The sequence below is a fragment of the Amphiprion ocellaris genome, chromosome 19, assembly GCF_022539595.1.
Source record: "Amphiprion ocellaris isolate individual 3 ecotype Okinawa chromosome 19, ASM2253959v1, whole genome shotgun sequence".
Lineage (NCBI taxonomy): Eukaryota > Metazoa > Chordata > Actinopteri > Pomacentridae > Amphiprion > Amphiprion ocellaris.
In genome coordinates, this window is record NC_072784.1 from 21,870,105 (window position 1) to 21,986,191 (window position 116,087).

Below are 116,087 nucleotides of genomic sequence, written 5' to 3' on the forward strand. Positions count from 1 at the left end.
GGCTTTCTTTGTTTGTTAGATAGACAAATTAGCTTTTTCTTTTCTTTCTTTCTTTTTTTTCCGTGGAAATCTAAAGTTCAATTCTCTTTCCCCACTTCAGTAAATTTCACACAGCTCCATATCTGATAAACAGCTTTATATATATACCACCTTTGTAATGTGAGTAAAGTTCAAGCTGGTAATATTTGCAGCACTTATATAATAAATCTCGCAGCTTACCTTTCTTCCTCATCTCCATTTGGTAGATTTGCAGCACAGATTCACTCGCTTATTGTGAATTATTGTAGAGTTTGCATCTTCTTAGTCTCCCGTAGTCTGAAGTATCTCTACAGCACTGTGTAGCAGCTTCCCAACATGCTTGTATGTATTCAGTGAAAACATGTCCTAATGTGCCTCTCCTCTCTCTCTCTGTGCCTCTGCTGATTAGATAATTAGGTGCCCGAATAAATATTTAGTGGAAAATGTCCTCAGGGACACAAGCTAGCAGTGTGTGCGTTCAAATTTATTGACATGTCTATTTAAATGCTTTATTTATTGCTAAATAAATGACTGTGTGTTGTCACATTTTGGAAGCAACACATGGAAAGGTGAGAGCAGTTATATACACTCACCAACCACTTTATAAGGTACTCCTGTTCAATTGCTTGTTAACACAATCAGCTAATCACATGGCCCCAAATCAATGCATTTAGGCATGTAGAGGTGGTCGAGACAACTTGCTGAAATTCAAATCAAGCATCAGAATGGGGAAGAAAGGGGATTAAAGTGACTTTGAACGTGGCATGGTTGTTGTGCCAGACGGGCTGGTCTGAGTATCTCACAAACTGCTGATCTACTGGTATTTTCACACACAAACATCTCTAGGGTTTACAGAGAATGGTCCCAAAAAGAGAAAATATCCAGTGAGCAGTAGCTGTGTGGATGAAAATGCCTTGTTGATGTGAGAGGTCAGAGGAGAATGGGCAGGCTGGCTGGAGATGATAGAAAGGCAACAGTAACTCAAATAACCACTTGTTACAACCAAGGAATGCAAAATACCATCTCTGAATGCACAACACCTTGAACCTTGAAGAAGATGGGATATAGCAGCAGAAGACCACACTGGGTACCACTCCTGTCAGCTAAGAAAAGGAAACTGAGGCTACAAATTGTACAGGCTCATCAAAATTTTACAATAGAAGATTGGAAAAACATTGCCTGGTCTGATGAGTCTCCATTTCAGCTGGGACATTCAGATGGTCAGAATTTGGCGTAAACAACATGAAAGCATGGCTCCATCCTGCCTTGTATCAATGGTTCAGGCTGCTGCTGGTGGTGTAATGGTATGGGGGATATTTTTTTTGGCACACTTTGGGCCCCTTAGTGCCAACTGAGCATCGTTTAAGTGCCACAGCCTACCTGAGTATTGTTACTCACCATGCCCATCCCTTTATGACCACAGTGTACCATCTTCTGATGGTTACTTCCAGCAGGATAATGCTCCATGTCACAAAGCTCAGATCATCTCAAATTGATTTTTTGAACATGACAGTGAGTTCACCGCACTTCAATGGCCTCCACAGTCACCAGTTCTCAATCCAATAGAGCATCTTTGGGATGTGGTGGAACAGGAGATTGGTGTTGTAGATGTGCAGCCAACAAATCTGCAGCAACTGTGTGATGCTATCATGTCAATATGGACCAAAATCTCTGACGAATGTTTCCAACACCTTGTTGAAAGTATGCCACCAAGAATTAAAGCAGTTTTGAAGGCAAAAAGGGGTCCAACTTTTCACTAACAAGGTGTACCTTAGGAAGTTGACTGGTCTATTCCTCCACTTAGACAAAAAGTTACATCAAATAAGTGATTTGTGTATCCAATACAGCCACAAACTCTGCAAACAAGATCTCTGTGTTTGCTTTAATATATCTTAGACTGATGAAAACTTTCAAATAACTGTAACCCAGATGAGTACATTCTTTCATAACCCTATGTGTGATATTTGTTTTGCTTCTCTGTTGAAAGAAACCCTTCAAAGAGATATAAAATTAATCCTACATGGTCATTTCACTGCATCAGGCTGTGTTTTTTTTCTGTGTTCTGGGGAATCAATACCTCATTAAATTAGTTTGATCCTGTCTGAGTGCTGTGCAAATTTACACACCAAGTATAGATTTGTGTGTTTATATACTGTCAATGTAACAACATTCAGAAAAACCTGCTGATGTTTGGCTCAACATGTTAAACAAAGTATTTAGATGTGCACATATGCTTTATGGTCAAGAATGTTTGTATAATAAAAATACTGAGGACATAAATGACTTGTTGCACTTAAAGTCTAATTTGCTGCTTATATGCTTTGTATATGCTTTGTATCCTACATACACACACCTCGGTGTGAATACCTAATTTAAAACTGCTTTTGATGAGTTAATTGTTTAAAATAATAAAGCAAGTGATAATTAAAGTTCTCTAATTAGGTGCCTAAGAAAGGGGTAATTCACTTGAATTACAAACATACAATATTTCTTGTTTTATTGAAAAACAGAGTTTGGCCATTTTAGAGGTTTGGTTAGATTTGCCACTCAAATGGACACCTTAAGGTGCACCGTTTGCTATTTTTTTTTTCTCCTGCAGAAAACTTCTTTAGTCACTGTCTTATATTTTTAGGTATATCAATAAAGAGGAAATATTTTTTGTTTAGAATTTTAGTGACTCCAGTGGCTACTTAAATATAAACTGTTGCCATGGTTCTCTGATGTTTTTGTTGGGAATACGCGCAAAACTGCAGAAAAGGCTAGCTTATCTTTAACAAACTGACTTAATTACTCTGTCACCCCAGCCCTTACTGCGTAAAACACAATTATAATATAGTAAGCCTTGCACAGCAGACATTTGTCGACCTGCAGATCACAGCTTTACTCTGGTAAAACAGCGCTCCTGTGTGGACAAACTGTGAACACACAAAGAGGAAACCGCATTATATACTTCCTGGATTTGGAGTGACATCACAGACACAGGAAACAGCGAAAACAAATGGCATGACTTGACGCTGTTTTGGTGTTACTTATAGTAGAAACTGATAAAGTTTCTGTGTCAACGATGGACGCAGACGCTGCAGCGCAAGGGTTCAGGTGACGCGTTCTGACAGAAAACGTGCTCCAGGACGCACCAACACTCAGAATGATCAAACTCACATGTCGTGCAGCTGGTCGTGTCCTCTGTCCCGGTCTGCGCTGCTTCTCTGGAGGAGAAGTGACTGAACATGCATCTGGATGGATACAATCTCCACATCTCACAGAGCAGGCGTCTCTCTATGTACACGTAAGCTGGCTGTGGTCCCTACATTTGGTATTTTTACGCACAAAAAGGCGCATCAGTAAATGCATATCCATGCACACATCTGCCCATGTTATGTTGTCTTTCTCTTTTCTGGATTAATTTTAGGGCATCATTCCTTCATTTTCTGTTCAGATTGTGGAATGTTTTCTCTCAAAACCCTTCCTTCTCTTTCAATTATGCCCCTGCTCTTATTTAAATCTGCTCTGTCACTGCTAAAAGCTACTTGCCCTCCATTATACTGTTGCAAATGTGTCTCAGCATTAAGATAAATAATATACATGCAGCCACACAAACTTTCTGCACTTCAGTTTGATTTCGTCTCTAGGATATGAGACTGCTTTTATGCACTCGTCTAACTTCTGGGACAGAAGTCCCCAGCCAACAGACACCAGCAATGATGTTGGCAAATGACAGAGTCCCTCGTGGTGTCCATTTTATTGTTTGCTACTTACAGTGTGGCATTACTGAGTTTTCTATAACATTTTAAATCCAAGCAAACATATTCTCATGAATGTTCTGAAAATATGCCTTTACCAACTACAATGATAGCACCATTGAAATAAAAATACTTCTTTGAGATCTAAGTAAAGTAAGTAAGTAAAGGGATGCTGTAGAACAACCTATTTTTTTCCGGCTGCAGACAGCAAGTGGAGTCCATACACTCACTGGCCACTTTATTAGGTACACCAAATTTGCAGTAACTACACGATGCCGTCATGTCAATATGGACCAAAATCTCTGCAGAATGTTTCCAACACCTTGTTGAAAGTATGCCACTGCTGCTCACTGGATAGTTTCTCTTCTTCAAACCATTCTCTGTAAATCCTCAGGATGGTTGTGGTGAAAATCCCAGTAGATCAGCAGTTTGGGAGATACTCAGACCAGCCTGTCTGGCACCAACAACCATGCCAAGTCACTTAAATCCCCTTTCTTCCCCATTCTGATGCTCGGTTTGAACTTGAGCAACTTGTCTCAACCACGTCTAATTGCCTAAATGAATTGGGTTGTGGCCATGCGATTGGTGATATTTGTGTTAACAAGCAATTGAACAGGTGTACCTAATAAAGTGGCTGGTGAGTGTATTTATATTGATCAATTATTGATAAATTAAAGATATTTGTGCAACAAAAGTATATCTGAGTGCAAACAGTTTTGAGCGTTGTTTCGCAGATGAACATTCCAATTCTGAACATGAAATGAAGATATAACACTGTCAAACTGAAAGACCACGCTCTTGAATAAAGATAACAAACACAACCCTCTGTACTCCTTCTTTCTACAGTGGCCTTATTGTCTCAGGAGGTGCTCCTACTGCAATTTCAACAAGTACATACCCAAAAAGAACAATGACCACATCATGACTAAGTGCCTTCAGTGGGAGACTGACACATTGCTGCAGCTCAGCCAAGTATCTTGGTATATTGATTTATTTGACCTTCCATTTGAAACCCACTACTGGAACCGGCAGCCTCCAACTAATTCCCTCCTCGTGCTTTGATTTCATTTGCAGCATCACCTCTGTGTTTTTCGGTGGTGGGACTCCAAGCCTGACTCACCCATCCACCATTGCTGCCATCCTCGAAACTCTTTCTAAGCGAATGAGTCTTTCCGATGAGGCTGAAATCACGCTTGAGGTCAACCCTACTCCTGCGGGGATGTCAAAGCTTGATGACTTCGTCCGAGCCGGGGTGAACCGCTTCTCCATTGGGGTTCAGGTAAACACAATCTATGGAATCATAGAATATATGCAATCATTACAGGTTTAACATCATTTTCATTCCTTTAGTCTTTGCAGGATGAGGATTTGAAAAGTTTGGGAAGGGACCACAGTTCTCAAGAAGCTTTGAAGACTATTGAAGAGGCCAGGAGGCTGTGCCCTGGCAGGGTGTCGGTGGATATCATGTTCGGACGGCCCAAACAGACAGTTGAATCCTGGGAAAAGGAGTTGTCTGAGCTGCTGAGGATTTGTGATGACCACGTGTCTCTGTACCAGCTGACTCTGGAGAGAGGCACTCAGCTTTTTAAACAGGTACAATGTGGAGAAGTGACCGTCCCTGCTGAAGACGTGACAGCAGAGATGTACCAGTGTGCTAGGAAGACTCTCCAGCAGCACGGATTTCTGCAGTATGAAGTCTCTAATTTCGCAAGACATGTAAGTTTTTCAGTAGAAAGATATTTCAATGATAATCTAATTTGGAGATTTTTCCTCCTCACCTGTATGATCAAAGATTATAGGAAAGGCAAGTTTATTACTTTAATTGAATACTGAAGGCATATAATATATAACACTACAGTGCAGAAATAGAACACATAATCTCAACTGCTGTAGTACCAAAGAGCCCCAAACTTAATAAAAAGTAGCAGCAAACAGAAAAATATTTAGTTCAGATGTTGAGACTTCTGGAGTTAGTAATAATTCTTAATTTTCTTGAAATTAACCCTTAGGTGCATAAGTGGGTCAAAAATGACCCGGTGAGGTTGTTTTCTTGCAATATCTTTGTAATGAAAAATTTTTATCTTTTCATTTTCCAGTTCTTCCTCAAAAAATATGCTTTTAATGTCATTCCATTTAAATTTTTAGGTCTCCTTTTATACTTTTAAAGAAATTGTAATATTTGTATTACTACTGTAAGGTCTTTATCACTGATAATATCATACAAGAGGTGATGCAGCGCACAAACTTGAGGGGATGCAGAGCAGCAGCAGCTGAAGGAAAAGAGTGGGAAAATGTCAACAAAATGGATGTTGACATTTTTTCTATTGCTGTTCTGTGTAATATTCTTTTTCAATTATCAGAATGTTCAAAATATGTTAGAAAGTGAAAAATAAAATTATTTCAAACATGAAATCGTTCTTGTGTGGACAAAAATATAATATAAACAATAATACAAATGATTATTCTTCACCAAAATGTCAAAAAAAAAAAGGGCATAAAAACACATCGATTCTTATACGGGTGATTTTTGACCCACTTATTGAAGAGTGTAGGGTCCACTCGCTTGTACATCTAAGGGTTAAAATGTTTTGTTTTGGTATTTGTGGTTCCCACAATAGCCATTCTGTGTATTTACATCTAACTATTTCTCTGTATAGCAATTTTCATTGTTAACGGCCTATTGGAGATAAAATTGATTGTTGATACACTGTTCAAATAATTCTGAGTGTTAGTTTGGATGGAAAACATGGTGTGGCTCAAGCTTCTCATTCATGTTACTTTGAGTAAAAATTTTGGATTCTCTGGATATTTTAAGGTAATGATGGAAAGCTAATAGCTTGCCTTGATGGTTTTCAACTTTTAGTCAAATGGATTTGAAGCATGCGATTATTCAGCCTCTAACACTGATTTGTAGTCCTGTCAAAGCCCTCCAGATGTAGTCCTCCTTTGCTATGGAGCAGAGAAAATCTAATGAGTGAATGTTTCAAATGTATTGTCAATAAAATCACATATTAAAAAAGAAGCAACTACAGCCTCTGTATCAGACACATTAAAAATGAGTCAAATGTTGATGCACTGTTGAACCTAAAAAATACAAAAACGTAAACAGTAATTGCAGCTCACCTGCTTTGTAGGCAGTAATATCACTGGTTAGCTAATCGTGAGTGAGAATAAAGCTTCATTCCTTCGAAATCCAAATAAATGTACTTTTGAGGCCAATTATTCCTTAACTGCCTGATTTCGATAAATTTTCATAATCAGTGTGAATATTTTCCACTCACCTATATGAAAACAACCAGCTGAAACTAACATTTCAATCCCAATTTCTACATTGTTTTCCGATGTTCTCACCCTCTTCTTCTGCGATGGTATGTTGGTACCAACTGTTCATTTCGAGGCACTTAACTTCTAATATCGGCTCTATTTCAGTGAGCATCTGTTGATAATAACATCATGGAACCTGTTGCAAAGTCACCAAAACCGTGTGGTGGACGTATTTTGGTTTAAAAGCCAAATAATAATTATGAGGAAATGAAAAAGACAATCAGATTGCTGATTGTAGTTATCTTTGTGGGAATTAGTCATCGACTAAAATGTCATCATTATGACAGCCCTCCTGCTTCTTGAATTTTGAGTGATGCACATGAAGCTTGTTTGCTTTGTTTTTGACGTGCGGTTTTCATCAACACTCCATTAACAAGGCAGATGTCTTCTCTGATTTGCGCTGTATTGGCTCATAAGCTCATCCAGAGGAACAATCCCACCAGCACAATGACGCTTTTCTCTGTTATGTAGAATTCTGTGAGTCACCACAACATGAGCTACTGGAGAGGAAAACAGTACATCGGTGTCGGCCCAGGTAGTATATTCTACTTATTAAAGCTTTAAATCATGTTCGCCATATTTGTGGAACTGTATTTTTTGTGTGTGGAACAGGAGCACATGGGCGGTTTGTCCCGCTCGGGGAGGGTGGAGTTTTTCGGGAAGCCCGGACCCAGACTCTGGAGCCTGACGTGTGGATCCGTGAGGTCCAGCAGAGGGGACACGGGACACGGAGGCGGATTCAACTCAGTCGTCTTGAACTGTGAGCTGTTGCACTTACACACAGTGGTGTTGTGTCTTGGAATGGACATGTTTAGTAAATCCACAAGAAGACAGCTGCGATTTCCACAAATACTCTGCTCCTGTGAATGGTGACAATAACGCCTCAGCCAATCCACTGAGTGTAATTTAACACAGTGTTACTAAAAGTGTGGAGATGGTGTAATCTGCTTGTTCTTTCAAACATTCTGTCCTTTTTCAAAGTTATCATTTAGTCCAGTTACTCTCCCCGTTCTGTCCTTGAAGTTCAGTTATGATACGTGTTTGTTTGACAGATTGCAGGAGGTGCTGGTGATGGGAATGAGAAAGACCAGAGGCATTAGTCACAAGGTGAAGCACACACACAATCAACTCTCATTTCTGTATAACCTTCTCTGTCACTGAACATTATGTCCCAGTATTCAGGTGTTTTTCCTAAATGTAATAATGTTGTTTGCATTCATGTTTTTGTACATGTGCAGCACTGGGAGCTGTTTAGCCCTGAAATGGGCCTCTGTGAAATCTTTGGTGCATCTATGGATGTCCAACAGCTGGTGCAGAGTGGACAACTGATTCTTGATGACAGGTGATGTTATGTTCAAGTTGTGGGATTTTACATTTAAAATTTTCTGGACTACAAATTACTTTCAGTGTCCATTAATACTTTCTTTCTTCTGAAAATACCTCATAATTTCCTCAAGGTAATTGAAATAACAGCTTAACTTGTCTAAAATCAAAAAATATTCAGTTAACTACACTGAACAAAAATATAAATGCAACAATTCTGTTTTTGCTCCCATATTTCATGAGCTGAACTCAAAGATCCAAGACGTTTTCTATGTACACAAAAGGTCTGTTTCTCTCAAATATTGACCACAAATATGTCTAAATCTGTGTTAGTGAGCACTTCTCCTTTGCTGAGATAATCCATCCACCTCACAGGGTGTGGCATATCAAGATGCTGATTAGACAGCATGATTATTGCACAGTTGTTCCTTAGGCTAGCCACAATAAAAGGCTACTTTAAAATGTGCAGTTTTATCGCACAGCACAATGCCACAGATGTCGCAAGTTTTGAGAGAGTGTACAATAGGCATGCTGCTGCAGGAATGTCCACCAGAGCTGTTGCCCATGAATTGAATGTTCATTTCTCTACCATAAGCTGTCTCCAAAGGCATTTCTGAGAATTTTGCAGTACATCCAACCAGCCTCACGACCACAGACCACGTGTAACCACACCAGCCCAGGACCTCCACATCCAGCATCTTCACCTCCAAGATTGTCTGAGTCCAGACACCCGGACAGCTGCTGCAACAATCGGTTTGCATGACCAAAGAATTTCTGCCCAAACTGTCAAAAACCGTCTCAAGGAAGCTCACCTGCATGTTCGTTGTCCTCATCGGGGTCTCGACCTGACTGCAGTTCATCGCGTTAACCGACTTGAGTGGGCAAAAGCTCACATTTAATGGCGTTTGGCACTTTGGAGAGGTGTACTCTTCATGGATGAATCCCGGTTTTCACTGTACAGGGCCGATGGCAGACAGCGTGTATGGCGTCGTGTGGTTGAGCGGTTCACTGATGTCAACATTGTGAATGGAGTGGCCCATGGTGGCGGTGGGGTTGTGGTATGGGCAGGCGTTTGTTATGGACAGCGAACCCAGCTGCATTTTATAGATGGCATTTCGAATGCACAGAGATACTGTGACAAGATCCTGAGGCCCGTTGTTGTGCCATTCATCCACAACCATCGCCTCATGTTGCAGCATGATAACGCACGACCCCATGTTGCAAAGATCTATACACAATTCCTGGAAGCTGAAAACATCCCAGTTCTTGCATGGCTAGCATACTCACTGGACATGTCTCCCATTGAGCATGTTTGGGATGCTGTGGATTGGCATATACCAAAAATACACAACCCAACGTTCCACAGGCCACAATATGCAACCTGATCAACTCTGTGAAGGAGATGTGTTGCACTGCGTGAGGCAACTGGTGGTCACAACAGATACTGACTGGTTTTCTGACCCCCTCTCCCCAAGACCCCCCCAATACAGTAAAACTGCACATTTTAGAATGTCCTTTTATTGTGGCTAGCCTAAGGCACACCTGTGCAATAATCATGCTGTCTAATTAGTATCTTAATATGGCATACCTGTGAGGTGGATGGATCATCTCAGCAAAGGAAAAGTGCTCACTAACACAGATTTAGACAAATTTGTGAACAATATTTGAGAGAAATAGACCTTTTTTGTACATAGAAAACATCTTAGATCTTTGAGTTCAGCTCATGAAAAATGGGAGCAAAAACAAAAGTGTTTATTTATATTTTTGTTCAGTGTATAATAGATGAGCATCAGCATTTGAGTCGCTGGAAACAGGGAAGGTTTGACCCATTTCTGCTCAAATAATTACTAATTTATTAACAAAATAATTGCGGATTCTTTATTTGTTGATCAGTTTATCAGTTAATAGTTCTTTTTACCCTGTGCGTAATTGCATCTTCTGTCCTTTCCAGGGGGCTGTGCTGCTCCTGGGACGGACTGGCCTTACTGGACAGCATACTTCCAACTCTTCTGGTGGAGCTGGAAAGACAAATTCTTCAGAAGCCACACAGAGACCACTCCGTGTTTACTGATGGACAAACAAAGAAAACTTCCAACCCCCAATGACATTAAAGTTATAGTGCAAATACCTTCATAACAAGCTTGTTTTTGGGTTTGTATGTGGCTGAAAAAACATATAAAAAGAGTAAAGACACTACTGCAAATCAGTCTGAAATGTTCTATTTAAGTTTAATGTTACACAATTTAGGTTTCAAAATTAGGGAAACTGTGTCATTTTCACTTTTCAATTCAGTACATTTTTCAATACACTATCTTACCCCTGATTTTAAGAGAAACAAAACAACACTCCACAGGCCTTTGTATTTTAATCTTCCAATCTTGTGCGTCACCTTGAGACTTGGAATATCAGATGTTAATGTATTTCTAAAAGCCTCTGTGTTCTATGTGCAGTTATTGCTAGCACAGAAACATTTCTCATTAAGCCATTAAACTGTCATCTAAACATGATTATCGCTCTCCCTGTGCACAGGAAATAGTCTGAATTGATGAGGACCTATTCAGTACATCTCTATTGAGAATTCATGTGGGGTTTTTTTTGTTGTTTTTTTTTTTTTCCTCTGCTTTTAGAAGTACAACCGGTATAAAAAAAAAAAGGAATATAACTTCATGCCCCAGGCCTTATTTAAATGGCCACGAGTTTTACCAAGAAAAGATTTGCAGAGCACATTTATTTCAGTCTCAGGCAGAGAGTATTATGGCCAAAAGCAATAACTGCACGTTTCATCGCATATTATTTTTAAAATTACCATTTGAATGAATATTAATTTCCTGCCTGACTGTCACTGGAGTCTCTATTCCAGGAGAAGTCATAGCTTTTGTAAGCTTTTATAGCTGTAATTTAATAATAATTTTCCCGGAGTTTTCTCAAAGAGGTCTGTGAAAGAGAGGAAGTAAAGATGTGATAATGACCAAGTAATGAATAAATATATATTTGGGTGTTAATGTCAAGGATCTTAGACAGAAACTACTCCTGGATTTCAGCACTGCTTATAAACCCAAGAAACTAAACTCATTTTAGTTCATTAGCAGTCTCAGAATTACATCATGAGGCATGAAGTACGCCTGTAAGAATAGACTTTAATGATGTAGCATTCAGTGTCACTAGCTGTTAGTCAAAGAGGAGTAAAAATAGGCTTATGTACCAATATTTTTATTTATAGTTATTAGCTTAGGAATGTTAAAAAAAAATTGAAAATGTGCTGTTATTTTACAGATTTTTACTGTTTTGCAGTAATTACAGACAATAGCTAGTAAAGTCACAGAGAAAACTATTCATTTACATGTTAGCTGTAAAAAAAGCAGGCCAGACATGTAGATAACATCCACATGAAAATCTGCATTTTTCACAAATGGTAATTAATTCTTTTGTACTGTTTGACTTCTAGATATTTGCCTTTCTCAACAAGCAGTTGGGTGGTTCGAAAATGATCTTGAATGTAGAACCCAGGCTGTTCAGATAGAGGGCTCTTTCTCGGAGGTATTGCAAGTGAAAAAGGGCGTCCCTCAAGGTTTTTTGCTGGGCCCATTATTTTTCACCAGGCAACTCCAGCACTGGCTTTTAGTCATCTAAAAGACGGTCTCAGGGAAGACACCTCAGTACCTCTCCAACCTCCTGCACCCCTCCCATAATAACAACTACCACCTGATGTCCAGTGATTTCATAACACTCTGTATCCCCAAGGTTCGCACTGTCTTTGGCCGGAATTCCTTTTGCTTTGCTGCAGCATTCGATTGGAATTCCCTCCAAAAATCTCTGAAACTGTCATCGTTTCCATCACCTTACATCTTTAAGCAGAAGCTGCAGCAAACCCTAGCTGACCACTGCACATGCTGACTGTTTTCACTGAATTGTTAACATTAATTTAGGGTGTTTTTAATCTCTGTTTAAACACTTGCATGTCCTTTTTTGTATATGTATTATTTATTTGTTATCTTTCTTCCTGGTGGGGCCTTTTGCCAGGTCATCATTGTAAATGAGAAATTGTTCTCAACTGATCTTACCTGGTAAAACAAAGAATTAAAAATAAATAAATAAATAAATAAAATCACTATTTACATAAATAATCTCAGACAGAATATTCCAAACTCAACTTTTCATTTCTATGCTGATGACACTGTCATATACTGTGCAGCACCCACTCCTGCGGAAGCCTTTCAGTGTTTACAACTTGGGTTTGACAGAGTACAGGAACAACTTTGTTATCTGCAACTTGTTTAAATTCAGACAAAACAAAGTGAATGTTCTTTACTACTTGAAAAACGCTGGAAAAAATGTAACGAGAAATGCTCAACAAATTGAATTGGTATCTACATTTAAATATCTAGGATTTTTAATTGATGATCATTTGTCTTTTAAGGAGCACGTTCAGTATATGGTAAAAAGACTGAAACTCTTATTAGGATTTTATTACGGAAACAAGGCTCACTTTTCTTTTTGTGTGAAACAGAAATTGGTAGAAACAACCTTTTTGCCTGTTATTAACTGTGGAGGTGTGTTACATATGAAGACTTCTGCTAGTTGTTTTATCATGCTGCATAGTGTGTACCATGGGGCACTGAGATTCATTATCACATGTGGCTCCCTTATTCACCATTGTGTGCTCTGCTTTAAAGTTAGCTGGACATCTTCAGGTGTGTAACGTCTCAGTCATTGGTATGTGTTTCTTTACAGAATCATTCTGGGTATTGTTCCTTCCTATTTGTCTTTTTTTCCAAGGAAACATGGAAGTCACAATCTCCGATCTATGGATACTCTGCAATTTTTCGGCCCCAAAGTACGATCTGAGCTGGGCAAGAAAGCATTTAGGTTTTCTGCACCTAATGCTTGGAATTAATTACAATCTCATCTTCAACTTCAAGTCCTTGTTGCACTGAATGAATTTAAAGTTCTGGTGAAATCATTCCAGTCTACCTTGTCTGTGTGCAAATATTATGTGTGAGCAAGTTTAAATGCTAATTTTATCTGTTGTTTATTATTTTTAGTGTGACTATGCTGCTGCCCTCTTCACCAGGTCTTCCTTGTAAATGAGATGTCTGATCTCAGTGGGGCATAAATAAATGCTTTTAAAAAAAAGTTACACTTTTTTTTAACCGTTATTGAATCAACAAAATTATCATTATTTTACAGATATTTGCTGTTGTTTGAAAGAAAAGAGTGCATATTAAGGACTGAAATTTTTTACAAATTTATTTATACTATTGTTTTATTTATTTAAGTGTGATTTCACCGTTTTTTTTCTCTGTATTGTTGAATTACAGTTATCTAGTAAAATCACAGATGAAGCATAAATTTGCATGTTGATTTTTTTTTTAAAGAATACAGTTTCTGCCTCAAAAATCTAAATTCCTGCCAACAGCTATTTGTTCTTTTATAATGTGTGACTGTATTATGACACAGTTTTACTGTATTGCAATCTGATTTTAAAACAAATCACTGTTTTACATTTTTTCACCTTTTTCTTTTCAGTATTTCATCATTTTTAACATGTTTTTTTGGACACTGTTGCTTCCACATTGCCACCGTTTTTTATTTATTTTTTGTTCTTTTGTTACAGAGCGTTAACTTGCACAATGTATAAAATTCAAATAGAAACCTTTCTTTAACACAAATTGCAGTTTTTATTACAAGTACACTCCTCTCTAGTACTTAACCATTTATTTACCCTCTCTTGATTCTGGTATCATTTAATCTTCTGTCATTTCAAGACATCATTAGCCACAGCAAATCTGACAAGTCTTGCCATTATTTCTTTTTTTTATTAAAGCAATTTTTTTCCTCCAAAGCTATATTATAGAGCTATTTATAGATTTGTTACAACCAAGCACTTCTTGGAGCTCTGACAAACCGAGCAAACCTTCTCAGATGTTTGTCCTTGCATAGCCCTCCTACTCACTCCCACATGATGCTCTCACTACAAGTCATACACACTATTCTAGTCTTGTCTTGTATAATAGAGCACAAATATTTGATCTGATAGTCATAAGCCAATATATGATGAGATTATGTATTGTGTTTGTGATTCTGATCATTATCTTATTTTAATAAGAAGAGTATTTAAGGGTTGTCTACAGATCACATGAGGACATCTGTCTTCTTCAAAGTAACTGACAGGCTGAGTGCCTGCTGTGTCAAGACTATAGTTGTAAAAAGTCCATACAGTGTATTGAACTTCATTTCAGTGTCAGAGCAAAGAGCTGAGTTTCTAATCAGTGTTCTCTCTCCATGGTGCTGATTTCTCTCCTCTCGTCCTCCTCCTCTCCCTCTTCAAATGATGCTGTGACTCTGTTTCCTCGGAATAACCATGGTGATACGAGAGTGTGTAGACTGCTGATTTACAGCCATTGTCTCACCTCGGTCCTTGACGCTATTCACAACGTCGTGGGCGCTCCGGATGAACAATCCCTCATGTCTAACAGCATTAAAAGACACTTAAGGTCTCTGTCTGAGTCATCATCTGGCGTAACTGGGCTGCCTCCCACACACTTACGATCGGGTTTTGCATCATCACTTGAGATAAAATGATTGCTTACGTCCATGACACAACAATGTCTCTCTATCTCCTTGTTTCTTAAATGGACTGTGTGTCTATAATAAACTGACTGATGGAATAGATGACAAGAAAGCATTTATGACAATAAGAAATATTCAACTTTTATTGTAGGATGATATAATACACTCATATATATATATACAAAAAAGCAAAAAAGAAATGCACCACGGTCCTGCCAGGTGCTACGGAGTATAACTCCTTACATATATGATATTGCAGCATACTACTGCAATTTGTTTGTCGAGAAGCCTCACAATTCATTGAATCTGACATTTCTCGGGTTTGTTGTGTTTGGTGCTTGATCCAAGCACCAGCCGCAGGTCGCTGGAGAAGCTCGGTCGACGCGCCAGAGGGTCCACGGCGGCGCAGGGCGCACCGAGCTCCGGCGTGCGGCTCCCTCTCCTGCCTCGCTGGCGGACGCACAGCGACTGGTAGGTGGGGATGGATATGATCTGGTGTCGCGACGGACTGGTCTCGTCTGGTAGTCCGCCGAGAGAGGCGAGAGCTCTGAATACGCTCTCCAGTCCGGTGCCGTTTTTAGCAGAAATTTCGAAGTACGGGAGGTCCTCGCCGAGGACCATCCCTACTTCGGAGCGTCTCACCACTCTCTGTGCGTCCAGGTCCGATTTGTTGCCACATATCACGGCTGACACTTTGGCTGGACGTTTTGATTTCAGTAATTTTGCCTTTGCGGCTTTGATCTCTCTGAGCAGCTCGCAGGCTTCATTCAGAGAGTCTCTGTCATCCAGACTGAAGACGAGCAGGAAAATGTCTCCTGGAGAGAAAAAGAGCATCAGTTTGGTTATTAAATGTCCATTTAAGAGCATAATTATGTATCTCCTTAATTCTAAACACACAGAAAAATCCACATCTCTTGACAGATTCCTCACCTGTCAGTATGGATAACCTCCGCTTCGCAGGGAAGTCCTTCTCACCCGCTGCGTCCAGAAGATCAATCTGATACGCCTCCCCTCTTATGCGGAACAGCTTTCTGTGGAAATCCTCGATTGTGGGTTCATACTGCTCTTGAAATTCTTTCCCCAAGAACCTCTGCAGGATGTTGGTTTTACCTACTTTGGGCGCCCCGAGCACAACTATCCTGTGACAGTTCCTGGGCTTGGTCAGACCCAACTCCAGCCGATCCACGGACCGTTTGGGGAGTCGATCAGTTGATACTTGCCGGTTGCCAGAACTCGAGGATCTACTCGATCCAACTCTGCCATCCTGTTGCGTCCAGCAGCCTTTGACGGTTTTGATGATGCCCATGCCTGTCTTCGTTATGTTTGAGACTTTTGGGTGCTGCAGGACTGGGGTGAGGGTCTGGTGAGTTGTGTGCATAATGCGTGATTGGTGGTGCCCGGGGAGAGAGTGGAACATTTTGAGGATGCCGTCAACGGGAAGGTGAAACTTCTCGGTTGCGTTCATCTCTATGTTCTTTCAAGGGTCTCCTAGAGGCTCTCAAAAATCTGACCGACCCAGTTGCTTGCCCATGTGTCCACTGTAAGAGCGCAGGGCGTCCTCTCTTATAAACCCTCAACAAGCACATTTTCTGCGTCACCGGGCTCATCCAGAATACATTCCTTTTATAGAAGCATGAAGGCCTCCCCCACTCAATGCCACTGAAAAACATTGTAATTTTCCTTCTCTATATAAATCTGGGAGTATCACTTTCACTTGGTGCACTGCAGCTCTTCAAATATGTCCAAAATGATCCAACTTAAATTACTTTTGGACGTTTGTTTCGGGGGAAAACACTCAAAGATCAAAACATCCTGGACTGTTCAAACCTAATTAGATGTGCTTTTTCTATTTTTGGTAGCTTTTAATGCAGGTGTTACCTGTCTCATTGCGGATAAATGGACAGAGATAATTGCTCAAGCCCCTGTAGTCATGGACACTGAAAGTGTGATGCGCAAACACGAAATAATTACGTTAATTCTGCGTTCATTGTTTGCAAAGCTGTCATGGTGACAGTAATTATTTGCTGGATTTTACATTTTTCAGCTCTCAGTATGTCCATCTACCACTTGAAAATACATCCACACACAGTGGCATAGTCGAGATTTTATTTTTAATGAGATCTATATGAAGAGCACTTCCATACAAGCCCCTTTATTTTTCAGCAATGATCACGACATTTAATCAGTATTAAGACTCAGGACACAGCTCACTCTGCTTTATGATTCACTGAGCCTGATGATGATGAGTCCTCTGCAGCATCACCAGCTCCAGCAAACCGGATGTTGCTTTCCACTGGATAAAGACACATCCATAATAGCTTGGAGCCTCACAGGGGCCATAAATCAAACTTTTACATATACTGACAAGAGCATGAGTGCATTCATTTGAAACAAAATAGTGCAAAGATGCAGGAAGAGAACACAGTGGAAGCTGAAGGATGTGTCACAGCACCAAGTAACTTGTCAGTTTATTGCAGAAACCAGAACATGCTGTAAAGCTGTGGCTTCTCTTTTATAAATGATCCTTTTCAAAAACCAAGGGCACCCTGACTGAACAGCCCACATAATGGTTTCTTCATGGAAACCTGAAGAATTGGCTGGATAAGCAGCAGTACAGAGAATCCTGGCTGATTGCCATGGATGGAGCGGCATCATTTCAACACGTATGGTTAATACTGCAGCTGAAAGCTATGTTGTGATGGAAAATGCAACAGGAGTAGATGCATTTTATTTGCCTCCAAATGTATAGTAATGTGTTTGAAGCATCTAATGCAATGTTATTTGCAGCAAACATACAGAATGGGGCTAAATATTCTCTAAAAATTAGAAATACGTCTGCTAATACACACTGAGATCTAAAAGCGTGAACGCACTTTGGATACACTGTAAAAAATTCCAGCAATTATAGTAAAACTCTAGAATCTATGATGCCAGAAAAAACATGTTTTAACATTTCTAAAATCTCTGTAAATATGAGTAAAATAATGGTATTTTTCAGCAAATTTCAATACAGTAATTTTACAAACACATGATGTAAAAGGAGAAATTACAGTCTATAAAAATACAGATTTAGGCTTTTTTTACAGTCTGCATGTAAATTAATACTTTTTTATCTGCAATTTTACTAGATAATATTTTAACAAAACAGGAGGACATTTATAAAATTACAATTTAAAAAATGATTTACTATTTATTATTATACATATTTTTATGTTTCTTTCAAATGACAACAAATATTTGCAAAATAGTTGCATATTTGCTCATTTAAATACAGTAAAAAACAAAGGTGTGGTTTTAAAATCAAACGTAGCACAAAAAAAACATAAAAATACAGGTTTTTGATGTGAACACTACAGTTTTGGGCTGTGATTTCAGAGTTAACATGTACATTATTTTTATTTTCTGCCTTTTTACTGGTTGTTATCTCTCATTTAATAAAACAGAAAAGTCTTTAAAAATGGTTAAAACTTTCATTTTTACAGTGTACTTCTACTTTGCATTTGTTCTGAATTTTTTTTTAATGAATGAATGTTTCGTTACAAATAATATTAGCTTAGCAATTTGAATGAAAAGTTAAATCTCTGAAAAATGTACACAAATTTCCCAATCTTTAGGTAGTTTTTGCAGTTATTTTTTAAATGTGACTGGTATTATTATCCTTCTGTGACTCATCATTCATGAAGATACAAATTAGAGGAACATTTGGCCTTATTTCTCTTCCTGAAAGTGAGAGACTCTTCAACTCATCTCATATATGTGGCAGCCTTCTTTTGACAAGACTTTTGCTATTAGTAGTCTTATATTCTCTATCTGTGATGAAGTTCTAAATCTCTCAGTGATAACAGCATCATGTATTGATTTTCTGGTGGTGTGGTAACTTTAACCCTGTATGGTTGTGCTTTGGATGCAACTGATCCACTTCCTGTAAAGCATTTTAGAGACCTACTGTCTTGCCATGAGTTGACACTTCTCTGCTTAGAATAACAATTTGATTTCTGACACGTTCTCTTAGTTCTGATGCCAGGTTTCCCACTATCACAATGCTACTCAGTGAGCAATGTTCTGCTTGTAACAAGAGGCGCAACTATACACGATTGTTCAAAAGTTTGGGGTCACTTAGAAATGTCCTTATTTTTGAAGAAAAAGTAATTTTTTTCAGTGAAGATACTATTAAATTAATCAGAAATACAGTCCAGACATTGTTAATGTGGTAAATGACTATTCTAGCTGGAAATGATTTTTAATGGAATATTTACATAGGGGTACAGAGGCCCATTACCAGCAGCCATCACTCCTGTGTTCTAATGGTACATTGTGTTAGCTAATGGTGTTGAAAGGCTCACTGATGATTAGAAAACACGTGTGCAATTATGTTAGCACACGAATGAAAGTGTGAGTTTTCATGGAAAACATGGAATTGTCTGGGTGACCTCAAACTTTGGAACGGTAGTGTATTTATAACAGATAAACAATGGCCGCAAGTTGATTTACCTGAAGAAGCCTTTGATCCATAGATCAGATCCACTTGAGTGTCATGTAAAGGCTGATTTAATGGAAGGATACATCATACAACTGCAGGAAACACTTGTTTTTTTTAATCAAACAGTTAACATGGTCAGTCCCACTGATTTGCTTTAATTTGATTGCTGACCTAGAAATAGTGCAGAATCTTTGATATTTCACCTTTATTTTACACATCTTGCACTTATCTGTTTTGAAATTATGGAATAATCCTGTTTGTCCTGGACATACTTGTGTGTCCTGTCGTTTTTTATGCAGCAAATATATTTTAAGACATGTTTCAGACTATATCAACTCATTTTAGATGACATCTTTGCTTAGAAATTTACATCAGAGCAGTCTGAGGATTTATTATTTAAATATCACAATAACCGACATAGCAACAACAACAACAACAAAGCATTGCCAGTAGAGGGCAGTAAATGAAAACAGATACAATGAAGTCTCTTGGTCCTTGAGTGGACAGAAACTGACCAATGATTTCACATCAGGTGTTACTTTTATGGCAACAACCAATTTGTTTAAATATGGAAAGAAAAAAAACTCGATCTGTCACAATTGCGTTTCATTTCGTGTTTCACTGATTTATACTCATTTCCTTGACAATTATTCCAAACATAATCACATTTTGTCCTTCCTTCAACTTACAAACATATCTTCACTCTTAACTTTAACAGTTTGCATAATGAGGAGTTACTTTTGTCCTCAAAATGAGGTGTGTCCCTACATTCTGTCTGTATAAACAGATTTATGTTCTTACAACATGAGTAATGCATGTGTTCTTACACACACACACACCCAAATAAAACGTCAGATTTCCTCTCCTGTGTGATGTCACTGTAGGCTGTCCACTCTCCTCCCCCTCTTCTGTTTTCCCAAACCTCGCCTGCATGTCCCCCCTGCACTGACCTCATCACGCCTTTGTTGGGAAACAAAGAAAGTTCAGGCATCTGTTTTCAGGAGAAATAAAGACATAGGGTGCCAAGACAGAGGAGGAGGGCCAGAGGAGGTATATGAAGTTGAGCTCGACTGACCTGATGAGTGAGAGTCACGTGGAAATGAAGCAGGGAGCTGCAGCAAGAAAAATGTGCTTTCAATCAACACTTCAAATTTATTTCAGACGTTTTAAAGAAAAAAGTTTTCAGAGCCTTTTTCACTCTATTTCATGAACTTTTGATTTCCTTGCACTTTACCCTCTTAACGTCTCCAAGAGTGTATTTGTTGTTTCAAGGTGGAGCTGGTATTTCCTGTATATCCTGCTCACTCTACCATAACTCGACCTACTGTTCTTCCCCTGCTGCTTCTCCCTCAGTCAGTTAGGTAATCACTCCTCACTCCACATCACAATATGATTCCCCTTGTATCTATATGTAGACAACTCTGCGTATCGGATTGAATCAGAGCCAAAGTGAACACGCAGAGAAGACTTTGGTCTTATATAATGCATAAGGATGTGACTTCGGACTAAATCCCATTAGTGGTGATAAATAAGTAAAGAGCAGAAATGCAAGGATGACACTGCTGAAAAGGAAGTGTGGTTCTTTGTAGGCCCCCCTTGAGGAAACATGTTCACTCACCAAGTGTTGCAGCCTTTCTATTATATCTGTGGGAAATGAAAGGGTACCTTATCTTATTTTGTGGTGGCATATTTGCTTTACTTCCCAGTGCAATATCATTACATTTTATGCCTATAGGCGGTGTCTTCTGTAATATTTAGCCGCTGCATTACTTGTGCATGACTTTTTTTTTTTTTGCACAGATTTCTTGCAATTTAATACAAGATGGTTGGTGTTCTGTGGGATGTTAGATAAATGATGTTGTTAGGTTTCCCTGAGCAGATGCAAGCTGTTGTTAAATCAGTGTTTTTTTTTTTCTTTGAGCCTCTAAATATATAGATTCTGTGCGTAATTTCAAAGTAGGTGCGCTTGGATCACCTGTTCCAGTCAGCACATAGATTTTTCCATCAGGCAGTGAAAGGGTTAAGTCTGACTCGGCATGCACCGAGCAGGCCTCCCCTCCCCTTCTCCTCTCGTCGCTCCCTCTCCATCCATTTTTTACTTTGTGTGTGTGTTTTCAGGGGGGGCGCTGTGCCATCTGCAGGCTCAGTCTACGCACACGAACAACTTAGTTTTGATAACAAAACAGCACCGCCGCGCTTCAGATTCTTCCCGAGCACTCGTCTTCTGACCTTGTTTCCCCTCCTTTGTGCTCTAAATATCTCTCCACACTCTGTCCGAAAGCTCCGGGACATACCGAGAGGCGGAGGCGTCTCTTATTCCGCCCGAAGCCTCCCCAAGTTGGGACCCCGCTGACGCGCTATGACATGAAGGTAAGCAGGGGCGAAAGTGGCAGCGACCAAGCGGCTCGTTGTGATTTTTTACTGTTTCGTCGAAGGCTTTAACTTTAAAAACTCGGAAACATGGCTGAGTCACGGTCACACACTTCAGCTACCCCCCCGATCTTCCCATTTGACGCAATAATGGCCCCAGTCGTCCTAGTTTGGGACAGAAAGGACATGTCAGGGAAATAATTCAAACCCGTGTTTTCATATAGCGGTTCCGTGTTTTTCCAAATATTTTTTTTTTTTTAGGAGATAGTTAAACATACCTGGGCGAGCATGTAGGCCTGATCTGGGAGCAGTTTTGGTTTGCTTCCTATATAGATAAAGAGGAATCATTAAGTCTCAGCAAGACGCCCACAGATTATCCAAATAATCCAAACTGGATATGAAGAATTTAGCAAAATGCCAAGGTCACAAGTTAGACAATTTGAGAAAAAATACATTTCTGATGTAAATGTTTTAGGTTTGTTAGTAAAAAAAAGACCTGTGGGGCCTCTTTCACTTTACTAATATCTTCATGATGACTGTGACAGTAATGGAGGCATCCGGACTGGATAAGAAATGTGGCCAGGGGGAGTGTTTAACTGCCACACAAATTCTTTGATGCTACTATAAAAGCATTGCTCGCTCTGCTCTGTCATTATATGTATTAAACTCCTTTCTCCTCTTAACCGACTTTCATGTACAGGAAAGGCCCGTTTAGGTATTCCTCACATGGACTCCAGCTGAGCAATCTGTGGAATCAGGAAGCCGGGCAATAATGGGGCTAAACTGGGCCTCCACTGGTCACCACTTAAGTTTAACTGTTTGCGATCCTCTGAGCTACAAACATTTTGACTCTTACTACCACTTCATCTATTTACAGTCCTCTTGCAGCACACAGAAGCCTCTCATGGTATAGCAGATATTTCAGGGTCAGTGCTGTCATCTTATATGTAGGTACACCTGGTGTTTTTGTGAAAAGTTAACATTTGCACTGTTCACTGAATCACAACAGGAATTTTACACCTGTTTTGCCTTATTTAATATTTCAGTGACTCAATGGGTGGATATGGTGCATTAGAATCTCATGTCTCATCCCTTTCCCCTTTTTAAAGTTTTGAAAATGCTTACTCATGACACGGTATTGATTCCAAAAGGTACAGACTGGCCTTTCGTGTTCATGCATTTCAGTGCTTAGTTAAATGGAGGAGACAGCTATCAGTTCCACTGACTACTCCCCTGACTATGTAAGACAAAGCAGTCTAATGTCCAGGTCAAAGTGACAGGAAAACATTAAACCGCTGGTGAGTATTTGTGTAGGAGTTCAGCTGTGAGCCTTGAAATGCTTTAAAGCTCGGCTGCTGCTGCTGCTGCGGTGATGTAATCAGGTCAGAAAAACAGGAGCGGTGGAGCTCCTCCCGTTTCTGATAACACTCAAAGGTAAAACACAGATTTCAACACCGAAGGATTGGAATATTAGTCTCTGCAGTCAAGTTGATTCTGAAACAAATATTTGCTTTTAAGGGAAGAAAATTCTATCTCGTAAAATTGAAATCAGGAAATAGCTTTCAAGCTGATCGGTGCCCACAACAGCTTACTGTATGCAGAGCTCTTCAAGGTGTTTCAGGGAAAACTGAGCCCAGGTGTTTTGTTTCACAGCGCTTGGAGGTGCTGATTTATTGCTCTCTTCTTCCAAACACAGCCAATGAATGAAAAAATGTGGCACAGTTGAGCTGTAGTCACCAATGTTGAGGTAAAGCTGTGCAAAAGGAGTAACAGCTGTGAGGATGTGGTGTGTTTGTGGTTAATATTCTACATAAAAATAATACACCCTGTACCAACTCAAATTATCTTTGTGTCTTTGCAGCAGGAACACACTTGTGGACGTCACTGAAGTTTCCAGGAGGCCTTTACTTTATTGCATTTTTCCGCTGAACCGAACAAGCCACCTTGCCGAAGGCATCGCAGTGGGCTGGCCTGCTGTTAGACTTCCCTTTGCCGCCTGTGAAACACTACTGCCATCATGCAGACCTCATCGCTCCGCCGCCAGATGAAAAACATGGTCAACAACTACACGGAGGCCGAGATCAAGGTCCGGGAGGCCACCTCCAACGACCACTGGGGACCCCCCAGCTCACTCATGTCCGAAATTGCAGACCTGACCTTCAATGTTGTGGCTTTCACCGAGGTCATGGGTATGATCTGGAAGAGGCTCAACGATCACGGAAAAAACTGGAGGCACGTTTACAAGGCGCTCACCCTGCTGGACTATTTGATCAAAACAGGATCTGAGCGAGTGGCCCAGGAGTGCCGGGAGAACATATACACCATTCAGACACTGAGAGACTTCCAGTACATAGATCGAGACGGACGTGACCAGGGTGTCAACGTCCGAGAGAAGGCAAAACAATTGGTGGCTCTGTTGAGGGATGAGGAGAAGCTGAAGAAGGAGAGAAGCCAGGCACTGAAGACCAAGACGCGCATGGCGGGGGTCACCAGTAGCTTAGGCTCTGGATCCATGCCTCCTCCGTACCCGGGACGCCACACGGCCAGTTCGGCTGGGATGTACGGGGATGATTTCAGCAGGTGCAGAGGTTCACCAGCCTCTTTCCACTGTGAGTAGCAGGGACTATACACCCATTAGGAAACAAAAGCACACATACCTGCACATGTAACATTACTTTGGTTCCTCAAAGCACACAGTGAGCTGACAGATACCTGAATGTTTCCTGTGGTATACAACCTGTCATCTGTCATCACACATGACAAGTCACGAGTTTTGTTGGTCACAAGTCTGTCAGACAAATTCAGATGAACTATTATGAATGACGAAAGTAACAGAATAAAAGAATTCATTGACTTTTTAGTTAGCTAGTCAGCCGAGAATTTCCAGTTGACAGAAACGGGAAAACAAGGCAATTTATTAAGAAACTGCCAGTTTTGTATTTCTGCTCTCTGCCCAGCATTTGAGTTTTGTGATGAGCAGATCAGTTAGTTCTCACCTGTGATTTCTCACAGATGTAGATGCTATTTTTATACCGGCAGCACATTCCGACATTCGAGCCTTGATAATGTATTGCTTGTTCCTTGTGTTATAATAGAAAAAAAGTCTCAGTGTTGCCTTCTGCTCATGGTTGGACATCTGCATTCCTTTCATTCTACTCTACAGTCACGTCAGCTAAACTGGATTTTACAAAAGAGAGGAGGCCCTGTTTGTGCTTGTCTCACTATAACGTAAAACCACAACTGGCAACCATGTTTACTTGTGGTGATACTATCCGTTACGCCACTGGTTCGGTGGCCTGGTGATATAAGACCGAAGTGATGCTTGAGTGTGTCGGCATCTAACAGCTGATGTCACTGACTTATAACTGGAAAACGCAATGTGTAAAAGCATCTGGTAGCTGTGTGCATCGTTTGTAAGTGTGGTATGAATAGCGTGTACCATGAACTTTGACATTTGTGCGGTCTGTGTGGTGTGTGGTGTTTATTAAGGGTGTTAATCAGTAGCAAAGCTGTGGCTTCATAAAGACACAAGTTCCTCTTTTATGTTTGGATGTTTGAAGAAAATGGAGACATAGCCACAGATGAGGCGGTATCTAACAGTTTTATTACCACTAGTCAGCCAAAAGTCCTTTTTAGTGGGCATATTTTCCACTTGAAAGACATTACTTGCATACTTTTCTGAGCCACAGTGAGTGCCAGTGGAAACATGTGGCCGGTAACCAACGGCAAGTTCTGGGTCTCGAGTTCAGTGATTACATTAGGAGCTCGATTTATTAGACAGAGGCCTGTTTCATGCTGGATAACCATAACAATATCACACCCCAGAAATCCTAACCAATAATTCATCTAGATAGGAATGCCATTAAAAAAGCTCCTAGAGGTTTTTAGAGTTGTGCAGCAGGTGTTTAAATACTTGAAACAAATGAGTGTGTGTGCACAAATTCAAATATTTGCACAACAGCACAGCTGGTTTAGATGATTTCTAAGACAAAAAACGAGGATGGGGTGGTCTCTTGGGGATTTCAAGTCACTGAAGCATGCGGACGGTTGGACAAAATGCTGACGGATGGCGTGGGTGCGGGGGTCAGGACTTGTTGGCAGCAGCTAATTGCCATAAGTATTCCATCTTAGACATTTGATATTGAGGGGCAGCTCAGTGGAAATTATTGGTTTCTGAGACCTGACTTTGCCAACGTGTGGCCTGCTTCCCTCTTTTACCCCAGTGACCCACAACTTGGCACCCAAACTGGTATACTGCCACCACCCCCCACCCCCCTTACCGCCCCAAAATGTGGTCCTCAGTCCTGCAAAACCTATCCAGAGGATTCGGGGTAATAAGGTGGGCCCCACCACTCCAATCCGTCCATTCCTCCCCCCCACCGCCAACCTAACTCACACAGCCACACCATTGTTCTCAGTGCAGGCAAAGTTCGGCAGACTGTGGCGAGCCATGCCAGCAAAGGCCCTCAACAACAGGCAGTGGAAAATTAACATGCAAAAACAGTGCCAGCTCTTTCCTGACCCTAAATATCGGCCCAAAGTGTTTCTTTCTTTGTTTCTCCCCTCCATCTGTTAATACTCCTTCCTCCATCCCTTTGCTTTCCACTCCTCCCTAAAACACACTCTCTCCTGCTCTTTCTTTTCCTCTGCAGCCTCCTCTTCCTCTCCTCCACTTGCCCCAGACCTGGAACAAGCACGACCAGCGACCAGCGGAGAAGAGGAGCTGCAGCTGCAGCTGGCCCTGGCTATGAGCCGAGAAGAAAGTGAAAAGGTACCTCTAAGTGAAACAACACACTCACACACGCAGACACACACACACACACACACACACACTGAAGACAAACCCGTCATCCTTACAGCACATGCGCCTGACAGAAAGAGGCTTCTTAGCTGTGCTGCTGCTGACATTTAATGGTGTAGTAAAACATTAAATGGCACACTCACACACACACACACACACACACACGCACGAACACACACACACACATGCTCAAACACTGTTTGTCATGGTGGTGAGGCACTGCTTACTCCCTTTGTCTTCTGGGCCACCATTTCCCAGAACTGTTAACAGAAAGTGATATCATCAAATCTTTGATGTAGTCAATAATGGCACTTTGGCCAATCAGTGTGAGTGATGCTGAAGAGTGGGGAAGCTGTGAGTGAAAGAGTGAGAAGCCAGACAGGATGTGTGCATCGATCCTTTCTGAAGCACCCACAGCCTGCCCTAGTCTCAGAGGCAAGGGCAGCCACTGCCCGCATAGACTTCCGCTCAGCTACTATAGGATACTATAGCACACAGGAACTTCCATTTCTGGAATCAAAGAAATCAACTGTGAGTTTGATGAGAAATTGAGATCCATACATTTGTTCTTCTCTTTGGAAGAAATAATTGTTGGATTATTTAAAAGACCTCCTTATGAGCCACTTCAGAAAATACAAGCATGCTTTTACCTTTCCCCTTTGATTAGTCCTCCTTCTAATCCTTCCTGCTTGACCCTAGCCACCTCCCACAGTGGATATTGATGAGCAGACCCAGCTCCAAATCGCTATGAGTCTCAGCAAGGAGGAGGCCCAGAAGGTACAAGTATGGTGGGACAAGGGATGACCCTTTCTATGCATCTTTTGCCCTCTAGCACATCTCCTGTTGCTCTGTACTCTAAAACCAACCTCACAGCTCAGTCTTTCTCCCTGTGAGAAACAGCTGCATGTACTACTCATGTTGTCTCCTCCCTAGATTCGACCTCTGACCTCCATCATTCACTCACTTCTAAGCAGCAAAAGGACATGTAACTTTCTGTAGATGTTAAGCAATTGTAACTTCATCCCTCTGTCTTACTAACCACTAGATTTCTTCCCTTCAGTCCAGTTGTCTGAGACACACATCTCAGTCACTCCGACCTGGTGCTGACCTTCTGGTGTGGTGTCAGGGAAGGGCAAAGGGACTGACCCCTTTACTATGAGATGGCTGTAGAATTGCATGCCACGTACTGTGACCATGTCGAAGCAGAATTTTGACTTTTATTGATCAAATACTGATTGCAGTTTCCTCCTTGGTTAACAATCTCACAGCCAGTCCAACATCCACCAGCTGCCACCGTGGATATGGACGAGGAAACCCAGCTCCAGTTAGCCCTGAGCCTGAGCAAGGAGGAACACCAGCAGGTAGTCTCACACTGAAGAGGCACTGAACCACTACGGAGATAGTGAGAAAATTTGGCATTACACTTGTAACAAACTTATGACTTGTGTAATTGCAGCTGCTGATAATCACATTGGTCAGATCAATGTGAACTAGTTCAAACAACCACATTCAGACTTGCCGTTTTTTTTTTAACACTTTTAACTCGGGCTGCATGATCCAATATAAAATGTGATTTTGTGGCTTTTTATCAAATAACATGCATAACTATTTTAAAAATATTTTATAGTGGAGTGCCGATGCTCAGAAAATACAAAATATTTCTAAAAGCCAAAAAATGACTTTGTGATGAAGACTTTCTTTGAGTGCAAACCATTTGGAAATTCTTATAGGGTGTAATAAAAAATGTTTTGCTTTGCCTTGCATTCACATTTAGCTTTCCACTTGTAATAGCGAGCTTTGTGGTGCCAACAGAGTGCCTGTTTTTTGTCAACATCATCTTTTCTGTTGCTGAAATATTTCCACACAGATAACGAGGCCTGCAAAAATATGGAAAAATGATAATACCAATTATTCTGGTCAATATTTAAGTCACAATTAGCTTATTTATGACAATTATTCGCTGATTTTAGAGACAAAATATTTTAATGCACTTTTTATCATATTCCTGCTAATGTACTCATCTCCAATAAGAAAAGACTGAAAATAAGGTTCTTCTTCATGTGAATTTAGTGAATCACCTTGAGGCAAATACCCAAAACACTTCACTTTGTGCACATTTGATAGACACTGCAATTTACTCATGTTGCCGAAACACCTTACATGCAGGCTACAATAGAGTCTGTGTACAGAGAAGCCCCACTAAGCTACACAATGTGTGAGACTTAAAATTACTTTTAAAAGAGTGAAATTAAGGATTCTAAAGTCAGATTTACCTGAGTTGAGACCAAGAGATTTTTTCTATATGGGCTGTTTCCTAGCTGACGGCCTTTTAACGTGCCAGCTTCATAGTTAATCATGTTCATTTAGCTGTGAAAAGCCAATATCATGCACAAGATAAATATTCCACTTAAAGTGCAGCTCTACAACTGATTTTGCATTTCTTTTTTTGCAACCAAAATTTCCATCAGTATTACTCTCCTTGCTGATGTGGTGCCTGCATGTCAACAAACTCTTTGTCCTGTAAGCAAAGTTAAAAACAAAAAAAGCTCAGTGCATCTAATTACTCTGAAATGAATGAATCAGATTCAGATTCAGAAAACTTTGTTTGTTCCCAGGGGGCAATTAGAAAGGCATTTAGAGCACATGAATAATGTTGTGTCAGAAAGCATCTATTGTAGATTAGTCATGGAAAATTAAAACTGTGTGACTTTTTATATCAAGCAACAAAATAAGTTGTAGCATCATGTGTTTCAGTTTAGCTGAATTACATCGTATTCCACATGTGCACGTTGTAGTAGTTACTGCTGAAAAAATGTATTTCTACTTGTAATATTTTAAAATAACATCCACATGATTTGAAAACAAAGTCGGCGGTTTTGAAATCTTAAATCTGACACACAAAAGTTAGGATTTTTATAATATAGTGTGCTCTCTTTAACCTTATTTCATTGTAGTGGGATTTATCCTCTTTTTTTTTTTTGCTTTTTCTTGATGATTATACCTCTCATTCTAAATTGTTAAACTTATATTAAACCTTCTGCTTTACTAAAAGTTCCATAACTATCACCGTTTCGTTTTATCTCTGCAGCCTTTGTACCCACCGCTTCCTGACTCCCTCTCTTTGTCTCTTCCCTCCCTTTTTCTCTCTCTCTATGCTAATAAACTGTAGCACAATAGAACTGCTCTGTTAGAGATCACCGTGATGCTCTGCTCTCTCCTCTCTTTGACCACAGAATTTTCTAGTGTGTGAGACAAATGCATGCGTACTGTATGTTGCATATGAAAGATACAAGCTTGCTGTTGTTCCTGCGAGTCATAAATATACTGTGATGTGACAATATGTGAGTTTTGCCAGAAGCTGTAATGCCTGAAGGCGTCCATGTGTCTGTATATCTGTCGACAGGAGCAACTCAGTCGCCAAGGAGATGAGTCGCTGCTCCAGAAAGCTCTGGAGGAAAGCAAACGAGAAATGGAGTCTAAAGGCGGGGTATGAAATATTGGGGTATGAAATGTCTCAATGGGGGTGATGAAATATAACTATAGAGGTGGGAACATGCGTTTACTAATCAAGGACCGACATCAGCTATAGCGATATGACTATCGGCTGCAAAAATTTCAAACCAGATGAAGTCAAATATCAAGTGCTGAAACAATACGCTGAACTGACACAGATTTTTTTTCTTGTTTATGTGGTCAGACGGCCTTTATGGACCTGGTAGATGTTTTTGCAGTACCTACAGATCGGCTTCCTAGCGACCATGGCTGGAATAACGCCCCACACCAGGCTGCTGCTGCTGGTGCTGGGAGCACTGACCCCTGGGACTCCCTGGGTGAGCCTTGACTTAGCTCACCATGACCAAAGCGTGTAGTGTTATGATAGAGTCAGCCCAAGAATTTCACTTTTTGTAATCTTTTTTTCTAAATAGATGTATTGCACAGTGTATTGTTTGAAATTCCTCCTCTGTCTTCATTTGTACAATTTAATTTCAACTGCTCACTTGTTGCCAAACTTTTCTCTCTTTAAATTCCTGCTGTGTTGCTAAAGAAGGTAGCACCAACATCCCAAGAGCAGATTCTCCCTGGATGGTGCCTCCACCTTCCAACAGCCCTCCTCCACCATGGGAGCCTCCAACTATCCCTTGGGATGAACCACAAAACAATGTCCCCAACCTCAACACTGGAGGGAAAGTGTGGGCTTTTCCTGCAAACGCAGGTGAGTGTGTGTGTTTACAGGCCCTCACATGCCTGAAACTGATCCTAATGAAACTATGTAGACAATCAAACTCTGTTGAATTATGTTGCATTTTTGGTATGTATATAGCCCCCACAGGAGTTGATCCATTCTCAGCCCCATCAGAAAGAACAGCACCCAAGGGAGCAGTCAGCGAACCTTCTCCCCGTGCTGGAAGCCCCTCAGGTAAACATAATCTTACTATTCTTTGTTTGCTTTTGTGTTTCCCACATGCTTTCATTGTCTCTTCTTTTCTGCTGTTAGATGGTGACTTGTTTGATGATGCCATGGATGGCGGGGAGGTTAATGTTAACGGGCGAGGGGGTGGCAGCCCTGAGCTCTTTGACCTGTCCCGTCTTGGAGAAAGCCTGGCTGCGCCCAGCCCTCGTACATGCCGGACGCCTGAGTCCTTCCTGGGCCCCACAGCAGCTTCTTTGGTAAACTTAGACACCTTGATCCCAGCAAACCCCCCAGCAAAGACCAAGAACCCCTTTTTATCAGGTATGTATTGTGTCATTGACTGCTGATGCAACAGTCATTCTGCTTTTCCACTGAAGCAGCAGTAAAGTGGTTGCTTTGATAGCTGCAGGTCTATATTTAAAGTAACTTAGTAAATGAAAATGATGTGTACATTTCTGCTATTTGTTTCCTATTGTACATACATGTATTGTAGGCTAGATAGATTACCACTGTATGTCTGTATGAAATACAAGCCTACTTTCAGTCTAGAATTGCAGCAATGAACTTTTTAGATTCTACTTGCATTTTTTGTACCTCTGTTGTCATTTTCTAATGGCACACCTTTTACAATGCAATTTGCATTTTGCCAGTACATAAACAGTGATGGATTCATCAGGTTCTAGGTACAGTCTCAGAAATGGTAAATCTAATTGGAACATGTGGTTGAAGTAAATCAAATAATCTTCTCTTTCTTGTTTCTTTCCGTCTAGGCCTGAGTGCTCCTTCAGCCACTAATCCATTCCAAAGTGAGCAGCCAAAACTAAGTCTGAATCAGATGAGCTCCACCTCTGCGGCTCCCCATTCCACTCTTCCATACAGTGCCTCCTTGCCCCTGCCTACGAGCCATCAGGGGGCTTCCCTCCCTTCATCACTCACTCACCCCACCCATCCTGGTTTGGACCTGCCAGGAAACCTCCCTGAGCCCTTGTTGCCGTTTTCCTCGGGCAGTATTCAGGGCTCACAGTCTGCAGAGAGCAGTCAGAACCCTTTCTTATGAGGACCAACTAAACTGGAGAAAAATGTAGAAAAAAGGGGAATATCAGTAGGTTATGCTCTTGAAATATCATTCTAACTGCAGACAACACTGCAGCCCAGAGGACTTGTAATAAAAACCTATTCTTCGTTGTTTTTATATTGCTGTATAGCACAGTAACCCTTAGATTGATGCAAGATGGTTCTGCCTTCCACTGTAACTAAATATCCGTCTCCTCTTTTAAATAATGCAGTAACGGCATAAAAGAAATAACACATTTTTATCAGAAGCTAGTAGTGTCATGTACAACGTCCTTAAGGTCATAACCCGTTGCTTACTGACAAACTACACAAAAAGCACATATTTATGATGATTTTTTGTCACTGAACTGAGCTGGAAATGCCAGGTAAATGGGTGATGGATTTGGCCACTGCATTTTCTGGCTCCTTGCAAGACAGATTTCTGAGAAGCGACTGTCCAGTGCCTGCGGCATTCCTGCATCAACGCAGTTAACTCTGTGGAGCTTCTGTTGGACCAGAAGTGATGAGAAGTATTAGTGTACACATAATTTTTACTGTAGTGACATTAATTGCTCAATGAAATCATAGTTTGGGAGGACTGTAAGCGCTTTGGAATTCATGATAAGCAAGGCAGCATTTAAAAATGTATGAATTAGATTTTTATTCATTGCTTGTGAACCACTGACTCATCAAATATAAGGGTGTAATTACAACACTTTCATTCTTCAGATGGGTTTATTGTTTTGCATTTTCTCATTTCCCTTGCTACCAATACAATGCATATGAAATGATCACAACTCAAACACCCAGAACCAGTGTTTGTTGTGCAGTTTGCGCCCCCTGCTGGTAACAAATCACTAGAAATACTTACAGTAACCAATCAGACAAGCAAAGCATACATCTGTTCATCACATTTTACTAGTTAGAAAAGTTAAAGACCTTAGAATAGCATTAGGTTTCCTCCATGCAAGTGCTATGATCACACTACAGTAGGATATGTCTAAATACCTTTCAACTTTAAGTAAGGCCTACAGTGGTGTTATTTTGACAAATGTTTAAAAGGCCATCCACACAATCATTTCATCCTGCAATAATATCACTTATGCATCTCCTTCTCCACTCACCTTTTTCAACAATCATCATATTTTTCTGGTCATATGCCTTGCCACAGTTTTATACATTTCAACACTGAACACATCATTGAAGCCTCTAATAATAGTGCGCCTTTTCAAACTGAGAATACTGATGTCAGCCAAAAGGCTTGAAAACATTTGTCAGTTTTGTGAGAGTACCATCATCATGTAAGGAGCAAACGTATATCACTTGACAGCGACGGACTCCAGCCACCTCAACACCTCTTGGAGTCCCTGCCCAGAGCGAGCACTGAGTTCTAGTGTTGTGATTGGCTGAGTGGCAGATGCAATAATGTCATCTATCCGGAACAGGGACTTTATTTCAATAAGGCTCATAATGCAAGGCATGTCCCTGGAAGAAGTTGAAATGAAAAATCAGAAAAATACACAATGGTATGAAGAGCTGCAAATTTATGGTATGTAATGTATAGGGATGTGTATGCTGGGAACATCACCTCTTGTTGAAGAGAATAAGCACAGAGGCATTGCGCAGAGGCTCAGCTGAAAGTACTGACAGCAGCTGGATACAGGAAGAGGATACCTGAGCAATGTTGGCAGAATCCACCATGAACTATGCGAAAACAGACAAAGATAGAAAGATTCAGTCAAATAACCTAACAGACAATTATTTACCTCTTTCAAATATTGTATACAAAGACCATACGATGACAGAGGAGCAGTCTTTGAAGTAACTGGGCCATATGGGGCCCATGCATCCTCCCAGCTCTCTCACTGTCACTTTCTTCCTTTTCAGCGTCAAGTCCGTCAGATTGGTTCCTACCTGTGGAGGTTTACAGAGATAAGAGACAGGGCTAAGGTGTCACTTCAAAATTGAGGCCGAAAACCTATAACACATTACACTTTTTAGTACTTACAGTAGGAAGAGTTGGAGGAGGTGTCCCCAGTTCACCTAAACCGTGCAAATTGATCAGTAAACAAAATCTGATAGGAAAAATATCCACAGGAGCCAGTGCTGTAAATTTTGGTATTAGCTTTATACACAAGCATATACTGTTTGAAATGTTAGTGTTTTTCTAAGGGGATGAAATTTCAAGGACAGTGTAATAGCCTATAATGTAATCATAAGATCTTATACAACTAATATGCAAGTTTACCGACAGTTTACAGTGATGCAACTGTATTTGTACGCAAATCTGTGGAGAATAACACGGGACTGTATCATGGCGAAATGGTGGGAAAAAACATACACAATACCCAGTGTTAGTTATATTAACCACTTAGCTACTACTACACAAGCACCTCGGGCTAAATAAGCTAGCTTGTTAAGCTACCCAGCAGTATTTACTTTCTTCAATTTCTAGCTCGCAATATTCAAATTAGCACAAAGGATATTTTGTAGACGTTTGACTAACAACGTCTTTCCGACACCAGTCGCCCCAAGAAGTAAACACGTTTGTTTGTTGCTCATTTTGGTTTTCCCGAAAAGGCATAGCTAAGGTGTGCTAGCTTGGAGACGATGTGGCCTCGCTTGGCACCATGGCGACTTTCACGTGATCATGATCCGTCGCAGCGATAGGATGAAATACAAATCAATCATGCAGTACTTGTCTCTGATTGGTCACATTGCAAACTATATAAATATAGCGGAAGAAAAACAAACTCATCCCCGAACCGAAGTCCTCGTTGGTTTAAGAGACGAAAAACCTCGAAAACGCCCCCTGAACTTCAGGCACGACATTTGCAACGTGTTTATGGCGTTAATCTAACGTACTTATATTTGCACGCTTTTTAAGAAGTAACCATGGAAGCTAAGCTAAAGAAAGAGTTGGGGACTAACATGCTGAAATCGACTGGCCACTCAGGAGGTGGATGTATCAGCGAGGGCCAGAGTTATGATACTGACTTTGGGAGAGTGTTTGTGAAGATAAATCACAAGAGCGAGGTAATTGCTAATTATTGGTGTTTTTTTCATTTGATTAATTTATTTGACTGTAGTAACATTCGCTTAGTTCATCTAAAGCCTTCCATTTGTGCTAATTCATCACCATAAATGAATAGAACATGTTCCAGCAGCTACAGCCTCTGAATGCTATTGTCAGTGGACTTTGTGCAGACAGTGTGGATTAGAGGACAATGCAATAATTTATTTTACCATAATGTGAACATTGAAACGTGTATATCCATGTGCTACTTCACACTAACCCAGAATCTTCTTTTGTTTTACTCAGGCCAAATTAATGTTTGATGGGGAGATGGCCAGTTTGGAAGCCATTGTAAAGACGCAAACTGTAAAAGTCCCCAAGCCCATCAAAGTGATTGAACTGGACAGAGGAGGATGCGCATTTGTGATGGAACATCTAGACATGAAAGGTCTTAGCAAGTAAGAACTCTCCTACACCTTTTTCTATATCAGTGCAGATTTTTGCAAAGGTGCAGCCTGTTTTTTTAATCAAACAATTCATTTTTTAACTTCTTTGTGTAGGTACTCAAAGCAGCTAGGAGAGCAGCTGGCAGATATGCATCTTCACAACAAGAGACAGTTGGAAAAATTAGATAAGGAGCAGCAAACTGTGGGTAATTCACTTTAACTTCACTACACCGAAAAAGAAATTAATCCTGCCGTTACCACACTAAATAACAATTCTGTCTCAAGTTTAAACTGAGTTACCTGCTAATTATTTTTTCTATGTATTTGACTACATGCAGGAAAAGGAGCTGGGCAGTCAGAGGTCACTGTTGTGGAAAAATTTGGCTTCGATGGAGTTACATGCTGTGGATATATACCTCAGGTAAAATCACACACACACACACACACACACACACACACACACACACACACACACACACACACACACCAACATTTTACCCATTTACAAGGAAAACTGGTGTAAACCACTGTCTCTTAGATGTAGTAAATACAGTATACAACATAAGTGAGTACACCCTTGTGCAATATCACTAAATTGTAAAATAATTCTACATTGTATCACCTTGCAGTAATTTCACTACTTGGAAATTGGACCATAGGATATTTGCTGTTATGTAAAATAAAAAAAAACTATAAAAGTTTAGATTTATAATACTAGAATTACAGACCACACAGTGGGAAAATAATGCAAAAACGGCAGTATACCTTTCATTACTGGGATAGAAATCTTGATTTTTTTCAATACATCATATGTCCACGTTAGGTTTTAATGACAGACTGACCTTCTCTGAATGAAGGATACCAGTGCTGCACAAATTTCTGGAGAGATCCTCTGCCATTCTTTAGACTATTTTTTTTAGTTACTCTTTGCTAGAGGTGTTGTGTTGCTCTGCCTTTCTCTTTATGAAGATCCCAGAGGTGTTATGTTGGGTTCAACCCAGGCGACACACTTAGTCAGGTCATAGCTTTCATATTTTTCTTCTTTAGAAGCTGTTGTGTTATTTTGGCAGTGTGCTTTGGATTGTTATTGTGTTGGAATTTTATTCCTTTCTGAAGCCTCTGCAAACTGTGATAATCTTTACAACCAGTATTTTATTGCATCCACAGCCATTCATAGTACCATCTACATATTTCATCTCCCTAAACACCTTTTAACTGTACAGTTTTGTACTGAACAGCAAAGTGTTTTTCTTTATTGTTATTTCTAGAAGTTGACATTATTCATGATGTTTTTGTTGTCTGAGCTGTTTCAGAAACCCTAGTTCCACTGATAACTACTGGGCCACGTGTGAAGCACTGGTCCATCTGCTTTTTAAAGCTAGATTTTGCAAGTAGCGTACTGTCTGTGGCTGCCACTGTGGCTCTATTATGGCTCGTTCCATACCCACTACTGCTGCACCTATGTTTACTTACTTTTAGTTGGTCACCAATTGCTCTGTAATCTTTTCCATTTCTGTGAAGTCATACCATCAAATTTTATAGTTTCTCTGGCACTTCTTTTCCATGTGGTGCCATGATGCAAACATGCAGATAGACACAGCCCATAGTTTGAAAGGTGAGAAAGTTATGGTATTCACAGATAATTTTATGACCGTGTTCATGCATTTCGCCTAATTGGAAATCACAGGTTTACTGAGGTTAGGGTCAGTTGGGGCCTGTATTTTTAATATTGCCTTTCTAAAGTATTTGTTTTTGATTGCTCATAAAGCAACTTACTGTACTTAGAAATCAACTTAATAATAATGCAATTGTTGAGAGGTAATACAATTTTGAGTAATTTGAAATGTAAGTGATATTGTACAGGAGTGTACTGACTTCTGATGTACGCTGTATGTGTAGTCTTTAAGTTATTCAGAGTCATCTAAGCAATTCACTGTAGATTTGTGTTTTTTGTTACCTCCCTAGGTAAATGAGTGGCAGGATGACTGGGTGACATTTTACTCCCAGCAGAGGCTGCAGCACCATATTAACTTGGTGGAACAATCGTACGGAGACAGAGAGGCCAGGGAACTATGGGCCAAGCTACAGGTGCACCTTCACTTTGACCCCATCAGAAATTAAATATACTTTGCACAAGTCCCTATGACTGTTTCAGTACTCTGACGTCTTAATGTTCATATTGTGTCTGTTATTTACAGCTGAAGATCCCTCAGTTTTTCTCAGATGTGGAGATTGTCCCTGCTCTCCTCCATGGAGACCTATGGACAGGAAATGTTGCAGAGTCTGCAGATGGTCCAGTCATCTTTGACCCTGCATCCTTCTACGGTCATTCAGAGTTTGAGCTGGGTATAGCTGGTATGTTTGGCAGCTTCAGCAGGTCATTTTATTCTGCTTACCATGAAAAGATTCCTCAGGCACCAGGATTTGCAAAGAGGAACCAGCTTTACCAAATCTTCCACTATCTGAATCACTGGAACCACTTTGGTGGTGGCTACAGAGGCTCTTCAATCAGGGTTATGAAGGACCTACTGAAATAACTGCACTTAACACCAGCTTAGTATTATGTATATATTGCTAATTTGACCAAATAGTGTTGCTAAATGTTGAAAAGACTAAACATTCTAGCCTGCAGTGTTGCATTGTAAAAACAGAATCAACATAGCAAATACAGATACACAGTTTTTATTTTTATTGAAGATTGTGAATGCCTCATGAGACAAGAGCAAATATGCCGAAGTTGGTCTTACAATGAGTATTTTGGTATGCTGCAATTCCTTTCTTAACATATTAATATTTCTAACTGTCTGAATTTGGCCAGACAAAACTATATCACTGTGCAAAGGATGTCTGATTTTTGCAGTGAATGCAATGCCATTAATTATACATTATAATAGCCTGACTAGTAATATCCTCCAGGCAAAATGTCCCTGTATAGCAATAAATCCTTGCAAATCCTTGTCATCCACTGCTTAACAGACATTAAATCCTGAGATGATCCAAAGCGTTTGTCCAACGGCATTTGTTATTTATCCCACATTGAAACAGTAGTGAACTATTCTTCACTGATCAATCACTAATATACATCTGGCAAACAAACACACACAGTCCACATATTTGTTGCTTTTCTTCTTTTTTTTCCTCCATCTTCTTATTCTCTGTTTCATCTTATTTTTTTGATTTAATATTTATTTTTCTTTTAATAAACTTGATTATTATTATTTTTAATTAAGCTAGCCTTGATGCTTTGGCCATTTTGTTTACCTGATATTCGTACGAGTAAAGCATACTACATTAAACTGAACTGGGTCAAACTGTATCATATCAACATATCAGCCACTTCAAAGTGTATAATTAAGTAGATGTATATTTTTACTCTGTTGCTATATTAGAACATATTCACTGATTTCATGCTGTGATGTATCCATAGATTTGAGATGTTTTAAGATTTATCCTTTGTGTTTGTTTTTTTTTTTAACATCCAGTCAGTTTAATTCTCGGGTCTTGAAACAGATCGTATTTCCTTTTAATTTTACAGGTCTACGATCACAATACTGTATGAACTTTATTTGAGCTTATGCAATGGTAACGGCAGTGCTAATAAAGATTAGATTAGATTCAACTTTATTGTCATGGCATGTAGTGCAATGAAATGGACTTTATAGTCTAACCAGAAGTACAAGAGATGCAGTAAACTTTTTGTGCACTGCAAAATGTGGAATGGCTTAAAGTACAGTATGAATTTGGTAAGATATATACAGTATGAACAGCAGAAGTACTACAAACAGTGCATGTAAGTATGCAAGATATATGAATGTACAAGATGTATATACAATGTATAGTAGGAAACTACTCTGTGTAATGGAAAACACCTTCCATCCCCTGCACATCACACTGGTGTTAGACCAGATCACCTTCGGTCGTAGCCCTTAGACCACTGAGGTGCAGCACAAAACACAACAGGAGATCTTTTCTATCACATACTGTACAGCTCCTCCCGTCTCTGCAAGAAGGACAGCCTAAACGTCGTGGGCACTGATCACTGAACAATAATATCAACATTGTTTACAAAGTTTCTTTATCAATTGTATATGAAAGATCAATTTCTTTGGATTGCAAAATTAGAATTTCATGTGCAAACTTTTAGGTTCATGAGCAGATTTCATTATCAAATATAAATAATCAACTTTCATGAGCAATGTTAATTGTCACCTGTAATATTTTAATATTATGTGCAATATTGCCAACTTTACTTCTTACTGTTTTGGTCTTATTCTGGTAACTTAGTTGTTTTTGTTTTGTTTTTGTGTAATGTATAATGCATATCTTATTTATACTGCGTTTGCACTGGATTTATTCCCATGTTATGGGAATTTGTTATGTAGAGTATGATACATATTAACACAATGAACAGTATGGATAGAGTGGTATGGACACATTAAGTATATAAATACAATAATCCATAGGTGATAGGAGTGTTCCACATAAATAACAATAATAAGACACATCAGAATATAAAGTTAATGAGAAAACACAGTATAAACAGTGTAAACAATAGATATGAGATGTGAGATACGTATAGTATAAACACAGTATGAACAGTGTGGTGTTTAGTCCTTACAGAGAGTAAAAAAAAAAATCACCAGCCCTGCTAAAAAAATTTAACTGTTCAGCACTGAATACATTAATCTGGTAATAAATTTTGCGTTTTCTGCGACCACGCCTATCATTTGACCTGCAATTATATTCGAACCGTCTCGCTTGCCGTACCGGGGCGGGATGTAAGTGTTCTGCAGTTAGGCTACATCAATATACTCGTGAGCTACAGGCTGCATCATCGCAGATTTTTTTTTAAACCAATATCTAGGTTTTATGATGGTGAAATAATTTAATTCTGGGCGAAATCATGTTCCAGGTCAATGCTCTTAATACCAACAACTTGTCGTAGCAGTTTGTTTTCTATATCCGGTCTTTCCCTGCTTATTTCCTAAGCTAATATTAGCTAGCTAACTAGTACACAACTTGGACAAAAGAAGGTTTCTCCCTGCAGTAAATACACTTTTTGCAGGTAAAGTTGAACGGAATGGCCCTTTCGGAGACAGAGAATGGTTGTTCCGGTGGCGAAGGAGGAGAGACGGACGCTATTGTCAATACTTGTGTCCTGGGCGGCTTCAGTGAGAGCGCAGAGACCAGAGCCCTCATCTCCAGCCTCCCGGAGATCCACGGGGACATGGGGACGAGCGAGTCCGCCACAGAGAGGTTCTTGGGTGAGACAGACATCCACATGTAAAGTAAACTCTAAATACACCGTTTCCACTTCTGGATAGGTGACTTCAGCTTTCTCGCAGTTCATGACAGTCTGTGCGTTTCCTCCTACAGTGATAATGAACAGATATCAAGAGCAGCCTCATCTTCTGGACCCTCATCTAGGTAAGCTATGCGAAACTAAAAATGCAATTTATGGTAGTGCTACAGACAATCTTACAGGCTTTAGATGTAATAAAAACGCACATGTTGACTTTGTTTTTCCAAACTGGCCACTAGAATGGATTTTGAACCTGATACTGGACTTTGTAAGGAGTGAAGACTCTCCACCTTCATTGGTTCATTTGGGCTTCAAGTTTCTGTACATCATATGTAAGGTCAGTGTAAAACAGTACACTCATGACATTTGTTTGAATTTGAGCAAAGCATGACACACTTGTTTATCGAGCATATTTAGTAGTAGTACTACTTAGTGATGGAGTGCTCAGGTTGTTTGAATGCATTTATTTGTCTCTGGCTAGGTCAGAGGCTATAAAATCTTCATGCAGCTTTTTCCTCATGAGGTCTCCGATGTCCAGCCGGTTCTGGACCTGTTGTCTAGACAGGATCCCACAGACTCTGAGGTGAGGATGGAAAAATAACAGACTTTTTAAACAATATGTGCAATTAACTCCGATATGCTTTGTGTTCATTTTATTGGTCGAACATTCAACAGTAGTGTATTTTACCATTTACTCATTCCAGACTTGGGAAACTCGCTATATGTTGCTCTTGTGGCTGTCCATGACTTGTCTCATTCCGTTTGACCTTTATCGTCTGGATGGACATCTGGAGGCAGAGGGCAGTAAGCCTAGAGAGCCCATCATGGACCGTATTCTTGCTATTGCAAAGGTAAGTGAAGCACATATAATTCTGGTATATGTTTTTTTTTCTTTGAGAAACTGATGTGTGTGTGGATTTTGAATGGCATGACTCTTGTTTGTGGATCTTCAACAATAAATGATTAAACTGTAAGAATGTTTTGCTGCTGTAATTCTGTGATATTTACAACAAAGAGTAACCTGCATCAATCTATAGCATAGCACGTTGTATTTTTCAACTAAAAAAAGAGACAACTCATCAGTATGTATCTAACTGGCGGTGACTGAAGAGAAATCTGTAAGAGAATCCAGTAGGATAACACCAGAACAAAGTTTTAATTAGTCTTGTAGTATTTGTGGTTTGCTCTGCAGCTACTCAGACTTGAAGTATGTAATGATGTCTTAGAGCCATGTTTTTACAGTGTGATTTTTTTTTTCTTTCAGTCTTATCTAGTATTGAGTGGCAGTCCCAGGGATGCTGCATCTGTACTGGTATCAAAGTAAGTGCAGAAACACCACATACAAAATCAGTTCCACAGTTTGAAACAATTGAATAAGTTTCAGTATAATATTCACAACTGGACTTGAGCTTAACATTATCAGATATTTTACTACAACACATAACGAAATATAAATAAACCTCTAAATTTCCACTGTTGTGATCTGGATGGTAAACTGATGTTGATGGATTAATATGAATTCAAATTCAGTTAGTCTTTTGAGCCAGTCGCTGCTATCAAAAACTTGGTTTCTTTCTAGGGATGCAGTGATTGAAATAGGCGTGCATGAGAATGCTGGAAATGAGGAAAATAACAAGATGGTTGTTGTCTTTAAACACGTGGCTTCCATAGTGCCTTTGCATTTAAGAGACTTTAGAGGCTGTGAAGATTTGTTCTAAAATGTAATGCCATAAAATAATGACAAGCCACATCCATTCACATAATTAAATATTGGATGTTCAAATATAAGAGCAGTTTTTCAGTCTTGACTGAGTTTTTTTTTTTTTTTTTTTTTAAACCTTTTTGTTGTATAATATAAAATATATGTTGAGGCAGTTGTCCACAGGCTGTCACCTGCTTTAACGTCATGTAACAGCATTCTGGAAACAAATTAATATTTGCAGTCTTATTAATATTTCCACATATTTGAAAAAAGCTTCTTCCATCAGAGTCAGCTAATATGGCCAAGAGGTTACTACAAATATGTCCAGAAGTGCTGAGGTGCTTGTTTATTTTTCAGAACAGCTGATGAGAACCAGTATTCAGAGAAAGGGGGTAACCTCAGTAGATGCATTTGTGTGTGTAAAAGGTTGGAGGCTGTGTGCAGGGCTCTACATGAATGTTTTAGTGTCCAGGGGAAAATCCAGTGGTGGTGGTTTTGATTGAAATGTCAATATTTCTACTGACGACTTGGATTTGGAGTGCAATAATGTTGCGTTGCATATTCAGAAATCCATCCATCCATTATGTATATACCACTTAATCCTCATTAGGGTTGCAGGGGGCTATCCCAGCTGACAGACACGGGACACCCTGGACAGGTCACCAGTCTACCACAGGGCTACAGTTCTACATTTCTACAATTTAATTTAGCAGACGCTTTTATCCAAAGCGACATACATCTGAGAGTAGATACAACACAAGCAAGAATCTAGTCAAGAGAAAACAACCTGGATAAGTGCCGTAAAACAAGTTCAAGTGTGATAATAGGACTGCGGTGTCTACAGGCAGTGCAGACATGATAGTTATTTATTTGTTTTATGTACTTATTTACTTGGAGTGCAAAGGTGTTCAGTGGAGAGCTGGGTTTTTAGTCTTTTCTTAAAGACTGAGAGGGACTCTCCAGATTGACTAGAGTTTGGTAACTCGTTCCACCACCAGGGGAATCACAGAGGAGAAGAGTCTAGCTATCGACCTGCCCTGTTGTGGTGGTTGTATCAGGCGCCTTTTGTTGGCCGAGCGTAGCGAGCAGGAGGAAGTTTAGACCTGAATGTGAGAGTTCAGGCAGGAGGGAGCTGTTTTCATTGTACTTTTGAATGCAAGTGTCAGAGTTTTTAAATTTATGCGGACAGCAACTGGAAGCCAGTGAAAAGGGTGATGTGCTGTTTTTGGCTGGTTGAAAACCAGATGTGCTGCTGCATTCTGGATCATCTGCTGGATCATCTGCTACACATAGAGACAAACAAGCACACGCACATTCACACCTACGGACAATTTCAAATCATCAATTAACATGTAATAATCAAGCATGTTTTTGAACTGTGGGATGAAGCCGGAGTACCTGGAGAAAACCCGCTAATGCACAGGGAGAACATGCAAACTCCATGCAGAAAGATCCCAGGCCTAGGCCGGGATGCAAACTGGGGAATGTTTAGAAATGATGGTGTCCAAATGAATAACTTCAGGCAAACAAATTTAAAGCTACCAGAACTAGCTATGTAATGTTTTGTTTGCAGAAAGATAGACAAAATTTACAACATTAAATATTTATGATATAATGCAATTTTTTATATGTTATTCCACATAAGTTTTTTTGTGCAAATATATAGCATCATTGTAATGTTGTTACTAGTCATTCAGAAGTGGAAATATTATTCATTTTCCTTTGCTTAGGTCTGAAAAAAAGTATTAAAAAACCTGATTTCGAAAAGTGTGCAAATACCCTGTAAAAGCATAATGCATAGTAACCAACTTTAATTAAGAAATTAATTATAAATTCAGTTATTTACATAATTTTTGTTTTGCTACCAGCTTTTTTGTAAAATACTTGGGGTGCTTGTTGTGTTCTACATCAGTAAAGACAATACTACATTACAAGAATCGAGGGCTTTCAGTGAAGCTGCAGTCATGACAAAGATGTGTGTCACAATTGGTGTTCAAATCCTGGAGCGGATTTTAAGGGACAACTTTCTTTTTGATAAAAAATAATGACATTCCATGAACTTGTGTAAACTTGTATCTTTTTCAAATATTCATAGTCTGAAATATTTACATTTCTTATCATTTTAAAATAAAGCTGAAAACTAAATTATAATGTTTGTAGTTGTTCACTTTCATGTTTTACAGTACTGATTGTATTTAATTACCATGAAATATGTAATAGCTAAAACTGAACAAATCAACATCGCACCTGTGTGTTTGTATATAAACACAAATATGACAGTGTTTTATCTGTAATTAGTTTTTTAGTCAATAGAGGGCAGACTTGCTCTTTGAGTTTCCTTGCTGGTGTTTATCCATATGAAACCTTTAATTACTTTCTTGTCTTATTATACATGACTGTGCAGGTTTATGACACGTCCCGATGTGAAACAGAAGCGCCTCGGAGACTTTCTGGACTGGAGTCTCACCACTGTATCCCAGACCAATGACCATTCAATAAGAGACATTAAGGTGCTGGACGGTGTTCTGCAGTCTCTGGTAAACAAACACACTCAGCGATTACACTCACGCCCACGGCTTTATGTGCACGCCTGTCTGTGTGCGAGTTTGACGATGGTGTAATTTGTGTGCACAGTTGTATTAAATCCTTCAGAGGGTAATTTACAAGAGCTGACATGACTGGTATGTTTTACACAATACTCAGTGTGGCTTTAGCAGGTGTGTAATGCACCTGCTGCGTGTGTGGAACCTGTTGCTTCGAGTGACTTATGTCAGTTTAATCCACTCCTTTAAGGTAAACGGTTTTTCAACAAATGAGAACGATGCTGAGGGGACTTGGTTTTGATGAAATCCACTTTTCCAACCGAATGCCTCGTACATTACACCCCACTGCAAACGTGTATAAATAAGAGAAAGTATTTTCAAATCACTTTGTGTAATCTAAGGTAATCTAATGCACCCCTCAAGCAAGTACATTACTTTCAAATCATTGGCACATAAACCTGCATAACATGTTTAGCGAGCGTCATGATCAACTTAATGTCAATGAAATGAACCTTAAGCCTAGGCGTTGCTTAGGGCGCTCAAAACTGGCACTGTCTGTTCAGTCACCATGGCTTCAGGACCTGTCCTTGCATTTTTTTTTTTTTTTTTTGCATAAATTGAGGGTAACATGATGAAAGAAGGAAAAATGTAAAACTGGCAAATAATAAGCTACTGTGAGTAGGATTTCTGAAAGAAATGTTTGTATTTCCTTTACTTTATATCCCTCCTAAATGCTACCACTGTCAAGTATTTTTATTTATGTCTCATAGGCAAAGCTTTTCAAACATGGAAAACGAGATGACCTTCTACAGTATGGTAGGTTCCCTTTTCTCTGTTTTATTTATCTTTAGTCAAGAAATGACTCAAATTTTTACTGGTTGATGTCTATGCTGAGGTCAAACAAACAAACAAAAAAAACTTCCACAATAGGAGTTAATAGAGTGTGTAATTATCACTTTTGTTCAGTTGCGTTTGTCTGTGGCAACACAAATATTTGTTCACAAATCTTTATCTAAATGTACTTTGCCAGAGGGGAGATATTTCTCTATAAATACAGAACCTCCCCATATATGATTATGATCTATACATTTCTTTGGCACACTATCCAATGCACATTTATGACTAAATATGTCACACCATGTGTCAGTGAAGTTGTAGCTGATCTGTGAATATGGTCCTTCGCAGTGTGGATGTAACAATTGTTTTAATTATGCCTTTGTGTGTGGTTTATCAGCTCCTACAGTTCTGCAGTGTCTAGAGAAGAAGCATCTATCAGAGAGCAGCGAGGCCATGCTGAGGAAGCTCGGCGTCAAATTAATCCAGAGACTCGGCCTCACCTTTCTGAAGCCACGTTTGGCTGCTTGGAGGTAAAAAACAATATGCAGTGACATATAATGTGTGCTTGCATAATACTTAACTTTGTTATATCTAAAAACACTGGTTCCTTTTATGTACACAACCAGCCAAAAGTTTGGACACACCTTCTCACTTAATTGTTTTTCTTTGTTTTTATGACTGTTTACATTCTAGATTCTCACTAAAGGCAACAAAACTATGAATGACTATAAATATATATGGAATTATGTAGTAAACAAAAAAGTGAAATTAGTCAAAACATGTTTTATATTTTAGATTTGGCAAAATAGCCACCGTTTGCTTTGATTAATGCTTTGCACCCTATTGGCATTCTCTCCATGAGCTTCATGAGGTAGTCAGCTGAAATGGTTTTCCAAGAGTCTTGAAGGAGTTCGCAGAGATGCTGAGCACTTGTTGGCCCTTTTGCCTTCACTCTGCGGTCCATCTAATCCCAAACCATCTGGATTGGGTGTAGGTCAGGTGACTGTGGAGGCCAGGTCATCTGACGCAGCACTCCATCACTCTCCTTCTTGGTCAAATAGCCCTTATACAGCCTGGGGGTGTGTTTGGGGTCATTGTCCTGTTGAAAAATAAATGATGGTCCAACTAAACGCAAACCGGATGGGATGACATGTTGCTGCAGGATCCTGTGGTAGCCATGCTGGTTCAGTGTATCTTCAGTTTTGAATAACTATGCCACCAGTAAAGCATCCTCACACCATCACACCTCCTCCTCTATGCTTCATGGTGGGAACCATGCATGTAGAGACCATCCCTTCACCTTTTCTGCGTCGCACAAAGACACAGCAGGTGGAACCAAAGATCTCACATTTGGACTCATTAGACCAAAGCACAGATTTCCACTGGTCTAAAGTCCATTCCTTGTGTTTCTTGGCCCAAACAAATCTCTTCCGCTTATTGTTTTTCCTTAGTAGTGGTTTCTTAGCAGCTATTTGATCATTTAGGCCTGATTCACCCAGGCTCCTCTGAACAGTTGATGTAGAGATGTGTCTGCTACTAGAACTCTGTGTGGCATTTATCTGGCCTCTAATCTGAGGTGCCGTTAACTTGCATTTTCTGAGTCTGGTGACTAGGATGAACTTATCCTCAGCAGCAGAGGTGATTTTTGGCCTTCCTTTCCTGGGATGGTCCTCATGTGAGCCAGTTTTGTCATAGCACTTGATGGTTTTTGCGACTGCAGTTGGGGGTACATTCAGAGTTTTTGCAATTTTCTGGACTGACTGACCTTCAGTTCTTAAAGTAATGACGGACTGTCGTTTCTCGTTGCTTAGCTGATTAGTTCTAGCCATAATATGGATTCTAACAGTTGTCAAATAGGCCTGTCAACTATGCACAACACAACCGATGGTCCCAACCCCATTAAGAAGGCAAAAAATTCCACAAAGTAACCTTGACAAGACACACCTGTGAAGTGAAAACCATTTCAGGTGACTACTTCATGAAGCTCACTGAGAGAAGGCCAAGAGTGTGCAAAGCAGTAATCATAGCAAAGGGTGGCTATTTTGAAGAATCTAAAATATAAAGGATGTTTTGACTTGATTCACACTTTTTTGTTTACTACATAATTCCATATGCGTTCATTCATAGTTTTGATGCTTTCAGTGAGACTCTACAATGTAAATAGTCATGAAAATAAAGAAAAACCATTAAATGAGAAGGTGTGTCCAAAAGTTTGACTGGTAGTGAAAATCAAATGGTCAATTAAAAAAAGAGCGATTCCCTTTCAGTTGAAGAAAATGTGGTATTAGCCTCTGTCCAGCTAGTTTTTCATAACTTGATATTGTCATATGGGTCACAATATATTTTATTGTCCTCAGTGAGACATGGCAGGACAGAAGTAAGTGGTTTAAAAATGTATGTGCATGTCTTTCAGGTACCAGAGAGGCAGCCGTTCTCTGGCAGCAAACCTGTCCATGTCCCAGTCTGCTGCAGCCAGTGCTGCTGTAACTCCTGAAGTGGAGACACAAGAACAGGAGGAGGACTATGACATTCCTGAAGAAGTAGAGACTGTTATTGGTTAGTTTCTGCCTCCACTTAGTTTAAAAGATTTTTATTACAATACTAATGTCAAGAAAAAAATCTAATTTGCATGTTATTTTGCAGAGCATCTACTCGTGGGACTAAAAGATAAGGAAACAATTGTGCGCTGGTCTGCAGCAAAGGGGTAATACACTGTTAATGTGGCATCTACCAAACCTGAACTGTTGACAACACTATCCTTGTTGCTACTTGTCTTTGGTATTCTTTATATGGAAATTAGCTCCTCTAAAATGTGTTACGATAACTTATTTTGTTTAACCCTTCAGCATAGGGAGGGTAACTGGGAGGCTTCCCAAGGAGCTGGCAGATGAGGTGGTTGGATCAGTGCTGGACTCCTTCAGGTAGCTTGGGGCAAACTGGCTCTTTCCATCAGTAACAAAATGGCTTTTATCATTTGTCATACAGGGACAAATCTTTCATGCAGACCATATTCCACAAACATGTTCTGTGTTTTGATCTGTTAAATTGTATTTTCTCTCAAGCTTCCAGGAAACGGACAATGCTTGGCATGGAGGCTGCCTTGCACTGGCAGAACTGGGTAGGAGAGGACTGCTGCTGCCTTCCAGATTAACAGATGGTATATGCATGAAATTGTCATTAAACAACACACAGACTATTGTGAGAAAGTTATTTTGTTATTTATTTATTCAACATCTTCATATATTCATATATATATTTACTATACATCTTCCATACAGTACAGTATATCTTACATTATAAACTTTTTACATTACAAATATGTGGTTAAATATGAAAAAATCCCTTTCCAATTTGCCTTTCATCTCTTTCAATCAAGTTTGAGAGCTAGACATATATGCACATACCTATGAAAAGAGATATTTGCATTTACCACATTTAAAAAAAAAAACAAAAAACATATAGTCAGATCTTTCAGTGCTTAATCAAAACAATCAAAAGTCTTTGAACATTGATCGTTACAGTGGTGAAGATTTTTATGTATTCAGTCCTATTCACCAAGTCAAAAACAGTGAGAGTTGTTATTAGCAGCAGCGAGGTCTTCTCCTTACAGCCCGCCCTGCTGCTTTTACTCTTTTGTTTGATTTATGACATTTGCTTTCAACCTGACTACTGTTTGCTCTTTTCATGCCTGCTGCCTTAGCTCTGGTGGTTTGCTTTATTTTCTTTGGAGAGCGGGCACTTGCAGCATCTGTGGAAGCTTTTGAGGAGCTGTCTGCAGCACTGAAGTCACATGAAGAAACTGCAGAGCTCGCACTGGCTAGCTGACAGAGTGCCAGAGCTGCAGTCTGCCTTTGGTCACAGGGTTCTTCATCCAGCTCTTCCACAGATCTCGGATGAAGATCCTCGGAAGTGCTCAGGGAAGAGCTGTGTATGTTGCGGTCGTGAGAAGCTCGAAGGCTGAGGTTCAGAGGCAGCTCATTCTCCTTCAAGTTCACTGTGTCAGAGCACCTTAGCCTCTGATCAGATGGAATTTTTTCCTTGTCCTGGTTTCTTGTTGAGAGGTTGAGGGGGGCCAGGTCATCTGTGTCCTCCACGTCGTCTTGTTCTGACGCAGTTTCGGGACATGACTCAGATACAGACACAGAAGAGTATCGTCTGTTCTCAGCTGATCTGTAAGAGACAGACCAAAACAAAGCTTAAATCCAAAACTCTGCCAAAATTGCAAATAAAAAACAGTCAAGCTAAATCAAGAAAAAATTGGGGATTTTACTTACCCTCCATCCACATGTTGAGTTCTTAGCTCCAGCAAGGTTTCTGCTGACTCTTCTTGACTTAAGTCATTATTAATGGGTTGCCCGGCTGCAGCTGCTTGTGCCAGTTGGGTGGTGTTGTGTGACTCACCCATTTTGGTGTACTGGAGGGCCTGTGTGTCTCTTTGGATTATGTGTGCTTGACTGGGTCTGTCAGGGGACCCCGTAGCTGAACAGCCCTCTTTAGGGCTCAGCCTTGTTGCCTTGTCTCCACTCTGCTCATGGTGACTCTCCTCTTGTGTAGATGTGTGCGGGTGGTTGTGAATGGAACGTGAATGCATGTATAAGTCATAATCCTTTGTGCCCAGGGGTGGGCTGTACAAATCCAAAGGAAGATATCTGGGTCCTGTAATTGACATGGGAAGCTCATGGGGTCTGTACAGGTTGTAGTGCAGAGGGGGCCCGGGGGGAATACTATGGCAGTATCTGTATGGGTAAGGGGGAAATGGGGAAGTGTGAGATGGGGCAATGGGCTGTTGTACCATAGGCCTCTGGGGATCCAGAAAGTCTTGCTGGAAAGAGGGAGAGTTTGGCTCATTTACGTGGTGATTTCCTGGGAGGTAATATGGTGGATACAGGGGTCGGTCAGGCAAGAGATAAGGTGGGTACTCAGGAACCATGAGAGGGGGGAATAGTTTTAAAGGAATGGATGATGACATTGGACCCCATAGGAAGCCGGGGTGGTTGAAAGTGGGAAGAGGAGCTTGCGAATCCTCTGTCTGCTGCACAGATGACTGGAAAGCTTCTGCTCCTTCATTTTTGGGTGTGACAGGGGAGAAGGCAGATGGGCGCGGCAGATCTTTAGTCTCATTGGTCTCTCTGTTCTCTGTCTCTGGAGCTGTATTTGGTTTTGTCATACTCTGACTGTCCTTGATGACTTCACTGTCACACCCAACATCAATTTCTTCTTTGTCTTCTCCGCTGTCTGCCTTGTGCTCTTCATCTCTCTGTTTCTCAGGACTATCGTCCTGAACTGCTGGAGGACAGTTTGTGCAATCCTTAGATTTGGCAGGGACCACCCTTGCCACAGCCTTGATCTGCCGGGCTGTTTGCCCATTTTTCTGTGCCATAAGAGAGATTGAATTTTTACACAAATTGTATTTCATATGGTTAAAGAGATGGGACTTTTCATTGCAGGTGAAGGGACACTGGAAACACTGGTACTTGAATGGCTTCCCTGGCGGCCGGGGAATATAGTGGGGCCTTTTTGGTTTGCGTTCCTGAGCAGTTTCCATCTTGTTCCGAATGCACGTTTTCTGAAAGAAGAATGTAGCACATTGCAATTGAGGAATTAGTACCTCTTAATGCTGAAGTTAGGACTGTGACGCTAAAACATACTAAAACAATCTCTGAATCTTTACAGGGTTTATACCTGATTTTCATTGAAGTGACTGTCAAGTAATGAAGCTAAAAGAGTTGTTGTTGGACTGGTTCAGGTGGAGAATGGTTGTAATTTCTGTTGGAGTGTTCCTTAGCTGCTTGGCCAGAAAAATCTGTTGCTCCACAAAACACTGCACCCTCAGGCTAATGTATTTCTGCAACTGCTACTTCACAGTGAGCTGGACACCAAACAGAGAAATAGTTAAATATGAAAACCAGTCGACTGTATGCAAAAATGTACCCGTATGTTTGCGTAGCTGCAGTCGTGCCTTCGTTTGGTTTTGGTTGATTGGCAGCAGCCTACAAACGCTTCCACTTTGTCTACCTGTTCACCTGTCTGTACGTTTTGATATCACTTGACTCATCTGTTTTGTAAAGTTAGAGAGCTGCTAAGGCAAACGGAAGGCAGACTACACACTTACTAGTGCAGGCCTGGAGGGCATGCAGAGACTTGCTTTTTCTCTCAGCCTTACTAAACTCAGTGCTGTCGGCGTGGGAACCACCAGCCACCTGCTTCCCATGACTACACCTGCAGGATGAATTCATCATTTGATGAGCTCACTGGCTCTGGAGATACATGAGTATCGGAAGAAATAGTTTGATAAATTTTCCTTAGTTATGGTGAAACTATGATGTAGGTTGCATCTGAAACATCACCTTAAGCTGTGAGTTCAGCGTTGCTGGGCGTGCATGGAGGAACCTGCTTGTCATGTGCTGTCGCAAGAAGTTGTCACTCAAGTTTCTGTCCAACTGTAGCAGCACACGAAGCCACTCCCTTCTTAACTCCGACATTCATTTAAAATTAATTTTTTAAACAGTGAATATAATCCAGTCAAAACTTTTTTCTTTATTCTTTAAGAAATATGCTTGTATCCTGTTAGCTCAGGTGACATCTTGCTGTTGTAAATTTACCGACCACTTTAAATAGGCTGCAAAATTCTTAAAAGAAGCCTATGTTATCGAAGGAAGTATCTTAAATTTGTTTAGAAGGCTTTCTGTATTTCCCTGTGCATCAGTCACTGTAATCTGAGCAGAGGCTGATTGGAGGCACAGGCAACAGGTGCACACATATCTCATACCTACCCATAAGTACACACTATAAACTAGCGATTAGCGCCAGTGTATATCACTGACAGTCTTACTCAGTAACACAGATAAACTTTGAGTGCAGTAAATATGTAATTAGAATTTATTGCTGCTTCCTTATTAGTTGATAGAGGAGAAAAATAGATAAAACATTACCTGCTCTAGTTGAAGCAACTGTGCGTTCTGCTGAGTAGCCAGCCTGCAGAGAACAGCTCCACAGTTCACGTCGGTATTTGGTCAGGATGCCACTTCAGTGTGTGCTCAGAGCTCAGAGTGCGTTTGTGAGTGTGTGTGATGGTGAATATGTGTGATGTTAGTTGTGTGGTGAGTTCCTCTCTCTGAGGTGTTGTCTCAATAGTGGGTGGGGCTTCAGCCCAAACTGCAGGGCCCTCAGGCAACATTGATGTACCTGATATTAGTCAAGCCGCAAGCAATGATTTACATAAGGGGGGTAGGGGTGGGAGCACTCACTGTTTCTTCCTCTTTTTGGCTTCATCTCTCTCTTTTGTGGAAATGGCCACATAGGCTTCATTTTTACAGTTGCTATATGTAAAGTTACAGGTGAAGTTTGGTAGTAAGCTGTTAAGATCAGCATGGCATTTGTGTACTTAGTAAAATTTTAACTAAATCAGCAAACTTTATTGGTGTTAGCTTATCTTCCAAATTCTAACCATTTAAAATTATGATGTCCTGTATTTATCAGATGTATAAGCTTTGCTTCCAAAATAACTATGATCCAGAGCAGCGATATTACTGATGTTCTCATGGTGAAAATGCTCGTGGGTAGGCACTAGCTTGCATTCAGTTAGCCCTGAATTTGTCTTAAATGGAAAAATGATAGTCAACCATTATGTTGCACATTCTAAGGCAAGGTTTTTCTCGTTCAAATTCTACAAAGGTTTCATTTGAACTTTTCTGCTTATTTCTTAAGGGACTGTGGAAGGGTTGGTTTAAATGAATTAAAATCATAACATTAAACAAATATAAAGGTTCATCACAGTTTGAAAGCCCAGTACATGTAAAAGTAAATGGTGATGGAACATAAATCATGTATTCTTTTTCATTTTAAAGTGAAAAGTAAAATTAATACATATAACCTTTACTTCAGTTAGGATTCTGGGTAGGGTGTGATGCTAACAGAGTGATATTTGAACTCTTATTGCTGCAAAGATTGCATGCGATCAATCTATACTTTTTCGACGTACTTGCATTCTTTGATCTCATCTTATTGTGTTGTCTATTTGCAGTTGTGCCACTCATTATCAAGTCCCTGACCTACGAGGAAAAGAGGGGGGCCTGCAGTGTCGGTTCCAATGTGCGTGACGCTGCCTGCTATGTATGCTGGTCTTTCGCAAGGGCTTATGAACCCAAAGAGCTCGAGCCTTTTGTCACTCAGATTGCCAGGTAATCCCCTTATTTGTTCCATTCCCACACAAACCATCATGTGCATAAGTCACTGCTAAACTACATTAAGAGCACATTTGTAATTGTGACATTTACTGTTTCAATGACACAAGAGTGAACCTTGTGTTGTAGAGATGAATAGTACCGCTCTCCCAATGGAAAATAATTGCCCTTTTTCTATTTGGAAAATGCAGATGTTCAGGTGAGCTACAAAACAGCAGCATTATCTTTTTTGTCTACTTCTATTGCAGTTAGCTTAATCTTTATAGCTACTAAGACAAACTCAGCATATCCTTCTTGAATAAATATTGAACATCATTTAACAGCAATTACAGGTCAAATATAAATAAAGCTGCAGCCAAACATGTACACTGGTGTGACATTGTCTGTTTTAAGCATGCTACCAGCTAATAATATCATACACTGCGTCTGTGCTGTTTATACACTCTACATACTGTTGGTAGTTTATTAGGTGCACCTATCTGAAAGTAATACAGGTTAATACAACAGAAACAATGGCACCTCTCTATGTAATGCAATATAGTTCAAATGAAGGCTTTAAATCTACCGAATAAAACTAGCAGCTGAATGCATATCCCTTAGCTGCATTAAATAAAGAAACAGCTACAATCAAGAATTGGATACATCATGCACAATTTAAGCATTCAGTAAGACACTTTGATTGCAGCTCATTGTATATGACATTATCATTGAAATTTGCAGCCTTGATGCTGCACAGTTTGCCTTTGAGCTGTTTTTTACTGCCTCAAACCAGTTTTTCTGTGCGACATCAGTCTTGCATGTTCCCATGTAACCAGCACACATGCTCGTGTGCTGTGTTTGTGCATAGTTACTTAAGTAGGTTGGAGGGTTGGGCAGCTACTTGTATTTTCATATATTATTTTGTCATTAACAGAAATTGCCAATAGATGATCTGATCACCTCAGGTACTGGATGGGAAAGCTAAAAATATTTTTCAATCAGACGTCAGTAATCATATTCATTTAGTGTTTATACGGTACCTGGATGAAACAATGATTTAAAATCACAGAAATAAAAGCAAATAAGTAGACATCACACACACATGCATCTAAAGGGACACAAAATAAAAAATTTAAAATGTATTGCCCTTAATTAGCCATGTCATATGTAAGATTGTTGGCTTCATCTATGTTAAAATTATGCTTTTTTTTTTTAAAACATTCTGACACTGTTGCTTTATTGTACTCTATGGCTTTATTCACACATGATTGCGTATCTACAGAAAGAGCTGCGTGCCTGATATCTGACAGAGATGGAGTGAGAGATTTTAATCAATCTTACCATTTAGCGTCACGAGAAAGCAAATTTTGCGCCCTGTTGATGTGAAGAAGTGTTGAATGATAGGGCTTTTTGATCTGTTTTGCTCCAGTTGTAAAGGGGAAATGGTTTAAGACTTTTTAGAGGAGAGTCCTCACCAGCTTAAAAGTGTGTTTCACTGTTTCTCCAGGTTTATCAAAGTTATTTTTATTTTTGTTGTCCCTTTGAGACGAAGATTGGGATAATACATTCATTAGATTGACTTGAGAAGCCGTTTATCTTACAAGGCATGCATTTTTGTCACTCTCTCTGCACGTTTGCCCTTCTGTTGCTGCAGCCTTTGTGTTAAACTGACGGCATTTAGTCTAGACTTGTGTGGTGTTGCATTTGCTATGGAAATGTGCTCGGTCCAACTACTAAGATTGCTGTTGAGAGTTTTACATCAAAGGGGCCAGGGTGCTTATGCATGAGACTGATGTTTGGAATTGCTATTAGATTAGCATAAAGGGGGTTATGATGTATCTTTAGGTCATGAACATTTTAGGTTTTTTGAAAGCTGTAGCAACTGGACAACAGCGGTTTCATTTGGTTTAGACCTGGTCTAGGTCAATGTTTAGAGGGCCAGATGTAGCCTTAAAAATAAGGATGAACATGTTAAAATTTGCAGATCTAATCGGCAACCAATGCAGAGAAATGCACCATCATCCAGTGACGTACGTTCAGTCTTTCAATCCAATCCAATCCAATCCAACTTTATTTGTAATGCACTTTACAAAACAACACAGTTGACCAAAGTGCAGTACACACATAAAACATATGAGACATTAAAAAAAGAGTAAAACAAAACAGCAATAAAATTACAACTTAAAATCAATTAAAAGCGAGGGTAAAAAGATGTGTTTTAAGAGCTGATTTAAATACAGGCAGTGAATCGATCTGTCGAAGGTGCAAAGGTAGTGCATTCCATAAGTTAGGACCAGCGACAGCAAAAGACCGAGCACCTCTCCTTCTCTTATTTGACTTTGGGGTCACCAACCATGAGAGGTCAGCTGACCTAAGGGAACGAGCAGGTACATAGGGTTGCACCAGCTCAGTCAGATACTGAGGTGCAAGGCCATGAAGGCATTTAAAAACAAATAAAAGAATTTTAAAATCAATTCTAAAACGTACAGGGAGCCAATGCAAAGACTTCAGAATAGGAGTTATGTGCTCTCTCTTTTTAGTCCCAGTCAAGAGCCGAGCTGCTGCATTTTGCACCATTTGTAGACGGTGCAGAAGTTTCTCATCAAGACCGGCATACAGAGCATTGCAGTAATCAAGGCGGTTTGTGACAAATGCATGGATTAATATTTCAAAGTGTTTCATAGACAGAATAGGTTTAACTTTAGCCAGCTGTCGGATTTGAAAGAAACTTGTTTTAACCACTTTGTTTTAACCACTTTGTCAGTAGTAACGGTTTGCCTCATCCTTGATCCCTTTCTCTTGGCTTGCATGTACGGACCTGTGGCCTGTGACTGTGCAGACCAGCTCTGCAGCGTCAGTTTGAACCCCTGCAAATTATCATCAGCAGTCGCAACAACACCCTCCCTTTCCCTAGCCTACAGGATTGCCAGGTTTCGCCTGCTGCTGTAGGTTTCGGTCGCCGCTTGGCAGCAACACTAAGACAAGCTGGTTCCTGCTCTGTTCATCACAGCTTGATGACATACAGAAATCTAATTTTTGTGACTGTGAGACTAAGTGACTTGGGGGCACACGAACACACAGTTGCATATCTTCTTAGTTGAATAAATACTCTGCACCCTTGTTAATTGTAGCAGTTACAGAATTCAGAATATGGTTTACAGCATTGTGTAGAGTGCAATCAGGGCTGTTTTTGTTTCCAGGCCCTCAGGGTAAGGCCAGTTAGTAAAGCCAAGCTGGAGGCAGTTGGTGAATCTCTGTGACTGGATGTTATTGTTTGGAAGTACGGTTCATGGGAGGAGAGCAAACAAGGCCAGCAGCAGTTAGTCTCACACTGTCACAGTGATTTTTAAGTAGGTTGGCTCCCCTTTAAACCAATTAATTCTCACATGTACCGTTTCTGAGACTTGTAGCGACAATGTATAGTTGAGGAATGTTGAAGTCAAAACATGAGTAGACACAACCTCCAGTATTGCAAGAAGGTCATGGTTAGTCATTTTTCGGTTGTATTTTCCTTCTGTTTTGGGAACTTGTGCTTCACGACCAAAATCAGGTTTGTGGTAATGATGTAATCACAACTTAGACACCATTTTAATCCGAGTCATTGATTTTAAACCGATTATTAAGATGTTCACATACTGTTGCTGCTCTATGACAGGGCCACGACATGCAAGGTTATTATCACAGTAAAGGAATGGTATGAAGACAGTTTCTAAAGACGTGTGCCATTTTTTTCAAATTGCAAAAAGATTGTTTAAAAAAAAAAAAAAAAAAAAAGGCATTAAAAGTGGATATAGGTGCTAACTTTAGCTTTAAAGCTTCTCATGTTTGTTAAAGCACTTTAATGGCTCTTCTCCATTGCATTCAGTGGACAATTCTACATGCAAATTTTTCATCAGATAATTTATACTCTCTGTTCCATACTTTTTGTCTATCCCTGCAGTGCTTTGCTGATCACAGCTGTGTTCGATCGAAATGTCAACTGTCGCAGAGCTGCCTCTGTAAGTTGTCAGTTCAACATCTTTTGCTTGTTTAACTCAAGAAAGAAAGTTACATGACAGAAGTTAATTTTATGTCTCATTTTGTCCCAGGCTGCCTTCCAAGAGAATGTCGGCCGACAGGTTTGTGACTGCAGTATTGACAACCTGAACATTATGACTAACAGAATTATCGGGATTTGAACCGTATTTGTTGCCAAATATCTAGATCTTGCTCAAACTTGCCTTGTTAGTGAAACCTTTTGAAGAAAAGAAATAGTCTTCCAGTATACCTACAGGGCAAATGCTTGATTTGCCAGTGAACCTTGAGCCACAACTGTCTTCAAATCTAAGATCATTTTTGGATTCACGTATTTCCAGTCTCAGAATCAAACTCTCAATGATTTAAAATATAGACAGATCTGAAATAATACACTGAAAACATCCCAGCAGTTTTTTGCTTGCTTCTGTCTCAACAGGGGACATTTCCATATGGTATTGAGATCCTAACGGCAGCAGACTACTATGCTGTTGGAAATCTCAACAACTGCTATCTGAACATTAGGTAAGAAACAATGTACTTATATTTGCAGTTCAAGTGCAGCTGCTTCTCAGAAAATGCTTGCTACCGTTCCACAGCACAGATTTTACTTTCAGTGTCATCAGTACTTATGTGTGTTTCTGTTGGCAAAAAATGTCTCAGTTCACAATAAGTGAGGAACAGAAACAAGTTCAGCTTCATGACAGAGCTTTTAGCTGGCTAAAAGGTCAATAAGAAAAATGCATTTAGGTCACAGCAGTACTGTCAGCTGAAAAAATGACTTGATTTCTTGTTATTAAAGTACCCACAAATGGACATTAAAAAAAGAAAAATGGAACAAGTGCAATGCTATCAAAATCTGGTGTTTTTATACAGTCTAATTATGTGCAGTTTGATTTCCTGTTTTGTGAAAATGTGTTGGTTCCAGTTACATTTTTGACCTGAAAACTGTTCACATATGAAACCTGTACATCAAAGTCAACACAAAAAAGCTCCAAACCATTAAAAGAATTTTCACCTCTGTCAGCAGCGTGTCACCACTAACGGAGCAAACATTTAAGCAGTGAAAATGGAGAAAGATTCTAGCCTTAGGGTGTGACTGAATGCGGAACTGCACATAACACCGAAAATAGAATGAAGATGTAGAAAGTGATTAGAGCTGCCCGAAATATATTTTTTTCACCTTTAATTGGTTACAGACGAATGTCAGAAGCTGATATTTATTTTTTGTGCAGCTGAAGACTTTTTTGTTGTTCTCAAAGTGTCTATATAGCTGGTTTCCCGGAGTACACCAAATCCATGATAGACCATTTAGTAGCCATGAAGATCAACCACTGGGATGGGTAAGTAGTTCTACTGTCCAGTGCTTATAATACCACCAGATAAGTAGAAAATGATATTGTAGAATTTGTTGTTATGTCTTGTACATAACGTACAACTTTACATGTTTTTCAGCGTGATCCGAGAGCTTGCCACTAAAGCGCTTCACAACCTGACGCCTCAAGCGCCTGATTATATGGCATCAACAGGTAAACAATGTCACCTTACCTGTTCCCCAGCCAATGCTGAACTTTCAAATGAAATACATTTCTCATGAAAAATGCCTTTTGTATATGTAAATATTGATTATGAGTCTATATGTTGTGTTCTGTCTACCTTGTTGGTTGCAGTTTTGCCTCAGCTGTTGACCGTGGCAGTGGGTATGGACCTCCACAGTCGCCATGGAGCCATCCTGGCATGTGGAGAGGTCACACATGCTCTGTACAAAGTGGGCCTTCAAACCAACAGGTAGACTTGTAGTATACTGTCTAAGTAGCATGACCTAGAACTAGTCTAGACTCATATGACTCATATGTTACATATTTCTAGATCACATTCTGGCAAGTAGACTTACAAATTAAAATGTCACATGCCTCTCAGTAGCTTTTTATGTGGCTCAAACAACAAAAGCAAAGTTTGCAAATCAGATAAAAGTAGTTTGAAACCACAAAAATAATCCAGCTTTGAAGTGAAGATCACCATTAGTTAATGAATCATTTTATTTTCTGCTCTGTTATGTGAATTATTGCTTTGACGGTGCATGATTTGTCCGATAGTACTGTGGTGGACATCATTTCCCCAGAATGTCTGGATGCATTAAAGAACATTCACCAAATGGTAAGTTAACCTTAATGTGCTAACAAAAATTGTTGCCCCATACTTAATCAATCACAATGTCCTCTGTTGCTGATTTGCATTTTTTGACACACTTTCAGCTCCAGGAAAGAAAACAGTACAGGTAGGGAGATATAATCATTTTCAAATTGTGTTGGCGATGTATTAAAACAACAAGATATTATTCATTCTTCTTTTTTCTTTTTTTTTTTTGCTTAGGGGTTTTGGTGGATGGCTAATGAGACCTGCAGGTAAGTCTAAAAACACATGCAAAATCAACATGTTTTTAAAATAAATTATTGCACGAAACCTGACAACTATTAAGGGAATTACTGCTTTTCTATTATACAGTAGATAATCAATCATTTATGTTTTTTCACAGTTTGTGGTCTTATAGAAAAGCTATCCCTCTCCAAATTGCCTTTTAAGAATGACCCTATCATTGGTAAGTGAATTTTTTTGAACATTTGATATCACGCTCTTCTTTTCATTCAGCATCAGAGATAAAAGTGGTGAATGTGTTTCAGCTGGCTGGCAGTGGGTTATCGACGACACCATTCAAACTCTTCATCTTGCTTCTAGTGGAGCAAAGGACGGCATTATGGCAAGTTAAATATTTTTCCTGAAACTGAGGTAATCCCAGGGACCAAAAAGAATGCAAAGTTTCCTATTCACATGCCAGTTAAAACTGAGTTCAATGTTACATACCTATTAGGAAATACAAATCTTAGTTAAGCAAAATTAACAACATCCCAGTTAATAGATACTAAGATGAAGTGTGTGATAATTTGGTACTTGCAAATATCCATTTATAATAAAAGCAAACTAATTGTTGTTTACTGTTAATTGATCTTGCTCCTCCCATGTCACCAGGTTGCAATAGTATCGGCCTTGTCTGCCATGTGTAACGAGTACTACCAGGCCCAGACAGGCCAGGCTGACTCACAAATGCAAGGTAGCTTGAAAATGGTTGCCTAGTTTCAGGAGTTACTCCGTATGCTTCATATATTGTATTTGATGGTCTTCATTGCATGGTTTACGTCTATTGTCATTGTCTATTTGTGCTTACATGTTTAGATGTTCTGGTATCTCAGTACATAGAAGGGTTAAAAAGCGCACAGATGCTCACTCGTTGTGGATCTGCCCTTGCCCTCGGCTGTCTGCCAAGATTCATGATCCATAGCAAACTGAAACAGGTGTGTTTGAAGTCTGTATACATTTCCTGGCTATTTTGCATTTCACTGTCAAAGTATTTAGTTATAAAATGAGTATGTCTGTGTGTGTTTATATGTCTGTTAGGTCTTTGAAGGTCTCCAGCAGATGTGCACTGTGAGCCAGAAGGAGGGAAATTTTACAGAAGCAAGGAGAGATGCAGTCAGATCAATTGCACAGTGTGTATCCATATACATCTCTACTGACTTCTCATCTTCAGTTTTTTCTAGTCTTATTGATGTCTAATGGTGCAGACTTATGCTTCAGCGGTGACTCTGTCTCCTGCCTATTGTGTTGGCTGTCTCCAAGCTTAAACATGTAGCTGTGTCTGCAGTAACGCTAAAATAAACAGTTGACAGACTATACCTGCAGGACTTGAATTGCATGTCCGTCCATGTCTCTGATTGCGTTTTGCATCTGTCCTGCAAATTCTAACGTAGTCTCATTGCCTCAGTTCACACATCTCCCTTTTTGTCTCTTCGAGTAATGTTTTATTTGGTGAACTTTCTCATTTTCTTCCTTTATCAGAGTGTGCGCGAAGGCAGGTGTTTGTGCCCACGGCTCCCCAGACTCTGTTGTGTGCTCGGAGAATGTAGCTGAGGTTTATGGCGTTCTGCTCAGCACTATGAGTGACTATACAACAGACAGCAGAGGGGATGTAGGGGCCTGGTGAGTGAACATGCTCATCAACACACACAAAAAATGCACACATGCTCTTTTAATTTGCTTGAGGGATTAGGAATGCTCCCTTGCCTGAGGCCTCTGGTGTTTATCTGTCCCTCCACGTAGGGACATGTCACACATGCCTGTCTCACTAGTAGCTCCAGGCCATGCTTACCGACTCGCCAGGAATGCCACCGGGCTTGTCACTTGTCCTTGCAGCATGGGATGGGCTGCTTCTTTGTTTCACACTGTGTAGTGATTTTTTTTTTTTTCATTTCCTTGAGTCTTTGTCTTGAATCTGTTTTTGTCCGTGTTTCCACATGGTCGCTCTCTTGCTATCGTTTGTGTAGCACATTTAAATTTTCAAGCCCATACCTACACAAGAACACAATTCTTTCTCTTTCTTTCTTTACAGAAATTTACAGGATTTCAATGTAAATTTCTTTTTGCTTAAAATGATTGCCAATAAGTCAGTACTCAACAGTTCCATGAGTTGCCTCTGCACGTGTCAGAGTGTGACTTTTGATTGATTGCCCTGATCAGCATTTCACAAAACTATATTGCACCCTGCAGCCATGAAGGTGTTTTGCCTATACCTTTCTTTCAAATCCAGTGACCTGAAACATAGTGTTCACATGGCTGTGTGTACTTGCATCAACATATGTGTGTATTTGTAAGTGTGCATCATTTGTCATTTAAAAGATCAGCTTAAAATGAATTCAGTTATTACACTCTGAACCCCTAAACACAGCAAATGCATGTTGTCATTTAAAAATGCCAAAATTACACCCATTATCAGAGCCAGGTCTTAGAAAACTGAGAGAATTGTCTTTGTATTGCTTGTGTGAGTCATCTGTGACACACCACTCTGTTGGAAAAATGACCAAAATCTAAGCGTAAAATTGTGTTATTTCATCTACAAAGTCTGTTAAAAATTCACCAAAAATGAATCATTTGTTCCAAATGGTTTCTGTAAAAAAAAAATTCTGCACGCTTCTGCAAAATTATGAAGCCTGTAGTAACTCAGCTATAACTTGAAGTTACAAAAATTAGGACTTTTTTAACTGATCTGCCCCAAAACTACCTGTGCGTACACTGAAAAGAAAAGAGAAGTATGGAAACAAGTTAAAAAATGTGACTAGTAAAATATCTATGGTATGTAAAGTTCATCATTGGTAATACTTGTTAGCAACAACCTTTTTTCATTTGTGTGATTTATGGCTTTATAACTATATCAAACAGCACAGAAGACATTTTTGAGTTCTCTCTACTTCTAGCCATAGTTATGTTGTTTCCATAGATGATTATTACATTATATACACTACCAGTCAAAAGTTTGGACATAGCTTCTCATTCAATGCTTTTTACTTGTTTGTGTTATTTTCTACATTTTGGATGAATACTGAAGATTGACACTTTTTTTGTTTATAACATAATTCCATATGTATTCTTTTATAGTTTTGATGTCTTCAGTATTAATCTACAATATATAATAATTAAATAAAAATCACTCAATGAGAAGGTGTGTCTAAACTTCTGACTGATATTGCAGTGGAAAATGTGGAAAATGTGCCCATAGTGAGTAAATACATGGCAGGAGCAAAAAACACCCAGAAATCACTTGAGGTTCACAAGTTTAATAATTTGTCAAGAGCTCAGTTACCCTGGTCAGTGGTTGGGTGAAGCTGATGTCACTTCAAATATGAAGTCTCTACTTTCATTGTGACTTTTTCCAGGGTGAGAGAGGCAGCAATGACTAGTCTAATGGATCTAACTATGTTGGTGGCCAGCAGCGCTCCAGAGATCCTTTCACCAGACCTGTGAGTATGAATCTGTAAACTCTTCACACCTCACCTTGTATAGGGGGATACAAGGTGAGGTGTGAAGAGTTTACAGTTTACAGCTGTAAAGTAAGTCAGGGGGGACTTACTTTACAGCTTTATTCTGACTGTTGATTTGATACTAATCGATATTTAAAACTAAGAGTTGAATCATCGTGAAAATGTATTCCAAGTGTGTCTTGGTGTTTTTACTGTATAATATTATTTCATCTTTGTTTTCAGAATACTTCTTGATAAATGCACAAGAATCAATTTAAGAACTCAACCTGATTTGGTGATTTGGTGAGAACTCAGTGAGATTTAGTGATGATAGTAGACGATAGCTCTTCATTCCCTTTTCTATGTATGCAGGGTGAAGAGTATGATGTGCTGCCTGGCCCAGCAGGCAGCAGAGAAGATTGACCGCTACAGAGCCCACGCTGGCACCATCTTCCTGCGCCTCCTACACAGTACAGAGCCTGCAGTACCTCACATACCCCACCGAGAGGAGCTGTTGACAATTTTTCCTGTGTGAGTCACTTTCTGCCCTCAAAAGTAGCATTATATTATAGCTATGATATTGCACTGATTTTAACCACCCTTATATGCCAGTACTTATACATCAAATTTGCAAGTTTGAACACTTCTAATATGTGCAGAAACTAATAATGTATGTTTACATTGGCCTCTATTTGCTCTGTTTTTCAGCGAGACCACCACAAGTCTGAACTGGAATGCCCCATCCCAAGCTTTCCAGTATATTGCCCAGCTGCTCGGATTGCCTGAGTATCAGTACCACACCCTGCTGGGGCTCACTGTGTCTGTGGGAGGGATCACTGAATCCACAGTACGTACAGAAATTTGAATATTGTTAGGTCACAGAAGAATGCAAACATAAGAAAAGAAAAAAAATCATATGCAGACATTAGATACAGGATATAAGGAGTACAGGGAATTCTATGATGAGTGTGAATCATACACTATAACCATCATAGTCACCAGATCTCAACCATATCTTCACTGCCATCATTGAAACACTAAAAGATTCAACTAGGACTAAAGCTGGCCATGGAGGTCCTGGTAGCCCCATGCCTTAAAAGGACACCATTATGTTTTTTTGACAACTATTTGCATTTTGTAAAACTTTCCTCACTTTCATTTAGCAGAAGTAACTATTGAATTGTATTAGGGATATCCAGTATTGTCTTTTTTTGCCAATAACCGATATGCTGATATTGTCCAACTCTCAATTTACGATTCCAATATCAATTGATATATGTGAGCTTGGAAATAATTTCAAGCCACAGACATATTGTTACTCAGGTACAGCAAGCTTGTTACTGCAGCCACACTTCTAACGCTTAACGACGCAGTTTGATGATGTGATCATTTGAGTGCCTGTAAATCCCGGCGAAATCCAGGCATTATTTTATTGGTTTTCATGATGGGCAAAAAACCAATAACGCTATTGACTGATACTACATTTTTATGCCAACATCGGGCCGATATTATTGGTGGGCCAATATTATCGAGCATCCCTATATTGTACACAATATAGGGATGCTTGCCACTTGTTTCTTTTTTTGTTTGTTTTTTGATAGTTTATGAGTGTTATGGAATGCAAAGTGCTGAAAGATATACATAAAGGTGTGTCTGTACTATGCATTAGCAAGCAGCGCTGGTAAATTCCCTTTATAGAGATTCACTTTTCATCATTCAACATCACGCAATAAGGCCAGACTATTTATTGCGCAAGGAATCTGTTGCTCTCATAATATTTGGATGTTGGCAAATCCTGCTGCAAGTAAAGCGAAGTCAGCCCTTGTGTGTTTTTATTTAAGAGGAATCCAGACCAGCAGGGGGAGCCATGTGTCTAATGTCATCTGCACTGTAATCTCTTTCTGTCTGTAGTACACCTGCCTTTCAGTGGTTTCTTAAAATCACAGATATCCAGCTTTGTAACTTATCTCCATCCTATTACTGCTTATAGCTTAATCAACAGAGCTTGAAGCGTTGATCCAGACTTATCTGTGGGTCCCTTGCAATGCTGGCAGATTTGAATTTTCCACCAGTTGAGTCATTCTAGCTTAAAAGTATACCTGCTCCTTGCCTTTCCTCGCTCTTTGCTCCGCGTCACTTGGAAGGCTCAGCTGGGGCTCACAACTGGAGTTGATCAAGTTCTCCCTCCTCCTCCAGTACGACCAATCTTGTTAAAACCAATCAGTCAGAAAAGGTCATGGCTCCCAATATTTGATCTGGCTATGTTATTTTTAACTTTTAGTGTTTGTGGGCTTGAGAAAGAAAATAAGTTTAAAGCCTGTAATAGTAGCAGTGAGGCCAGAAAAGTTGAACTCATCTGCCTGTGGAGACCTTAAAAATATTCCCTCATGGAAGATTTAGCTCTCGTTTTGCTTCTATCTCCTGCTCTTCCAAACTTTCTTTGCTATAGATACATCCTCAGAGACGAGAAGGACTGATATATTTGCACAGGGTTGCATGTACTAAGCTGAGCCAAGACTGCATCGATTCATGGGCCAAGATTACTATTCTCACACCACAGGCACATATTCACACAGGCCAGAGAGAGATGGAGTATCCACTAACTTTCCAGGAATCGTCCTAACATAGATCGACCATATGGCCATGCGGAAGCCAAACAGCAGAAACTGCTACAGTCCCAAAAAGGAGAAAATTAACTTTTAACAATCATTTTAAGTGTTTTGCAGTCTTTAAGTTTATAATTTCTGGTTGACTGGATTTTTAAAATAACTTCTAACCACTTAAACACAAATAAAAACTAACTACTTAAATTTAGAAAAGGAAATCATACACTGCTTTATCTACTTTATCTGGAGGATGTTGCGTTGCTATGTTGTGTTGCTATGTTGCAAATGTCAGGATTTCAGACTTCTATGTGGCTGTTTGATGATATGATCAGTTTCATTGTCAGTTTCAGGGCTTCTCAGGTTCATACTCATTCAGTATTAAGTACAGAACTATTTTGTTTTTGCAGTAAAGTTTTCAGTTTTTATCAGTTATTTGCTTTTGCATAATCTTCTTTTGCTTTTAGTTTTATTCAGTTTTTTGGCAAGGACCCATCTTTACCACGTGCATTCGTGTTTCTTTACCCACTGTTTCAGCTTCACATTGACTGCTGCTCTCTTCTGCTTCCATCCAGGTACATTTTTCTTCCCAGTCACTGTTTGACTATTTGAAAGGGATTCAGGAGAACACCATTGCTCTGGAACAGTTTGGAGATACGTTGCTGAGAATCCTCAGAGACAATCTCCGCAATGACAGGTACATACACAGTGCCCTTTTTGAAGACCATGTCAGATGTAATAAAAAAAGAATTTCATTTGGGAGTAATAAAGTTTAATCTTGTCTTCAATTCCAAATTATAGACAAATATCTTAGCTTTTAAAATAACTTTTTAAAATGCACCTTTTAAGGGATATTTGGTTCCTCTTTACCTGTTTCTGTGTGTTGCAATATTTATTGTTTGGCTCTCATGTGTTTTGATCATTTTTATTATTAGCATTGATGGAAATATTTTTGTTTTAGCTACTTTTCTGTTATTAGCACATTTTTAGTGTGAGCTTTACAAACATAGAAGCCACTAGAAAGATAGTTTAATATACTAATACAATATATCTTCTCTTTTCTCTCCCTACTTTTAGGGTGTGTGTTCCTTTTCTGAAGATGCTCAATCAGATGCTCGCTAACAGCTGCTTCGAAATCTTCACCACACAAGAGAAGTGAGTGTTAAGTGAGAGAGTGATAGCTTTCTTGAAAGAAAAATGGATATCTGTGAGAGCTAAACCTTATTCTGTCTGTGTTTTCTAAGTCACCAGTTCTGTGTGGACCTTTTGGGTCTTTGCAAAGAGTTCAAAAGATCCAAAGACATTTCCAAGCTTTCTGCCTGCGTAGCTGTGTAAGTCTCCTTCTCATTGATAAATGTATACATGATATACAGCACTGACCCAAGTTGAGCCATCTGTATTGACTGTTTTGGCTTTTATTTCCTAGTTTCTGTGGGCTGATCCAGTTCCAGGGTGAAGTGAGGAAGAAGGTTTTGTCCCAGCTGTTGCTGCTGCTCTGCCATTCATTCCCTGTGGTAAGTTCACAGGACAGGAGTACACACCTATCCTTAGCAGACGTCTAAAAACACTAAAAATCAGTTATAGTCCTTAAATGGAAATGGAATTTGTCTTTCAGCTGCTAAGTTTGGCTGTAATATTAAGATGTTTTTATGCCATACTGCAGTGTTTGACAGTCCACCACTCTTACCCAGATGGAAGTATTTCAACAACTATTACAGGGACTCCTATTTGTAGTTTGGGTGAAATGGCTTCACAACTGCAAGGTTTTATTGAACCTTTCATTACAATAGAATTTACTTTTTTTGTTTAATTTTTGGAGGAGGCCTGACCAGAAAGGCACACAATTATAAAGTTACAAAAGATGATGGCAGCATGCATGACACGGTTAAGAAGATGCATAAAATAAAATCCAGTTTAGACTTCAGAAGGCTAAGAAACATGAAGTACCCAGTGATATGTACTGGACAATAAGTTGAATATAAAATGTAGAAGCTCTGATACAAAGTAGAGACAGCAGCATAAATAATATCCATATAGTTGAGAACACTTAAGAGGGTTAGGGTTAGGCTAACCCTATAGATTGGACGGTATAATGTTTGTGTTAGACATTCACACCTCCTCAGGACCAAGTGTAATAACTTTTTTGGGTGCAAAACTAGTGACATTACCATCAGTCTTTGCTGTACCTTTTGTTTAATGTGACAGTCTCCAAGACTGTGATTTAAATAAATGTCTAAAGTAAAGCAAAGTCTATCGCCAAATGTGGTGATTGAGCCAGACCTGCTGATGACAATAAATTAAAGTTCTTGCATTTACACCATTACAAAGTGGCTGTCTGGTGTGCTGTTTTCATGCAAAAGCTGTGCACAGTTACTGATATGTGCATCATCACCCAGATGTTTTTTATCTCTGCGACATTCATTCTTCAACTCACCCGTATGTGAAACTGCATACTGCTTTTGCACATCTCAGAGGGCATCATTACCTTCTCCTTTTCATGTGTGGTGACCTTAAATTGTTTTGGAGCTGTGGCCCAGGTGCAATCGCTGAGACGTCACACAGGTGACACTGTTTGGATCTTTGGGAAGTGGGGTTCAAAAACACACCTGCAGTTACCATTTATCTCCACGAGTGCCATCTGAGAGAACGAAACCAAGATCTTTGAGATGCCATTTTAATTAGCAATTGTTAGCATGCTGAGATAATATGATGTACATGTTAAATGTACCCCTGAATGTCAATCTGTTGTCATGCTGATGGATGTTTTGTTTGTGTTTTTGCATGACTTTGTGCCAAACAACTACAACTGAACATAACTACTTGTTTCTTGCTTTCACCTGTAGATAAGAAAGACCACGGCCAGCCAGATGTACGAGATGCTGCTGACCTATGATGATGTCATTGATCCAGAGGTGTTGGATGATGTCATGACTTCGCTCAGTGACACAAACTGGTTAGTGGTGAAAGTTGATTAAGTTCTTAAATATATTACGTAAATAGTTCAGTAAATTCATTGTGTGAAATGTTGAAATGCTTCATGTCTGTTTCAGGGAGAGCGATCTCAACACAGTAAGGACACACAGGAATCAGCTTTGTGATTGGTTGGGAGTCACCAGGCCAAAGGTGGTTGCCAAGGTAATCCTTTAACGATTAGTAAAGTGCTTCATTGGATTCTGTAGACTGGCACACAAAGCAAACAGTTAGTGCCATATCACCTTGTTGAGTTATCCCTAATTACTCTCTTTAATCAGCAGGACCCCACCCAGGTTTCCTGATCTCTGGAAAGAGCAGCAGGAAGTCACAAAAGTGGATAATGTCCTGTAAAAATTAAGAATGGACTGTGAGTGCTTCTGAAGATGTCAAGTTTCAGGTAGTCTGTCTAAAACAGCTGCAATGTGTAAGTTCAAAAGACAATAAATGTGCAAAAAACATCAGGTATTTTAATTGTTTTGTCATTATTACAAAGTTCTTGACAAGCACATCAAATAAAGCACATTCTCTTCTTGTTTTTTGCAACTTCTTGGCACTATGCAACCTCAAGTTTCCTTTACATAACATCTTTCTTACCTTTCCTATTCAGGTCAGAGTCTAGTGACACTTTGGGAGTGCTTTCAATAGAGCTGTTTACTTGTAACCTGTACCTGGAACAACACAGACAGGTGAAACCTAAACTATACTTTGCGTACACTCCAGGGGAATGGTTGCCATTAAGTCGTTTTGGCACACTCCGTGGAATGTCGCTGAGGCCCTGCTTCCCCTTGGGTCCCATGCAGACCTACTTTTTCTGCATCGGTGGAGGTGCCAGGGGCTGGAGGAGTCTCAGGCCTGATAGTGGAGCTTTTCCCCGGTTGCTTGTGGAACAGAGCCTGTTGTGTCGCCTGTTGGTCCAGGCTTTCTCATTAGGGGCTGATAGTGGTCGCATTGTCTCTCCTCCGACAAAGATACAATTGTTGCATTATTTTAGAATTAGGTGGTTCTCATTGCTTGTCGTACATTGCAGGAACTCCCTTAGCTAGTAATCACTATATTGCATTACATTTTTGTGCAGTGTATAATATGATTAATTTAACTCGATTTATCCATTCCCATGGAAATGTATTTTAATTGAAGTGGTTTGAAAAAAAAATAGCAGGCGTTTGTCCAATGTTTTTGGGTTTGTGTATTTTAGCAGGATTTTGTGGGTGCTGCAAAATCATTAGTGCCATCACTACCACATTGTATTTTTTTTCAGTTTCTTCTTTAACAGTTGATAATAGTGAAGTCATTCGCTTCATTCCAAATAGTTAAACATGACGCAAAACAGTATATAAATGGACAATGTCTTGCATGAGCTGAAATTTTGTCTAAAATCAGTATGTTCATGATCTGTTGAGACTAGCGTGTGAAGATTACTAAATTTCCATCACCACAGTGTACATATGGATTAATTCACCTTTACATTACTTATCTTATCACTGTCTTGCCTTATAATCGCTGAGTTAGTGTCCCAGACAAGTGGCCGAGCCCCTCACCATGCTCATTAACAAGGCCCCATTCACTCTTACCCTCCATGGGTGTTGTTGAATTTGTGTGGATAGTTCAGTATTGCTGCAGCCCATAATTCGACTTTAATTAATTCCCAGCCAGATGGAAATTCCTGTAGTTACTAATGAAAGAAATGGTGTGTTTCTCTCAAGGCGGATTGATGGTAAAGCGAGCAGCTTTGCTACAGTGCTCAGGGTAGAGAGGAATGCTAATAATTCTAAAAGGCTTACAGTTCGCCGGCAGTATCCATGGCAATTCTTCACATACAATGGTGGCCTTTTTTAGAGGAGTGGAGAGGGGAGGGGGCCCGCTGCCTCATTGACTCAGTTTGGTGTGATATTAGGAAAGACCTCCTTGCACTTTCCACTGTTCTGGTTATTATGAGATTAAGTGGTACCCAAAGCAGTTTGCCCAAGTTAATGATGATGGAGTGGATGGGGATTTTAGAACAGTCAGATGTGTGCCCATTTGTCTGCATATGAATGTTGTTTTATGACTGCATAACCAATCTTCCTTCTGAATGTAAACATGTATAAATAATAAACAAACTGACAGAGTCGTTACTGGTTGTGTAAACTGTGGGCACATTATCTCTCCCAGATCATTGCAGGATTTCCACCAACACACAGCAGATTATAGAACTTGCAGGGTGAATGACTGATTATAGTTCTTCCGCGTTTTGTGCGTCATGTCACTTGGCCTGCAGGAGGACAGTGTGAGGGCTTGTGCAGTTTCGCCCTAAATAAAGCCAGGCTGCGTTAGAAGACTTGTTGCTCAGAGAAAACAGTGTGTTTCTAATTTCCCTCATGATCCAGCGATTCTTATCAACGTCACAACCGTCTGTAATGAAAATCTCTTCCTGTTTCACAATCAATGACCTAACTTGTGGTGAACGCAGAGGCAAATGTTACACTAATTGCCCCCACCCTTTATTCATTCATTCACTCTATCCACGGGATACTTTCCTGGCTTTGGGGGAAGCTGACGTTCATTCAAGTGGGATGGCAAAACAGTCACTGCTTTTAGTATTTGTGGACACTATGGGTCAAATCTAATACCATCGTAAATCAGGGTACTTTAACTCATTGGTTGAAAGAAATCCTGTAAATCCAATAAATGTCATGAAGCTGTTTTTACTTGTTGGTTTGTAATACTGCCTTCAGTAGTCTAATATGACCAGCATGCTGGAGCTACCAATTACTCTGGGAGTTATTGGCAGTAATTTTTTGCATGCACAAGAACAGACATTATTCTGTTGTTTCCATTATTGTGCTTAATTGTAAACTTTATCTTCATTACTGTTTGTTTTATTCGTGTAGCTTTTGCTATATTTTTGGTGGGTCCCAACCCTGAGGTGGAGCTATTATCTGTATGGCGACTTTATTAATCCCAGGTGTTACTCCTGCTGGGACTTCCTGTGTATGGCCTCAACACCTGGTGTAGGAGCAACAACCCTCCTTTCTGCTTGTTAGTCAGCTTCATTAGTGGAGCTCAGGCCTTAATTGCTCTAAATTTATGGAGTGGAGGCACTGTGGAGCAGCTGTTGCAGCTAGATTGGCTTCGGGTTCAAGACTTCTTGCAGCCCACCAGATGGATGTATTATAAACAGTTTTCTGGTTCAGCTGGCATAATTCTGAATTTATTTTTTTTTTTATTTCCTCATGATTAGAAAGGGGAAACCATACATTAAATAGCAGCAACATTTCCTAAATTCTTGCTCTCATCTCAGTAAATGCTGCTATGTTTCTTTTAAGACGGCAGCATACACTTTATGTACTATATCTCCACAGTTTTAGTCATGAGTTAAGCGCACAAAGAGAAAGCATGTACTGAAGTGATTGGAGGAATAAAACAACACAGCACGCTACACCCATGTTGTAGCTCTAGAACTTCAAGAAAAAGTTAAGAAACTGCAGAAACAAAGTTTTAGGTAGAAATGGCTGTAGATGATAATTACATGACTGATAGAAATAGCAGAGATACGATAATTACATGATTGATAGAAATAGCAGAAATGCTATAATTATGAATATGACAGCTGATGCGGTCTCCGTCCAGGAAACCACAGTCTTTATAAGTTTCCAAAAAGCCATAATCAGCAGCACACAAGGCATGCGCTCTCTGCCGAGGAAATTACCACGTTGTTTGGAATTATAGTCATTTGGACATGAAGGCAGCTGGTTAAGTTTGGGAATGTGGGTTAATTGCTAAGTCTGTGTCCTTTTATAGACCGCAGGTTAATGGGCAGTGTGTTTTTATATCAACAGCACGTGCATATGCTTATAAATAATTTGGCTAATTGAACGGAAAAATCTTATTTTTCATTTCCTCAGGGGTCAGAAGGCTACAGTTATTGTTTGTTGAAGTGTGTGGCAATGTACAGACGGAGCAACCCTGAGCATTTCTGATAGTCTTAATGATGTTGTAGTTTATACTCTGACCACCTGACAGCAGCATTCAAGTATTCTCCTCAAAAATGATTGTGACTTATAGTGTTGAAAAAAAAAAAGTAAAAAATGCTGTGAAAGTCTGGCACCATTGAAGCTAGAAAGATACATTTAAAAATAATATGGAATACTGTAATGTTACAAAAAACTGTAAAAAGGGAAAGTAAAAGCAAATATCTGTAACATATTGCTATTTTTTTAGCTGAATTAAATACAGTAAAACTAATTTTACATGATTTGACAGATTTTTGATGTTGACATTATGCAAAGTTTTAGACTTTTTATTTGATTTGATTTTATGGTCAACATGATACATAATAATACTTTTATACTCTGACTTTACTAGATATTATCTGCAATTCAACAAAACAAGAAAAATCTGTTAAATGACAGTATGAAAGTTATTTTCCATTTTCAGTCCTTATTACAGCTACTTTTCAAATAATGAAATATATGTATTTATAAAATAATATCTGATTTAAACACAGCAAAATGGTGTACTTTTACTATATATATGTATGTACCTACCTACCTACATACCTACCTACATACAAACCTATTTTGTTTTGTACCTGTTTTTCTTTATCTTTTTTTAGGGTAAAATGTAAATTTATTTACATGCATTCCATTCAGAAAACCTGTGAAATAACAAAAAAAAATATGCAGAAAAATTACAGTTGAACACTAATAAATTTTTCTACACTGTGGGCCTGTTAAACAGGTCATTGGCTTTCTTTTTCTGAAGACTGACTGCTCTTGTTAGAGAGCATGCAGCATCCAATTGACCTTCCTGCCTTATCGCTGCTGTACTGGAGGAGTCTGACAGCCGTTATCAGCTCCAGCGCCTCCCAGATTCCACAGTCATTTACAGTATTTGTGGGTGCAAACATGCCTACTGTGTGTTCATGTGTAGAATACCTGTCTGACCTGTGAGTAGTGAAGGGCAGATGCATTTCTGTTATTGCTGCATGAAGGAGCAGAATAGGAGGCTGTCAGCCAGCTGGACTGTTTGCCTTAAAGTGATATCAAGATGCCTGCTGAGAGCTCCCCACTGACTTCTGGGTAATGTCCTCCTTTGCACTGTGTGCTTGATGAAAGACGGTCAGAGCTGCTTACTTAGCATCACTTAGGATTGTCAAGGTTTTTCTATTAGATAAGATTTGTTATGTTTTCACGGTAGCTTGGTTATGGGTCTGATAAGACTAAATTTAGCCTTGAAGACATGTTTCATTTCATGCATGCCCTGTAGCTGATTATTTTATCAAATTAGTTTCACTTCTTTTCTTGTGCCAATCCATCTTTCACACTGATGCCATCCTTCTACAGTTTTGGGGTTGAAGTCAGCAGTTTCAGTCCAGTTGAGATGTACATCCTCTTCCTGTCATCACCCCGGCCTTGGCTGAACCTCAGAAATTCTCAAGACTGTGTTTATGAGTCTGTCTGCAGAGATTGTGCTGCCGCTGCTGCTGGTCTGTGCAAATCTGGCCTTGGAGAGTGACTTCATGAAGACAGCTCAGACGTCACGGGTCTGGCTCGCCTCTAGTTTGGACGTTGGCCAGAATGAGCTCATCCGCGACAGTTCGGCCAGCTGCTCAGCCGTAGTAGTGCTGTTCTTTCTTGACCTCTTTACCCGGCCCTGAATACATGAGGTGGCGGTTGTGCGGATGGGGGTTAGTGTGAGTGTGACACTCTTCCCAGAAGCTCCGCCAGGGACTGACCACTGGCAGCCTGCCGCCCCCTCGGCGCCTGCTAAGCAGCACGGCCTCAGGCCTCCGCTGCTCCCTACGGAGAGGCCCAGTTTGTTCTGGACACACGCCAGCGCTGAGCGGTAGGGTGCATGGCCAGGTCAGCTCTCGGGGGTGGTCTTGTAGTCCATGCGTGTGAATGTATGTGTGATGTGTTTGGAGCCGTGATGATTAGCTCGTGTTTTGTTTTTGTGTGATTCTGTTATTTTTGCTTTAGGGTTAAGCCTCCAGGCTGTAAGATCTCTGGGTCTTTGTCGAGCCCGCTGGGTGTCCTGGGAATACAGAGGAGGACAGCACACAAAAGAATATGGTTCTAACTCATTCAGCTATTTCTATTAAGATAAATGCTGAAGGCGTTCTGGACCTGAGGACAGAGAGCTGCAAGCCTCAGCACACTCATGCTACATTACCATTTGGAGTGGACGGGCGCTGCTCTATCAGTAATATCAGCATGAGTTAAAGATCTCTGGAGCATATAAGGTATCAACAGCCCCGAAAGATAGCCCCTGGGGAGGGATAGCTCCATTGGGCTGTGTGCTGGGCTCTGTCACTCAGTCTTCTCTGGGCCAACAGAGTCAATCTGGTCTCAATCTGTGGCAAAGCACACAAGCATGGGGGCAGCCAAAGGTCAGAACCTGAGAAGGAGTCATATCTCTTTGCTCCCCCTCCTCCTCCTCCTCCTCCTCCTCCTCCTCCTCCTCCTCCTCTTCCTGATCTTGTGCTCTAACCGTGGCCACCTCCTCCAACGCTTCACCCACTCCTGCCTGAGCTCGCCATTTGGAATCCATTATCCAAACCAGGCGAAGGTTTCTGATAATTAAAAGGAGACGTTCTCCACGTTCCCTCTCAGATTAACGGCTGTTCTCTGGGATCAGCCAGTGGGAGGGCAAACACAGCAGGGAGTTGGGTGCTCTGGAGACTAAAAAGCCTGGTATATGTATGCAGTGGTGGGCGAAGTCCAGGAGTTGTCTTGTTTGGATTTGAAACTCAGGGAGGATCTTTAGGGGGATTTTGTGTTCGTCTGAGTTACGACTTGGAGTATGTTTTGCCTGTGGTTCGTGAACGAAAGCTATCAAAAACATCTGTCACATAGTGGAGATCTTATTTTGATCTTGTGGGTCAACTCTAGACCCAGTGGAATCTGCTGTGAAGTTTGGCAGCGGGTGCTTTGACTGCTTGAGTCCAGAAACACTTGTGGATTGTAGCTCATTGCTTCACTCTCATCAAACCATTTCTCCCAAAGTACACCTGGTCAGATTGAGTTCATCCCATGTCTCTGAAATGGTGTTTGACAGTGTTGACTTTTTTATTATTAGGCCTTAGCTTAAATGGGTATTTGCTTTACATTTCTCTTTTCCCAGTTGCTGAAAATTTTAGCCGTTATTCCACTATGTTATACGAGAATAAAAATCTCTGATGGCAGCCAGTGTTGACAAGAAACTTCTGTCCAAATACATTTCAGCCGTTAAATGAATTCATAAAAAATGTCAAATGAAGTGGAAAAATTGTGCTATGCGATGCTATGGATATATATATCCCCCTGCAGGACTAAAGTAGTGATGATGATCTTTTAGCTAGTTAAAAGACATCAGATAACATCAGTTCAGGGGAACTGCATCACTCATAAGTTTCAGGTGATATGAGTCATTTTCCACGCAAACGTCCTACTTATCTGCATGTACATCTGCTGGACTCGGCCACGTGGGCCCAGATAACTATTTTCCACAACACAGAGTTTGCACTAATTTTTCCTGGCAAACCTAAAGGTTACCAATTAGCAGCGTGAACTGGGTCATAGGCAGTCACTTGTTCGCCGTCGGAGCATGTGATAAAGCTGCAGCACCGAGCATATCTGATGACAGAGCAACCAACGGCGATCTCTCCAGGGTAGTGTACTAACCATGACTGGTCTTGAACTTGTGACATGCAACTAGACCGACACTTCACAGCTGCCGGGCCAAAGGATCATCACAGGACCCTCAAATCAGATGATACGGTGACTGATAGAGTCCTTTTGTATTGCACTGACAGCTTTTTCACAGCTATCTCCTGCCATGTGATGCAAGAGGCAGTGAGGTCCCGTATTTCTTTCGGGCTATAATTTTTCAACATTTGTTCCATTTCAATCACAGCTGCATCTTGTGATCATTCTATAAGTAAGAGGTTATGGCGTGTATTTGCTTCCCTGGCTTTGTAGTTGTCTTCAGCAGAGGTCAAGTCTTTCAAGAATCACTAAAATATTTTTGGTGGCTTGCAAGACTTATTACTCATCTAGATGGACTTCAAGGACAGATCCAAGCCACTTCAAAAATGAATCTTTTTTGTGGTTGGGTGCATCTGCTGCACTGTAAAATTAGAGGTAGCATCAAAACTCAAATTAGACTCAGTAGTTAACGCCTGTAACGATCTGGAGTCTACATCTATTGATCTGATGAGATTTTTGACACGTTTTCAACACCTTCCCTCACTTCAGTCTCGTATGGTTGCTTATGAAACAAGAGTTTTACTTAATAAATGTGGTTGCAGCTGCTGCTTTGTCTTGTGTGGTTAACCTCAGTGAGTCCAACTGCTGAAAAGCGGCCCATCTCTCTGTTTGTTAAACAGCTTCCACTATCAAAAATGTCAGAGCAATAGATCTTTGTTATTTTTTTTAAAAGTAGTTTTAGCTGTTTCTGCTGCAGCAATCACTTTCTTTCTGTAGCCGTCCAAATTACAGGGCTGGAAATTCTGCTTTTCAGGTGGTTGGAGTATACATACTCACAACCCTCTGCTTCCTTTGAAATGTTTCAGCTGTTCATGCCTCATTTCCTACTGGCCTCCAGCGAGCACAATGACCAGAGCAGTTACAGTGTGCCAGACGTGTGTGGGTTATTAACATGATAAATATCACAGGAGTTACGACGCTGCAGTTGTGAATAGAGCGCTTAAACACATGTTTAATATAAACCAGTGCTACAAAGTAGATGTTTAGTGATACTGAACCTGCCAAAACATGACTCTTACAGCTTTCTGCCATTGAAATCTATGTGTGATCTGAGTAGTTTGCAAGCACAGTGTTTACATCCCAGTGTAAGGAATGTCTTTGAAATTAAGAAATTCACCGAAAAACCACAGGCTGGCAAAGCAACAAGACAAACAGAGTGTTAGCAGAGGAAAAGAGGCCTGAGTCAGCGATGCCATGCCCCTCTCCCCCAGATGGTAGGCCTACTAGAGTCACAGTGCCGACATCAGCCTAATAACAAGCTGCCTCTGTGCTCCAATCAGAGGAATTCAGAGTGTACACCCTGGCCAGCCGCTCTCCTCTCTATTCCGCTATTTTAAGAGCCAGATCGAGGGGGGGGTGAAATTACACTCCAATATACTTAATCATTTCCATCAGTGATGTGGGATATCGAGCAGCAGGGACTGAACTCTTCTGCTGCTCCAGGGCTGTTTCCATGAGGCACATTCACTATCCACATTAACGTTCTCAAACCGTTTCGGGGAAATCGCTGCACAGCTTTTATTTGTACGACAGCCTTTGAAACTGTCCTTTGTGTGCGTCACTCTTGCTTTGACCTGGCACAGGCTAATTCTAGTGCTGAGGAAGAGAGAGATTTGGGATGAGTAGACGCAGAAAGAAGGGACAGTGGATGCGGTTGCAGCGGTCTACCAGCAGCTGTCATCCTAAATGAGTGACTAAACTCTAGGAAGTGGCTTTTGACATACAGCCTGGAGTAAAGGAAGTGTGCACATTGCTCCAGACTGATTAACTGTTTATCAGCTTGTCGACTTTTGTTCTTCATGTTGAACTGCGTGTGCCGGGTGTCAAAGTAGCAGTGTTTTGTCTTTTGTATTCCTTTTTTTTTCTTGACCCCCTTCGGTGATGTTATCATTTTTCCAAGGTTCCTCACAGAGACAAGAAGATAAAATTGCAGGATGTGGGATTCCCCCTCTATGAAATAATCACCCCTCTTCCTGCTTGTCCTCTCATCTATGTGGTTAAAAGAGGGGGGCAGAGTAGGAAAAAGCGTGTGCCGGAGCGCAGGCGAGCTTGAACACTGTTGGGAAGATCACAAAGACTTTGGCGGGAGGTTGGCTGTGATGTGGCGCCACACATGGGCAGTATTCTGTCCCTGGGTGGCAACAGTCGAGTACTGCTCTAAAGAAATCCCCAAACCAAAAAAAAAACAGAGGTGACGCAACACAGTCTCAAGTTAGAAGATACAGTACAATTTACATTACTGGGTCTAAATTTGAATGTTGTTAAAAATTGTGTTAGCAAAGCCAGAAGACACAGAACATGCATATAACAGGGAGTCGCAAATCAAACTTTCTTACCAATCACTGAGGTCATACCTGTTACACAGGTGCAGTCAGCCCATCACATGGTGTTGTGTTTTTCGTGTCTAATTACTGTCAGTCGGCTTAACCCCTCTTAGCAATGCACACACTGACACACTCTGCGTCAGTTGAGGTGAAAAGGCAAGTCTGTGCATGTGGATGGAACAATAGCCACACGATGGCAAGAAATCCATGAGGATAAACATACACAAACGCTTGTTGCACTGTGTGCTTCTTCCTTCTTTTTTATTTGAACTTTTTATACTCAGAAACTCTGACATCCAAATTTGAGCAGTCATTTCACGAGCGTGGGTGCAAGAGTTGCGTGCAATTTGTGTAAACTGATGGGAAACAACTCCAACGGATACTTAAAGTGAGTAAGTGTGAAAATCAGCACTGGGCGTAGACAATATGAAGTGCAATATGAAAGGTAGGAGGGGCTTTTTATTGTTATTTTGAACTGTATTAAATGAGACTAAGTCAAATGTAATCCCTGTCCTGGCAAAGCTTTTTTTCATGAAGAAATACTCTTTATCTTTGTGGGTACATGTGGCTTTAAGCAACCTTTGTTCATTGAAACCAACTCTGGACACATTTATATTATAAACATTTGAACATAATGCAATGCAATAACCACAGAGTCAAATCCACTTCTTTGATAAGGTGCCAACCACAACTAAGCTATATAGGATTTCTTTTTTTAAATTTTAAGTCTATTCTTGTATTGGATTGCACAAGTTTACCATATGTTTTAAGGGCATAACATAAACTAGAAATATAGGAAAACATATAGTGGATGTATTTGTAGTTTCCAATGGCATTTTTAGGCTAACAGTGAATATTATGTTGCTCAGTAACTGAAGCACCACAGATGATACTGCTGCAGTTTTGCATTTCATTTCCTGCAGTGAGCTTGCCTTAGCTGTCATCATCTTGGTCAGTATTTCACTCCTTCCAACTCCTGGCTAATCCAAAAATGAGTAAAGAGGTGGAGTGGGCCTGACATAGGCCATGCAACCATCCCTGAGTCACTGACTGTCCTGTGAAAGCATCCACCTGTCAACCAAAGTGTCCACTCCCTTAATCGTGCCTAATTTAAAGTGTTAAAGAAATTTAAACGCATGAGTCATATTAAAAATTCACCTCCTGTATAGTTCAGATAAATGGGGAAATTAGCTCTAAAGACCAAAACTTTTTTGTTTTTGACTGTAAACATTTTAGTTTTTGCTGTAAAGTTGAGCATTTTAACATGGGGATTTATAGGGATTGACTTGCATTTGGAGCCAGTCTCAAGGGGCCATTAAAGGAACTGCAGTTTCAGGTACTTCTGTTGACTTGATTTTCCAGCTCCAGCGGTTACTGTTGGATACACAACAAAACCCAGCTTTTATTGAGAGAGATTCATGATACATACTGGAAAGTAGGAATGTGCAACAAGGCAAACGTGTGACTTGGAAAAGCATATATTATGCACTCCATCCATATACAAAGACAAAGAAGTCACCTCCGTGATACACCAACTACCTGTTTCATTTCTTACATATTATGGAAAGGTTGTTGCTGTATGTATCAGTCATAGGTTTCATTGAATTTTGATATGGTTCCCACTAACACCCTACTAAGTATTTCATTGTTATTTTAATCGACTGTGTTGCTGGTGTTCTGTCTGAATACAGAATAAATACAGATCATATTGTCCCTGTATGCCTTTACAGGAGAGTTCACTGGTCTATCACAGAGCACAAGAAAAGAGGATTTTAAATTAATGTTATGTTCATCTTTACTTGTCACAATAGCTATAATCTTCTTGATGCAGTAAGCTGACAGTACAGTAGTGGATGAAGTACAGCACATTTGTTATTCAGATTTTTCTGTCTCATCGTTTCTCTGTTTATAAGGGCAAGGTTGCTTTGAAAACAGCAAAAAATCAGAACCAACCACAAATAAAACCCATTTTAGCACCATGCCGAATTAAACAGACACAAAGGCCTCAATACACAACAGAGATTTCTAAATACTGAGGCTGATGAGGCTGTGCAAACAAATTCCATTTAAGAAACTTCACAGGAAGAACATAAGCTATAACTAATTAAAAGATTATTTTATATATTTATCTATTGTATATTTGATAGATCTAATATGGCAAGGCTGAAAATAACAGATAAATGGTTGAAATGTCCAGCTTATGCCACTGTATCTTAGAAGTATATGCAGAAACATAATCAAACTGACAAAATCAACTGTATGAAAAAGTAAAAGCAATACATTTGACCATGATGCATTATAACAAGACTTCTATAGAGGCACATATGAGCTTCAAGGAACTCAAATTTCAGCTTCTGAGCCACTCCACCAGAGTCATTGAACTTCGCTATTTAAACTGCTTGCTCTTGAAACTTGGCCGTGCAGTCGAGGACCACTTAATATAGTGAGCCATCTGTAGTCGGTCATTCCACAGGACAATAGTGTTTAGATAGTCAGCAGCATTTCAGCTGAATGGGTGAGTCATTAACAACGAGTTATGAGTGGAGTCCGGGTTTTTGTATCCCCTGAGAAGCAGTAGCTGCATTATGCCAGCTCAGCTCTGCTGTTTACAGTCTGTGATGGCCTTTGACTCCTCCTCTCCTTTGCTGACCTCCTCCCCAGCAAATCCTGTATTTATTAAACAACCCCACCACCTGTCTGTGCAAGAGGAATGTGTTCACTGCAGGGGCCTAACAACCACCACCGCTGCTGCTGCCAGTTTCTGCCTCCATTTTGCAGGAGACAGGAGAGGGAGAGGCAGCGAAAGGTTAACCGCTGGACTGCTGTGGTTTTAGGCCTGCCTTACTGGACCATGCAGCCTGCTGGTTCTCTCATTAGCTTCCCTCTTTTTCCTTCCAAAATCTCTCTTTCCCCCTCATTGCATTGCGATGTGCCAGTGGGTTTTTGGAATACTGAAATAGCCTGTGTCTTGTTTTATTTGTCAGGCATTCAGTGAGAATTCCCCCTCCAACCCACAGCTGGCTCAGGAATGTCCTTCAGTTCCAGTCTCCACTCACTTCATCACCTTCCTACCCCCGACTCGCTCTTTATTTTTCCTCCTCTCCCGCACTGTCCGATCTCCTCTTCTCCCCATGTCGCTCCGCATTTTATCTCCTTCCCTCATCGTGTCCTTCCATCTCTCTGTTCTTTTCAGGGGATGGTTGTTAGGAAGGGGCTAACATGGGGAGACGAGTCGGCCGCTGCCAAAGCTCACAAACTGCTCACTGCAAACACAAAGAGTTGCTGTGGAGATAGGATCACATATGGCTAAATTGGATTTGCTCACTTTGTCTCTTTGCTCACTTTTATTATCTCTCTCTCTCTCTCTCTCTCTGCTTCTTGCTCTTCTTAATGTAGCTTTTTTTTCCTCCACTCTGCCCTGCTGTGGATCTCGTTTTTCATCTGACATTTTAATCTCTCAGGTGTTTCAAAAATGGATTACAAACACCTGCCATGTGTTAGAGGACTTTGCTCACATAAAATATCCAACAGAAGCAAAAGTGACACGCAAAGAAAGTATTTATATGTGAAGGTGTTAGCACAATTTGTCATCTACCTCTCATCAGATGGGATGTGTCACTGCTGGGTATCTTCCATCGCTTATTAATGCCTCCTGAAACGATGACTAAAACAGTAGGAATGCATATTTACTGAAAATATTGCTTTAAAGTAATTACAGCAAATTGTCACCAGCCCAGACAAGTAATAAAACATGGACAGAAGTAGGGAAGCAAATTAAAAAGAAAGAAAAAGAATCACTTTAAGAAAAGGAAGGATTGTATTTTTGGATAGAAATTGGGCTGAATAACTGTTAAATGACATTATGTACACAATGGATGAAAATAATGTGTACATATACATAGATATATAAGCTATACATCAGTACACATCTTTCCTTGTTTAAATGTGCATGTTTTATGGGCACCACTGCATGAAAAATACTCTTAACTTCCCTGTCTTTCTATTGTTTTTTGTTAAATTCTATTATGAATACTTTCTTTTCTTGATTAAAGTTTGTGGCACACCTACAACTTTTAAAAACACATTCATCTGTTGGTTGTGTTCATTATTAACATAATTATTCCATTTTACTCTGTGCAACATTCATTTTATTTTGCATTCAACTGCAATCTCAGGCCACTGTTTTTAGGTTGTTTTTTTAGTCTGATGTTTTGCCTTCTTTGTTTTTTACTGCTAAAAGCATCACTGCTAAATTTTTACCTATTAGTCACTGACTGTGCAAGGCAGGGAGTGTAAAATGCCTTTGTGAAGCTTCCCCCCCCCCCCCCCCCCCCCCCCAGAATAGCTACCTGCTGCGGCCAAAAACAATGCTATTAAAGCAGTGTGACTCAACCAAAACTGTAAAGTTGCGCTCCAGAAAATGAAAAACTGAGCTTAAGTGATGCTATAAAGCTTTGTGTAACTGCAGCTGGCTGATAATTCTGTGTAGGGTTAACATAACAAGTGAAATCTTCCACATATAGGTGGGCCTTTGATTGATTGTTAATGTTAAATTCATTATAACTGCTTTATGGACAATTAGGATTTTTTTTTACAAAGGTGAAATGTTCATTTGAAAGAAAAATAATATATTTTTGAAGCTGTAAAGACTTTTTCCACAAATTCCTGCCCCAAGCACAATTTTCCCTCAACCGCCCAGCCACTGGAATGTATCAGGAGATGTACAGCATGCCTGGTTTTCTATGAATCCTCCACAGTGAAGTATTTTGTGTGTTCAAATAAATACTTTTGACATGTCACAGGGGTGAGCATGTGCTCCCTGCCAGGCTACCTGCATTCAGCTGTGCAGAAAGCAGCAGCTATAGCCTCCAATATATTGCTCTTGGGGCTGATACTCAGTAGGCATAGCTGTTATAAAGTACAACCAAAACCTGTGACCTCGTCTGTTTCAAATGATTTTCAGCATGGGACCACGGTCTCCTTCATTTTCCGCTCTTCACGGGGGGAACAAAGGGAGCGTTGTTCAGGACATGGAGACCGCGGTGGAAGCAGGTTTATAGATGGGGTTAGGTCAATGTTAAGGTGGTTCAATGAATGTATTTTTTTCTTCTCAACATACACATTGGCTGCGTAAGGTTTGTCGGTAGCTAGATCCAAAGCCATTTTTGATGTTGAAAGATTAATATCCAACACATCATTGCCTCTGGAGGATTTCTTTCCACCACATGGTGCATAAAAACTTTTATCATGCTACAGTATCTTGCACAGCTGAACCCACTGATTCCAAATCTTTCTCATCAGCCGTCTGTTCTACCTCCTGCCCACAAAACATTTGAGGCAGGAGGTTGAGTCGGCAGTCATTTTTTAAAAAATATGTGAAGCTATTCCCCAGAATGATTAACAGGACTCCTCTACACAAGATCATTTAATACAATTATGAATGGACTCCTCCGGTGAATAAAGGCAGCTTGTGGGCTTTTGTGGACTATTCTAATCTTCCACTGGTATGCTATGAATCTATTGTTCAACTCTCTGTCTCTCAAACAAAACAGCAGGGTGGACCATCATGAATAATACGGCATCTAATGCCTCATGAAATATACATTAGCTGCTATGCTTTCAGAGCGATCTGCAGAGCTTTGTAGCACATCATTCTTAATGATTCATACGTGCTCGGTGTGTGTGAGAGAGAGAAAGAGAGGGAAAGCATGCAGCAGCACTGTGATGGTGGAAGCACTTGTTGATGCTGAAGCTAAAGTGAACCAGATGTACTGGATGGGACATGCTGCGTTGCTCTGCGCTGAGGTAATTCTTGGGTTCTGTTTTGTGATGGTATATAATTTGCACGCTCGCATTGCTGTAAACCTTGAAGACAAACAAGGAAGTGCTTTGTCCAGGTGTTGAAGAAATTGTCCTCTCAGTGTTTGGATCACCCTAAAGGAGCAAAAAATAGCAAAATGGGAGAATATGGTGAAAAAAAAATAAAAACACATTGGAATCAATGGTGTGCCTGTATAGTTTTTTTTTTTTTTAGTGGGGGAGAGAGTTACTGGCACATTTGAGGCAGAGACATAAAAAGCAGGTTTGAGTTCCACATCCTGAGGAATAATTCATGGTAACAAGTGAATACAGTCCTCCAAGCCAAAGCTTTCCTTTTCCTAAAGCTGCCAGTCGCAAATACCACACAGCACCACCAGTTTACTAAATGGGAAGGGAATATGAATAGCATATTTATATATCACAAATGCAAAGTAAAACCTGAAAATTGTGCATGTGATAATGAAATAATTTATCAACTGAATTTCCCTTTTTCCTAATTCAGTGGACTTGAAATAGACTCTGTATAAAACCTTTATTATTTGGAAGCACGAGTGATGGAGTTGGAGCTTTCCTTGGAAAGTAAAAGGCTTTAAAGGTCAAATCATCACAAAATCCCTCAATTGTTGGATAGACGAGCTCTCATATACCCTTGTGCTCAAATGGTCCCAGACACAGATAGGACCTAAAGTGATTTTTTTTTTATTCACTCATACTCTCTAGGAGGAAAAACAGACACACAAAACCTTGAGTCTAGATCAAGACATCCAGCAGGGGTTGAGCTGTCCTAACTTGTCTAACGCATACATATCACTGAATGTAAACATGCAGAACACATATACACACACAACACAGCCTGGAATGTCAAGATAAACAGTAGGCCATGCTTGCGACTCAAGGTTCCTCCTTTTTTGTATGCGAATACTGTTTAACGTGAGCTTTGCATTTTTAATATTTTCAAACGTACACACAGAGATTTTGGGATGTAGTTCAGATCCAGGTTGCCAAAGACATTATTCTAAAGAAAAAAAAAAAAAGCATCATGATGAGGGGCTTGATGAAAACCAAAATAAGCAGTGAAAATCATCTGTATGGTCTCTGTCTAAGAATGAAAATGTGTTTCACATACATCTGTCAGTGCCTTTTATACTCAGGCTACTGGTTATTTTGCTGATATGGGTTTATGAGTTTTGGCTAGAGTGAGAAGGAGACTGAATCTCTCATTTTACCTTTTTAAAAGCTTCCTTCCTTAGATAATTTTGATAACACTGTTTGCCTAATGGCAGATAGCCAGACCTTTGTCCACAGCACTGCCAGTCCTGCAGAATTGTCTGACTGCACCCATTATCATACTATATAAGAGCTTTGAGTTATCTGGATTTTTTTAAAAGCCAGTTACAATCATCTCAAGCAGTGCTCAGCCAAGGATGCAGTGATGGTACCCATGCAAAAATAGTGCTGCAGTTAAACCTGTTTTGGTGTTTAAAAAAAAAAATGCAAATAAATAATTGAGCACTGTTTTCAGAATGGCAAATTCATTAGAACCATGCAGGCCTGCTCTATTGTGCAATCCATTCTTTTTCAGAATATAGGTTGATGCTTGGAGATTGTTGTTGTTGTTTTCCACAGTGAAAGGAATTTTCAAATGGTATTATGCTGATGATGGAAGGGAAGGAGAATGCCGAGTGAAATGTTTGCCAGAAATGGTGGGCTCATACCCACAGTCTACATCTGGTGACTCAGAGTACCCTTAACCTAATATTTCAAAATGTTGTGCTAAATGGGACAACATCACTAAGTAAAAGATACAAAATATTCAGAATTTCCTATGGTGTATTCTTACTTCACCCTTAATATATATATATACTACCATTCAAAAGTTTGGGGTCACCCAGACAATTTCATGTTTTCCATGAAAACTCACACTTTTATTCATGTGCTAACATAATTACACAAGGGTTTTCTAATCACCAATTAGCCTTTCAACACCATTAGCTAACACAATGTAGCATTAGAACACAGGAGTGATGGTTGCTGGAAATGTTCCTCTGTACCCCTATGTAGATATTCCATTAAAAATCTGCTGTTTCCAGCTACAATAGTCATTTACCACATTAATAATGTCTAGACTGTATTTCTGATCCTTTAATGTAATCTTCATTGAAAAAAACTGCTTTTCTTCCAAAAATAAGGACATTTCTAAGTGACCCCAAACTTTTAAACAGTAGTGTATACCAATTATTTTCACAATGGTCACCATATATTGTGCTTGTTACAGTTGAAATTTCCAACTTCATGGCAAACACAACAGCAAAAAGAAAATTCCAGTTGCTCACTATTTGAATAGCGATAATTAAAAAAAATAAAAAATGAAAAAACAGAATTTTGAAATGTACTTTTTTGCTGAGAAATGATTAAAATAATTTTATCTGTTATCCCTAAAAAGTTGGTCTGAACTTCCTTCAGCAAATTTTTTTTCAACCTTTTGAACCCAATAATCTGTGTACAGTCCCTAACCACGTTTGATCTTTGCTGTCCAACTTTTTATCTCTTAAATACAGCTTGACTGAAGTCTAGTTTGATTGTATTCACCAACATTTCTAATATATTTTACATCCTGCCTTTATTTCTTTCTCCATCCCTCACCTCATTCCCGGTTCTTTGGTTCTCTACTTGGAATCGTGTAGCGCTGAGTCAGCTCCATCCTTGCCCACTCTTGACTCCACTAATGGGAATCTAAGCCGTTTTGTGCTACAAGACAATTTTGCCTATCCACATATACTAAAACCTGGATTTTTTGTGAGGCAGAAGTTACAAACAGGTCCCCTCAGTGTATCAAAACTTCATATATTTAGGTCATAATTTATGTTTATGTTAGGATTGATTTCATAACCATATTTGATGTCAGGGAATAGGTTCTTCATGCTGCACCTTCTCTCATCTGATCTTTCACATGTCAGGTTCAGTGCAGACAACATGCATGTCCGCTCTTACATACACACAGAAGTTGCAAAGTGGGGCCCTGCTGTCCTGGTCCATTGTCGTGAGTCCGCAGGCGTGCTTAGACACATCAGCCGAGGATCAGATTGCTTTTGTTGGGCCGGTCCCAGGTCCACGCTGCTCCTCATGACATCAAAGGGACATGTCAGTGTGCGTTAGCAAAGATGAGAAGCGGTGCAAGCACAACTGAGCCGAGTGTGGTCAGCAGGGGCCACAGAGCACCCTCAGGACGACACCGTGTTGTGTTAGCAGCCAGGGTAGTCATGCAGCACTGACAAAGTGCCCATACACAGCAGCTGAGGTGTGTTGAAGAGCCAGAAAGTAAAGGTGTTCAGGGCAAGAAAACAGCATGGAGAAAGAGATACATGGAGAGTCTGCAAGCAGAGAACACTATATGTCTACATTTATACTAATGGGAAAGATGCTGTACATTTGGGGTCAAATGACTCCCTAAACAGTCATCAGAACAAAGGCGAACTGCTCTGATGTGAGATGGAGCCAGCGTTATCTCCTCTACCTGCTGTTGCACTGAATGTATGTGCAACATTTGGGTATTTGATAAGAGCTACAATAGCAGAGAGATGAAGCAGGTTGGAAGAGGATGGTGGGGGTCAGGAGTCACCACACAGGAGGCAAAACATCCTCTGCAATACTCCCAAAAATCACATCCCCCCAGTGAAGTTGCAGCCAGTCCTGTACATCCTCTCCACAGTCCAAACACAGCAACACGCTTCCCCATACACCTCGCCTGTAACTAATAACATGGCATGAAAAATTCAGCTGTAAAAATGTTTGGATTGTAATGTCTAAAGCGGGGACGCCTGTTATCTTTTAGGCTATTTACACACCGCATGCATGAAAACTGAAGGGGGAAAAGGAGGAAGGTATGTTTACATGATATTTTTGTATGCTGCTGTTGTTGTGGCGGGTGTAAAAGCCACTTAACTGCTTGATGATTTTCATATTTTAACTTCAAAAGAAAGATTACATAGTCCCATGTTAATTGAAGAGTACTACACTACTGTTCAAAAGTTTGGGGTCACCCAGACAATTTCATGTTTTCCATGAAAACTCACACTTTTATTCACATGCTAACATAATTGCGCAAGAGTTTTCTAATCATCAATTAGCCTTTCAACACAATTAGTTAATACAATGTACCATTAGAACACAGGAGTGATGGTTGCTGGAAATGTAGATTTTCCATTAAAAATCAGCCGTTTCCAGCTAGAATAGTCATTTACCACATTAACAATGTCTAGACTGTATTTCTGATTCATTTAATGCTATCTTCATTGAAAAAAACATCTTTTCTTTCAAAAATAAGGACATTTCTAAGTGACCCAAACTTGTGAACGGTAGTGTATATGTGTGTTCAAAAATACATAGCGGCAAGGCTGAAAACCAAATATTTTTACTTATTTTCCTAAAATAAAGGGATGTTTGAGGTTTTTCTACACGTGATGACACAGCGAAACAATGTAACATAATTAATATATCAGAATTATGTGACATTTCTGTGTACAGACGGCAGATATTACTTGCCAGGCTGATGCTGCCATGAGGGTTTGCTTAGTGCGACAAAAAAAAAGGATGTTTTATCGGCAGGTGTGACTCTTGACCCTTCCTCTGTCTGTTTCTGTCAACACATCTAGACCCGATGTCTCAGCTCGGGCATGGAGAAACATGCAGCACCACCACAGGCTTTGTCTACTCACCTGCTCACATGGATACAATATCCAGTCTGTTGAAAAGCAACAGTGCGCACTTGTGACTGCCCTTGGCTGTCTAGCTCCAAGTCTTTTCTTTGACAAGTGAAAGGCAAAGAAAAATAGACTGACTGAACATAAAGTGTGTATTCTCTGACAGGAGATATTCAGTTTTCTTCTCAGCGTGGTCGATATGGCACAGCCACATAGCGGACCGCCCTTCTATGAGTAATGAGGAGGAGACTGATCGTAAACTACTTGTTGATGTTCAGCAGCAATTTGTTCACTGGAGATGATGTCAAACCTCAAACATCCATTGGCAATTCACCACTGAGTTTCCTTAATTTATTTTCTGGACAGCAAGGTTAATCTTTACACAATGATAACATTCCTGGCAAGCCTCCTGGAAGACACACACACACACACACACACACACACACACACACACACACACACACACACAGACATACGCGTGTACACTTTCATTCAACTGGCAGATGATTCCAGATGTTTCCTAAACGGATGAAAGGCAGGGAAGCTCCTCGCAGGTCTGCATTAGACTCAACTAAGAGTTGGAAGCCGACCAGCTGGAACCACCCAGTTCTCCATACCGTTTCCTTCTCGATGGCCCCTCCCGGCAGAAGCCCCATAGTTGTGATTTATATACTTAGGAAATGTCAGGCTCACGAGAAGGACGAAGGGGCTGACATGCCTTTCATTGAATATAAAGCCCCATGATAAGATAAAGTGGAGAGAAATAATAAAATAAATGAACAAAACCCAAAAGAGAAACAAAATCTCAGAGAGCAGAGATGTATCCTTTTCAGCACGATTATTTGTGCATCATTAGACTGGCCTGCTCTTTGGCACTATCATCCAAGTGGAAAAGATATTTTTTCATTTGAGGTTTCAGATTGGTGGCAAGGAATTAATAAACTTCTCCAACAGACTGGTCTTTCATCACAGATCACTGATCCACCTCGTGGAAATATCAGGATGTTATTAAATCTGTCACTCCAGGTCTGCAGAGCTCGTGGTCGAGACCCGGGCTTACACAGGCACATATGAAAATACAAACAGCAGCTTAGTCTAGCCGCAGCCCGGGGTGAGCGAGCCACCCACGTTTTTCTTCATTGTATCTGATTAATGCAACATCACTCAAAGCCACAAACCTCTCAAAATGTCACTGAGAGTCAAAAGTGGGTGTGCCTTTCACCTGAATGGGAAGATTGTAACAATTATGGTGTTACCTCAGCTCATACAATGGGCCCATTGTGTGGCGTATAACTCCTCGGGCTGCTGGTGGATCTGAGGCTTGGCAAGATGAGAGCGGGACAGGGTTGAGGTGTGGAGCGAGCCCACCGATGAATCGCTGGCTTTGTTTGCAGAGATATCCTGGGATTTTGATCATATGGTTGGAATGGATGGAGCTCAAAGCCACTTAGCTCTGCTTGTAGTCCGGGCTGCACACAGACCAGACGCATGTAAAAGCATCGTAAATCTTGCTGTAAATAATGTGGATATCTTCTCACTTTAGAAAACCATCAAGATTCCATTTCAGACGCAAAAAAAGTTTATTCAGTGAAACTCCAATGTCTTAGTTTCAGTGAAAGCTACAACAGGGTCTATTAAAGTCCCTTCATACATGCACTCCTTTCCACTAATTTGACAGCATCTGAATGTGTCTGCATCACTTGTACTAAAAAGTTGTGAGAAAGATGGGTCACTAGCTGGACTTGTATCATTTCTGTATCACTTTACACACAGCACCATATGCAAACCACATGGTGTTGTATTAACGCATAGACACGCACAAGAGATGGCACTCCAAGTTCTGTGAACTGGTTTTGAAAAGGCTTTTTATTAGCATTTCAGCACCAGTATTGGTCAAAAAATTAAAAAATATAGTGAACACATGCACTTAGTCTATAATTTTACATCAATTAGGCTTCAAACTGAAATTTACATTAAATTAGAATGTAACTGATGAAGACAGAGACTAGCATTTTAGATTGATTACACTCAACAATAATAAATGTATTATCTGGGTTACATTTTTTGGCAATGCTCTAACAGGAGCTGAAGTTCAGCTTGTTGCTTCCAGCTGTTTGTAGGAGTCTTTCCTCTGAGCTTATTAAAATTCTGCAGTATCCGACAGCATATGAGTGTATGAGCGTCTTTAAAGCGAAAGAGTTGCACACATTTACGCATATGGAACAACAACTTTGTTAAATACGTCTAATTATGTATTATCCCTGACATGGAGAAGGGATTAAATCATTTGTTATACAGCTGAATCTTGAGCTCTATCACAGTTGGATATTACTGTATTGTAATAGTCTGATCTGTTCATTGAAGTCAAAAAACAATTCTGCCATTTAAAGTATTTTTTGAGGCAGATTTTTTTTTTACAGTCTCACAGCAGGACAGCAGTGACATTATCGTGTGCATGAGTGCGTCATCCAATGGGAACGCTCTAATTAGTAAAGTAACTACCAAAATATGGCCACGGAAACCCAGTAATACTGAAAACACATGTCATTGCTACCATAATTGGTTTTAGTGAGATAAATTAACACACATGGACATAATTTTCAGAAATGATTAAGAAACTATAGTTGTTTTGCCTATGAGTGAACTTCTACCCCTCAGATGCACTGCAGCATCTCTTCTAATCAACTGTTTTGAACAGTGGCCATTCTAGTAATCGAAATGTTAACTGTATTACCTGTATTAGTGCATGCTCATCAGACAACCAGTTACATAAACTGTAAAGTAAGAAACCAAAGTATTCATGTGTGTGACTTCTAGACTCTGATATTGGCATCTAGCATTACTAAGCTACTACAGTGGCCTGATAGGATTCCTGAAATTCTGTTATGACTTTTGGTTTTTGTAGATTTATGACTTATGGAAAATTTCTATAGGTGGCAGTGATTTAAAACTCACAATGCAGTACATCATATAAGTTGCGTAAACTGAGGACAGTGACTGTTTAAATTGAGGCCTTGCTTTGTGTTGTGAAGCTTTGTGTTGAACACACTGCAGTACATTCGGCACTCTCCTCAGGCTTCCTTTGTGAGGGAATGTGTGCGTATGTGTGTGTGTTCATGCCTGCGGTTGTGTCACCTGCTGCTTTCAGCTGGTTGTGATTCACCTGCATAGATGCATGTCTCGTCATGACAGAGTGTCCCATTTGTCAACAGACGTCTGCCAGCACAATAACATGAACTCCTTCACACGAGTGCAGATTCAACAGAGGAATACTCATTCAGTAATGTGTCTTCAGTTTAAAAGATCACATTGTAATGCTGTGGGTTATCTTTTTCTACATTTAACATGAATAGAAGTTATTTTCAGAGATCTACTACTACTCTTTTAACAGGTGATATGTTCTCTGGCACCAATATATGCCAATGGCTGTTTGAACTTCTACGATCCTTTTTTTCTCACATTGTGGCCTTTCTGTCCTCTGCTGCGAGCATATCTGATGTGTTTCCACATGTGGCTCCACATGACATTTGACCTGCTGAAGCGTGTCTGCGTACTGGAGCATGTGACCATGGGACGTGTGTGTGGAGTGTGCCAGCCATGAGTGTGTGCGTGTCTACGTGTGATGCACAAACCGGCCAAACAACTTGCTGATTCAGCCCTGCAGTGCTAAAGGTGTATGTTTGTGTGTGTGCGTCAGACGCTAAGGTACTTAGCAGGGCTAAGCCAGGCGGGCTGGAGACTGGAGACTGAAGACTGGAGTAGAGTGCAGACTACCACAGAGCACAATAATAAGATCACAAAGCACAACCTCCATGCTCAGCTCCCATGATCCCTCAGCTGATCCTACAGCTGATCTGGCAGCGACGGCCTCCTTGTTCCACTCAGTCAGCACATCAGCCACTTTCAACTTCATCCAGGTTACTAAAGACAGAGAGATTAATACTCTCTCTACTTCAGCGCCACCTGCTTAGACCCAAAAATGATATCACAGTGTGGATGGAGCCTTTCTTCATAGTCTCAGTCAAATTCAAGGTGACTATAATAATCCCGGCAGGTGATTTTACCCAAGATGGGCTGTAGCCTGCAGAAGCTTATTTTAAAGTTTTTAATAAACCCTTATGTGTCTAGAGAGGACTGTTTAGTGACTAGAAGTTAGTGGTTTACTAGAAGGCCATTTCCACCAGTGCTCTCTGGTTACCAGCTCAGTTCAAAGCGGTTCTTCATTTCACCACAGGCTCTGTTGGCGCACTGCCTGACATGACCTCAGGATGAATGCAACAAACAGACCTAACAGGTTATTTGTGGTCCATGCTCTTTATTAATGCCGTGCTTCGTGTCTCGGCGTGCCTGCATTGTTTTTTTTCACACGGCATGGAAAAACAAAAGAGAGAATTTTGCAATGATTTGGAGTATTGCTAAACCAGACAGCAGTGTGTTTTTATTTTCATACAGAAAGGCGATCCCTTAACGGCGCACAGAGGAACAACACGATGATGAAATGTGCTCATTTTACACCCTGAGATAACCAGTGTGCTCACGACTAGAAAGGTCAAAAAACTACATATACACGTCTGCTCAGTGTGTTACTTTTTCACTGTCTTGACATTAGTAAAGGGCATTTCCTTTAAAACACGTCTGAGTTTCAGTTTTGCAGAGCTGAGGTAGTGATGAAACCTCTAAACCACAACTCAGGAAGAACAAATTAAATGAAGAACTGAAACCTAATCTAATATTCTCCATATTTAGTTTGCTCAGAGCTGATAAATTACCATTTTAGGTTAAGAAACCACATACTTTATGTGACTTTACAGGAAGAGGGAACAGCTCTGACAGCTTGGTATATTTTAGTTTGTTGAAATGCAGTCTTATCAAACATTAGAGATAAAGATGAATCATGTTTGAAATAGTCTCATCTAGGAGACAGTGTTACATCACAAGAAAATAAGCTGTAAAATAGCTGATCTGAATGTAATAGATAGTGGCATATCTGCATATAGCATCTTAAAAGACCTAAAAATGGCTTGACAGTGAAAAAGGAACATGTTTAAAAGAAGAACTAGTCACAACTGATGCTATAGCTGGTTGGATGATATACAACTGCCACTCATATGTACAAGATGGAAATCCTCAAGAAGCCGAACTATTTGTCTTCTCTGACATTTATGTGGTTCTTAATTCTGCGTTTCCTGACCCTTACCTTTCCTCAAAGTCAACCAGCTGTCACCAGCTTGTGAATCTGCAAATGAGGCCAGTGTCACCTTCGGAGCACACCACACTAATGTCGAAACTTCAGGTTTCCAAAATCCAGCTCTCGTTACGTGCAAAATGAGATCCATTCAGAAGGGTGCCAGCGGATCCTACAGACCCCACTGCTCCAAGAACCAGACCACTGGATCAGAATTTCCATAAAGAGCCATCATGCTTTGTTTATACCCAGATTTGACTGATTGTTTTGTCCTAAATAGTCTGATGGCCATTTCTCTAGGCAAACCATGTGCATATATAAAAAACTGTTCCCCTCTCCTGCATTTCCTCTTCTTGTTCTTTCTCCAGATATAAACTCAGGAGCTTGTTAATGTGAGCTGAAATAGCCTGTTGGGTGGCTATGTCAGCTGCACAGTGGTGCAAGAAATCTATGGGGTTATTATGCACTATCATGTTACCATAATTTCAATGTTAAGGGTGGTAAAGGCTATTTTTTTAACCACTTAAAATGAGGATCACATAGGTTTTACATAATAATAATAATAATAATAATAATAATAATAATAATAATAATAATAATAATAATAATAATAATAATAATAATAATAATAATAATAATAATAATAATAATAACATCCTTGTGTTATTAAGTAGATATTAATCAGTTACTATGTCCTGTAAGTCTTTAAGTAATGAGTGATGACATTATACTTTTGAAATAAGGGTTAAGAATTCTAATGAAAACACAAAATAAGGGCTCATTGCACCAGAGCAGAGGAAAGTCATACCACTTTCATTAAATTAGCTGACTTCTGTTAAAACTAATGTTGATTTTCTTATCACTCTTGCAGACCTTTTCACATTTTTAAAGCCTTCCAGAACTCAACAGTAGTTCAAAGTGGCATTAAAATTACAATATGCAGCGGGTGCAATATAAAAACGACAATCTAACTAAAGCTGTTTGATGAACGTATGGCAGTAGAAAGTATATTATATCTCTCTGAAATGTTGTAAAGTGGTGTCCAGTGCTTAAGTAAATGTTCTTATTATTTATTCATTGTTAATATTTCTACCACTGTAGCTGTAACCATCTTTCTTTTCTTTGTCTTTGTTGTCTGTAGTGTCTGGTTAAGTTTTCTTCACTTCACTTTTCACCCAGAACCACATGGGAAAACCAGGAGGCATCTCCTCAAATATTTCCTCCTCAAAGTATAAAGAAGCAGAGACCAAAAACATAACCTCAACCATCAATTGCAAATGCCCATGAAGTTTGACTGAGCCTCACATGCCCCATCAGATCACTGCATTTCTGATTGAACACAGGCCACATCTCCTGCAGTGTTAATAAAAATATGTTCTGCTTTGCTTTTTGTCAGAGGAATTTGAAACTCGACTTATAAAAAGAACAGCTGGCATGTATGAAATCAATATTATTTGGGTAATCAAATGTTTAAACGTCCTGCTGAAACGTCCAGGAGACAGAAGTGTTGCATAAGAATGATGCCAGAGTCTGTGAGGAGACAGAGCGAGCCGATCTCCTTGTGTGAGCCAAAGAACTTAGGAATTAACAAAGGAAGCCGCTCCTGCTTCTTCCCTCCCACCCCCACAGTGTCTGAGTCCATCATGGCTGTCACCCGGCATCAGCAGGCCTAATAGCTGAAGCTTTTTGTGTACAGCATCCTGGACTGATCGAGCAACTCGAAGAATGAGCTTACCCCTCAAGGAAACTCATGTCACAGGGCCATGAAGAAGAAGAAGGGACGTGGGCCAGAGGAAGCCATGAGAATCAGATCACTGAGGCTAATCTGCTGAGCGGAAGTCGTCCTGTCTGTGGTGGAAAAAAGGTGCTTTAAACATACACAACTGCTTTTACTTAAGAGTGAGTCAGATTCTACCTACAATACCGGTTTCTGTGTTTTTATTGCCAAGTTATGGTCTTCATGTTTGGTTGCTAATAATCCTCAAGCCTCAGAAGCACCTAGACCTGCAGGCCTAATCCACACCTGATTTCTGTGAAATCCAAAGACAGAGCAAAGTTAAATTCACCTTTACTGTATTGCTGCTTTTATAAGAGTTGCCCACCTGCTAGAGCGAGTGTCCTGTCAGAATGAGCTGTGACCCTCAATGCTGTGGTTCGTCGAGTTTCTGTGCGTTGGCGAGGGAGGGATACGAGGGCGCTGATAGCACAGTGATGGGAACAACTTGGAGGCATGAATGGCTAATTCGGCATGAATTCAACAGTGTCACTGTGTTGAGGCCTTGGCAACATCTAATCTCCTCTACCACCCGTCACGAAGAATGCAGCTATGACATTTCCTGGCTTTCTCCACTTTGGCCTGTCGTCTCTCTCTGTATTTTGGTATGTTTTTTCTCTCTCTCTCCCCACAAGCACATGAGCTATACATCACCATCAGGGCTGGAACAAAAGACAGGCTTTGTCTTTGCATGCTTGCAAAAACTTCAGGGAATTTTGAGCGCGATGCTCCAGTTGCTGCATACTTCAAATATGTCACTTTCCTCCCACATATTTTCACACTGACTGGATGCATGGACTTTACTACCAGCAGAACAACCGCTGACCAGAGCTGATGATTGAGACGCAGGAGCTGGGATGAACACGGTGTTCTTCACCATTAAGCAACAGAAGAAAAACAACCGACTAAGGTGCTGGAAGAGATACAAACACCATGTCTGTCCTCAGATACGACACTTGAAAATGACAGGGCTCTTGTTTACTGGGAGGAATGCAATGCAGGTTTGAGCTCAGCTGCATTTCTGACTGTCTGGAAAGGAGCCAGTGAGGGATGTTGACAGGCAGACGGCCTCTTGATGGTATCAGCGCCTTCCAATCTGCTCGTGCATACCACGAGATATCGGACATGCTTGTGTGACTTGCAGTTTACAGTTTATCTGCCTGAGATAGTGGTTTAACGCAACAGGTTGAGACTAGCTCTGAAAAAGAGCAGCAGTTTATTCATCAAGCTGGTTCTCTGAGCAGGAGGTCTAACACTGAGGGGACCGTTGTTGAAAATTAACTCCAGCCAAATGGATAAATAAACCCAGAGGAGGAAAAACTCTCGATGAACAATAGGTTTGTTCACCATCCACTGTGCTGCAAAAACAGTTCTCTTAACTGATTAATCACAGACAAGCCTGGTTTCTTACTTTACTGCAAACAATGAAGGAAAAAAAGTTGAGGGGAAAAAAAAGGACAAATGGTGCACACACCATGCAAACACATAAAAATCACGTCCTGTCAGCAGCCTAATCTACTTTATAGCTGCTTTTTCACCTGGAGGGTAGCTCTGAGCATAAAAGTGAGTCTCACTCAGCAAGAGTTTGAGACAACAGGCCTGAAAAAAAAACAAAAAACAAAAAAAACAATCCTACCCTCCCCCAAACTTTGAGCTGCCTCCCCCTCTCTGCCTCTCTAAACTCCCCTATCCCAGGCTATATAACACATATTTACTAAACTGCACCTAATCCTCAGTTTTAAAACTGCACATCAATGCCTCTCTGTTGAACCCCAACATTCCTCTGCCAAGTTTCAATCTAAAACCAACAGTAAGAGCGCACCGTATGATTAACTGTCTGCTCTCCAGCCTCCTGCAATACGTCAATTGATTTGTGGCCCCTCCAACTCCTCCGCCATCAGTGTGACTTCTGACGGGTGGAGAGTGAGAGCTAAACCTCCTTCCTTTGAGCTGTGATCAGAGGGAAAATAACGAACACTAGCGGCAAGTGATCAAGCAACTGCAATAACAAGACAAGGGCAAATGCACAGATTTTAGTTTTTGAAAAAAAAAGGGGGAGATATCCCATTTGTATAGCATCGAGTCATTCTAAGCAGGCTGCGAGGGAGGTTTGGGTACAACTGCATGGTATGTTTATTGCAGAATAACGGGTTGATCACATATGTTGGTCAATAGTTTAACCTTTTATCAATCCAAACTGTGAAACACTCAACACAATTCACTAAGGCTGATGGTGACATTTGGAAATAGCTTGTTTTGTGAGGAAAATCAGCAAATCTTCCCATTTCTTAAGCATACACCAGCATATATGTAGCATTCTTATTTGATCATTTGCATCCCTGTTGATTATGTAATCCTTGGAATCCTGAAAATATAGTAAATAAGCTCTTACATGCGTAGGTTTGGAGTAGTAGTGCAGGTGTCTTTGTGACAGATCCCCACATATCCTGCCTGGACATGTTTAGTGTTTCTGTTACCTCATCAAGAAGAAGAACTTCCCAGACAACCTGCGATATGGAAAAGAAGTACATAAAAACAGAACACACACTCAGTTGGCAAACTTCTAATCCAGACAACACAAACAATACTCAAAAAGTTGCTCAACGTCTGGAAAAGATGGTAGAAGGGTTGTGCAACTTTATTACAGGAGGGAAGCTTTATAGTCAACTCAAATTAAAAGTCTATCTGCACATCCATCTGAGGTTTGTGGGGCCCTTCGCTGGCATGTGGCCCAAGCCGGGGCATGTACGTCGGGTCGGTAATGCCGACACGACAATCACCGACGAGCTGCAACCGATTTCCTAAGAAACCAGAGAGGAAAAGTAGCAGTTACAAACTGTGCTGGTTTTCCTCGTCAGACGGGTTTCTTTCCCATGCCATCCACACAGAAAACAATCTTGCTCGTAAGGAATCGTTGCCCAGAATCCTTCACTTGAGTGATGAGTAGTTTATGTTTACAGATGCGTACAGTACTAACGGTCCACACCGCTCTGCAAGTCCCTGCAGCTCTTGTTGGAATCGGAAAGAGAGCTACATGTAATGAAGGTGAAATGGGTTATCTTGTAACTTTGGCTGAGATTTGTGTGTTAATTTATGGATCAACTGCTAAAATAACTTAATTACATCAATCAACAATGATTTCCACTGAATATTCGAAAATAACTGGTTGCAAAAGACCTTTCAATCTTGGAGTTTCTGACAATATTTAAAGACATTATGCACAGAATCATCAACATGTCAGTCTTTAGTGACTTTATTTCATTTATTCCCTCATGAGGCCGACATTTAGGGAGAGAACAGAGAACTTTACACCATCACTGCTCATTTCAGCCCTTAAATCTCATAATATTGGAAAACTATGCTGAAAACTATTAAACTATACAGCAAACCTGAATACAGTTTAACTATAATACACTGTCAAAAAAAAAGTATATTTAAGCTGTAGTTGAAATAAAGTGTTTGGAATAAATATCACTTCATTTTCTGCTTTGGTGATGGCAGTTTACTTTTGTGGATTCTGTCACTTTGAATTTTACATCTTGCCCCTTTAAACTATTACTCTAAGTAAAAAAAGCAAAAATTAAGCTTAGCTTAAGTTGAACTGAACTTTAGCACTGTCCGTCTGATGTCACAACAAGCATGCTTCTCAATTTTTCTTCTGCAAATCACCCGCATTTTCATCATGTCAGGACACAAAATAAAGAAAGAAGAGAATGGTAAGGCTAATGACAAAATCCTGTTTTATTATTTTATTTATTTAGGTAAATACTTACGTTGGAAAATTGAAAACTTAAATTTTACTTTCCTTAAGCTGAAGTTGTGCAAAGCTCATTTAAGAGAAATCAAATGATTTATGTACATCTGACTTAAACCAGTTCCATTAATATTGTTTGTTAACTTTATTTGGATGAACAATTGATTCATTTAAGTTGATTCTATTTTGGTCAGTGTAATACTGCTGCAGTTAATCCAAATGTAACTTTGTAGGGAGTGCTGATTAATTATGTTCAACCTGCTTTGATGTCGTTTCAAATCTGTAACCTACATTTTTGTGGTTGTGGTTGTTTTTCAAATCAGATGACTGTATGTTTCATTTATAAACAGCGAGCATAACATAATGATCGCAGCTTTGTTTCAGCAACATGCCAGCATTTGAAAACTGCTTTAAGCTAATCGTGTTTATGCACCTTTCCTTTAAAAGAGCATTGTTTTCCTCCTTCCTTCAGCATGATTACCGCATTCTGTAAAATCCAGATTTGAATTTCAAATCCCCTCCTCACACACAAAGCCCTTAATGACTCAGCTCCATTGTATCTTTAAGACCTTATTGTACCATATTATCCCAACAGAGCACTTCACTCTGAGAGAGCAGGTTTATTTGTGCTTCCTTGAATTTCCAAAAGCAGGATGGGAGGCAGAGATTTGAGCTGCCAGGCTGCTTTGCTGTGGAATCAGCTCCTAGTTTGGGTTTGGGAGGCAGACAACCTCTGTACTTTCAAGACTAAGCTTAAAACTTTCCATTTTGATAAAGCTGATAGTTAGAGCTGTTTCAGATGACCCTGAACCATGTCTTAGTTATACTCCAGAGCTGCATGTTTCTAATCAGTGGTTACTTGGCTCACCAGACTCCTAAAGGTGTTGTTTGTCTGTTTTCTGTCTGATTTCCTTTCTATCTCCTCTTTACCCTCACCCTGACCAGTCGAGGCAGATAACCGCCCTGAATGACCTATGCCTAATTCAAGGAAATAACTTGAATTTGTTACGTTTTCTCTCTATAATTCAGCTTGCCATGCGATGACATATGATGAGACTTGGTCTGATATAAATAAAATTGAAATTAATTGGATTTAAGGATCAAATCTTGTTGTGGCAACAACAACATTTGTGCAGTTTTGTAGGCAATCCTAGCTTTTCAAAGTAAGACGTTTGTCCTGTTAACCTATATAGCAAATATTAACTGAAGTTTTACTGCTAAATGTAAAAATTCTCCTTCAAGATAATCGGGATGGAAATGCAGGGGTGCTGTTGTCTTTTCCATACAACTTCTATGCTGCCTTCAAGTACTGTCAGAACTTTTCCATTTTCATTTCAGATGAATTGAGCAGGTGGAAGTTGGAAGGTGGAGGTTTCCTGACATGATGAAATTATTTAAATGTAACTTTCCTAACCCTACTCAGCTATCTTTGTGGTCTTCGTGTGTCTCATTTACCCCTGACAATCAAGAAGAAGTGGATGGCTTTCAATGTCCCAGAACTTCATTACAGCTATATATGTGTATATATATATATATATATATATATATATATATATATATATATATATATATATATATATATATATATATATATATATATATATATATATATAGTGATAGGCGTAATGCAGCGTATTAGAATGGGAACCAAAAATTTTGTGGAAACTGTGAAGATGATCATGATAAAGGAATAGATACAATTATAATCGATAAATACATAGTGATTGACACTTTGTTTAGATATGCTAGGTGGGCCATAGAGCAATGGAGCAGAATGATCAAAACAAAATGTAAAAAAAAAAAAAAAAAAAAGATAGGAAAATCCTCTATTTATTCCACATTGGGTAAATTTGCAGTGTTACAGCAGCAAAGGGGGTTGTGCAAAAATGTAGGAAAGATCAGTGAAAAAAACAAAAATAAAGCAGAAATATACACTACCGTTCCAAAGTTTGGGGTCACCCAGACAATTTCACGTTTTCCATGAAAATTTACACTTTTATTCACGTGCTAACATAATTGCACAAGGGTTTTCTAATCATCAATTAGCCTTTCAACATAATCAGCTAACACAATGTAGCATTAGAACACAGGGGCTGCATTTGTTGAGAATTATTCATGCATTTGAATATTCTTTCAAACAATGCGTCTTTACTGCACAACTCCATAACAGGGCAGCTCGTTGATGCTTTAGGGATATTTTTCTACAACAAAATCACTCCGATGTTGCACTTTCTGCTGTGAAACTCGCAGGTCGGATCCTGAAGCCGAGCACTTGAACGCAGCATACGGTGATAAACTGCTGTGGATGGGGTGTGACGTGGAGAGCAATCAGGGCTGCCGAAGCGGAGTCGGAGCGAAACTCACTCCACATTTTACGCACGGCTGTCAACACCGAGCGCCACGGCGGAGCGCGTAAAGAAAGAAAGGAGAAGAAGAAGCGCCTTTATTCATTCGGAACCTCTCGAGACTTAAAAAAACATCATAAAAGAGAGACCCTGGGGAGCACACGGAGCTGATCGGGGCTCATGGAAACGCGATGTGGCTGGAAAGACAGCGGTGGACTTGATCGTAGTTTCACTCGAGAGGAGGCAAAGTGAGGCGAGATAAACATGCTCACCCCGATGCTGGCCTCCGCACTGCTTCTCCTGCTCCTCTGTCGGATTTCTTTCTGCCAATATTCAAGCGATCAGTGCAGCTGGAAGGGCAGGTGAGGATTCCTGACTTGTTTATTTTAATGAAACAAAGTTATAAAGTTGAATAAAATCGCTGTAATGTAATGAAAGTAAGTGAGCTGCTGGCAGCGACCTAAAATGACTGTGACCGAAACTCAGCGGTGAAGGAGATTCAAATTCTAAGGAAACTGGGCACACAAGTAGAATAAAAAGCTTTCTGCTTAAGATCAAAAGAGACACGTGGGTTTGAATTTGTGATGAATTTATGACTATTAATGACTGACCAAATTAAATGATCAACGTAGCAATAAAAAAGATTTTACTTTTATAATAATGAGCTTGAATTAAAGTCCATCCTGTTCCATATACAAATGTTGTCTTTAAATATCACCTTAGTTTTTTTAAAATCCTGTAAAGGTTACATTAACTCTTCTTTTCTTCTGTGATGCAGAATTTTACTCATGTTGCCCTTCAAAATAAGTAATTTGTATACAATTTTCAAGATTTTTTAACCTGAAAAGTCTTTCAAATAAGACCCATAGCTGGTGTATGGATACAAACACATGGTGCCATGTGTCTACTGTAGTGGGTGGTAATGACAAGAAAAATGTTATAATCAGTCTCAAAATATTCACTCATTAACAAAAAATATTTACATGATTATATGTACACAACTCACAGTCCTAAATGCAGCCTTGGTGTATGTTTAAAAAAAAGTTTTTCAACAGATTCTTCAACCTCAAGCAGCACATACTGGAAAGTTTCACCTCCCATCAAACATCTGCTGAAATCTGTTTTGCACTTGAGAGCTGCGCCTCAAATAGTGTGGTTTTGTTTTTCATCCTCCAGGAGGGGTAGGCGATACTTTGAGCTTCCAACCAATAATCTGTTGTTCATTAGGGAGACTCTTGACTAATCTCCTTTAATTGCATGCAGAAGTGATGAAGTTAGAAAAGAACTTAATTAGAGGCGTGCTGAGGAGAGCCTGGTTATGGGGCTTTCGGCTGCATATGCTCCGCATGTGCCATGACTTACTTTAGATCTCTGGCTGAATTTGAATTTCAGCATCTCATTTTCAGGAAACTGGGCGTTTCTCCTCCAGAGTCAAACCACTAGCTTGGCATGTGCACGCTGGTAGACTGCTGATGGCTTCCTGCCTCTGGCTTTGCCACAGAATGACTGACAGGCTGGAGTTTTCAAACCCTGACCAGGCATTAAGTTCTGGAGGGAGTCATTTGGTCATGCTGGCGCCAGAGTCCGAAGTGCTGCCCGGACAAGTCTCTTCCAGTCTCTTTGGTGGCTTGAAAGCAAGGGGAGGTTCGGTGCGTGACCTGCATTTGCACTTGCATGCAGCAGGCCCAGCTACTGTTGCTGCTGTTGTCTGCCCAGAAGCCCCTGTGTCCCTCCATTCATCCATTTCTGCCTCCAAACTCTTCCCAAAGGCAGCCTGCCAGTGGTGCGTTTTGCCAAAGCTCTGGGCGGAACAATGTGGTATGAGGAGTGTGTGTTGGAGCTGAGGTCATTTTGGCTGCTCCGGCTCGTGACTGGTCATGCAGCCAGTCTTGCGCACGGCCTTAATGCTTCAGAAGGAATGTGGTCTAATGTCCTTACAGTCTGCCAGGGGTCTCCACCTTGGTCAGTTAACTCAGGCTATAAATGACCAGAAAATCATTTTCAGAGTGGCGAATAAATCTCTTTATGTCATGTGACAGGGGGAAAAAAAAGGTTCTCTAAGAGTTTGAAAAACACTTCTTCACAATAAAAGAGATTTTCACACATTTTAAAACAATCTTTTCATTGTAGCATAGTTGATGTGTGCTGACTTCTTGTCCTTTCTTGCTCTCCAGTGGTCTGACCCATGAAGGCCACACCAGGGATGTGGAGCAGGTGTACCTGCGTTGCTCCCAAGGCTCTCTGGAGTGGCTCTACCCGACAGGTGCCATCATCGTCAACCTCCGACCCAACATAGTCTCCCCCGCCGCCGCTCGGCTCTCCATCTGCATCAAACCCTCCACAGACTCCAGCGGCACCAACATCTACCTGGACCGTAATGGCAAGCTGCGTTTGCTGCTGCGCGAACAGGACCAGGCTCAGGGCAAAGTGCACTGTTTCAGCATTCAAGAGGGGGCGCTCTTCATCGAGGCCGTCCCGCACATGGACATCAGCCGGCGGATTACAGCATTTCAGTACGAGCTGGTCAGTGACCGGCTGGGAACAGAGGCACACTCACTTGGTGGTAAGATATGTCTTTGTTATGGTGCTTCTGTACTGGATAAACCTGCAGATAATTGCTGGTTTAAAGATCTGCAGACTTACTTTTGATTGATTCCCTCTAGAACTGAGTGGCTTTGTCTCCGTGGTGTGTGCTGTGCACTAAATGCAGCCATCTACTGGTGGAAACTTTTATTAAGTTGGACTCTAATAGTAGGAAACTCAACTTTTGCTCCAGCACACTGCTAATACGAAAGCCAAAGTCTATTTTTCTTGTCGAATTGTCTGTACATTTTGGTTTTGGAAAAATATATTTCTTGTCAAACTCTCATTTTGAGTATTAAAACGTCATAATCTGAATCTGAAGTGTTTATGTAGCTTTTGTTTTTTAGGATAAAATTTTAATATCAGCTCATTCCACAACTATTCAGGCCTGATTTGCCTTTAAAGTACTATGCTGTAGGCTTTAATTGTTTTTCTTTCTTTCTTTTTTTTTTGTTTGGCTTGTGTGTGGAGGGGCACAGCCAAACAGAGGGCCTCCGATGAAAAACAGCCGTCTATTTTCACGCTGCGTACCTGCCAAACCTGCACATTTTCAAGCTGCGCAACTGTGCGAGCAACTGTGTTTTTTTCCACCTAAAGCAAAATATGAGCGGTATCATCCCCACATCTGTTTTTACGGCTCTCCGGGTTCACATATCCACATCCTGCGTCATTATCTGGCACGGCGGAGAGAGAGAGAGAGAGAGACAGAGAGAGGGTTAAATGCAGAGGAGCCAGCATGGAGTTGTTTTGACCACATTAGTGTGCTCGGCTCGACTCTGTAGTATAATCTGGTGCTGTAATGTGGCCTGAGATAGCACTGGGATGATTCACAAAGACAGTGGTCTCGTGTCATCTGAAGCCTCGACTGCTGGATTGATTGCTCCTTCACCTCTTCTCATCTTATTTTTTTTTCTCCCCGTTTCTTCCTTCTTTCCCTTCCTCTTCTCTCTGACCCGCTGTGCTGGGATTGAGTTGCTCACCATCAAGCTGGAATGCATCTCCAACCAGATGTTGGGAGGAACTTCTATGAGCATATAGGCCCCCCCACTCCCTTCTTTTCTCGCTGTCACTCCCTCAGCCTCCCTTTCAACTCACTTAAGTTATTCTCATTTTTTTTGGCCTATCAGTCTCACTATTTCCTACCTCTTAATTTCCTTCTTGTGTATTAATCATTCCACTATTTTCCTTTTCATTCCTCTCCCCTTCATATATCTTCCATTTCTCTTCCTGGTTATTTGAAGTGGTCGTCGTCTGTGCCGAGCCACATTAGCGAGATGTGCTCCATTACAGCGGAATGCATCTGGGCCCAGATGTTGCAGGGACACTGTAACGTGCCCCGCCACCCCTCCTCTCGCACTCCTCCCATCCCTCAGCCCTCTCTGCTCCTGTGAAGTGGTTCGTGATCAGAGTGGCGCTGCATGTGCACGGGCCAGAGAGAGATGCTGACTCGGCTCTCGGCCCATTCCTGCGGTTCTGTTTCATGTTTGACATGTGAGCCCCGCTCGGCTCAGCTTTGGAGGGAAGAATAAACACTCCCGGCTTTACCCTGGGCTCGCTGCTCTGCCTAATGCTCTGGCAGTACGCGGGCTCACTTCAAAGTGAGCTTTGCCCTCTGCTCTGGGCTCCGGGGCGAAGGAAGGCCTCTCTGAAGTCTCCCGGCTCTCCAGCTGCTCCTAAGCCATCTAGGCTTGTGGCTGTTTGACCCCCGACCTCTGCGGTGATGTAGCAGCACCTTGTGTTACTACACTAGCTGACCCTAAACATGCTCATCCCTTACCCCTCCGTACCCACGACCTTAGATAAGCCAGCTAAATATAAACTCAAGCTCTTAAAGATGACAGAGGGCCAACATCTCCTCTTTAGCGTTTGACTTTCCAAGTAGCGGTCTGCAAATTTTTCTTGAAAATCTTGACTTAGCGCTCAGATTTATGACCAGTCATGTAAAGTAGTGCGGTTTCCAGCACACTGGATCCACCTGAGTTAACACTCTTAATCATTCTGTTTCACTTTAAGGACAGACAACCACTCATGCCTCCACCCTCAGCCCACTGCTGACTAGACACCCCTCCACCTGCTCCTGTGTGCCACTCTACCCCTAAGGAAATCCACAGCAGGTCTCGGGGTAATAAAGGCATTTTGGTTCAGTCAGCCGCAGGACCACCTGAGTCAACTAATCATTGACTTTACTGGTTTCGCCTAGAGCCCTTTCTCCTGCTGTAAAACAGTCTGGAGGTTGGCAGGCATGAGTTGCTGCTCTAAAACCGCCAGTTAAAGATAAAATGGGACAGATTTGAATACTTGATCGAGGCTATTGCCATTAATTCACCTAATTATTATGAGACTGCCCTCTCTGTCTTGTGATGTGTATTAAATAGGAACACTTGGTCCTTGTATGCCTGTGTCAGTATCACTTTCAAGGCCGGTAGGAAATATGCGTGATGTTATAGTTAAGTTGCAGTCCCAGCAGGAATGCTGAGTGCTACCAGAGCTCAGGTCAGAGATGTAACCTCTCCTTGTCTTACTGCTCTGCTTATCCTTTTCATCTGGTCCTTGTTTGTCATGGGGTGTCAAGGGGTTCCTGTGGTGGCGGAGGAGCTGAACTGCCCCCATGAGCATTAGACACACACGAATATGCACTCATCAACACTTTCTAGTGTAAAACTGCTAAATCTTAATCTGCCATTTGTAAATATATAATCATGTTTGCATGAAAATCACAGTGACCCTAATTGGCTATGTGAGTGTAAGCAACACATTCTCCAACATGGCCGACCCAGCCACAGTTGTGTGTTTGTGTAAGCGGTACTTAGCTGGAAAGTTGTGGACCTGTCAAGATTTTTAATCACACTGCATAACAAGTCATGTCAAAAAAAATCATGTGCTTTTTCTGTTTCGCTTTGCTCGACCAAATTTTTTCTCTAAAGTTGTTTTCCCTCTTTTTTTAGTGCCCTGTCAGCCCTGCAACAATGCTGAGATGCTTCTAGCAGTCTGCACCAATGACTTTGGTAAGAAACAGCAGAGAATTATAGGCTTCTTGCTGTTGCTGGATGGTGGGCAGAAATGTCCAATGAAAACAATCCTCTGTTTAACATGAAATATATCTGTCTCCAGTTTCTAAATTTTGTTTTCCTGCTTTTTTTTTTCTCCCTCCAGTGGCAAGAGGCAGCATTAAGAAGGTGGACCGGGAAGAGGAGCGATCATCAGTTACAGTGGAGATCAGTCGCCTCTACAGACAGAAAACCCAGGTTTTTGTATCTGGGGGTGTGAGAGTCCGGAGATGGACTGGACGTATCAAGATGCCCCGTCAGTGTGGGGTAAGATCCGGTGAGGGAGAGTTCCTCTTCACTGGGACGGTGAGGTTTGGGGAGGCCTGGATGGGCTGCGCCCCACGTTACAAAGACTTCCTGCGGCTGTATCATGAGGCACAGCAGCAGGGGAACAACCCCTGTCACATGGACGTGGACTGACCAGGTTACCTGACTGCTTTTGGAAATAAAGTCCTCACTGAATGGGGAGGAGAGCTGAACCAAGTGTTCAGGCTGAGGAGAGACTGACAGACTGGCCCGGTGGCAGAGCCTCTCTCCTCTCCTGCTGTCTTCTGACAATGGACGAAGCTCCTGAATGTTGCCAAGCAGCATACTAGTTGTAGTCAAAGTTTGAACGTGATGCAACGTGGAATGTGTTCGGATTGCCTTTCTCGCACACAAGGAACTGCAAGGTTTTAAATGTAGCAGACCCCATTCGTTTTTTGTTTTTTTTTAAATGTGTATAAAATGTGAATGAATATTGTACATTTTTGAAGCTCTTTGTGCTTTGTAAAAAGCTTGATGTACAGTTATGAATTTATTTCTTACGACATAAATGTATAAAGTGAAAGCGTCTTATTTTGTTTAAAAAATGATTTGCAATTTTCTGCCTGGATTTAGTGTGGGGTTTTTTTTCAGGCTGTACAATTGTAATAAAAAAGAAACCAAAAAAACTGACAAAAATTTTTTTTGGTCTTGAGAATAAAAACTTTTATTCCCTTGCACAACTGATGTCTGTGGTGCTTACCTGTAAATAAACGACACACGTTTAAACTTTAGCAGGCTCTTTGTGCTTTGACTTGTGACCCAATTTGCACAACAGACTGGCTTTCTGAACAAAATAACTATTCTTTTAAGTGAATAATTGATTTAAAACTTTTTTTATTATTATTTGGGTATCAGATTGCTGGTTGGACAAAATATAAGATTTGAAAACCTCTTCTTAGGTGTTTTTTTATGTTTTTGTGACATTTTAGCAGCTGAATGATTGTTTAACATGTAAATAATTAATGAAAATGATTATTAGTTGCAGCTCTAATTCTATTAAACCTATTTAGGCACTGTGACGCTCAGATGTAATCTTTTGAAGGGATGTAGTGGCTAGTTTCGGGTTGGATAATATAAAATTCCCATTGGCATGAAGAGGCTCTTTTTCTATATTCTCTATTGGAAGAAAAACACCATCATATGATGTGCATTAGCCTCCTCACCTCGGCCTTGAGTCGGGACCGTCTGCCAGGGGTACAGAGAGATTGATATCAGAGAGTTGGGGTGGATTCCTCCAAGTTGGTTCCTGTGGTGATGGGGTGGCTGTGTGTCAAGGTCAATGTGAAAGGCCTCTTTGTTCCGACGCAGCAGCCTAGTATAAGAGTGAGGACTGAAGACAGACCTGAATACAGCCCAGTGACCAGGCATGCAGCAGAAAGCAGCACCCTCCAGCCACACTAATTTTGATTGACATTTACAATTCTGCTCAAACCCCCCCCCTGTTTAAATGAAGGCCTTTCATTTTCATCATCTTAAATAAAACATGAAGAACCGATCAGGATATTGGAGCTTTTCGTTGACCTACACCCAGTGATGCAGCCTGCAAGCCCAGCCTGTTAAGATGACATCCAGTTCATGGCCAAAAGTTCTTTTTGTCTGCCTTTTCACTTAAACGGAAATGCACCTCGAATGAATGAAGAATAAGTTGCCCCACATAGACAATTGCTTTTCCAGACAGCACTGTGCATTGAATTGAGTGTCTGAATTCCAGCTGAAAGCCAGAGGTCCTGGAATTGCTCACTGGGAAATGCAAACAGAGTTTCTATGGTAACTATGTCTCACTATGAACCTTTTCGCTCTGGCTTTAACACCAGGAGCCTCGGAGGTGGAGGAGTGGGAGGAAGAGGAGGGTCGGCGCTCTTTGCTTGGCTGCCGGGTGCGTCACTGGACCAGCTGTCCTGGTTGTCAGAGTTCCCTCAGCCTTGAGCTGCAACTGTCTGCAGGGCTACAGAAAGACTGATATCAGAGAGCTGGAGTGGATTCGTCTGCCGTTCGGCCTTCTGGTAACAAAGTCTGTTTCCAGATTCCACGGCACACATAATTAATACCTGCATCACTCTCCAAAGTGTTGTTGGTGTATTCTGTCCTCCATAGTTTCCATTGCACATAAGCTCTTTCCATCCGAGCTGAACACATCTCATCTTTTAAGAGGATACTTTCAGTAGCAACAATTTGTTCTCTGTGACTGTGGATTCATTTTCACTAGAGCCGTAACAATTAATGTATCAACTGATTAGTTAACTGAGAACCTTAATCAGCAGCTACTTTGATGAATTCTTATTTTAAGTCATTTAGCTCTTTAGCTAGAAATGCTTGTTTCCATCTTCCCAAAAGGAAACAGCGATGCACATTTTTCATTGTCTTTTAAAATGTTTTTCAGGCCAAAAATCAGTAGTTTAAATGAGAAAATAAATTGTAGATTCATTGATAATGAAAGTATTGGTTGATAGAACACTGATTTCATACAGGACCATCATAATATACAGCTTCTTAATTAGTGAAGTCCTAAAAATGAAGCATTAGCAGACACCTCAAAAGCAGCAGGCAAGCTCATAATCACAATGTAAACTTTTGCTACTTGTTGGTAGCGTAAAGCATAAATAAGCCCTTGAAAAGAAACAGAAACTTTTCAATGATAGTATTTATTTTTGCGTCTGCGTGTAACAACAATCTACAGATAATTTGACTTGCTGGTCATTGTCTCTGATACTGCATGTTTTATAAATTATATGTCAGCAAGATTGTGCAAGGCCCTTCAGTGGGATTTGGTGTGCATTCAATTAATCAGTTAGACACATGCAATCGGTTGAAACTCAATGGGCGAGGTCAGATTTTGCCGTATTACCAGTTGAGAAGGATCAGTCTAAACCAGACGTAAATATGTGGAGCCTTTGTGCTGCCTGTGTGATTCAGCCAGAAGGCACTGCATGGTCATCTTGTGGGTGGAATTAAAAAAGAGAGGAAGAACAAACCGTCTGTTGAAAACTGCAGCCGCGACAAAGTGCATAGTCACTTGGCAGCAAAAAAAGGGCAGTCGAGTTTAAGAGCAGGAGGACCCCAAGCAGTGAGAAGAGGCCTCAGAGCTTAGTGTAGTGGCTAATATTTTATGCCTCTTTGGGAAGTGCTGGAATGTGGGGAATGTGTTGACTTCACACACATGCGTGTGCAGCTCACCCCCCTCACGCCGCCGCCTTGATTAGCCGGAATCAATAGAGTCTCTGTGGTTTTTCCGTGTGTGTGTGTGTGTGTGTGTGTGTGTGTTAGTGTGTATGGCTGCACTGTGCGCGTGGCCCTAACCCCAGCACACATAAACACACCGCCCCAGCAGCCAGATCGCCGCCACCCACACTGAGCCACAGCTCACTCTGCAGCTGCAGCCCAACGCCTCTAATCTGTCACAATGCTGACATTTCTGTTGCACACTCCGTACATGTTTAAAATATTTTGGAACATTTAAAATCTGAATTTTTTTCTCGTCATCTCGAACAATTCTTCAGTTTAGGGTTCATCCATCTGTTGTCAGTTTCAGCCTTGTATTGATTAGTTAAATTATAGTACCAGGCAAGCAATGTGATCTGAAAAGTTGTGTCATAATATTTCATTTGTGAATTTTTTTTTTCTATTTTGCATGTTTGTCTCTAATTTTGTTGACAGATTCGATCCTCCGTGGCATGGATGATACCAGTCTATCACAAGCCTGCGGTGAGACGTTCTGCCATTTGTCAAAGATGATTCTTTTCAGCTGCTCTTTGCTGGAGGGGTTTTATTGCTCCACTTTCCTTTTTTAAATATCCCTGTGATGTTCAATATTCTTCAGGTCAGAGCACAAACGTGGCCCTGTCACTCACTTTTTCAAATCTTTTTTTAAAAAATTAAATCTTGTGTTATTGTTGCAGTGTGGGACTGCAGAGGGAAATATTCACCACTATGTATCAGTGTTTCATGGCCAGCACTATAAAGTCACTGCTGTAGTCTTGGCCATGTCCACGCCAAACATGCTGGACCCCATCTGATCCAAACTATTTTATTTTGGTCTCATCTGACCAAAGAATGTGCTGCCAGTATTCATCAGGCTTCTTTTCATCCTTCTGGGCAAAGTTTAATCTTTGCTGTTTTGTGTGCATCGGCTTTCTTCCTGGACAACATCCATAAGAAGTTGATTTCATGCCATGCCCTTTGCTCTGCCTGAGCAGTCACTGAAAGATGAATTATGTGTGAAATCAGATGTTGTTTTTCAGTGCAAGGAATAGGCATGGCATGACTTTTTTGTCGACAGTAAGTGGGCTTTCTCGTATTGGTAGTAATGCAGCTTTTTTTAACATTGTCTCAGTAGTGATTTGGCTCAAGTTCAGTAGTTGTATTGGACACAACTGAGGTGAAAACTAAGAAAACAGTGGTGTTTGTGGGTTCTTTACAATATACACCAAAAAAATATTTTACCTTTTGATGCAGGTAGCGTTACACCTCAGTGTGTACTTCCCTTTGTTCACAGTTAAACTGACTCAAGATGCTGCTTGTGACCTATATTTTTAATGTGGCCTATTTAACCTGTAGTTTACTGATTGGACATAAAATGAAATAACTGAGTTTTGCACTACTTTCACAGATGTAACTTTATTCCCAATTCAAGACAGATAGAGATGAACACATCAGAAACTGAGTGTCAACAAGCCACTAAAGTGTCTCACAGAACGCTCATTAACTCCCAGCGAGTTTCATGAAATGCCTTCCAGCCGCCTCCTTCGCCCCGCCTCCCCCAACAAAGCTGCATGGTAGAATTAGGGACTGGGGTGTTGGGTGTCTCTCGCAAAATGCTTTCGTGGGGTCACAGCATGGGCCTGCACGTCTCAATATCAGGTATCAAAGAGGATTTGGGAATTGTGCGCTCCAGCTGAGTAAATGGGTAGTGTGCATGAAGTAAACCAGACACTGTCTTTATCAGATGGTTTGGAGATCAGAGTTGGTTAGTTTTGGCTGACGGTAGCCTGTCAAGACAATGTTTCACTCCATCCTAAAGTTGGCGGAGACTTTTGGGATCACATCCAGTCAAAAATATACAGTAGCACAAGCCAAAGTCTGTTAATGAAAATAGAGTTCATGCATGTGGTAGAAACACCGCAGTGCTAAGCTTTATCATGTAGATTCCTCTGTCTTGGCTGATGTCTGTATTATGACTAATTATTTCTGTTTGTGAATGGTGATTTGGTGCTGCAGTCTGCTCCTACAAGGCTGACTCCTTCTTCCTTTTGTCCCGCCTGGTCCTCTTTCTCAATGAGCGAATGTGTGCGGCTGCTGTCGGCTCACATGGCTCACAGAGGCAGCACCAGGGCACCCTATTCGTTCAGCAAACACACCAATGTCCGCCAGAGTGGGGGGTCCCGCAGCACTGGAGCCACCGAGGAACCCCCAAATGCTCAGCAGCCCAATAACGGAGCAGAATTTGGCTCAGAGGACGTCAAGCAAACACGCAGCAAATGGCACTTTTATTTACTTGCCTTCACGTCTCCTCCCCCAGCAACCTTCATTTACTGAGATCCGCAGGGCCATTTCCAGCAGCCCCATGGCAACAGCAGGCCTTGTCAACAGGGGTACAACTTTCTCATGATGTCACCATGCCATGGTGATTGGCTGTCTGTAGAAAGTTGATGAAGCTCTCTTTGAGATATCAGGATCCCAAAGGAACTGCTATTTTCTTACAAACACTCAGACACAAACTGTGGATTTTAGCATGAACCTTGAACTGGTTGGAACAATCACATACAACATTGTGGACAAACCAGTATAGAATTGTCCACAAATTTCAATAACAAAAGCTCATCCTGTCACTACACCTATCTCGACCTGACTTTAGCATTGAATGAGTGCGTTGTTGTGTGCTCTGTGCAACCTGTCATTCATCAACGCTTGCTTCTTGTCTGATTGTGATAATGCAATCTGCATGGGCCTCATTGCTCTCAGGCCTGTCAGAGGCACGGTCAGAAAGGCAGATCTGCTGTTTGCACAGTCCAATGAGCATCCAGCGGCTTTGCCTTGTTGGGGGATTCCTCCTTGGCAACTGGACCAACCCCCTCCGAACTCTGACCTCAGTTGTGCCCTTTGGATGAGAGTAGGGAGAAAAATGGTTCCTGTCTAAATTCAGCCATTATAATCTGGAGTAGATGGGGTTCATGCCCTCTAGCCTCTAAAGGAAACACACATATTTGGGCATTGAGGGGTGACAAAGATCATCAGGCAACGGCGGGACAAGTGCAGAGCGTGATAGATTGTGTAATTGAACATGTGACGTTTGATGGATGTCTAAATGAGGAGCATAATAGGTTGTGTGACGGATAGGTAGGAAGTGAACACTTACATTTTCACACAGGAGCGGATGTGAGCAGTTTGCTTTTAGGACAGAGAATGATGGATCGATTCTGGAAGGGGGAGGACTGAGCATAAAGAGGGAATAGGGAATAGACGCATCCTTATTCTGTTCAGTTTGCAAACACTGGTGTTTTTCTTGTCAGCTAGGCAGTTTCTGAGAAAAACACAAGTTAAATCAAAGTTCCACCAACAAGCCAAATATGCCCCATTAATTAAACCTGAACCCATGTCAGGAAATATCTGAGCCAAAAAATTCAAAAAGGCACATTTGGATCTACAAAAAAAAAAGTAATTGCTGGCATCTCTTAAATCACCCATTAAATAAGTTCAATTTACTTGCATTTTTGTGTATAAATATATATCTATATATAGTTAGTTTATACTTCATTCATTCATTCATCCATTGTTTTAATGTATCTATATACCTCTGATTTGATGCACTGATTTGCACTTGAATAGGTTTGTATACCATTTTATTGTACATATACAATGACAAATAAAGATATTCTACATGCCCCAGTGTTAAACACATTGTATGTAATGCTGGCCTTCAAAAATGACTTGAACATGTTTCTTTGTGTTTTTTTTAAAGACAACAGGTTGCAAAGTCAATTCACTTTGT

General features: G+C 40.4%; 9 protein-coding genes across 15 annotated transcripts in view; 5 read left to right on the top strand and 4 right to left on the bottom strand.

Annotated features, from left to right (window-relative positions):
• LOC111572150 (GTPase IMAP family member 4) overlaps positions 1 to 510 on the bottom strand; it is a 2,584-nt gene extending 2,074 nt beyond the window's left edge. The window contains exon 1 of the mRNA XM_023275693.3: positions 220 to 510. Within this exon, the coding sequence (XP_023131461.1) occupies positions 220 to 238 (19 nt within the window). The 5' untranslated portion in view covers positions 239 to 510. The remainder of the gene's footprint in view (positions 1 to 219) is intronic.
• A 2,466-nt stretch (positions 511 to 2,976) lies between these two features.
• Positions 2,977 to 10,612, top strand: rsad1 (radical S-adenosyl methionine domain containing 1). Of its 2 annotated transcripts, none has more exons than XM_035950697.2 (9): positions 2,977 to 3,304; positions 4,605 to 4,738; positions 4,833 to 5,037; positions 5,118 to 5,474; positions 7,554 to 7,617; positions 7,695 to 7,842; positions 8,135 to 8,189; positions 8,321 to 8,424; positions 10,357 to 10,612. In XM_035950697.2, exons 1-9 carry the CDS (start codon positions 3,164 to 3,166, stop codon positions 10,508 to 10,510), a joined length of 1,362 nt encoding a protein of 453 aa, XP_035806590.2. In that variant the 5' UTR covers positions 2,977 to 3,163; the 3' UTR covers positions 10,511 to 10,612. The 2 variants fall into 2 exon arrangements, with proteins under 2 accessions (XP_035806590.2, XP_023131452.2); XM_023275684.3 differs by having other exon boundaries at positions 2,978 to 3,304; positions 5,109 to 5,474.
• A 4,497-nt stretch (positions 10,613 to 15,109) lies between these two features.
• Positions 15,110 to 16,824, bottom strand: rasd2a (RASD family member 2a). The gene is made up of 2 exons (XM_023275692.3): positions 15,906 to 16,824; positions 15,110 to 15,790 (listed from the first exon to the last, which is right to left on the bottom strand). The coding sequence occupies exons 1-2, from the start codon at positions 16,438 to 16,440 to the stop codon at positions 15,273 to 15,275; spliced, it is 1,053 nt and encodes a 350-aa protein (XP_023131460.2). The 5' UTR covers positions 16,441 to 16,824; the 3' UTR covers positions 15,110 to 15,272.
• A 4,722-nt stretch (positions 16,825 to 21,546) lies between these two features.
• On the top strand, positions 21,547 to 32,818 carry epn3a (epsin 3a). 4 transcript variants are annotated; one of them, XM_023275687.3, is made up of 11 exons: positions 21,547 to 21,825; positions 23,687 to 24,434; positions 26,478 to 26,596; positions 27,326 to 27,403; positions 27,895 to 27,987; positions 30,030 to 30,113; positions 30,324 to 30,456; positions 30,672 to 30,839; positions 30,948 to 31,043; positions 31,122 to 31,358; positions 31,808 to 32,818. In XM_023275687.3, the coding sequence occupies exons 2-11, from the start codon at positions 23,843 to 23,845 to the stop codon at positions 32,092 to 32,094; spliced, it is 1,887 nt and encodes a 628-aa protein (XP_023131455.2). In that variant the 5' UTR covers positions 21,547 to 21,825; positions 23,687 to 23,842; the 3' UTR covers positions 32,095 to 32,818. The 4 variants fall into 4 exon arrangements, with proteins under 4 accessions (XP_023131455.2, XP_023131457.2, XP_054861319.1 ...); XM_023275689.3 differs by having other exon boundaries at positions 30,675 to 30,839; XM_055005344.1 differs by having other exon boundaries at positions 23,690 to 24,434.
• Positions 32,727 to 34,735, bottom strand: arl16 (ADP-ribosylation factor-like 16). Its single transcript, XM_023275691.3, has 5 exons — positions 34,577 to 34,735; positions 34,099 to 34,154; positions 33,888 to 34,004; positions 33,679 to 33,794; positions 32,727 to 33,575 (listed from the first exon to the last, which is right to left on the bottom strand). Exons 1-5 carry the CDS (start codon positions 34,650 to 34,652, stop codon positions 33,410 to 33,412), a joined length of 531 nt encoding a protein of 176 aa, XP_023131459.2. The 5' UTR covers positions 34,653 to 34,735; the 3' UTR covers positions 32,727 to 33,409.
• Positions 34,736 to 34,826: 91 nt separating this feature from the next.
• Positions 34,827 to 39,171, top strand: fn3krp (fructosamine 3 kinase related protein). The gene is made up of 6 exons (XM_023275685.3): positions 34,827 to 35,126; positions 35,413 to 35,564; positions 35,667 to 35,758; positions 35,891 to 35,973; positions 37,518 to 37,640; positions 37,751 to 39,171. The coding sequence occupies exons 1-6, from the start codon at positions 34,986 to 34,988 to the stop codon at positions 38,087 to 38,089; spliced, it is 930 nt and encodes a 309-aa protein (XP_023131453.2). The 5' UTR covers positions 34,827 to 34,985; the 3' UTR covers positions 38,090 to 39,171.
• Positions 39,172 to 40,324: 1,153 nt separating this feature from the next.
• tbcd (tubulin folding cofactor D) lies at positions 40,325 to 69,998 on the top strand. 2 transcript variants are annotated; one of them, XM_035950698.2, is made up of 39 exons: positions 40,325 to 40,816; positions 40,929 to 40,979; positions 41,094 to 41,191; positions 41,336 to 41,437; positions 41,559 to 41,705; positions 42,119 to 42,174; positions 44,961 to 45,093; positions 45,870 to 45,915; positions 46,334 to 46,466; positions 48,350 to 48,492; positions 48,580 to 48,640; positions 48,783 to 48,857; positions 48,999 to 49,093; positions 53,960 to 54,116; positions 58,039 to 58,096; positions 58,187 to 58,216; positions 58,552 to 58,637; positions 59,375 to 59,455; positions 59,568 to 59,641; positions 59,783 to 59,900; positions 60,209 to 60,269; positions 60,368 to 60,390; positions 60,486 to 60,517; positions 60,649 to 60,711; positions 60,794 to 60,870; positions 61,140 to 61,221; positions 61,344 to 61,462; positions 61,566 to 61,657; positions 62,007 to 62,147; positions 63,878 to 63,961; positions 64,334 to 64,492; positions 64,670 to 64,808; positions 67,140 to 67,261; positions 67,642 to 67,719; positions 67,809 to 67,895; positions 67,991 to 68,078; positions 69,408 to 69,517; positions 69,615 to 69,699; positions 69,816 to 69,998. In XM_035950698.2, exons 1-39 carry the CDS (start codon positions 40,633 to 40,635, stop codon positions 69,837 to 69,839), a joined length of 3,594 nt encoding a protein of 1,197 aa, XP_035806591.2. In that variant the 5' UTR covers positions 40,325 to 40,632; the 3' UTR covers positions 69,840 to 69,998. The 2 variants fall into 2 exon arrangements, with proteins under 2 accessions (XP_035806591.2, XP_035806592.2); XM_035950699.2 differs by having other exon boundaries at positions 69,819 to 69,998.
• On the bottom strand, positions 49,139 to 53,036 carry znf750 (zinc finger protein 750). Of its 2 annotated transcripts, XM_035950701.2 has the most exons (4): positions 52,869 to 53,036; positions 51,619 to 51,805; positions 50,211 to 51,502; positions 49,139 to 50,106 (listed from the first exon to the last, which is right to left on the bottom strand). In XM_035950701.2, exons 3-4 carry the CDS (start codon positions 51,479 to 51,481, stop codon positions 49,518 to 49,520), a joined length of 1,860 nt encoding a protein of 619 aa, XP_035806594.2. In that variant the 5' UTR covers positions 51,482 to 51,502; positions 51,619 to 51,805; positions 52,869 to 53,036; the 3' UTR covers positions 49,139 to 49,517. The 2 variants fall into 2 exon arrangements, with proteins under 2 accessions (XP_035806594.2, XP_023131451.2); XM_023275683.3 differs by lacking the exon at positions 51,619 to 51,805 and having other exon boundaries at positions 52,869 to 53,035.
• A 33,145-nt stretch (positions 69,999 to 103,143) lies between the features above and the next one.
• On the top strand, positions 103,144 to 109,833 carry metrnla (meteorin like, glial cell differentiation regulator a). The gene is made up of 4 exons (XM_023264341.3): positions 103,144 to 103,528; positions 105,341 to 105,729; positions 108,695 to 108,754; positions 108,903 to 109,833. Exons 1-4 carry the CDS (start codon positions 103,431 to 103,433, stop codon positions 109,214 to 109,216), a joined length of 861 nt encoding a protein of 286 aa, XP_023120109.2. The 5' UTR covers positions 103,144 to 103,430; the 3' UTR covers positions 109,217 to 109,833.
• The last annotated feature ends 6,254 nt before the right edge of the window (positions 109,834 to 116,087 follow it).

Excerpts from the sequence above, each read along its gene's own strand:
- znf750 (XM_035950701.2), bottom strand. The coding sequence starts at position 51,481 with ATGGAAACTGCTCAGGAACGCAAACCAAAAAGGCCCCACTATATTCCC. Across the intron at positions 50,107-50,210 it reads ACTCAACATGTGGATGGAGG|ATCAGCTGAGAACAGACGAT; the intron begins GTAAGTAAAATC and ends TGTCTCTTACAG.
- fn3krp (XM_023275685.3), top strand. The coding sequence starts at position 34,986 with ATGGAAGCTAAGCTAAAGAAAGAGTTGGGGACTAACATGCTGAAATCG. Across the intron at positions 35,974-37,517 it reads GCTGTGGATATATACCTCAG|GTAAATGAGTGGCAGGATGA; the intron begins GTAAAATCACAC and ends TTACCTCCCTAG. Across the intron at positions 37,641-37,750 it reads AACTATGGGCCAAGCTACAG|CTGAAGATCCCTCAGTTTTT; the intron begins GTGCACCTTCAC and ends TGTTATTTACAG.
- epn3a (XM_023275687.3), top strand. The coding sequence starts at position 23,843 with ATGCAGACCTCATCGCTCCGCCGCCAGATGAAAAACATGGTCAACAAC. Across the intron at positions 26,597-27,325 it reads GCCGAGAAGAAAGTGAAAAG|CCACCTCCCACAGTGGATAT; the intron begins GTACCTCTAAGT and ends GCTTGACCCTAG. Across the intron at positions 27,404-27,894 it reads GCAAGGAGGAGGCCCAGAAG|CCAGTCCAACATCCACCAGC; the intron begins GTACAAGTATGG and ends ACAATCTCACAG.
- rasd2a (XM_023275692.3), bottom strand. The coding sequence starts at position 16,440 with ATGAACGCAACCGAGAAGTTTCACCTTCCCGTTGACGGCATCCTCAAA. Across the intron at positions 15,791-15,905 it reads GAGGTTATCCATACTGACAG|GAGACATTTTCCTGCTCGTC; the intron begins GTGAGGAATCTG and ends TTTTCTCTCCAG.
- tbcd (XM_035950698.2), top strand. The coding sequence starts at position 40,633 with ATGGCCCTTTCGGAGACAGAGAATGGTTGTTCCGGTGGCGAAGGAGGA. Across the intron at positions 60,270-60,367 it reads TAAAGAACATTCACCAAATG|CTCCAGGAAAGAAAACAGTA; the intron begins GTAAGTTAACCT and ends ACACACTTTCAG. Across the intron at positions 67,262-67,641 it reads GACAATCTCCGCAATGACAG|GGTGTGTGTTCCTTTTCTGA; the intron begins GTACATACACAG and ends CCCTACTTTTAG.
- arl16 (XM_023275691.3), bottom strand. The coding sequence starts at position 34,652 with ATGAGCAACAAACAAACGTGTTTACTTCTTGGGGCGACTGGTGTCGGA. Across the intron at positions 34,155-34,576 it reads GTTAGTCAAACGTCTACAAA|TGATCAATTTGCACGGTTTA; the intron begins ATATCCTTTGTG and ends GATTTTGTTTAC. Across the intron at positions 34,005-34,098 it reads CTCCTCCAACTCTTCCTACT|GTAGGAACCAATCTGACGGA; the intron begins GTAAGTACTAAA and ends AAACCTCCACAG.
- metrnla (XM_023264341.3), top strand. The coding sequence starts at position 103,431 with ATGCTCACCCCGATGCTGGCCTCCGCACTGCTTCTCCTGCTCCTCTGT. Across the intron at positions 103,529-105,340 it reads CAGTGCAGCTGGAAGGGCAG|TGGTCTGACCCATGAAGGCC; the intron begins GTGAGGATTCCT and ends CTTGCTCTCCAG. Across the intron at positions 105,730-108,694 it reads AGAGGCACACTCACTTGGTG|TGCCCTGTCAGCCCTGCAAC; the intron begins GTAAGATATGTC and ends CTCTTTTTTTAG.
- rsad1 (XM_023275684.3), top strand. The coding sequence starts at position 3,164 with ATGATCAAACTCACATGTCGTGCAGCTGGTCGTGTCCTCTGTCCCGGT. Across the intron at positions 4,739-4,832 it reads CAGCTCAGCCAAGTATCTTG|CATCACCTCTGTGTTTTTCG; the intron begins GTATATTGATTT and ends TTTCATTTGCAG. Across the intron at positions 8,425-10,356 it reads CAACTGATTCTTGATGACAG|GGGGCTGTGCTGCTCCTGGG; the intron begins GTGATGTTATGT and ends TGTCCTTTCCAG.